Source organism: Meriones unguiculatus, chromosome 18, assembly GCF_030254825.1.
Source record: "Meriones unguiculatus strain TT.TT164.6M chromosome 18, Bangor_MerUng_6.1, whole genome shotgun sequence".
Lineage (NCBI taxonomy): Eukaryota > Metazoa > Chordata > Mammalia > Rodentia > Muridae > Meriones > Meriones unguiculatus.
The window spans coordinates 22,629,761-22,773,440 of record NC_083365.1 but is presented as its reverse complement, the minus strand read 5'-3'; the positions used below and the strand labels follow the sequence as shown (position 1 = coordinate 22,773,440).

The window sequence follows — 143,680 nt, the reverse complement described above, 5'->3', positions numbered from 1 at the left end:
GTGGCATTGAGGTTCCATTTCCTGTCATAGAAATCAGAACTTCCAAAAGCAGCCAGCCCCGTTACAGGCGCTGAGGTCCACAAAGCCACCGTGTGTGTGTGGGGGGGGGGGGGGAGGTAAAGGAAAGTGGGTTATTTACAGTCTGCATAAACAGGGGTCAGGGCGGAAGACATCTGATTTCCTCCCTACTGTGCCCATGATGATCCTTCTGTTTATAGAAAGCCTTGAGACAAAAGCTAGAGTGAATTCAAATGCAACTGTGAGAGACCAATCAGGCCCTTCCTGGGGGGGGAGGGGGAGTGAGTCCCAGGTTGCCTCTGTTCCGTTATATAATCCATGTACAAAATAATCCTTGACACGGCTTTATCGGCCCAAGTCTTGAAAACAATTCAGGAACCACTAGGAAAGGTCCCCACCAGCCGAAAATGGGATGGTTTTAATCACACACTCACACACAAAAAAAGATAGTGGCTGACTAGGACTATTAATTGTGTTCACACCTCAATTCATCTGTGCACCTCTAATCTCAGGAGGTACTCAGGAGGCAGAGGCAGGTGGATCTCTGTGAGGCCAGCCTGGTCTTCATAGCTTGAAAACAAGTGAGTGAAAAAGAAAGAGTCACGCCTCCATTTTGGCTTTCTATTGAGCTTTATCTTTGTGTAGCCAGATAGAAGAGAAAGCATGTTTAAAATAAGGCACCCCAACTAATAAATAAAACAGAAATGATGGAGCTGAGGGTGTAGCCCAGTGATAGAGCATGCACAAGGCCACAGCAAATGCCCGGGCCCACCGAGCCATCTTGACAGCCTCCTGTAGCTTTTTATAAACAGGAGACGACGTCATTCAGTGTTTAAGAGAGAAGGTCCCGGAGCCGGATGACCAGAGTTTAAATTTCAGCTCATCTGTTTGTTAGCTTTATGATCTTGGGCAGTAGTTACTAAAGCCCTCTCTGCTTCCCTCTCCTTGTCTACAAAATAGTTGTAGTAATTGCATTTGCTTCGTGAGTTTTTGTGAAGGTGAAGGAAGATCGCACACAACAGGCCAGCACAACCCCCAGCGTGTGGTAATACGTAATCAGTGCTTCTTTTGGTATTTGAGGGTTTGGCTTTTCCTATCTCCCCAGCTGCCTAGGAGGGTCTGTCCTGAACCTTTCCTGTAGGCTGGTGGCTGTCCGATCCACAGGTATAGGTATGGACGGACACAGGACCTGCTTCAGGCTGGGTAAGATCAGTAGCTGCCAGGTAAGATCAGTAAGTAGCTCAGAGTCCAACTCCACTCATTCCACCGTTCCCGCTCCTCTTTCTTTCTTTTCCCTCTTTTTCCCCCCTTACCTTTTCTTTTGGCTGTGCTGTCAAGCCTGTAGGATTTTATTCTATCCCCTAACCCACAGGCTGGAAGAGAGCACTGACTCTGAAAGTAATGAATGTCCTGAAAGTAATGTGTGCATTGTCTCAGGATGCTGACCACAGTTTCTGGAGGCAGGAAGTGCAAACCAGAGCCTGTGGCTTGCAGCAGGGAGAGCCAAGGGCTATCAGCTCCTGAGGCTCTCCCTAACAAAGCAGCCAAGGCCACCACTTCAGAGAGTAGGAAGAGCTACCCACAGCCTCTTGCTTGCTCTCTCCCTCTCCCTACTTCTCAGACCCAGCCAGGAACCAAAGCCAAAATGTGGGTTATGCCTCTGTCCTGTGTCCCCTTTTCTTGTAGCACCCCTTTTCTCTCATTGTCTTTCACTCTGTCCCCTTACGCCCAGGCAGGTTTCTGGAAACATCCTTTAGACCTGGGAATAAACACCTCAGAAAGTAGAGCAGCTTTTTTTTTTTTTTTTTTTTTTTTAAACCTTCTTATCTGCAGTTCCTTAGCTAGGGGATTTTCGGTTTGCAGCTCCCGTGGGGAAGTTTTGTGATTGTAATTTGTATTGTCTCACTCTCCAGTCAGGTGGTCCTGACCGTGCTCCGTGCTCCGGGGCTCAGCTCTTGCCAGGCTAGAGGTTGCTGTCTCCTCCCGGGCGTTTCCAGAGGAAGACTCCAGGTCAGCTGATCTAGACCACAGGGCTGTCACTCCGTACCCCCCCCCACAGATATGCAAACCCTGGTATCTTCCCAATCCCAGTCATATGGTGTAACTGACAAAAGGAGTTGCCTGCATGGCGGGGTGTGTGTGTGTGTATGCCACTGATGAATGCCTGTGACCCTGGCAGTTTGGAGGCACTTGGGAGCCAGCTTGGGCTACAACGCAAGATCCTGCCTCAAAAAAACATACCCCCCATTTATATGTGTGTGAATTACAACACACTCTTTTGATATGCATATACCTAACTATACATCATTACCACAATCAAGCTAAATAACACTTATTTGCCACCTCTTACACCTTTGTGGAAGGGGGGAAGAACACAAGATCAACTTTCAGCAAATTTCAAATCCCCCCCCCTTGGTTTTTTGAGACAGGGTTCCTCTGTGTAGCCTTGGCTTTCCTAACTCGCTTTGTAGACCAGGCTGGCCTCAAACTCACAAACATCCACCTACCTCTGCCTCCTCAAATTCTGGGATTACAGGCCTGTGCCGCCACGCCTGGCTTCAGCAAATTTCAAATGTACAATAGAATTGTCCTTGTTGTTAATGTCAAGTTAGCGCGCTCTATGCCAGAGCCTGGGGTCTTTCGTAAGCTGAATGAGGAGCCCACAAATGGGATGACTAAAGAGCCAGATGTCTGACTATAGATAACAGGCATCAACTAACATCCAGATCTGAACACCCTCTCTGACAGCCACACGAGCTAGGAAGCAGATCATTTTAAGTGTGTCCAAAGTGAAGAGGGTTTTTTTTTGGGGGGGGGGGGGAATTTTTTTATTTGTTCATTTGTTTTCAGACAAGGTCTCACTTTGTAGACTTGGTTGCCCTAGAACTTGATATGTAGATCAGGCTGGCCTCAAACCCACAGATATCCACTGGCCTCAGCTTCTGTGCTAGGATTGAAAGTGTGTGCCGTTTTTTGTTGTTGTTTTGTTTTTTGTTTTTGTTTTCAAGACGGTTTCTCTGAGCAGCCTTGGCTGTCCTGGACTAGCTTTATGGACCAGGCTAGCCTTGAACTCACAGAGATCCACCTGCCTCTGCCTCCCTGAGTGCTGGGATTACAGGTGTATGCTACTGCACCTGGCTTTAACGATTCATTTTGGGTGAGTCTGTGTGAGCACTGCTTTTAAGGAAACACCAATGCTTGTGTTGTGCCGTATTCTTTCCTTAACAAACAAGTTGAAATGCATGCTTTTAATCCCAGAGCTCAGGAGACAGAGATGGGCAGATCTTTGCAAGTTTGGGCATGCCTGGTCTACACAAGCAAGTTCTAAGACAGCCAGAGCTACACAGAGAAAATCTGTCTGGAAAACAACAACAACAAAACCCAAGAGTTTCAGACATTCTTTATTCTCCCAACATTTCTATCAGCTTTCCAGGATCTGCTTCTTCCCAGGAAAAAAAGGATGTATTAGAAAACAAAGAACTACCGCTGAAATGGACACACACACACACACAAGGTTTGGGTTTGATTTGGTTTTGTTTCTAATTAAAATTTTTTTATATTAGTTACAGTTTATTTACTTTGTATCCCAGCTGTAGCCCCCTCCCTCATTCCCTCTCAATCCCACCCTTCGGGAGGGTTTTGTTTTTTGTTTTGTTTTTTTGAAACGGATCTCAAGTAGTCTAGGCTGGCCTCTAACTGCTGCGTAGCTGAGAATGACCTTGAATTTCTTAGCTTCCTATTAATTAATTAATACAAACAGCAGTATGGTTTTCTGTGGTGCTGGGACTCAAACCCAGGATGTCACCTATGGAACCCAGGACTTCAGGTAGGCTAGGCAAACATTCTACCAAGCTACAGGCCAGGCCCCCAGAATGAAGGTTTTAGATGTCAACAGTTAGGGTTAGATTTGGGCATAGGTACACTGATGGCGGGGGTGGGGGTGGGGGTGGGGAGGAAATGTGTTGTTCTATTGAGTGCCAAGTGAATGACACCTGTGTCTCCAAATGGGTCAAAATGTCTGAGGTTTGATATCTGCCACAACTGACAGAATAGCCTGCTCTGAGAGAGGATGTCAAAGCCGTGACGTTACCGTGTGTTCCAGCGCCCCAAGCCGCCTCCCCTCCCTTGTAGTTCTTATGCTGGGTGTCACGTACTCCTGCCTCCTGTGCAGACACTGCCTCTTGGCTCTGTGGTGGCCTCAGCCACAGTCTGAAGTGTCACAGGCAGTGTTAGGGGACCCGGCTGCTGATGCATGCTGTGAGTCACAAATTCTGATGCAGGCATCCATCACGGCGATGAGTCTCTTCCTACCACTTCCTCCTAGTAAATCGGCAGGCTGAAATAAAAAATAAATAAATAAATAAATAAAGGCTCCGTATCAGTAATTGTCTCCCGAGCCATCTGTGCACACAGATCATGTTGTTTAGGTTTATAGTGCATACCCAAAATGAAGAACGTTTGTCTCGTTGGCTCCGTGATATACGCAGCAATCTTCCCAGAATCCGAGCTTCGCCGCTTCTTCTGGGAGGGGCATGGGCTCCGCTCGAGTGTGTGGGTTTTCATTGACAAACGGTGACTTCCCTGCTATTGAAATATGACAGTTGCTTCGGTGAATTCTAATGGGGAGCCTTTAACATCTCAGTTGCGCACTCTGGCAGAGGAGCCAAGCCCCTAACACGAGTTGCTTATAGCCATTATCCCCATTTCTTAAGTCTCTCTTCATTCTTTGACTCCAGCCTCCCAGCAAGACATCGCTTCCCAGCCAATGACCTCTGACTCGTTATGCCTGCTGGGTATCTTCAGGGGTAGGGGTATAGCTAGACTGGGTTAAAACCACACCCTGCTCCACCGCTCTACCTCTTAGGTGTCTCAACGCCACCTCCAGGAGAATGAGATAGCTTAGTCACTAAGCTTTAGAGGGTTGAGATGCTTTTGCAAGCCTGTTGACCTGGGTTCTATCCCTGGAACCCATGATGAAAGGAGAGGGCTACAGTACTGGCCCCTAGAAGTTGTCTTTCACACTCATACCACACACACACACACACACACACACACGTCACACATACTACACACACATACATCCCCAAACACGTGTGCCACACGTACATGCCACACACACAAGCTAATAAACAAAAGAAAGTCAGGTGGTGGCGGAGCATACCATTAATCCCAGCACTCAGGGGGCAGAGACAGGAGGATCTCTAAGGCCAGCCCAGTCTACACAGTGAGTTTCAGGACAGCGGGGGGGGGGGGGGGAGCGACACAGAGAAACCTTGTCTTGTGGCGGGAGGGGGCTGGGTTGTCATTTGCCAACTGATTTGGTCCTTCTTTCGAGATCAGTCCCTCCCCTACACCCATGTCTGTCACAGGCGTCCTGCTGTTTATCTGTTTCTCAAAAGAACCTCCAGTCTCTCTCACTGGCAGATCAGATCTCTGCACCCTGCTCCCCATCACCGTCTTCCTCTCCTCTGTGGCACTAACTGCAGTCTGTAATCCTATACCTGATCGCTAGCTACAATCCCCCCCTGCCTCCAGAGGATAAGAAAGACGAAAGCAGCCAATTCTGTCCTTTTCTTTTGACCCAGCACTCTTCCTAAGCCCTGGCTGTGGGATCAGCAGGTGTCACACCTGGGCTCAGCAGATGTTTTGTTGAATGGGCAACGGAAACTATAATTAATTCATTGTGTGTCCATCTTCCTCAGACCTGTCTTTGGTAACCTATTTCTCTATGAAGGTGCACAGATGATAAGATACTTCGGGGGACAGGACACTTGCTACAGGAAAGGGTGCCCAGATGAACCCCACGATGGTTCTACTTGAGGGTTTGATACTCCAGCCACATATTTTATTAAAGTATTTCTTTCAGGGTGGTAAAACACACTCCGGTACCGGCTTGTGGGCATTGAGCCTGGCACTGGGAGAAGGGGTCACGTTACCAACACCGCAGATAAGTGAGAATACCGGTGGCAGGCAAGTAGGAGGCGACAAGGACGCTCCTCAACTCCTGCTTGCGGTCACACTGCCACTACTGCTTCAGAAGGTTTTCGGAGGGAACAAAGGAATAGACAGTCCCAGACCCAAGTGACAGGAATTCCTACGACCCTTAAGGCACAGGCAGCTCTTGAACGGGATCTCGGGATGGGACTGTGTCGCCTGACTGCCAACATTTCCAGATTTGCCTTGTCACGTCCCCGAACCCTGGTGTTGGAAGATAACAGTACTGTGCAGAGGAGCAAGACTATACTCAGAGTCAGAACAATCAGCCGGGTCGGTCACCCGTTCTCAGAAAAAAAAAAAGGCACACATCAAGAGTAAACCTTCTTGGAGTGGAGAAAAAAAAGAGCTCCTGGCAAGCTGTGTGGAAGATGGAGCGACCACGGAGTGGTTGTCAAGGTAATCTCCATCCTGTTCTGGGGAGCCCTCGCCACGGTGGGTACGCGCTGAGCACCTTGCATTTGCTCTCTCTCTTAATCCCGCAGTAATCTATCAGGGTTCTTATTATCACCATTTTTCACGCAATAGGGCCAAACCTCAGGGTGACAGTGTGTGCTAGAAGTAAGCCAGCTAGTAAACGCCGTAAACAGGATCCCAAACAAGTCCTTCCTGTCCTACTCTGTGCGCATACACTCGCCGGAGGGGTGGGGTACACTGGCAGGAAACTTGGGTTTCAGCTTGGCTCTTTCATTACAGCTATGTGTCTTAGGGCTATTTCTGAAAAGTAACTGTTATCTGTCAAATATGAATGATAAACCCATGGCAGAGTATTGGGGAAGATTTGAAGAGAAGCATGGCCGAGGTCTTTAAGGCCATTTTAATGGAGCAGGCACTGGCCATAGCTAATGAGCTTGGACTATGGCCCTCTGAACCGATGGGAGGTGCTAACGGGGTAAAATATGAAAACAGTATGCGAAAAGGATGTAAAACATCTGAAAAATTTCACACGAGATGCATAGACATAGTCTTTCTGTTGAAGTAAAATACATTGTGGAAACAAATTTCACCTGTGCCTTTTTCCTTTTTTCTTTTTTTTTTTAAACATGACTACTAGAAATATAAAATCAGTACATTTCGGCTATGATACAGCTCGCTGCCCTCCAGAGGCCTATAAAGATAATGTATTATTATTAGCGGGATTTCACTCAGAACAATATTCCATTTACCACGGAGGCCAGCAAGTAGACAGGGTGGGGCAGAGAGTGAGGGCCTGTTTGCTTATCAATGTGACGGTTTGTTTTTTCTTTTGTTTTTGTTTTTTCCCCCAAGACAGGGTTTCTCTGTGTAGTCCTGGCTGTTCAGGAGCTCACTCTGTAGACGGGGCTGGCCTCGAACTCACAAATAGCTGCCTGCCTCTGCTTCCTGAGCACTTCGATTAAAGAAGAGCACCACCACTGCTAATGGGGGGGGGGTGCAGGTTTTCAAGTTTTTAATCTGTTATTTCTTTCCCTTGGTTCTTTTGAGACAGAAGTCCATTTATGTCAAGCCTGTTTCCAATTTACTGCATAGTTAGGGGTGACCTTGAATTCTGATTCTCCTGCCTCCACCTCCTGAGTGCTGGGATTACAGGCATAGACCACAGTGCTGTTTTTAAACGTTACTTTTCGAATACATAGATTCTTCCAGATGAAGAGAAGTATCTGTGTTTGGAGAAATCACCAGGCTCAGAGAATACACAGGATGGTCTAAAACACTGTTACCCACGTGCTTTTCTTCCCCCTGTTGACACAGGGACTCAGTGCATTGCCTAAACTGCTCTCAAGAGTCAAGGGGTTCTCTTGCCTCAAGGCATGAGCCATCAAACCCAGATCCTTTCAAACACCTGGCAAGTGCTCTACCGCTGAGCTCCGTCACAGCTCTGGAAGCTGTAATCTAGCCAGGGAGTGCTCTGCATCTCCTGGACAATTGCAGTCACTTACACGTAGTTCTTACACGTAGCAGAAAGAACTCCTTTTCTTCCATTACTTATCAACTGCTGAATATCTCAACTAATAATAACAGCTTCATCCATTACTGTGGTTTCAAACCAACTGTTGGGAAAGCATTTCTTTTCTGCGTATGCCAGGTTGGCCTCGAACTCACAAAAATCCGCTTGCTTCTTCCTACAGAGCGCTGGGATTAAGGGCCTGCACCACTCAGCCAGCCATATAATTTTAATGCACGCCTAAGTTTCATCTTGTTGCTCTTGTGCCTTCGTGACAAGCAAGTTCAGATCTTGAGTTTCTCATTGAGTACCAATGCTCTTCCTTTTCAGCTTTGTGTTTTTCTGCAAGTGGCACCGTGGACTCTATCATTCATTCAGGTCACAGAATACTAAAATAAGACCTGGCTAAAAACGGAACAGTCAACTAAATTATAATCTCTGTGGGGACGGGCGATCAAATTTACATCACTGACCTTGATGATCGGTCTGTGTTCTGCATTAAAGTTATATCCCAGAAAAGTACAAGCTGAGAGAGGAGTTTTACTTCACCGTAACACTAGCTCCTGTGACACAGAGCTCCCACATTTCAGAGGTTTTATGTAACTGGAGGCTATTTCTCTCATAACAGTTTGGAACTAATGTTCCTGGGTACTGGGGCTTTCCTTTTTCTGGTGGTTGAGGCTCAGGCAATTCTTCTATCATGTGACTCTGCCAACCTCTAAGATCTGGCCATCCTCTGCAGCCAGTCAGCATAGAGAACACTTGAACGAGGCACACCCATTCCTAACTGGCCTGAAAGTGGGGCACGCTTGCTTCTATTCCATGCCATTAATACACATTTATCACACGGGCTCTCTGAAATGTGAGCTGGAAATACGGTTCTCAGGTGCGAAGTGGAGCCCTAACAACAGGAGCATGCAGGCTGCTAAACAGCTCTCCATTTCTGCTTCAATTTATAAACGGAAATTATTCCCATAAGGATGAATGCAAAATGTTGAGATGTGTTTCCACACTTTACCATCAATACTATCCATTATCACAGCCCCCAAATCATTAAAAAGCACTAACAAGCTAAGAGCATGGCTTGTTGGTTGAATGTGTGCCTAGCCCACATGAGGCCTTGGTTCAACCCCAGCACCAAAACAACAGTAAAACACAAGCGCACACACACACATATATTATAACACATATGTTATATATAATACAGCAAAATACAAGGAGCTGGGTAGATACTCTGGTTAGTAAAGCCTTAAAAGTATGGGCACCTGAATTTGGATCCTCCTATCTTCTGTGAAAAGAGGCCCTGTGCATGGTGACACAGGCTGGTCACCCCGAGGTGGGCAAGCTTGGAAGAAAAGGCAGGAGAGTCTCTGGAGCTCGCTGACTAGCCAGCAGGCCAAGGAGAGATCCTATCTCCAACGAAAGGTGGAAGGTACCTGCAGGTTTGAGGGTGATGTTTCCCACAGTCTCTGGCATCTGAATGATCCGTCCCCAGTTGGTGGCCTTTTCGGGAGCCTTAGGATGTGAGGCTTTGCTGTCCCCGGAGGTGGGCCTTGAGAGTCTAAATCCTCTAGTTTGCTCTTTCCGTTTCCTCCTTGCCTCTCGAGATGTGAGCCCTCAGCTCTTTGCTCCCGCTGCCACACCTGTGCCCACTGCCATGACTCGCTGACATGACATGCTCTTATCTCCCCCAGGACTCACACACACACACACACACACACACACGATTATATACTCATTTGTTTGCTTGTTATATTCATTTGTTTATGTTTATTTTTGAGATATAGTCTCATATATTCCCGGCTGGTCCTGAACAAGACAGGGTTTCTCTGGATAGCCCTGGCTGTCCTGGAACTCATTTTGTAAACCAAGATGACCTCAAATTCATAGAGATCCACCTGCCTCTGCCTCCCAGGTACTGAAATTAAAGGGGTGCACACCACCTCCTGGCGTTTTTTTTTTTTTTTGAGACACTATGTCATTATGTAGTTCTGACTCTCCTGGAACTTGCAATGTAGTCAAGGTCCTTGAACTCCTTGTGTAGCTGAGGATAACCTTGAACTCCTGATCCTCCTCTCTCTTAGAATTATGGGCATGTGCTTAGTTTTTGCAGTGCTGGGGACCAAACCCAGAGCTTCCTGAATACAACTCAAACACTCTACCAAGCTGCTTCCTTCTCTTAATTTTGTCAGCAGAAATTTTATTGTCATCCTTACTTGTTCTTTCTTTTTCTTTTTTTTTTTTTTTGAAACAGGATTTCTCTATGTAGCCATGGCTACATAGACCAGGCTGGCCTCAAACTCACAGAGATCCTCTGCCTGGGTGCTGGGATTAAAGGCCTGTGCCACTACTGCCCCGTTACTTGCTCTTTCTTGACCAAAGTTTCCAGATGACCTGCCAGTTAAATACCTTGGTTTTGCAGGGGCTTTGGGGCACTTGTGGGTTAGTAAGAAAGACTCGGAGACATTTGTACAGTATAAGGCTGTTGGCCTTTTGCTGGGGCAGACCCTCAGCTGCAATCTAACTTATCCCAACTTCCCTGCCACTGTGTCCCCGCCACCTTGCTCTATCTTTTTACTTCATTCCCATCCATGCTTCAGGCTCCTCTTGCCTGGGCCAACTGTTCCCACCTCTCATCCTCTCCTTCCTGCCCTTAGTCCCCTGCCCAGCTCACGTGTGCTCTTTACTTTCCAAAAAGCTGCATTCCAGTCTGAACCAATCAGCGGCAGGACAATGCAGCTCCATCTCTTTGGGTTGACCTTTGACCAAGATGAGGGTTGCATGAGTGACCTCCTTCGACATGACCTGCTTTTTAACATGATAATCTCAGAGAATCACTTTTTGGGCTACGGAGAGGACAATACCAAATATACTGCCAGCTCTTAGCCCTCTGTAGGCACAGCAACTATCTACTGAAAATACAGGAAGACATCTACAAGCCATTTGATACCATGTGTGGGAGAAGGTCATCCCAACATCTTGGGAAAATGACTTACTAGACAAATTGTTATAAGTATTTACAAAATATGTGAAGTGCTTTATTTTTTGAGATGTATTGCTTTCATGTGTATGGGTGTCTTGCTTGCAGGTAAGTCTGTGAACCACATGTGTGCACGCCCTTAAAGACCTGAAAAGGAAGTTGGAATCCCTAGAATTGGAGTTACAAATGGTTGTGCACCACCATCTGGGTGCTGGGGATCCAACCTGGTCCCCTGGAAGAGTGACAAGTGCCCATATCTGCTGTGCCATCTCTCCAGACCCATCAAACATTAAAGAGTATACAAAGACAATGGACTCTCAATTTCTTTGTATCTTCCAGAATGCTAACGATTTCTTAACACATCAGACATGTACCTGGGGATTTCTGGCCAGTCTAGTCTTCTTGGCAGACGAGAGGCCCTGTTTCAAAAAAAATGAAGTGGGCAGCCAGGCGATAGTGGCACATGCCTTTAATCCCAGCACTTAGGAGGCAGAGGCAGACCCATATCTGTGAGCTTGAGGACAATCTGGTAGAGAGAGAGTTCTAGGAAAGCCAGGGCTATACAGAAAAACTCTGTCTCAAAAACAAACAACCCACCTCCCAAAAACCACTATAGTTGGGTATGATGGCTCATGCTTGTTATACTAGCACTTGGGAGAGGCAGGAGAATGGAAAGTTCAAGGCTACTCTTGGATACTTAAGACCCCATATGCAAAAGAAAGGAAGAAAAAAGAAAGAAAGAAAGAAAGAGAGAGAGAGAGAGAGAGAGAAAGAAAGAAAGAAAAGAAAGAAAAAGAAAGAAAGAAAGAGAAAAAGAAAAATTTAGGGAAAATATTTACAACTTGCATCATAGAAAACTAACCCACCTATGAAACATACCAGGAATAAGCAAAATTATACTTTAAATATGATAACAAAATAAAGAATAAGCAAAGTTATAAAAGACCATACATGGAAATGCAATGAGCTTTATATAGAGACAGAAGTGTCTAACCTCATTTTTTAAAGATAAAAGTAACTGGAAACACTTTCACCAGGAGTTTGCTAAGGAAGCTGAACCTTTGATAACACTCCTTAGGTGAGGGAATGAGGGAAATAGGAGAGCAATGTGGGACAGCCTCTGCAGGGAATAATTTGACAGAATCACTCAAAAGTGGAGCTGCATGGCTTGCTACTCTGCAAACTACAATCCTGGGAACTTACCTTAAAAAGTAAGTGCAAAATGACTTATATAATAGGCTTTGTAATTTGTAATAGCAAATTTACTGCACAAAACCTGAATGCCCATAGATAAGAGGACTGGGTAGTTAATATATGGCTTTTTTATGTAATGGGGTACTATCATATTACCAAAAAATAAAAAATAAAAAAGACTGATATGAGGTGGCTCTCTGTGAGGTGAAATCTTCAAGATATTAAGGTGAGGAAAAGGCTGGTTATGGTGTCCTAGCCATAGGAAGACCAGAGTTTTGTCGGATCTTTGTGAGTTCCAGGACAGCCTACCCAGCAAGTTCCAGGCAAGTGAGGACTACTAGTAAGACCCTATCTCAAAATAAATGAGTAGTAAGAGGAAAAGCAGGATGAGGAACCATGTACACAGTGTTACATTTTATGTGAAGGAAAAAGGAAATTCACACAGGAAGAAACTCTGGCCTTGGACTATGCTTCAGTGGAGACAAGCCTGTGGGAACTTAATTCTGAGAGATTCCTTAGAAGGGATATTTTGTAGAAATGTTGATATTTTCTGCTGTTTCAACCTTGTTATGTGTTGTCTATTTGAAAAGTAACTCCAGGCATAGCGGCACATGCCTTTAATCCCAGCACTCCGGAGGCAGAGGCAGGCAGACCTCAGTGAGTTCCAGCCAGCTTGGTCTACAGAGCAAGTTCCAGGATAGCCAGAGCTACACAGAGAAAAATAAACAAACAGTTAAATTTGGGCAGAGTCTGTAGCTCTGGAGTTGGGGACAATCAGAAGGCCCTAGATTTGATCCCCAGCACAGTTTAAAAAAAAAAAAATAAGCCAGGTGACAGTGACACACCCTTTGATCCTAGCAGTAGGGAGGCAGAGGCAGACAGATATCTATGAGTTCTAGGCCAATTTGGTCTACAACCTGAGTTCCAGGGCAGCTAGGGCTGTCCTACAGAGAAGCCCTGTCTGGAAAAACAAAACAAAACAAAAAGGAAAAACAAATTAGAAAGAATTCTGCCAGGCCTCACACCTATCAAGCCATTACCCAGGCAGTGAAAATGGAAGATGAGAGCCAGGCTCAGCTCTATAGTAAATTTGAGGTCATCGTGAGCTGAAGATCCTCCTGCCCCTAACCTGAGTGCGAGGATTACAGCTGCTTAGCATCCGATTGATCCAGAACTGTTAATTCAGCGGTGGTAGGACCATGACAGTCTTTGGGAAATGTGACTTTTTTCACAACCAGTGATATTCTGTAGGGCCCTCTAATCTGCTTCTTGTCCCTCACTCTTGTCTCACTTCTGGAGTGTTTAAGCCTGAGACCCGAGGGATCGCTGAGGACAACGGGCCACAATGATGAGGCCCCTTGGGCTTTCGTTTCCTTTCATCAAGGTCACTTAAGATTTTCACTTCTTCCTTTCAAGTAAACCAAAATATTGGTGCAAAAGAACAAGTGAAATTGGGCCTCCCACGAGAGAATCTTTAGACTAAAAAAAAAAAAAAAAAAAGCAGTTTCCATTTGATTGATGAAAATGTGTTTGCTTTCTACTCAGTCAATTACCTATTGTGCTGGACGGCATTTTCTGGCTCAAATGGCTGTCTGTGTAAAATACCAACATTTAAAAATATTTTTTCCCCTCCACTTCTGTTTCAATGTCAACAACTAACTCTATTAGAATCTGTGAGTCCGTGCTCTTGGAGTCTGAGGCTAGTAATGTAGAGATGTTTGATTTTACCCTACAAACGTGATTTTGCTTCTCTATAGGAGCGGGCTTCTTTAAAAAAAAAAAAAAAAAATCACTTGGAGGACAAAAGAGAAAAAGAAGAGCTGCAGGCGTGCTGGGCTGAGCGCCGGGGTGGGCGTCCTGCGCGCAGGCTTCTGAAATACTCCCGCCAAAAGACAGAGAGAGTGGGCTCGGGGCCTCCCCTCGGAGATGCCAAGCCATGGCCGGCCGCCGGCGGGCGCGGCTCCCCCTGCAGGAGCGATGGAGAACTGCTCTGGGAAGCGCTGCCGCCTCGCGCTGCCCGGGAGTCCGGCTCTGGGGGCTCCGGGCCGCTGCGAGCCCCTGCTGCTAGCCGCTCCCGGGCTGACCGTCGGGGCCCGCCAGGGAGGCTGAGAGGCCGAGTGGCTGGACCCCGGGGCTCAGCCTGGACGGCCAACCGCCGACTGCACGGGAGACGCCCTCGCCCGGGGCAGAGTTCAAAGGTGGCTCTTCCTACCAGCCTACCGTCTTCTCCCGACCTTGGCTTCCCCTTTAAAACTACATTCCCAATTAGAGAAACTCCAGAACGCCATACTTGTGCAAGTTATACTGAGATAAGTAATAGAACCTGTCTGGAATTCAGTTTTTTTTTTTTCCTTTTTTTTTTCTAATAATACTGAAATTACAATTCTTTAAAAAAAAAAAAAAATTGGGGAGCAGGGTGTGGCCGCGCATGCCTGTAATCCCAGCAGTCGGGGAGGCAGAGGCAGGCGGTTCGCTGTGAGTTCAAGGCCAGCCTGATCTACAAAGTGAGTCCAGGACAGCCAAGGCTACACAGAGAAACCCTGTCTCAAAAAAACCAACCAAAACCAAACAAAAACCATTCGGTGGTATCTTATCAAATTCAGTGCGTGCTTACGCCATGCCTAGCATAACTCCCAAGTGCTTATTCAGAAGAAATGAAAATCCATGTCCATGTTCAGAGCAGTATGCCAGCAGCCAAAGACACGAAGGCCAGATGTCCATCAGCATGTAAGGACACAACACACTGTGATGAACGGCAATCTGCGATGTTATGTATCAGGATGTTGGTTTCTCCGGCTAGTGTGGACAGAAAGGAACTTTCTGGAGAGATAGATGGAAATGTTCTGTGTTTTGACCGATCGTGGTGATGGTGATGTGAGTCCATACGCTGAACCTGAAGATTTGTACATTTCAACGCGTGTACTTAGTCAAACTTCAACTTTAAAATATCGTTGCTTTGGGATAGGGGCTTGCCGTGTAGCCTAGGCTGTCCTTGAACTCGCCCCTGTGTCTACCTCCCCGGTGCTGAGAATGCAGAAGTGCACTAGAGATATTTTTGAAAAAATGAGAGCACCCACCTCCTGTGGCCTTGTTGTTATTAAGTGAGCGATGAGCTATGTTTAGAGAACTGTGGAGCCGGCTCAGTCAATAAAGCACATTCGGTCCCCAGAACTCGGGTTTAGAAATGAGTGCTTGTAATCTCAGTGCTTGGGAGGCAGAGACAGGGGACCCCTGGGGTTCACTGGCTGCCCAGCCTAGCCTCCTTATCAAAACCCAGTGAGAGACCCTGCCTTAAAGCAATAAGGAGGGTTGTTCCCGAGGAACAATGCTGAGGTTGACCTGTGGTCCCGATATGTGGACACACATACCCATGATGTGTGGGACCTCGATGCTAAGATATAAATTGCTGCTTATATGCACTGCAGTGTTTAGATAGCACTTATATACATAATATTTATAGTTAGTCCAAAAAATCTGAGAGGCTGTGAGAAAGACTTATAGCTTAAGGGACTGTGAATGATAGCACTTTCTGTGAGGGAGATTCACAGCGGGAAAGGAGAAATCTCTGTACCTCAGACAGGGTTTGAGAGGGTCCAATGGGGCCACATACTTACATTGGTATTTGGACAATGTATAGAAATACGAACAAGTTATCCAATTCAACTCTCTGACGTAATTTCTTTTTGTGTTGATGATTTTAATTTTTAGAATCAAACACGGGGTCCCACCGTGTAGCCTACCTAGCCTGGCCTCAAGTTCCCAATTCTCCGATTTCAGACCCTGATACTCTGCCTGTCCTGATATAATTCTGTGTCTGAGAAACATTACTTCAAGTCCAAATGCCAAAGGGTCACAGAATTTAGCAAGGGGCAGCCCTCATTCTTCCAGCGTGGCAACCGGACCTGCAGCGATCAGTGCTCACTGATGTACCAAGGACATTGCCCAGATGTGGCTCTTCAAGCTGCCCCTCTCTGCAGTGGGCATGCTGGGTCTGGCGCTTATTACACGTGACACTGAACCTCCCGAAGCCCTAGCTGCCTTATCTGCAAAGCAGGAATAACTCCTACCTCCTGGGGCTTTCTCTCACCGGAATGGAAAAGGTATGTGTGGGGACTAGGGGGGTGGGGGGGTAGACAGAGGGGGGATGGGCGAGGGGGGGCGCTGGCGAACAGGGGGTGGGGACGGGCCGTTTTGGGGCTGCGGAGAAAGCTCGGTGGGTGAAGTATTTGCCGCGTCAGCACGAGGACCAGAGTTCAGATCCTCGGCGCTCACTGACCGGCACGTGTAATCCCAGCTCTGGGCAGATTCCTAGGATTTGCTGGCCAACCGGTCTAGTTAAAAGGGCCCCGGGCTCAGTAAGAGAGCCTGTCTCAGAAAATAAGGCGAGGGCTGGTGAGGTGAGACTTTGTCCCAGCGGGCACACACAGGTCGCTGCCACCCAGCCTGAGAATCCGAATTTGATCCCAGGACCTACATGTTACAAGGCGAGAGCTGACTCCCACAAATCGTCCTCTAGCTTCTAACCAGGGTGAGTTTGTGCGCACACACACAAACACAAACAACCGCAAATAATAATAATAATAAGGAATTAAGCGACAAGGAAGGCTTCTGGCCTGCCCATGCACACAAATGGGTATGCGCATCTGTGTACACCCACAGAGAAGAAGAGAAGGAGGGAGAAGAGGGGGTGTTCACCAACTGCAGAGGAGAATGCTGGTGAAGAGGGAGAAGGCCGAGCAGGCTGCCTGACGTAGGCAAGAGTGCATCCCCACGAGCAAGACGCAGGCACTTGGTGGGAGGTCTCGGAGGGTGCTGCTAAAGGTTCAGAAGCAGCTCAATAAAACGGTCCGCAAGAAACAGCCAAAGGGGCATAAAGGAGAGAACTTTCTGGACGGATGAAATGCTTCCCCCCTCGGCCCTACGTGCAAATCTCCTTTCTTTGCTCTCCCCTGGAAGCCTTCAATAAAATCCACGTGATCTACGAAAGCGCTTGTGTAAGCGGATTTCTAGGGAGGAGTGGGAGAATCACCAAGCCCTGCCTTGAGGGGCACAGTCAGGAAAGTCAGGTTGCAAACGCCCACAGCCGCCTTCCCCTGAATGTGTCTGGCACGGTCCTAGGTCCCGGGGTATGTGTTTAATCAGTGACAGGCCTTTCAGGTGGCTCTTGGTGCGTGCGTGTTCTGGCAAAGGAAACCCGCTTGCCCCCCACCCCACCCCCCGGCGCAAGTGTTTTGTGTAATGACAAAAGGGTCTTTGGGCTTGCGTGGTGGGGATGCGGTTATCACGGGCTCCACGGCACAAAGGGATCTCTGCGCCTTCTGGTGGGCGCTTGGGTGGCTGGGGATGCGGTTAGAGTGGGCTCCAGTCTACGGGAAAATCTGCCCGGTTTGGACGCAAACGGTCCCCCGCTCCTCTCCACTGAGCCCCACGCCGGGTGGAAGGCGCCGGGCGAGCGAGCGAGCCGCGAGTAGCTGTCCCGCCCCGCGGGGACCTCGTCCCCTCACCCCCTCCGGTGGCTTCTCGCCCACGCCGCGCCCCCGGGGATCCGCGGGACGGGGCAGGCGGTTTCGCGGGTGACAGGACCCGGGCTCTCCGCCCCACCCTGCCCTGCCCCGGGGCATCCCGCGAGCGCCCTCTGCTCGCGGCCTCGGGACTCGCTGCCGTTCCCCGGAGAGCCCGGCGGCGCGTTCCCTTGACCCGGGTCAAGGTCTCGGTGCGGCTGCCGTGCCGCCCCCTGGCGCCGGGACTAGGGAAACGCGCAGGTAGCTGCAGCGGGAACCCGGGCCAGCCGGTTCGGTCGCCGCCGCCGCCCTAGCGCCGGGTGGACCCCGGGCGGGAACCCTGCAGGCCGCGGCTGGGCGGCCCCCGGGTCCGCCCCGCGCCGACCCTGCGCGAGCCTGAGCTCAGCTTCGCGAGGACAGGGCTTCTAGACCGAGTTTCAGGATGGCTCTGTGGAGGCCGCCGGCCCTGGGAGGGACGGGAGTGCGGGGAGAGCAGGCTCGCGCTGGTGTGAGCCAGAGAGGCGGCGGTGGAGGAATTTCTGACCTCTGCGCTGACAGCCTCGCCTGCTCTCCAAACTTAGATATTTTGAGGACAAGCGTGACAGGCTGTGACACCCCCCCAAGTGCTTTGTGTTTATGTATACAGGCCTGAGGTTACCACGCCTATGCGTGTTCTGACCCCTCTCTTGCAGCTTCTGGCGCTTTCTGTTTCTGTTTTGAGACAGGGTCTCACGAACTATGGATCCTACAGAGTACTCTAAACGCAGGGATTACCGGCAGGCACCGCCACACCCAGCTCCCTGACTCTAGCTGCTTCCCCCTTCTCACTCCTCTCCTCCTCTTTCTGTCGCCATGGTCTTCCCCCAAGTCTCGCTCTCCTCCCAGACCCTCCACTACTGAACCCTGGTAGTTAACAGTTTAGGCTAACGCGACTCCAGCTCTGACTCAAGCATTCGGCCCTCATCTCTACGCCCGTTTGGTGCCCAATCTTCACAGTCTAGGCTATTTCTGGCTGTCTATTAACACCACCCTCTCACTAATTCCTATCCTTGAGGTGCCCCAAATGCTCCCCTCCCCCTCTGTGATCACGGTGCCCAAACTTTCCTAGGATGTAGATTCACCACCTCAGTTCAGAGCAGACCGGTTTCCAGATGGGGCCTGAGGAAGTTTGTGTAGCTGGACGGTGCTCTCGGGACCATCCCTGGAGTCTCTAGGTTTGGCAGGATCCTCTTTCCCTGCCCACCAGGCCAGGTACTGTCTACAGGACCACAGGTTTCTCCTTCTGCTCAAGGGATGTGAGCTCCGATTCTCAATCTCTTCTGCCTTGGAGGGTCCTGTATCCTCCTAGGACAGGCGCCACAACCTTCGTGGTGAAAGAATAGGACCCTTACCTTATTCCTCCTGCTGGCCTATCCAGACATTATGCTGAGTCATTCACACCAAGAATTAGTAAAGGCAGCTGGGCCGTGGTGGCACACGTCTTTAAACCCATCACACGGGAACCAGAGGCAGGCAGATCCATCTCTGAATTTGAGGCCAGCCTGGGCTGCAGTGTTAGTTCCGGGAGGAGAACCGGTTAAAGGGATCAGAGCCAGCCAGCCTCAAATCCAGGCTGCTTCTGCTTTCTGAGGTGGCTGAGTGGCTTGAGGAAGACCACTGACCTCTCTCCTGACCCAGCTAAGTCCCACCCCTTGCCTCAAACTGGCTCAAGCCTCACCTAATTAGAGCCTGCCTTTATCACTCACCGCAGTGTTCTCACCCTGTCAGCAAGGTTTCCAGGGGAGACAGTGATGTCAACTCTGCTCCTCTGATCACCCACCACACCTTAGTCAAAACAGCCAACCATGAGACCATGAGCTTCGGGTGGAAAAAAACACGCGAAAGGAAGAATGTGTGCTGTGAGTCGGTGCCCAGATGTGTGTGCAGAGGTCTTTGCTGCCCCTGGAGGCCCCCACAGAGCTGTTTTTGGCCCACCTCTAAGTCCTCACCTCATGTGCTCATCTTTTCATGCTGGAAATAGCACTTCCCGAGTTTCAGAATTTCTTGCACCAGGAAAGCATTAGGGGAGGGGCGAGTGAGGACAGCTATATTTTTAGTAAGTTCATTGAAAATACTATCATTTCTTATTATTGTCCTTTTTTTATATAAACACATTTCTTAATTCCAAAAATACAAGAACGGCAGCATTAATCTGGGAAGATAACAACATTTTGCCTAAAGTAGCCTTAAACTCCTGATTCTCCTGCCTGCATCTCCTGAATGCTGGGATTAGATAAGTTTGTCACCACATTCAGCAGCAAATCTCTTAAATCAAATAAAATGTTCTCTTAAAAAATTAGAGTGCCCAGCCAGGCGCACTGTAATCCCAGCACTCAAAAGGCAGAGACAAGCAGATCACTGTGAGTTTGAGGCCAGCATGGTCTAGAAAGTGAGTCTAGGACAGCCAAGGCTATACAGAGAAACCCTGTCTCACAAAACAACCAAACAAAAAATGGAGTGCCTCTGGGCACCATGGCACACTTCTGTAATCCCAGCACTGAGGGAGGCAGAGGCAGGCAGATCTCTGAGTTTGAGTGCCAGGCATAGTGGCACATGCCTTTAATTCCAGCACTGGGGAGACAGAAAAAGGTGACTCTCAGAGATTTTTAGGCCACCCTATTCTACAAAGAGAGTTCCAGGACAGCCAGGGCTATAAAGAGAGACCCTGTCTCAAAAAAAGAAATTCACTTTGGAGCTCAGTAGGTACTTGCCCCTCAAGCTTAAGAAGCCAGAGTTAGGATCTTTGGCAACCATATATAATCCAAGTAGGCATGGCAGGAGGCAGAGACAGGGCATCTATAGGGTAAGCTATCTAGTTAGAAGGACAAAGTAAGCACGCCTTGTCCAAGTGAGGGAAGCTGCTTCAATCTATACAGTGAAGAACAATCGAGGAAGAAAACCTACATCAGCTTCTGGCCTCCTCATACATGTGCCCACAGACATGCACATTCACATAGACATGGGTCTGTCGCAGGCGGATCCCTGCAAGTTCCAGGCCAGCCTGGTCTACAGAGTGAGTTCCAGGACAGCCACGGCTACACAGAGAAACCCTGTCTTGAAAACAACAGCAACAAAAAAAATGTAGTCTATCATGTCATCGACATCTTTTTTTTTTTTTTTTTTTCTAGTGAAAAGAACTTCAAGACCACTAGTGAGTCGGGAACTAGATTCTGCAGGAGAATACAACAAATCGATTATCCCTCCACCAAACAAGCTACTTGAGGACTATGTGTGACAAGCACTGTTCACACCCACCCTCTCCATCCAATCCCTCATTCTGGATGGACTGGCCTACTCTCAGGTCTCCCAAAGCCATGTCTTGAGCTGCTAGAGGTGGATTACAAATGCGGGAGATTCTGATGCTGTGACCTACAGGGAGTCCTTTCTTCCAGTCTTCCAATCAAGAATTCCCTGCAATGGCAAAAAGACTAAAGCTCACGTGTAAGTGCCTTTTAATTAGCTTATCGTACATCACGTCTCAGCAGTAAACAGACCAAGGGCTCATTTGTTGATGCTGTCTATCAGATAGGGTTCTTGGTGTCTCCATGCCACATTATCACCTCCATTCTTGGATCAGTCAGAAGACACAGCCTATGTTTGGAATCTGCCTCCCTTGGGGCAGAGAGGGAAAAGAAAGTGGAGAAAACTGCCATCTTTCTTAAGGGATAGGGTCTTCAGGGAGTGGCAAGGTCAGATCTCTCACACTGCAGTGACTAAAGCACAAGAGTCACATGGACCTTTAATAGGTCAATGAAGACTAGTCCCCCTACAAAGGAGGAGGCTGCAAGTCCTATAGCTTTCAAACGAAAGGGACATGTAGACAGCCAAAGGAAAGGACTATTTAGCAAGACCTTGTCTAAGAAAAAAAAAAAACAAAACAAAACAGGGTCTTATGGGATCAGCCCTGTGTTGATAGTAAAGACTAGGGCTGGAGAGGTGGCTCAGTACGTAAGGGCATGTACTTCTCCTGTGGCAGACCTGAGTCTGAGTCCCAGCGCCCATACAGGATGGCTCCAACTGCCTGTAACTCCAACCCAAGGAAACCCGGTGCCTCTGGTATTCGCGGTGTGTGCGCTCACAGGCATATGCTCCTACCCACCGTAAGGTAAAATAAAATAAACATTTAAAGATAAATAAAAAATAGGTCACGGTCTTTTGATTTTGCAGAATGACATCTAACCAGTGGAAAGATACCCATACAACATATGTAGCTTATGAAAAACAATATGTATCTTATAATCTCATTTTTACTGAAAGAAAAAACAAAATAAAGGCAGAACTAGAAAGTAGCATGGAAGCATATACACCCAAAGTGCCTTTCTTGGTTGTCTCTAGTGATTAGATTTACGAGTAATTACATATATTATATTTTTAAATATATATGTATCTTTAATTATACTTTCCCTGAGCTTTATGAAATACTTTTATAAAAGTAACAAGCAACGAGAATAACGTCTGAAGGAATACTATTGAGTTAAAGGTTTGTTTTGTTTTGTTTTGCTTTTCAGAAGAGTGTGAAGCTATCTTGCTGAGATCTCTGGGGTTTTAGTCAAGGCAGGAGCATGCCCGGCCACAAGGCGGCACTGCAGCTTACAGAGGCTGCCAGCCTTGGGCCTGGCACCCTTCACCATACCCTTCTGTCCCAGGACGTGAAGCCCCCTTGACAGCCTGCACAGCAAGTGGCTGAGGAGCAGAAGAAAACACGTGGACTGTCAAGTATGAAGTGAAAGCATTTTCTTCAACCCTTTGTCCACATTCGTCTAAAGCAGAGGAACATTCCAAACATTAAAACACGAAAAGCCTGAGAGAAATAATGCAAAGAATAAAGACACAAAGAACACATTCTATCTATCTATCTATCTATCTATCTATCTATCTATCTATCTATCCATCCATCTATCATCTGTTTTTTTGAGAGGGGTTTTCTCTGTGTAGCCCTGGCTGTCCCAGAACTCGCTCTGTAAGAATAGACTGGCCTCAGGCTCAGAGGGGTCTGCCTGCCTCTGCCTCTGCGCTGAGTTTAAGGTGTGTGCCACCACTGCCCGGCTAAGAACATATTCTTAAAGGCGCACTTTTACCCACGTGTGTACGCAGATACAAGATCTGGCAACTGATGTCACACACAAAGGTGGCTGTTTCTGGAAGAAGCCTTCCCGTTTCCTCTAAAGAGAGGAGTGGGACTTGAGTTGTCATCACCGCGCTTGCCCTTCCCCATTTGTATGGCTCACCCTAGGAGCTGGGAGGTGAGGGGTCTGGGGAATAGCCATGTATTGTTCTGTGTGTCCACGTGGGCATGCACATGAGGGTCTTGCTGTTTAGCCTTGGCTGGTCTGGAACACTCTATGCAGATCAGGCTAGTGTCAAACTATATATAAACCCAAATACTGCCTCTGTCTCCCAAATACTGGGATTTGAAATTAAGGGCGTGAGCTGCCATGTCCCTGCTCCCATCTTCTATTATTAATGAGGACTGATGCCCAGCTCATGGTGGCAGTGTCATTCCTGGTCTTGGGTTGTGTCTTAGGGTTTTTAATTGCTGCAGCAAAACATGATGACTGTGGTGGTTTGGAAAATGGCCCCCACAGTCAATAAGGAGTGGTGCTACTAGGAGGTGTGGCTTTGTTAGAGGAATTGTGTCAAATGGGGGTGGGCTTTGAGGTTTCAGATGCAGAAGCCAGGCCTAGTGTCTCCTTGTCTCTTCCTGCTGCCTGTGGACCCAGACACAGAACTCTCTCAGCTTCTTCTCCAGCACCACGTCTGCCTGCGTGCCACCGTGCTTCCCTCCTTGATGATAATGGACTAAACCTCTGAACTGTAAGCCAGAGTTTTGGTGGTCATGCTGCCTCTTCACAGCTACAGAACCCCTAATTAGGACAAAGCAACCTAAGGAGGAAAGGGTTTATTTGGCTCATACTTCCACAACACTGTTCATCATCAGAGGAAGTCAGGACAAGAACTCAGACAGGGCAGGAACCTGGCAGCAGAAACTGATGCAGAGGCCATGGAGGGGTGCTCCTCACTGGCTTGTTCTTGGCTTGCTCAGCCTGCTTTCTTATAGAACCCAGGACCACCAATCCATGGGTGGCCCCACTCACAATGGGCCGGGCCCTCCCCCATCAGTCATGAATTAAGAAAACGTCCTACAGGTTTGCCTACAGCCGGATCTAATGAAGACATAATCTCGACCAGTTCCTTCTTCTCTGACAACTCTAGATTGTATCAAGTTGAGGTAAAACTAGCCAGCACAGGCTGCCTAAGAAAAGAGCCTGAGCAAGCCAGGGGAGCAAGCCGGGAAGCAACAGGGAAGCAACATTCCTCAGTGGCTTCTGCTTCCAGGTCCCTGCTTTGCGTTCCTGCCCTGACTTCCCCTCATGATGGACTGTAAACTGGCATAAGCCTTTTGCTCCCCAAGCTGTTTTAGGTCCTGGAATTTATCATCACAGCTGTGGAAAGCAAACTGGAACATCTTCCAAGAGAAACTCTGTACCCATTAGCAGGTGTCCCCACTCCCCCCTAAGCCCTAGACCTAAGCAAGCACGAATGTGTTGTCTTTACCCACTTGCCCATTTTAGACATTGCATATAAGTGGGATTTTACATTTTGTCATTTTAAATTGAGGGGCAAAATCTCTTTCTCTTAAGAAAATTTTAAAAATTTAATGTAAATGGGTATTTTGCCCGTATGTAATGTCTGTGTACCACTTCCATGCCAGGTACCTGAGGAGGCCGTAAGAAGGTGACAGGTCCCATGGACTTAGAATTACAGATGCTGTGAGTTGCCATGCAGCTGCTGGGAAATGAACCTGGGTCCTCTGGAAGAGCAGTCTTAACCACAGAGCCACCTGTCTAGCCCAAAATTTTACATTTTGTGATTTCTCTCTCTCTCTCTCTCTCTCTCTCTCTCTCTGTGTGTGTGTGTGTGTGTGTGTGTGTGTGTGTGTGTGTGTGTGTGTGACTGGCTTTCACTTTGCATGATGCTTTCAAGATTTACCCACATAAATTCTTTGTCATTGAAAAGATTTCATTGTGTATCTTTTGGCAAGTATTTGAGTTGGTTCCACTTTGAGGTATTTAGTCAGTTAGTTAGTTAGTTAGTCAGTTAGTTAGTTAGTGGCAGGGTCTCTTGTAAATTCAGGCTTCCCTTGATCTCACTGTGTAACTAAGGATTACCTTGAGGTGTTTTGACTTGTTTTTTTGTTTCGTTTTGTTTTGTTTTGTTTTGTTTTTGAAACGGGGTTTCTCTGCATAGCCCTGGCTGTCCTGGAGTTGGCTCTGTAGAGCCGGCTGGCCTTGAACTCAGAGATCCACCTGCCTCTTCCCCCCAAGGGCTGGCATCAAAGGTGTGCATCACCACTACCCGGCCCTATTTTTTTTTTCTTTCATCACTCATGCCCTTGTCCACTCTGAAGTCAGAAATACTTTTTTTCCTATACTCTCTTCCAATATTGTCACTAGAACCACGTGGTGTATAGGACATGAGGTCCACTTGCTGGAAGAATTTGCCACCTAGCTGTAAATGCACCGTGGGCTCTAAGTGGCGTGGGCAGGGAGGCCCATGGGCACAAGCCTGTAGGGAGTCACCGTGGGCATCGTTGGAGGCTTAAGAACTCCCCCCGATTGTTGAGAAACACTGCTGTACCAATGTAACCAGAGTTCCTTCGGAGTCCCCAAGCATGGAGCCACAGCTCTGCATGAGCACTCCCCGCACCCACCATGGCCAGCACCCCTCCAAGGACTTCCCAGGAGGCTGAGGCAGGCCTGAGCTGCCCTGGGCCATGGTGCCCTCACCCCCTCCCTTCCTCTGCTGGCCTGCACTCCTCCCTTGCTCTTAACGAACCTGATGTACATTTAAAATGGATGTATTCCTCCAGACATGGTGTGCAAGTAGGCAGGGGGCCTGGGAGTTCAGTACTATCCTCACATTGGAGACTGTCCACCATCCGTGTCATCCTCAGATCTGGGCCGGGGGTGGGGAGATGAATCACACCTCTAATCCCAGCTCTCAGGAGGCAAACACAAGCAAATCTCTACAAGTTCAAGGCCTGCCTGGTCAACACAGTGAGTTTCACTCCAGCCAGGACTACATAGTACGACCCTGTCTCAAACTAAACCAGGAAAAACAAAACAAAACAACAATAACAAATGGACTGTCTTTCCCTTCACGGAATTCAAGCCCAGCTTGGGCTACACGAATCCGTGGTCCAAACACTGAAGTCAAAAGTATAGTTCAGTGCCAGAATGTTCACTTAGCACACCAGCTCCAGGTCTGATTTTGAGAAAAAATAAGTAATTCAATAAATTTGATACCGTCGTGATAAAATTCAGTAAACATAGACTAGCTCCTTGAGTTACTGGCTTACGTTCCCATAAGCCCACAGTTCACTGACAGTTTTTTAAGCGGAAAATGTATGTCGCGTACACTGTCTTAGTTGGGCTTTTCTGTTTCTGTGATAGAACACCATAGCCACAAGCAACTTGGAGAGGAAAGGGTTTATTTCCCTTCCGCGACCATATCAGTCAAAGGAGGTCAGGACAGGAACTCAGGCAGAGTGAGAACCTGGAGGCAGAAGCTGGCGCAGAGGCCATGGAGGGACGCTGGCTGCTAACTGGCTTGTCCCTCATGGCTCGTTCAGCCCGCTTTTGTATAGCACCAGGACCACCAACTTGACGGCACTACGATGGGCTACCCCGCCCCGCCCCCATCGATCGCTAGTTTAGAAAATGCCCTGCAGGCTTGTGTGCAGCCTGATATGACGGAGGCATTTTTCTCAGCCGAGGTTCCCTCCCCTCAGCTTGTGTCAACGCTGACACAAAACGAGCCAGGACTTTTACCCAGCCCGTCGCACATCACGGCGCAGCCAACACAGGCCGCTGCAACACCGTCTGCCTCATGACCTAAGAGCTGACCCGGAGCTGCCCAGAACTGCAGGAGCACTATCCTGTTACGCCACTGGTCCCGGAGGGGATCTGAACCTAAACTCTACGGTGAGATTGCTACTGAATGAATATTACTCTTTCACCATTGTCTTGAAAATCGTCAGCCAAACCATCAAACTGAGAGGATAATCTATACTCAAAATGAGCACGTCCAATTGTGTGTAAATGGTACCTCAGTTAAAAATGACTTTACGGGAGGTACGGGGGGGGGGGGGGATACAAAGTAAATTAAAAAAAAGGAAAAATAATGACTTTTCAGACAGGCTGTGGTGGCACACGTCTTTAACCCCAGCACTTGGGAGGCAGAGGCAAGCATTTATCTGTGAGTTCAAGGCCAGCTTGGTCTACAGAGTGAGTTCGAAGACAGCCAGGGCTACACGGAGAAACCCTGTCTCAAAAAAAAAAAAAAAAAAAAAAAGATTTTACGATAAATCCATGGGCTGGAGAGGTGGCCTACAGGTAAAGGCACTTGCTGCGAAGCCTGACTCCTTGGGTTTCACTACTGGGACCCTCATGACAGAAGGGAGAAATGACACAAGTTTCCTCTGACCTCCATATGCATGAGTGTGTGTGCACTTGCATGCACAAATAAACATATGAGAGAGTGATTAAATAAACATAAAGATAAAAAGTAATTCCCCAGCCTGAGCTGATCATTCTAATTGCTTCGGCGCTCTCTGTATCTTTCCTGTATTAGGTGCTAATTATCAAAAAGGATGTGAGAAATATGGTTCCCATGGTGTCCTAGCTAGGTTTTTATTGCTGTTATAAAAAACACCACGCCCAAAAGCAATTTGGGGAGGAAATAATTTATTTCCAGCTTCTAGTTTATAGTACATCACGAGGGAAGTCGAGGCAGAAAGTGAAGCAGAGGCCACTGAGGAATGCTGCTTACTGGCTTGCTCCCTCCGGCTTGCTTAGCCTACCTTTTTATACACCCTAGGACACCTTCCTAAGAGAACCTCTCCCAAGTGAGGTTCCCTCTTCTCAGGTGACTGTAGCTGTGTCAAGTTAACCCAAACTAACCAACACGCGTGGTGAAAATAGAGACACATTCATAAAAAATTAATAAATGCCTCTGTTAAGACTGCTGTGTGGTCCAAATGTGATGTCACCTTTACATGCACCACTCTGAAGAGCTTACAAGGAAGTCTTGACAGGTAGGTCTTCCAGTCTTCCCACTTGTCCCGTCTCCCTGTAATCCTGGCCTAGCCTCCGGAGCTGCCAGTCTAGTCTGCCTCTTCCCTGGCAGCATTTCGGCTACAGTCACCTCCAGGAATCATTCCGAGGATGACCCTTGGAGCAGGAGGAGACCCTTGGTTAAGATTTGTATCAGATCTTAGAGCCTGTGGTGTGTTGGCTGTGTCTTTTGCCTCTGATTTGCCAAGCATCGACTCTCTTTGTTTTTTTCTCTCCAGAGAGGCTTAAGCTACCGTGACTGCATATACCACAGTCGCTCGGACTTCATCCTGGCAGACTGGAGAAGGCCTGACCCTCCTCAAACCACCGTAGGTCTTTTGTGCTTTGCTGTTGCTTTTCTAAGTGACACCTGGCCATGCCTACCATGCCAGGCCACAGGGCATCATAAAGTCCTCAGAGACGACCCTGCCTGACACCCTTTCTTCCCTTAAGCTTTGAATACAGAGGCCTAGGGATTTTGCTGGCTCGGGACTCTCCCCCCTCAGGAAATACTGAGTGGCCCCTGCCTGATTTCTGTAAGGCTGAGGAGCCACCCATTCACCCACAAGATCCGGCCTGCCCGAGTTTTTGAGAGCTTCTATGGTTTCCTCTTATTATAAATCAGTTTTGTTTTTTTTTGTTTTGTTTTTTTTTTTTTTTTTTTTTTTTTTGGATAGGATTTCTCTGTGTATCGTTGGCTGTCCTAGACTTGCTTTGTAGACCAGGCTGGCCTCGAACTCACATGCAATCCACCTGTCTCTGCCTCCTCAAGGGCTGGGATCACAGGCATGGTCCACCCTGCCTGGCTATAAATAAGTTCTTGTCAGAATTGCCCTCAAAGAAGTGGGCACCAAGTCCCACCCCTGAATCAAGAAGCCAGTCACAGTTGATAGCTGCTTTGAGAGGGATAATCAGTTAATACACACCAGGGCAAGCCCCATGCTCGGGAGTACTTGGCCAACACAAACTGGACTCTTTGGTGTGGGGAAGTTGTTGTTTCGTTTTGAGACAGGGTCTTATCATGTGACTCTAAATGTCCTGGAACCCTCTGTGTAGACCAGGCTGGCCTCAAATCCACAGAAACCCTCCTGGCTCTGACTCCCCAGGATTAGCATTAAGGGCATGGGCCACAATGCCTGGCGACTCCATATTCTGTGGCGTTGTTTATTTATTCCCCCCGTGGCCCCACCACTGGAAGCCTTCCTTGTTTGGTAACAGAAGATAACCGGTTCAGGCTTTATATTCCACCACCACCCTTTTTTGTGTGCTTGTTTTTAGACACAGGATCTCCCTGTGTAACAGAGCCCTGGCTGTCCTGGACTTGCTTTGTAAGCCAGACTGTCCTCGAACTCACAGAGATCTGCCTGCCTCTGCCTCCCCAGTGCTGAGTGAGACTAAAGGTGCACGTTACCATGACCAACTGGCTACCCCTCGTATTTATTTATTTACTTGGTTTGTTTTTTGTTTTTTGTTTTTTTTTTTTTTTTGGTTTCTTGGTTTTCTGTTTTTGGTTTTTTGAGACAGGGTTTCTCTGTGTAGCCTTTGCTGTCCTGGACTCACTTTGTAGACCAGGCTGGTCTCAAATTCACAGAGATCCACCTGCCTCTGCCTCCCTGAGTGCTGGGATCACAGGCATGCACCACCGCTCCTGGCTATTTATTACTTTTAAGAGAGAAAAAGAACAAGAAGTTGGGTGAGTAGGAAGTTGGGGGAAGATCTGGGAGGATTTGGGGGTGAAGAAAGAATATGATTAAAATATACTATATGAAATTTTCAAAGAATAAATTTTTAAAAACTGCCATCATGGACAGGAAAGGTGGCTCAGTGTTTAAGAACACTGGTTGCTCTTGCAGTGGACCTGGGTCCAGCACACACATGGCAGTTCCTACTTGCCTGTAACTCCAATTTCTGGGGATCTGATGACTTCTGACCTCCTCTGGGACTTACACACACACACACACACACACACACACACACATACATATACATGGTGAAAGGCAAAACATTTATACAGAAAAAATAAAGATATCAAAAAAGAAACAAAACAACCCTGCCCTCAAACGCAGCCACTGTTCTTAACCACTGAGCCACTCATCCAGCCCCCAAAACAGTTTCTTTTCTTCTTTGTCATTTTTGGAAACAAGGTTTCTCTATGTAGTCCTGACTGCCCTGGAACTCACTATGTAGAGCAGGCTGGCCTTGAACTCAAAGATCCACCTGCCCTTGCCTCTGGAGTGCTAGCATTAAGAGCGTGCTGGGCCCCTGGAACATTTTCAAGAAACCCGTGACTATTAGTCTTAGGAGGATACCCCTTTTGATGAGATTCAGATTCAAAGACATGTCCCATGCCGGGGCACAAGATTTTGGTAAGCTGGACATGGTGGTTTGAGTGAAAATGGCCCTCATACACTCCTATATCCGAATATGTGGTTCTCAGTTTGGGAAGAATTGTGTAGCTTTGTTAAATGAGGTGTGTCACTGGAAGCAGGCTTTGAGGCTTCACAGGACTCATGCTGTCCCCAGCGTCCTTCTCTCTGCCTCCTGCCTGTTGATCAGGACGGAAGCTCTCGTCTACCGCTCCAGGGCCATGACTGCCGCAGCCATGCTCCCCATGGGGTCATGGACCCTAACCTTCTGTAACTGCAAACCCAAATAAATTACTTCCTCTACAAGCTGCCTTGGTCACGGAATCTTGTCACAGCAATAGAACAGTAGCTAAGACACTAGACCACCCCAGCAGCCCAAAGGACTCTAGGTTGTGTATCTTATGTAATTAACGTTGAAAACCCGTTCCTTTAAACTCTGCCCCTCTGATATTTGCTGAACAAATTCCGAATTGAACTACAAGAGCCAATACACTCTTTTTGCTTTTTCAAAAATCAAGAATTGGAGACTGGCGAGATAGATCAGTCAGCAAAATGCTTGTGTACCATGTGAAGATCTGAGCTTAGAAGCCCAGGAGCCACATCAAAAGCCCAGCACTGGGAAGACAGCAGGGTCGCTGGGGCTTGCAGGGCTGCCCGTGCCGCTGGCTCTGCGAGGCGGCTTTCTTTGTTTCTTTGTTTTAAGACAGAATCCCACTACATAGCTCTGGCTGTCCTGGAACTCACCGTATAGACCAGGATGGTCTTGAACTCGCTTAGATCCACCTGCTTCTGCCTCCTGGGTGCTAGGATTAAAGGAGTGAGCCACTATGACTGGCCCGAATCTGTAAATTCCAGGTTCAGCAAGAGAGCATCTCATACACACACACACACACACACACACACACACACACACACACACACAAATAGTGGAGAGTGATTGAGGAAGAAACTCAGCATCCACCACTGGTTTCCAGGTACGTACACACACATACCACACAAATAACAAGAATTAGATCCAGATTTATAGGCTCAGGACTATACAGCCTAGCACTTGGGAAGTGTAAGCAGGAGGATTGGGAGTTTGAGCCCTGCCTGGGCTGCAAAGGAAAATGTTGTCTCAAAAACAAAAACAACAACAACAAATAACAATTACTCAAGAAACTTGTGCCACAGCCTGTGGACAGAGGTTAGAGGGCAATTTTCTGGAATCCTCTCCTTCCACCTTGCTGAGGCAGAGCCTTTCGTGCTTGTCCACTGTGCTAGCTGCCCTTCAAGCTCTGGTCAGTTCTCGGCTCTCTGCCTCCCTTCCCCCCTTGGGATTAAAGACTCACTCTACCACACCCCACTCTTCTCCTTCATTCTTTTAAAGACTTGGTTTTTATTTTCTGCACATGATTGTTCATCTGCCCGTGTGTGTGTGTGTGCCACATCCCAGATGAGGCCAGAAGAGGACACCCAGTTGCCTGGAACTGGAGTTACAGATGGTTCTGAGTCACCATGTGGCTGCTGGGAGCTAACCCTGGGCCTCTGCAAGAGTGGCCAGTGCTCTTAACGCCTGAGCCATCCCTCCAGCTCCCTTTACTTTCTTTTTTCTAAAAACAAAAACAAAAACAAACAAACAAACAAACAAAAAACAAACATATGTTCTGGGGATCAATCTCAGGCCATCAGGTTCGCATGCAAACATTTTCAGACACTAGCCAACCCCGTAAGAAACTTTTTAAAACCAGGCCAATATAGATCATTTTGAAGTATGATCTTTAGCAACCGACCCACCTAATAGAACATTTCCAGCTTAAGTGGCCTTCACTTTCACGGACTGTTTCTATCATAAACATGTAAACATGGTTTCAGGGAAATGAACGACAACTGAGTCAGGTGAAGGTAGCTTAACACTTGGATTAGTCTGTTTTGTAGATGTGAACTGGGATTTTGTTTATCGGGTTTCCTCAGAATAGAACACACCTGAGTGGCGCTACAAGCCAATGGAAATGATCTCCAAGATATCAAAGTATGAGTCACGCACAGTGTATGATTGTGTTTCTCTTAGAAACACATAGAGGCACAGAGATGCCTGCGGCATTCCTGGAATGGCTTCTGTCACCGGGAAGGGAAACAAAGGGCCTGGGGTACAGGGAAGGCAGGAGACATTTGTATTTTCACCAGATACCCTTCCAACTTTCACTTTACTATTCAGTCGAATCACAAAACTGTAGGGGGATGGCTGCAGACAGAGCTCAGTGATGTAGCACTGGCCCAGCGTGAGCAAGGTTTTGGGTTCGATCTCCAGTACCGCCACGATAAAAAGAAAGTAGAAGGGAAAATACCTTAGCACTACGCGAGAAAATAAGTATCGCTGTTTCCATGTCACTGTGTCACCAGAAAGCACTGAGGGCTAAGCACGAGGACAGGCTCAGGGGAAGCTTTGTCTAGGATGCTCTCCCTGTAAGGGCAGACCAATGTTGGAAGTTATTTTTCCTCACTCTCACTTTCCCTTTTTCTTTTCTTTCTTTTTCTCTCTCTCTTTAAGGCAGTCTCATTATGTGGCTCTGGCTGTCCTGGAACTCACCAGGCTGGCCCCAGACTCATACGTAGAGATCTGCCCGCCTCTGCCTCCTGAGTGCCGAGATTAAAGGCATGTGCGGCTGCTGCCACGCTTGGCTTCACTTTCTTTAAATTCTTATTTTATTGCAGTGTTAGTCCTAGGAACTGAACCCACGGCTTAGTGTATGCGAGGAAAGCACTCCACCACCGCCTTCAGTGTTTCCAAAGATTTACTCTCAAGACTTAGACAATTGCTTGTGTCTCTGTGTGGGTATGTACAAGTGCACCCTGGTCCCACAGAGGCCAGGAGACAGGATTGGATGCTCTTGGAGCTGGAGTTACAGGTGGTTGTACTTCATTTAATGTCCGTGCCAGGACCCAAAATCAGATCAGAGCAGCAAGCACTCTTAACTGCTGGGCCGTTTCTCCAGCCCCCAAGATCTACTTGAGACCGAGCGTCTCGAGACGATTTTATCTAGGACTTGCTGTGAGTTCCCTGTATCAGCTCTTCAAGATTGCCTTTTCTTTTCTCTTTTGAAGCTCTGAAATGTAAGGACTTTTAGTGGTCGTCGAAGATATAAACCACACAGAGAGTATACTAACACACGAAAAACACTCCACCTCAGGGCTGGAGGCATAGCTCAGCGGCAAAGCCTTTCCCCGTCATCCGCAAAGACGCACTTTAATTTCCAGCACCGCAACAATAAAAATAAGCAATGATAAAGACAAGGCCTCACCCCAACAGTGGAGGAAATGAAAAGGAAACCCTTATTCAATTAGCAATTCACTAAAAGCCAGCAGAGCCGAGGGCCTCATGAAGCTTGCCTGTGTTTATGTTGCTGGCTGAAACAGAAATCAGCCTTTTTGTGATGCATTGTGACAGTTTATGTAGCCATTAAAAATATTGATGCTGGAGCTTCCAGTGCCGCTCAGTGCACTCATCCAGCATGCCTGAGATCCAGGGTTTGGTTCCCAGTATGGTTTTAAATTTAAAAAAACAAACAAACAAACAATGCTGCCTTTAGAGCAATCAATCCCGTGCCTGCAACTTGTCCTTGGGAAATTTTCTGAGGAAGAAGAAGAGGTCCACGTGGGAAGCTCTTTGCAGCAGCTCTCTCCATTTGTTTCAGCCTGTTCCAGCTGTTTTAACAAAACACGGTAAACTGGAGACTTCAACAACTGCCCTATTCCTCTCGGTTCTGGAGGCTAAAAGTCTGCGATGACTGCGGAGGCAGAGGCAAACTCTGGGGAGGCTGTTTTCTGGGTTTCAGACTGTCATTCTATCATCGTATCCTCTCTTGGTAAGTGGAGAGATAGCTGGCCCTCAGGTCTGCTTCTCCCGGGGCCCTCGTTAATCCCATTTATAACAGCTCCGGACTCAGCACTAATTACTTCCCTGAAGGAAATGACTCTGGGACACCATCCCGACAGGATCAGCATCCAACACGTGAATTTCCGTAAGACACAAATACTGTCTTTCACAATATGAAAGTCTGAAGACAACGTGCTAGAAAGAAGGATGGGCTCAGAATCAGGCACCCGGACGTGGGGTCTTGGTTTCATCACCTGCCGCTTGGTGTCTGTGTGGCCTTGGGTAAGTGACTGGATCCTCCATCTGCCACAATGGAAGAAGAGAAACGAGGTGGAGGAGATCCTGTGGGCCAGATCACGAAGGCTCGGGTCGGCTAAGCCAAGGACTCCAGGCTCCGCGCAGCCAGCAAGAGAAACCTTACAGGTGCTTGATCAGAGCCATGCATCAGGAAGATTAACCTGGCGTTGCCGCTGGAGATGAGTGGAGCGGGAGAGAAGGCAGAGGCGGGGCTACCACTCAGACTGCTTCTGCGTGAGGCTTTGACTAATTAAATGAAACAGCTCAGACCGTGTGAGCACCTTGTGGGTGACGAGCCGTTATCATAAATCTTCAGGCTCCCCGAAGCATCTGTCTCATTGCCGGCACCGAGCAGAAATATTACAGAATAACAGCTTACGTTTCTAGGGCCCTTTACAGTTCAAAAAGTGCTTTCATGCGCATTATCTCACTTGATCGTCAAGGCTGTTTACAACTTGCTCTCTGTGAAGGATGTTTGCTAGATATTGAAATTGGACCTATGAGTTTATAATTTCCAGGGTCCATCCACTCTCCTCCTTCATGTAGCTTCCTTTTGCTCAGTCCTTTCATTACACGATAGGGGGGGGGGAAAAAGCATGCTGAATGCACCAGGCTCCATGTTTCTGTCCCTCGGAGGCAGGTAAGTCATCAGTGTGCCGGCTTTGAGTGCGTTTGGTTTATTTAATCATTTGTTCATCTCTCTCTGATCACGGTGGAGTTTCGCCATATGCTGTCCCTGAAATTCTCAGCATGCTTGAGTGAGAGCCCAGGAGGGGGGGTGGCAAGCCTCCCCTCCTCTCCTCCCAGCTCCAGCCCCTTCCCCATCCAGGCCTCAAGTCACGTAGAACTAAGTCTCTAGATATGGGGCTAGCGGGGCCGAGGGGGCTGGAGGCCCTGGTCTTTGCAGCGATGGAAGCTTCCTGACTCGGGGCTTTGGCTTTCAGAGGCACTAATGAGCAGGGCTGAGCAGTAATTAAGACTGTGCTCAGTTCCACATCACGCATCACAGCTGCAGCCAGTGGAGAGCAGGGGAGAGAGGAATGACAGTAAGGATGCCCTCTGCTCAGAGCCTGCTCTCTAGGGCTTCCTGGTACAGCGAGGGGCGGGGCGGGGCGGGGGTGCGGGGAGTGGCAAAGGCGTGGGGCGAAAGCCAGGCCCTGGTGCTCCAGCCCTTGCCCTGGGCAGAGTGTCAACAGTTTGCTCAGCGGCGAGGAGTTACCGGCCCTGCAACCTGCGAGGCACTGGATGGGGATGTAGGAAGAAGGGCAAGGGTGCATGGCACAGACACCGGATCCTCCCGGCCATGCCATCGTGCCTGCTGTCTCCGGGAAATCTGGACTTTCTGGATCACACTGTAGACCCTGGGGTCTCTCTAATCAGGGCCAACATCGTTAGCAGGTCAGTGTGACCCTCAGCGGGGCCCTGGAGGTCTACAGGTCCACTTGACTTACTGTTTTCTAGTAAAGTTCTGCAGGGTCACTGAGTTGCTAAGGCAACTCAATGGTGGCCTTGAGTTGAGGCTTAAAGAGAGAAGTTTGGGGCAAAGGGAACAGAATAAGCAAAGGCAAGAAGAAGGTAGCCTGTCTTGGGCCAGTGAGCTGCCAGCACATGTGGCAGGATGAAGCCCTCAGAGGCCAGGGGCTGGCAGGAACAATAGTTAGGACAATTCATGTTCCCTGCTTGCTCCCATCTATAACCAGCAGGTGCCCCGAAATCTTCCCAGCCAGGGTGCTGAGCCAGAAGGAGGGATCAGAGATGGAGGAAGGCTATTCGGTGGATCTGAAAAGGAGAGAATCAAGCATGGCTCAGGGTCACTTTTTGCCACCTGTAGGGAAGCAAGGACATTAGGAGATTAGTGAGCGAGAAGGTCCATGCACCCCAAAGCCTAGGCCTTGCCAAGGGGAGCATCAGAGTCCCCATACCCTCCCATCTCCCACAAACAGCTCTGGAGAGAACAAAGGTTGTTAGAACCTCCGGGAAGAGGCAGGAGGACGCACAGCCAGTTCTCTAAGGACAAAACTAGGGAACGGTGACCCCCCCCCCGGAGAAATTCATGGCTCCAGACCTGTGGGTCAGAGAAAGAAAAGGTTGGGACTTAGGTAACTCCAGGACCATTCCCACCACTATACAATCTGCTCTCACTTCAGATGATTACCCCCCCAGACCTGGAGACAGGGTTTTTCTGTGTAGCCCTGGCTGTCCTGGAACTCTATAGCTCTATAGACCAGGCTAGCCTCGAACTCAGAGATCCACCTGCTGGGGTTAGAGGTGTGCGCCACCAGATGGCTTTTTTGAAGCATGCTGACGTCAAGCCACTGGCTCTGCTGTCCCCTTCCCTCCCAGTGACTACCTGTCCCTGGATGGCAAGAAGGCAGTACCCCAGTGTAGCTTTCTGTCGGTCTGCTGTATGAAATACCTACCGTAGCCTGGTGAGCGTCCCCTCACACCTCTCTTCAGTGTTCATTTTCACTAAGCCGTGAGACCCTTTTGCCCACTCCAAGGCCGTGGCCTTGTGTTCCACAGCAGTGTGTCCCTAAAAGCTTGAGATCTCTTCCTGAGTGTGACTTTAACAGCCCGGATCCCCACAAGAGACCTGGGTTTTCCACGGAGCTTACCCAAAGGTCCCTCGTAGCCTTCTTGCCTCCTCCTCAGGGACTGCAGGACATCTCAGGCACCTCATTATGGTGCCTACATGTCTGCCCCAACAGGAGAAAGAAAACTTCTTCACTGGTAGGAGATGGGGGGAAGCCTGGGAGACCATGTCCCCTTCACAATCACCATACAACCGGTTAGACTTCCTGTCTCTTGTCAGAGCAGTTGGCAGCTGTCCCTCTCTCTTAACCCGGTAGACATGAGAAGCAGACAGAGCTGAGACAGAGCTCTGAGAGATGTAGGACTGCCATGACCTTCACTGTGAAAGTCTTTGGACGTTTGCACTTATATATCTATTTTTTAAGAAAAAAAAAATCTTTTGGGTCTTTTAACTTTAGCATATTTTTCTTAGGGCGTAAAGGCTTTCGCAACATGGACAAAGTGGCACTTGATCAAGTGAAGACTGGATCTCTCTATGGAGCACTGACGTTAAACACCCACCCACCAGAGGGGCTGTGTGATAAGGTGAGAGCTGAGCCTCCGGGAATGGTGGCTCGTTGCCCTCCGAGGGTCAGTTCCCGGCAGGGGTTGTTGGTGCCAATGTGTGTGTGTGCGCCCCTCTTCCCAGATTTCTCTAGGTGGCTATGGCAATACCTCTGTGTCTCTTCACTCTGCCAGGTGGCCGAGTCGTCACTTGCTCCCTTCGCCCCACCCAGAAGCCCCGAGGGCTAGGCCACAGGGAAGCCTTGTTGGCATTTTTGCTTCAGCTAGCTCCCACTCAAACCTGACACCCACAGAAAGGTCAAGCCTGTGTGGTTGCACATCCCGTGCCTGGCCCGCCCCAGCTGTTACCATGACGACTGCTGGATTGGAAATGTTCGTGGCCATCTCTACCAGCACACTGGGTGGCTACCCCAAGCACTCTTAACAGCAAAGCCCTCTCACAAGAAGCTCTGGAGTTTCAGGACCTTTGGGAAGACAAGACAGACAGACAAAAAAAAAAAAAAAAAAAAAAAAAAAAAACCATATCCAGTCAGAGACCTATTCACCGGACAACACAGAGATGAGTATAGTTAGAGGCACAAAGAATACGAAGAAGCAAGAAAGTGAGAGCCCAGCCACTCAAGACTTTGGGCTGAATAAAACCAAATGATCTGAGGTGGAGCAAGAAAAAGAAACAAAGAGGGGGCCAGCACAGAGAACTCACTACAAGGACAGGGAGACAACCACAGGCTGAAAGAATGAGAGAGAGGGCTGTGAAGGAGGAAGTAAGAAGAGGCGGAGACCAGAGAGGTAGCAAGAAACGCACAAACACACTTATAAACACACACACTACTAAAAATAATGAAATAAAACTCAAAGTCAAAATAAGACGGGTGGAAAATAAATCTCTGTTTCTGAAAAAGCTTTAATGGTCTCGAGGACACAACGCATTAGCTCAGCACTTGCCTATCGCAAATGAAGACTTAGATTCCATCCTCAGTACTTAGCATCTCTGGGACTGCCTGATCCAATGTCCCATCTACGATAGAAATCCCCTTCCCAGACATCCTATGTGAACCCCCTCGGTGACAGGCAGCCCACTGCCCATTTTTTAGAATTTGATAGAAAGCTCTACCAAACAGGAACACCGAATAGTAATCAGCCTCCCTAAAGCTTTCATCCACTGATTCTACTTTTGTTTCTTGTACTTCACTGTCTCAGCTTTCTACCCAAAACTCCTCCAAACACTCTAAAGCCAGTTTCTCAGTTAGAATGGTATCTCCTCTGTACCAGGCAAAATAATCCTGAAATTAAAAAAAAAATATATATATATATATATTTCATGTGTATAAGTATTTTGTGTGTGTGTGTGTATGTGTGTCTGTCTGTCTGTCTCTATGTATGTATGTATGTATGTATGTATGTATGTATCACATGTATGTCTGCTCTTAGACACTCGAAGGTGTCTGATCCCCTGGGTTGTGAGCCACGATGTGTGTTCTGGGAACTGAATTTGTGTCCGTTGGAAGAGCAGCAAGTGCTCTTAAATGCTGAGCCATCTCTCTGGTCTCACAATCTTTTTCTTTCTTTCTTTTGTTTAAGAAATGGTCTCACAGGGCTGAAGAGATGACTCAGTTAGTTAAGAGTACTTCCTTATAATCACCTGTAACTCCAGCTCAGGAAATCCAATTCCCTTTTCTGGTCCCCATGGCCACCTGCACATACATGGCACAGACTTACACAGGCATGCACACACACATAAAGATCTAACAAAGGAGAGAAAGGGTTTCACATATTCTAGGCTGGCTTTGAAGTGGCCATAGAGCCAAGACTGACCTTGAACTTCTGATCTTCCTAGCTCTACTGCCCCTGCGATGGAATTACATGTTTACTGCCATGCCTAGTTTATATGGTGCTGTGGCTTGAACCCAGGGCCTAGGCAAGCACCGTACCAACTGAGCTGCATCCCCAGCCTCAGACAAAATAATCTTTACTGTTTTGTCCTTTCTTTGAATAGCCTGGTCATCTGAGTCTTGCCCTGAACCTCTCCTCCAGAAGACATTTCATTTATTAATGATGCTTTTGTAGTGTGGGTCCCACATGATCTCAGAGCGATATAAGCAGTGTTAGTCAGCTTCGCATCACTGTGATTAAAATGCCTGGACTAGCCTCGTGTGGCTGCACATGTCTTTATAACCAGCCCTCAAGAAGCAAAGACAGCTGGGGTGGAGGGGCACACGCCTTTAATCTCAGCGCTCAGGAGGCCAGGCAGGTGGATCTCTGAGTTCAAGGCCCACCTGGCCTACAGAGAGAGTTCCCTGGGCAGCCAGGGCTACACAGAGAAACCCTGTCTCGAAAACAAAACAAAGCAAAGGTAGACAGATCTCTGTGAGTTGGAAGCAGCCTGATCCACTCAAAACAGAAACAACCAATCTCACCACCCCCAGAGCTGGCCCTGGGGTCATGAGAGAGGGAGAGCTATCCTTGCCCCTCACTGGCCCTGCACCCTGCTGGGCAGCACAGTAGAACTGGCCCTGGTGTCAAAAGCACAGTGATCGGGCCCTGAGGGCATGAGAGGAGGAGAGCCGGCCCTGCCCCTTGCCAGCTGAGCACTGGGTAAGCTGGCAGGACATGGAGACTGCCGTTTTCAAAATGGATGCTCAGAAGCCAAAACAAAAGATGTTCTGTGTCTGAACTGTGTCCAACCCAGTCATCAGGGTTAGATTAAAAAAAAATTACAAGGGAGGCAGAAGCAGGAGGATCACTGTGAGTTCCAAGCCAGCCTTGTCTACAAAGAGAGTCCAGGGACAATCAAGGCTACACAGAGAAACCCTGTCTCAAACAAACAAACAAAATTACAGTTCTGGGGCAGATATGGTGAAGTAGGTAGAGAGCACTTGGTGCTTTTGCAGAGGACCTATGTTTGGTTCCTAACACACGCATGGTAATTTTTATAACCAAACTCCAGTTCTAGGAGATCCAATGCCCTCTTCTGGCTTCTGAGGGTAGCAGGCTTGCACATGGTATACACATATACACAGGCAAAAACACTCATATACATAAAATAGAATCTAAAAGAAAAAAGTCATTACAGTTCTAAGCTAATGTGGCGGCACATCAGTTTGGTCTCAGCTCTCAGGCTGCACAGGCAGGTGGATTTCTGAGTGTTCACACACAAACTTATCTACACAACAAGTTCCAGGCCAGACAGGGTGATGGAGCAAAAACTTATCTCAGAAAACAAAATCAACTCCTGAAAGTTGTCTTGTGATTTCCATACATGATCTGTGGCACACATATACGTGGGATTAGAGTTTTTTCAAACACCTACTTTATTAAAGGTTCTTAAACAGCTCTACCGCCCTTCCACTCCCCCCTCCCATTTAGGGAGGAGAGGAGTAGGGAAAGGGGCTATGAACCTCTTTCAGCTACTTCCTACTGATTAGGGTCATTGGGTTCTTTGAGGATGTATCAATCACAGGCGTCAGGACTCCAGTGAATCAGGAAAGCTCTCTGGAGCATTTCTCTCTGTGAGAACCAACAAAGCGATGAAAACCTTAGTGATGCAAAAACTTGTCTCACTGTCCGTGGGCTTCTACTTATCCCTTCTCAGAGTCCACACCAGGATGCTTTCCAGCTGGCAAAAAAATCACGCCCCTCGAATGAGGTAGTTTCCAGCTGACAAACATCATGAGCCTTTTTTATGGGAGCTGTTTTCTGAGGGGGACAAACATTCCCACATCCCACACTTGGGACCAAAACAAAAAAATATATTCACATGACACAGCTGAGTTTCCAAAGAAACCAGAAACTTCCACCTCGCACACTAAATATATGTAATTAAAGGAGCCTGATGCCGAACCTGATGGCCTGACTTCGAACCCATCAGCCACACAGTAGAAGGAGAGAAGCAACCCCCAAAAACTTGACCCCTGACCGCCACACCCATACTGTGATACAAAACCCCTTCCAATAAATAAATAAGAAAAAATAAAATGTCTAAAAATTTTCTGTAAAAAAAAAAAAAAATTCCTGGCTCATGAGGGTGTAATCTCTCATCAATGGATGGTTTTATTGATGAATTCATAGGGGGTTGGGTTACTGGTAGGAGGTGGGGCCTGTTGCCTTTGAAGAGCATATCTTGTCCTCAGCCTCTTTCTCTCTTAACCTCCCAGCCATTGATAGGTGAGCAGCCGCCTCTACTGAACATCCTTCCTTCCCTCCCTCCCCCTGCAACCTGTCATGATATTCTTCTACCTCATGTCCAAAGCAGTGGAGTAGGCCCACCTTGAACTAAAATCTTTGAGACTAAGGTCTCAGATCAGACACAGCCCTTGTCTGATAATTTCTTCTGTAAGTTACTCAGCTAAGATGTTTTCTGATTGTTTGGTTTTTTATTTTGTTTGTTATTTACTCTTTGTTCTTGGTGAACTTCACATTGTCCACCCCAATCTCACTCATCTCCCTATCCCTTCGAATCCCTCCACTCTTGTAAACCCCCCCAAAAGAAAATTTAAAATTAAAATAAATAAATTAACAAAACATCCCTTTGTGGAAGCTGTAGTGTGTCGCAGTGTATCAACACAGTATGCCCTTTTGCCCACACATCTTTATTTGCAGATGTTCATTGCAGTGAATCATTGGTCTGGTCGAGGCCTCTGGCTTTTGCTACACTATCACTACGGAATCCTCACCGGAACTCCTCTCACAAATTCCGTTGTTGCCCTGTGTCATGGAGACCCTGCAGCTTTGGATCTGCAGGACCAGCCCTTTACACATTCTAGCAGTTCATAGATGGGGGTAGATGTTAGAGTGGGCCAACTCAAAGCCCTAGATACAGGCCTGGATGGTTGATCAGCCTGCCAGCTCTCCAGCTTCCCAGACCTGGGGGTCCAGCTTTCCTACCAGCCAGCTCTCCTGCCCAGCAGAGGGACTCTGTCCATCACTCACTCCACTGCACAGCAGATGAGTGGTTAGACCAGCTCTCCTGTGTTAAACGTATATTAGATTGCTGCTGTCCCTCGGAACAGCTCTTGGTACCTTGCTTGGCTGATTTCCCCACTCATCCCATTTTCTATTTGTGTTTCAGTTCAGATGGTTTCTAACCTACCTGTGTTCAAGATCAGTGGCTCTTTCCCCAGCCCTGCCTGGCTACCGAGAACCCTGTTGGATCATTTTCATCTCAGATAGCGTGTTTTTATTTGTAGCATATCCATTTGACTTATACTTTCTATGTCTCTGCAGGATTCCCATCTGTTCATGCAAGTTGCTCATTTTTTCCACTAGAACTTTTAACAAATTAATTATAATTATTTTAAAGCCCTTGCCTGATAATTCAACATCTGTGTCATATGTGAGTTTGGGTCTATTGACTTCTTTTTAAACCACAGATCCAAGCGGATTTTTTTTTTCTTTCGTGTCTTTTTGTGTGTTGTGGGTGGGTTTTTTTTTTCGGGGGGGGGTGTGCTTCTTTGTTTTGCTTTTTTTTTTTTTTTTTTTTAGCTGAATGTTCATGATATGTAGAACAGCAGAGATTAAAGGTCAATAGTAAATAATAGTTAAGCCTAAAAGTGGCCATGCCCTTGCCTGCAGTCTATTGGTGCAGGAGGGTTAGGTCAATCTGGTTGGAAGCCAGGCAGTTTGGGTTCCATTGCTCTCATGCTCTCCTGTGCATCCCAGGTTTCAGATTTCTCTGTGTGTGACTGCTTAGAGTAGGCCGATGTCAGGGACGGCTGTGTTCTTGAGCCATCCTCCAAGGCTTTCAACGGTCCTCCCTTACTGCCCCTCTAGCAGTCGGAGGCCCTTGTTGCTTATTTGATGCTGGGCTTAGCCTCATGCAGGCAGGATGGAGATTTGTTCCCTGCTATCCTAGCTTAGCTTCAGCCTTGTCGATTAAAAAACAACATTCATTTGTTTTGTGTGTATAGGTGTGCCTTAGTGTGTCTGTGTGCACACGTGTGTGCAGGATTTCATGGAGGTCAGAGAAGGCCACTAGATCCCCTGGAACTGGAGTTACTAGTTGTCAGCTACCATGGAGGTTCTGGGAGCTGAGCTTGGGTTTTCTGTAAGAGCAGTGAGTACTTTTAACCACGGAGCTATCTCTCCAGCCCCAGCCTTAACAATTTTTACATGAGTCGTTTGAAACAGTTATGTTTCTTTGTGTGTGTCTTGCACATATGTGCGCCACAGAGCACAGGTGGAGGTCTTGCTCAACACAACACATGACTTGTAAGCGTTGGTTCTCACTGGGTGGTGGTGAGTTCGAGGCCAGCCTGGTCTACATAGTGAGTTCCAGGATAGCTATGGCTACACAGAGAAACCCTGTCTGGAAAAAAAAAAAAAAAAAAAAAAAAAGCTGTTTCTCTCCTTCTGCCATGTGGGCCGTGGGGTCTAAACTCAGGTTATCAGGTGTGATAGACTATTCTTGGTTGTCAACTTGACTACATCTGGAATTAACTAAATCCCTCAAATCTAAGGGGGATTTTGTTTTTCTTAATTAAATCATCCAAAGTGGGAAGAGCCACTTCTAATCCAGATTTTTTGAGGTGGGCAGACCCATCTTTAACCTGGGACACATCCACTGGTGGCAGCCCACAAGAAGTACTTAGAAGAAGGATGCTCTCTCTCAGTGTCTGCTTGCCCTCCCTCTTGATGGCAAGTCCAGTCCTTCACTGGCATTTGAGCCTTCCTCTTTAGGATTCTGGTGTGTACTGAAGACCAGCTGGGACACGTACTGGACCAAACAACTACCGGATTCTTGGACTTCCCATCAGGAGACAGCCATTGTTGGACTAGCTGGACCACAGCCTGAAAGCCACACTAATAAATCCCCATTCCTATATCTATATGTAGAGTCACTCTATTAGTTCTGTTCCTCTAGAGAACCCTGACTAACACCAGCTGAGCCAGCCATCTCACTTCCTCTCAGCTTCAGTCTTGAGCAGGTCTTATAACTTCAAAGTTGGCGCTGAGGGCTGGAGAGATGGCTCAGCAGTGAAGAGCATTTTAGTGCCCTCAAAAGAGGACCTGGGTTCAGTTTCCACAGCCGGCAGCTCAGAACTGCCTATATCTGCAGGGCCAGGGGATCCACTGCCAACTTCTTGATATGTTGTACATAAACTCAAGCAGGCACACACACACACACACACACACACACACACACACACACATTGCATACACCCCTGTTTTTGTTTTTCTAAAGATTCATTAATTTTTATGTGCATTGATGTTTTGTCTGCATGTATGTCTTGTGTGCAGGTGCCAGATTCCTCTGGAGCTGGAATTATAGACAGTTGTGAGCTGTCGTGTGGGTGCTGGGAACTGAACCAGGGTCCACTGGTAGAACAGTGAATGCTCTTAAGCACTGCGCCACCTCTCCAGCCTTGTTTTTGTATTTTTGAGACGGGGTTTCTCTGTGTAGCCCTGACTCTCCTAGAACCTGCTCTGTAGACCAGGCTGGCCTTGAACTCACAGAGATCCACCTGCCTCTGCCTCCCAAGCGCTGGGATTAAAGTGTATGTTGCCACCCAGCTTCAATTTATCTTTATTTTTTATTTTATTTTTTTGTTTTTATTGTTTGTTTGTTTGTTTCAAGACAGGGTTTCTCTGTGTAGCCTTGGCTGTCCTGGACTTACTTTGTAGACCAGGCTGGCCTTGAACTCATAGAGATTGCCTGCTTCTGCTTCCCAGAGTGCTGGGATTACAGGAGTACGCCACCGTGCCCAGTTTAAAAAAATTTTTTTTAATTCTAAATGATGAGAGTTAGGGCTTTCTCCATTTCTGCTCCTCCTCCCCATGGTGGCCAAACTCTTGCTCATTTCAGATGGCTGCAAATGACTATTGTCCTCCCTGAAACACAGCAGAGCTTTGCTGATTCTTCAACCTACAATTTCTTGCTCCTGACCCTGGGGCAGACAGAGCTCTTCTTACCACTGTCCTCCTTGTCCTCCTCCTCCCAGGGTCTAAGACCCAGAACTCACTCTAGAGTTAAGAATTCTCTGCCCAGCCTCCCAGGTGCTGAGGGTACAGGCATGGGTGCCATGCCCATGCCCATGCCCATGCAAACAAACCAGCTCATGGGCTTGTTTTCCTTCACCTGGTTTCTACTCTCCTCCCAAAACTCGATCCATCTTTGACTATGTTGAGTGAGTTTGTGCTGGCTAAAAAACAGATGGGTCTCGTCTTTATCTTCCTCCTGAAGCAAGAGGCTCTTGCCTCCTTCCCCAGTGACTTATGGCTTTTATTTACGGGAGACAATTGTGGAAACGACTGTGGAATTTTTATTTCCCCTGCAGCCGCCACCTGGACAATTTCTGTGGGCTGTGCCTCCCAGGAGGAAGCGCTCTCCTGTCTCCTGTTCTGTTCCTATTTTCTCTCAGGGCCCCAGGAAACAGGCCTCTTAAAACAAGGCTGCCTGTCAGTGTAGACTTCCTGTGTCTTAAATGGTATCTCACTGTTTTGTTTTGTTTTTTTTTTTTTTTCTTTCCAGTGCCGAGTATCCAACGCAGGGCCTTTTGCATGCTGCACAAGCGCTCCACCCCTGAGGTACACCCCATGCCGGTTTCAAGCTATACTCAGTGGATGTGCTCATCCACAGACACCCTTTACACAGCTGTTAACGTTTTTGTAGATCTCTTCTCACCCAATGCATGACGGTCACATCTTTGCCGGAATTGTGGTAGTTCATGTCTGTGGACCTAGCACTCCTGGGAGGTGCTTTTACTTGATGGCCTCGTGATGTCAGTTTTCTGAGCAGTTTAAGAAAACCTGTGGAGCCGGGCACAGTGGCTCATGCCTGTAATCCCAGCCCTCAGGGAGGCAGAGGCAGGCGAAGCTCTGTGAGTTCAAGGCCAGCCTGGTCTACAGAGTGAATCCAGGACAGCCAGGGCTACACAGAGAAACCCTGTCTCGAGAAACAAAACAAATCAGAAAACAAAGACTGAGGTTGGGCATATAGCTCCTTGGCAGAGCTGCTGCCAAGCGCTTAAAAAAGTGTTTAACAGGAGGAAGGCCCCGAGTTCAGTCTCCAGCATAAACAATCTTTGCCAAAGAGGTGGTGGTGCACACCTTTAATCCCAGCACTCAGGAGGCAGAGGCACTTGGATCTCTGAGTTCGAGGCCAGCCTGGTCTACAGAGCAAGTTCCTGGGCAGCCAGAGCTACAAAGGGAAACTTTGTGTGTGGTGTGTGCAGATGAGAGAGAGAGAGAGAGAGAGAGAGAGAGAGAGAGAGAATTTCTATGTAGGCTTTCTGGCTATTTCTCTTTGTTAAGGTACAGAAGACATTTTCTTTTCACCATTCTACATCCTAAGTGGAAATAAAAGTCCCAATGCCATCTAAAACACATATAACTGTCTTAAAAACTGGACTCCCACATCCAATTTTGTTTTCATCCATACCGTAGCCAATATATTAAAATGTTGTCGTCATCATCAGAAACTAGAAAAGGCTGTAGGATGAGATTGTTGAAATTAGCTAAATGACTCTATGGTCATCCTTGGCCGTGGCCAAGTAACAAATCCGACCCAAACTTAACGATGTAAGCCATATAACATTTGGTTTGCCCATGAAGCTTTCAGTTTTTTGCAGAGACCACTTACCTTAATTCCATTTAGCGTTAAGTAGGCCTGATTAAAGGCCAGGAATGAAAATAATCTGGATGCGGTCTGGGAGAGGAAGGGGGTAAAAAGGGTTGGAATTGGGGAGGGAGAGGCAGGTGGAAAGCTTGTATATTGTTAGCCTCAGACTTAAACATTACTCCCGCTGTGCTGTTTGCAAGGCAGTGACATAAAGGGATGCCAAGTTCAAAGGGAGGGAATATTGACTGACACCTCAGTGGAGGAGTGTACACACGACCCTAAGACGTGATGGGACATATTGAACCAGCCATCATTGAAAAATACAGTTTGCCACACATAATTCTGCTGGTCTAACAGGGGGGAAATCACTTAAAATAAATCAAGTTAGAAGGAAAAAAAAAAAAAAAAAAGCCCTGTGCTTGTTTCATCTCATAGAGATATATTTCTCACCGCTGACCATGAATAATTTGTACGCCTCCTATCAGACTAACCTGGTCATGCCCAGAGTAGCATGGCCGTCTCTCTAGATGCAAATCTGATCTTGTCATGGCCCTTCTTTAAATGGCCCATTAGCTCCTCTTCTCTGACTCCTTACCATGGTTATGAAGCCCTTCCCATGTGCCTTTGCTTTATTAGCTTCTCTTGTTATTGTTTTCTGTGCGCTAGCCCCACTGAACAACTTTCTCAAGATCCTTCAAACACCCTTTTGCTTAGGTCTTTGTATACATTTAGGCCCCCCTAAACTCTTTCTTGTTTTCCAGGCAGGGTTTCTCTGTGTAGACAGGGTTTCTCTGGGTGGCCCTGGCTGTCCTGGACTGGCTTTGTAGACCAGGCTGGCCTACTCACAGAGATCCACCTGCCTCTGCCTCTCAAGTGTTGGGCTTAAAAGTGTGTGCCATTATCACCCAGTTAGGCCTCTAACCTCTTAACTCTCTATTTCTTCCTGCTCTTACTAGTCCTTCTGGATCATCCCCGGGGTTGGGGGGGCGTCCTCTCACCCACACCAGCCACCAGCTGGCCTAGGACTCTCATCTCTCCCTGTCAGGTGGTTCTCAAGTGCTCTATACTTACACTTCCTCCTGGTGGGGTTTTACTTTATTTACCACCACACCCACTGCCTGCAAAATGGCAAAGGCTCAGCACACCTTGGTTGGATGAATGAATCTCTGCCTTAAATAGTCCACGGCTCAAGTAAACATCGCACTTGAAAACCATGATTATGGTGGGGCACGTCCTATCTCAGATCTTGTAACTGAAATAGAGCCAGTGCTCTATGATATTGTCTCAAGAGCGTGTTAGCCCTTTCATGTGGCTTGGGGAGGCAGCGTGGAAGAAGTAGCTCAGGGCATCTTTCCCCTTCCAGCAACCATCCTGCTGGGCAGGCCTGCCTAGAAGGGACACACCTTGGCAACAGTTGGTAGGGTACTTGTTTATGCTGTGTGAATGTCCGGAGCCTATTTCTGGAGCAGGTACTGGATGCAGGCCTGTGCCTTTCCAGCACTGACCTTGCCAAGCCCTGGGTGATGAGTGCATGTGCCAGAAAAAAAAAAAAAAAAAAAAAAAACAGTGGCAAGTCTCTTAGCTTACTTCCCTGGCTCCCACACAACCTTCCCTGGGTATACCAGGTCATTATCGCCTTATCCATGGTTGGTAATTACCCTTTGATGGCTTCGAAGCTCAGCACTATTACTGAATTTGCTCTACCTTCTGATCTGTTTCGGTAAGGACACGAGGAAGGAGGCTGGGGCGATAAGGCTCTCCCAACTCACACGTTTCACCGATTTGAGGAAGTTCTCCCTGGAGTTTCAGGGTAGAAGGAAACACACCAGCATTTTAGGCCAATCTTACTTTTCCTACGGTTAGTCTAATTACTGAAAGGGAACTGGAACACAAAGTGGTTGTTTGACTTATTTATGACCACACAGTAAGCCACAGGACAAAGATAGCACCCCAGATGCCTGGTTTCAAATTTAGTGCCCCTTCTAGAGCCCAAGACAAATCTATACGAATATAGAGTTGGCTCTGGGGGCTGATGTCAGATTCGGTTTAGGCTAACAGGGTTTTTCACCTTTTTAAAGAGTAATAACTTAAGCTGTCACCTTGAAAACAGTAAAGAGACCATAGCTAGAACTAACTGGATTCTTAATGGCTGGAGATCTGAAATCTTCCCCTCCCAGCTCCACCACGGTTTCCTCTAAACAGCCTTCTACCTTCTCATACCAAAATGTCTGTGTTCTGCTTGTTTGTCTTTTTAATATTTTGTGTGTGTGTGCACAAGTGCATGTGCACTTGTGTTTGTAGGTGCTCTCAGAGGCCAGAAGAGGGTATTGGATCTCCTGGATTTAGAGTTACAAGCAATTATAAGTTGTCTGCTGTGGGTGCTGGGAACTGAGCTCAGGTCCTCTGCAAGAACAGCAAGTGCTTGTAACAGTTGAGCCATTTATCCAGCCCCCAATATGTCTATTTCTGAGGTAGAAAAATAGGAGGAAGAGGAAAGTAAAAGCTAAGATTTTGCCTTAATTATAGAACCAATACTTTCAAAAACTATTGTCGGCCAGATGGTGGTAGCACGTACCTTTAACCCCAGCACTTGGAAGGCAGAGGCAGGTGGACCTCTATGAGTTCGAGGCCAGCCTGGTCTACAGAGCAAGTTCCAGGACAGCCAGAGCTATACAGAGAAACCCTGTCTCAACAAACATACATACATACATATACATGTATATACATGTACATATATATGTGTATATACATATGTATGTATATATACATATATATATACACACATATGTATGTATGTTTTTACCATCTTAGGACCAGCTGAATTTTTCTGAACCTTTACCACTTTTCTTACTAAGGAAGAATGATTTTCTTTTATCATATAGGATGAAGAAAAATCTTAGCCTTTTTCTTTAAATTCTCTCCATCTAGCTGAAGCTGTTAGATGACCCTGGAGGAAGAGTGAGGTCTGTTATCCGACCCCCAGACAGAAACAGCAGCTTGATATCTTGACTCAATGCCAGTATTCAGGCTTCCCCAAGATGCCACCAAGAGCCACATTCTATATCAAATATATCCAATAGCAGTAGGACTAAAGCTAACACCAGTAGTTAATGACAAATAGAGGTGAGAGAAATTACAAAGTATTTCTGTCATTAAGCAAGTATATGGTGTGACCTATTTGGTTTCTATCCCTTTCAACAAGTTAATGACTTGGTTTAGAAATGAGCAAGTGTTCTGTGGAGATGTTTGGGCACACTGTTACCCAGCAGCCACGGTCCCAGAACCTTACCATAGAATGTTTCAGTTTAAACTGCCAGAAGCATGTGTTAAAAACAAGAGACCTGGGGTTGGAGAGATGGATTAGCGGTTAAGCGCATTTACTGTCCTTGCAGAAGACCTGGGTCCAGTTCCCAGAACCCTCATGGCAACTTACAACTTCAGCTGCAAAGGATCTGACATCCTTTTGCTCATACTTGGTGCCCATAAACTCACACAGGCAAACACACACCCACACAGAGAAGTAATTAAAGGAGAAAATCTTTTCTGTTTCGAGATGGAGCCTCTCTCTGTAGTCTTGGCTGTCCTGGAACTCACTACATGGGCCGGGCTGGCAAAGGTTGCTAGCTCCCCTGCCTTAGCACACCTTTGTCATTATTTTCCTCCTTCCTCAGTGTTCAGGCGAGAGGAGACGGTCAATGGAACCACCCACACCGCACAGCTGTTCCAATGAGGAAGTTTTATACAGACAACTCGAACTTTACTCGAAGAACAGTAAAATGAACAAGGAATAAATGCGAGCTCGGCCGGGGAAGTCGCCACAGGGAGCAAGTTGGGATGAAATCAAGGGTTGTGTCAATCACTAAACCACATTCACAAGCCTAATTCGGAACTTGGTACAAGAAGCAGCTGAGGGAGAAGCCATGAAAAAGAAAATATATCTACGCAGATAGAAACACCCACATTTTCGCACTTCTTTTTTTTTTTTTTTTCCATTTCTGATACAAGGAACAAATCAAAAGGAAAAGCCCGTTTCCCTAGAGTCCTTCCATTTATGATGAGCGTGTGAGAAAGCCCCACAAGGGCTTGGACCCCAGGAGACTGACTTCACTCTCCTTGGCTACACTTGCTCCTGACTACCTCTCTATGGAATACTTGAGACACAGGCACGGAGACCGGGAAGAGAGAGGGGGTAAAACGGCTCACTTAAAAAATCGGTGCGCTGCATACAAGGTCTCCAGTGTCTCCAAGCACTTTCACGCCCTGTTCCTCACTGGAGCCTTACAGACCTCTAGCCCGCTGCAGCAGAGCTCAGTCGAGCTGCGGGACACGAAGGAAAGCAGGGTTTTGATCCAGCACGCACTGGGTCCGTCACTCCATCCGAGACAGCCCCACACATGCCAGCTCTAAGCAAGTCCCCAGGGGCCAGCAGCTGTTTGCTCTGTGGAGTGGAAGTCCGGGCTTTTCCCCCCTGCCTGGATTTCTCCTCGCTGCTGCTTGGCGTATGTGTGTGTAATTTATTGTTCTGCTGCCGCTGGCTTGTTGTCCCCGGCCTCCGGCTTCTCAGCCTGCGACTCCGGGGGGATGAGAAACTGGACCTCCTCTGTGCTGATGGCGACTTTACCTGGCTGGAGCCACCTTTTGAAATGTTCCAAGGTGCTACGAAAGAGCAGAAGAACGGAATGGCTGGGTCAGATCTCGATGAGTAATTACTTAATGATTAGCTCCGTTTCTCAAACGCTGCCTGCCCGCCCGCTGCCAATTTCTTCCCGGCTCAGCCAGGCTACTGTCTGTCAGCTGCGCATCCTGGCAGCTCAACAACATCATTTACCCCCTAGTGGGCACTTTGGCTACGAGCAGCGCCAGGGCCCCTTCCAAGCAGGGCCTCGGAAGGCTGGAGGAGAGTAGCTGAAGAGCCTCAGTCTGATCTTTTGTTCCCTCAAACCTGAAGAGGAGAGAAACTGTCAAGGGGTGAAACACTCAAATAAATATCAAACCATGGGCGAGACAGAAACCAGAGATCTTTTCTGCCTAAGATAGTGTGAGCCTCAATTGCTCGAAATTTATTTGTGAGACCTGTAATTTTATAGGGGTTGGGAGATCACGACCTCGAGATAGAAACATCTGAGCACGCAATGTTCGCACCAAGGACTGGCCATTGGGCCAGAGGGCTCTTTTCATTTGCCTGCCCAGCTGCCTGCCTAGCGAGGGGAACTGGGTGGTTGTCAGGTTCATCTCTCCCTCCTAACGCCCCCTTAAGTACCGAGGAAGTACCGAGGCTCCCATACCTTACAGTTACTACACTTGTACAGGAAAATGTAAGTGACTACAAATAGTAGAAACCCCTTTCTATGCTCTTTAATAACTTGCAGCAGCAGCTGGGCATGGTGGTGTACACCTTTAATCCCAGCACTCAGGATGTAGAGGCAGAAGGATCTCTCGTGAGTTCAAGGCCAGCCTGGTCTACATAACGAGTCTAGGACAGCCAGGGCTATTACACAGAGAAACCCTGTCACACACACACACACACACACACACACACACACAAAAGAACAAGCAAAAAACTCTCAAAGCAGCTAGGTAATAATTCTCAGCACTCAGGAGGCTGAGACAGGAAGACTGTCACAAGTTCAAGGCTAGCCTGGACTACAGAATGAGACCATATCACTTAATCAACCAACCAAACAACCAGACAACCACAAAGAGCACAAAGCCATATGACTGTGTTAAACAGTAGCCTCTCTCACATGAGGACTCTCCTACCTGGCCCTCACAGAACACAAAATGGCCTGTTGAAAATGCATGCTTTGAAAGAGGATGGACATCAGAAGAAGAAAACAGGAAACAACCTAGGAACCTGCCACTAAGGGCCTCTGAAAGACTCTACCCTGCAGACTATCAAAGCAGATGCTGAGACTTATGACCAACTGTTGGGCAACGTGCAGGGAATCTTATGTAAGAAGTGGGAAATAGTAAGATCTGGAGAGGACAGGAATCCCACAAGGAGAGCAACAGAACCAGAAAATTTGAACACAGGGGTCTTCCCAGAGACTCATACTCCAACCAAGTACCAGGCATGGAGATAACCTAGAAACCCTGCACAGATGGAGCCCATGGCAGTTTAGTGTCCAAGTGGGTTACATAGTAATGGGAAGAGGGACTGCCTCTGACATAATCTGATTGGCCTGTTCTTTGATCACCTCCCCCTCAGGGGGGAGCAGCCTTACCAGGCCATAGTAGAGGACAATGCAGCCACTAGTGATGTGATCTAATAGACTAAGATCAGAAGGAAGGAGAGGAGGACCTCCCCTATCAGTGGACTTGGGGAGGGGCATGCGTGAAGAAGGGGGAGGGAGAATGGGACCGAGAGGGGAGGAGGGAGGTCCTTATGGGGGGATACAAAGTGAATAAACTGTAATTAATAAAAATAAATAAATTTAATTATAAAAAAAGATTTTACACATTAAAAAAAAAAGAAAATGCATGCTTTGAGTCTAAAAACAAATGTGGCAAGGTGGCGCACACCTGTGATCCCAGCACTCAGGAGACAGAGGCAGGCAGATCTCTGTGAGTTCCAGGCCAGCCTGGTCCACAAAGTGAGTCCTGGAACAGCCAAGCTACACAGAGAAACCCTGTCTCAAAAACCAAAAACCAAAAAAAAACACACACAAAAAAAAAACAACCAACCACCAAACAAAGACAAGGGAAAGTCAAAACAAAGGGGGGGCGGTATCACACTGGTCTGGTTCCAGAAAGAGGGAATTCATACTTGAATGAGAAGAACCATGCAAGAGAAAGTTTCTTCTTCTTGGAACTGGAGTAGAGGGAGGTTTTGAGGAAGACAGAACATTGTGCCAAGTTATGAATGGGTCAGGAATCTATGTAGCTTCAAATCACCTGTTTGGGCAGTCTAAGACTCATTTGCATTGAACCTTTAGAGATAGGAAAAAAAAAACATTATCTTTTGAGCCTTCTGAGGGTAGTTGGCCTGACCTTAAAAATGCCACACTGATTTAGAAGGATTTGGGTGTGCTGACTCAAAAGGTGAGTCTGCAAGCAAAAGCACTTTGTAAATTGAATGAAGCATGACTATAAAGCTTTATTTAGACATTGGCCTTGATTCCAGCAGTAGCATCTTCATATGACCCAGTGGAACTCACAAATCAGTATTAACTATGTGTTGTGAGCTTAAGTCATATCCCCATCAAGGTCTTTGTTTAAAAAAATATACATAGTTATTATTCCTTTCATTTTTTTTAAGTTGTTTGTTAGCTTCCTTCCTTCCTTCATTTATTTATTTTTTTCAAGGCAGGGTTTCTCTGTGTGGCCTTGGCTGTCCTGGATTTGCTCGAACTCACAAAGATTCACCCACCTCTGCCTCCCTGAGTGCTGGGATCACATCCTTTTTTAAACTGTGTATATGTGTGTGAAGCGCAGGTGTGGTATATGTGAACGCAGGTGCTCAGACCCTCAGGTACGCACTCAGAGGTGAAAAGCAGACATCCAGTGTCTTTTTCTTTTAAGATTTATTTATTTGTTTTATGTATATGAGTGTCTATCTGCATGCCAGAAGAGGGCATCAGATCATATTATGGATGGCTATGATCTACCGTGTGGTTGCTGGGAAAAAACTCAGGGCCTCTGGAAGAGCAGCCAGTGCTCGTAACCACTGAGCCATCTCTCCAGCCCGACATCCGGCATCTTGATCCATCATTCTCTACCTTATCCCTTTGAGACAGGGTGTTCACTGAACCTGGAGAAGGCTGCTGATTTTACAGAAGGTTACAGTTAAGAGACTGCCTTGGCTCTCAGAAGAGACTTTGGTCTTTTTTAAAAACAGTGCTGAGACTGAAAGACCATGGGGACTTTTGAAGTTGGCTAAATGCATTTTGCATTATGGTACAGCCATGCACCTGGGAGGGCCAGGGAGCGAAACGTAGTTGTTTGAATAAAATGTCTCTCATACACTCGGGAATTTGAACCCTTGGTCTCCAGTTGATGGTGCTGTTGGGAAGGATTAGGAGGTATGGTCTTGCTTGAAGAAATGCATCTCTGAGGGACAGCTTTGAAGCTTCAAAGCCTCCCACCATCCCAATTTTACTTTCTCTGCTTTCTGCTTGTGGCTCAAGTTGTAAACCCTCAGCTTTCAGGATCCAGTCAGCATGCCTACCTGCAGCCACCCTTTCCTGCTGTGACAGCAACGGACCCTTATCCCTCTGCAATCATAAGCCCCAAGTAAATCCTTCCTTCTATAAGTAGCCTTGCTCATGGTGTCTTATCACAGCAAAGAAGAGCAACTAATACACTATTCTCCATTGCCAGTGTCATCACATAATAGATGCTTAATAAATATCTTCATCTGATCCACACAAGCTGTAATAGGACAAAAGCTCTAGGGCAATGAAGGGCAGGGGACAAGAAGCCATGGTTCTAGCTGTTGCTTTATTACCTCTTTCTCTAGTGCACTGCATATTTTAAAATGAAGATAGCAAAGCACGGCGCTGTATTGCATGCCTTTCATTCCAGCACCCAGGGAGGCAGAGGCATGTGGATCTCTGTGAGTTCAAGGCCAGCCTGGTCTACAAAGTGAGTCCAGGACAGCCAAAGCTACACAGAGAAACCCTGTCTCAAAAAAAAAAGATAGTGGTTCATCCTCAACTCTATTCATCTGTGACTAATATGCAGCTGAGGGTATTTACTGTTCTTTTTTTTTTTATAATTTATTTAATTTTTATTTTATGTGCATTAGTGTGAAGGTGTCAGATCCCTTGGAATTGGGGATTGGCATTACAGACAGTTGTGAGCTGCCATGTGGGTGCTGGGAATTGAACCTGGATCCTTTGGAAGAGCAGACAGTGCTCTTAACCACTGAGCCATCTCTCCAGCCCCTATTTACTGTTCTAAGCAAAACCTACCACTGTCTAAGGGAAGCCCGAACAATCTTCCAGGGGCTGATTTCACTTCAAAGAGATATCAGTATCAACTGGCACCAGTATTCTGATGTCACTCTCTCTGAGTTCTTTAGTGAATGAGAAGCACTCTCCGTGAAATCAGCTGTCAATCAATTACCTCTCATCGGAATCAAGTCCATCCACAAAAAACTCTGAGGCTAACTTCTCCTGGAGGAATCGATCCCAGCATTCCTTCTTAGCTTGGGCCAGAGTGCGAAGCATGTCCTTGGAAGTTACTTCCTCATTTAAACCTTTGATTCTTCTTAGTTTCTTCTCTGAAGAGAAAAGAAATGGAGCTTGACATAGAGACTGTGAAATGACATTTTAATTCAGTCTAAGGTGCAAACTGCTACCTGAGCAATTCTCTCTGGCCAGGTGTGGTGGCACAAGCCTATGGAGGCAGAGGCAGAGGGATAAGGAGTTCAAGGCCAGTATCAGCTATACAGCAAGTTCAAGGCTACAAGAGACTTTGTCTCAAATATCCAACCAACCAAAATCCCCCCCGAAAAAAAACCCTTTTACTGATGAATATATTCATACTCCCTGCAAAAAGAACTCATTTTTAGAGAAAACATGAAAGTTGACTGAACGTGATTCTTTTTCATATCTTGCACTGTATTGAGTAAACGTTTAACCCTGGAGAAAGGAAGAGCCACGGGTTCTCATAAATAAATCAATAACACGATTTTTCTGAAATCACAGAATACCAGCGGGTACCTCTCCAAGGAACACTTGTTTTCCCTGGCATGGCATGTGTGTCCCGGCTCCCGTTTTAGATCCTTGAAAATAATGTCTCTGAGGAGCAGATGGTTTTTCTTCTTGTTACAAGGACATGAAGTGGTTTCCAACCCTCATGAGGAAGAATTAGAGAAAATGCTGAGAGCCCCAGTGGTTCATTAGACGCTGGAATTGACTTGATGGGAACGCAATAATAAGAGACCTTTAGGATCTCTATGTGGGATTAAATTTTTGATTAAAGAAAAGTATCTCTCAACCTTTTTTAAAAGTTGCTCAATTTGCAGCCTGGATGTTAGAACCTAATAAAAGCAAACATCTTGCAATCCTTTGAGAGTGATTCATAGGGCTTCCTGATGATAGATGTTTAATTACTCTTCTTTGCATTTTAATTGTTGAGGAGACCTCTTTTCAGGCACACAAGAAATGACATCATCATCACTTTCTGCCTTAATTTAGTCATTATTTTACCTATATAATTCAGTCACGCAGTCAGGGCAAGCCACATACGCCATAGAGATTTCATAAGATAGGTGATGTCACACGTGTCTTACGCTAGTAAGAACACTCTATCCTGTTCGCTGATGAAATCACCCAACATCACATTTCTCAAACCAAAATTCTGTCTGATTGATAAGCAATGTGCAAGTCTGCACATGGATCACAGAATGAGGTTCTCCAAGCAAAACAGCTGCCATTTTCAAATGAGCTGCGTGCTTGCAGGAGATCATTGCTAGCAGCCTGTTCACTATTGATATTCCCTTAGAACCAGTGAACCTGCCTAATGCTGTGACCTTTCAATACAGTTCCTCATGTTATGATGACCCCCCAACATAAAATGATTTCATTGCTACTTCATAACTGTAATTCTGCTACTGTTATGAATTATAATGTAAATATCTGACAGACAGGCTCTCTGAGATGTGACCCCTGTGAAAGGGTCACTCGATTCTCACAAGTTGAAAACTGCTGCCTTAGAGGAAGGAGGCTGCTGGACCCGCACCAGAGATTCTGGCTCGCCTCCCTGCAACTCCAGCTGTTATGTTACACTTGCATGTGGGCGGCCTCAAGGGGTCAAGGGGTCAAGCATATGTGCTGGAAAAGCTGACTACAAGGAGACTATACAGCTACTGGGACGCCATCAGCCAGACTGGGGGATGTCTTTCAGGTTTAGCTGCTTTGCGGTCATCCATGCTCTTGCAAGTAACCCCTCACCCACGCTCTGTAAGTAAGCCCAATAAAACCATTGGTTCCCCAGGTAAACTATGGTATCATGGTACTTAGTTTTGTCATTGGGACACATAAGGAAGGGGTAGACATCATCTTCCCAGGAAAGGAATACTCAAAACAACAAGAAAATAATAACTGTTGGAGGGATGGACATTAATCTTAGAACCAAATAAAAATTTTATAATACACAGTCTCGTTCCCATTTCTAAACAAGTGATATCAGCTAACAGCCACTGACCAAAACAATAAACACCTTGTATTTCTACAAGTCCCCAGCAAGAGCCCACCCGCGTAAAACACTTGCATTTGATGTTAAATGTTAATTTTTTCCCCTTAAGGATATAAAAAGAATAATGTGTATCTAGCTAGCATTTTATCTGGCTGAATTTCTAACTGTGGCTCTTATTGGTGGATTCTTTTTGGCACAAGTTTATTTGGCAATAAAAACAATCTTCAAGTTGTCCGGCCCCCAGTTGTCATAGAGATAGGTACTCTTCGGGGTTATAATGGGCTTCTGAGTGTGCTAAGTTCCCAAGCAGGTATAGTTTTAACAGGCGGCAAAACCAGATACTGCAGCACACTCTATACCTGCCTGCTGTTATCACCTACTCCTTTCCTGGGCTACAGCAAGGCTCCCATTTACCAGTTAGTTTCTTAACTGGTTTTAGGAAAGGCCAGTGGAGTTTTTAACTTTCCAACCAGTATTCACCAAATCGACACCACCATCACCTCCAAGAGTACTTCGGAGAAGCCTTGGTCACAGGCTATCAACCAGCCAAGGGCTTGGCTCTTGCCCAGACTGCTGCCCTTCTCCTTACCATGCTGAAACAGATGCTCTGTCCGCCACAAGCAGAACTGTCACACCCCTGGCCATGACTGCAAGCACGGCTATTGCCTGCTGGCTTCCTTACAAATCTCACACGATCCCACATCTTGTCTTCCACCTTCCCGGCGGCTTTCTCCTCATAACTTTTTCCTCTGGTCATCATTACTGAAATTCCCTTTGTTCTCCCCAGACATTTCTCAGCAATCATCTAAACTCGCTTCACACCCTTCCTTGTGTCCTTCTACATAGGGTGACCTCCTGCCATGTAGTTCACCGGCAGAGTGGCTGCCTAATAGGGGCTTAGGTTCGACTTCTGCCACTGTGCAAATAATAAAATTACTTAGACACTCCATGGGATTGGACTTCGTTCATCAAATAATAATTTCCAGATTTGGTTTCATGCCATGTGGATTTCATCGCAATGAAAAACATTTGAGGAGATAAATTCATCCCGATTTAAACAGTACACAATGCATAGAAGGACTGAAACATTACATGCCACCGACCAAAGCAATAAATGCCCCGAGTTCCTTTAAGTTGCTGGCAAGAGCTCACCCACAACAAAACAAACAAATAAATAACTCTGCAGATGATATGTGCCAATAGCTAGGGGGTTTTCAGTAAAACGAGCAACGTGTATATGACATTTAACTAACTTTTGTCTTCTAGAGAAAGGGGGGCATGACTGTTTAACGCACTGCAAGAAGAGTAGAGGGTATGGCTGTAGTAGAATTGTTAATCCACTACTGTTCTTGTCAGTGGATTCACTCCAAGATAGGTTCATTTAACAAGATGCTAATACACAGTTAATATATAGAATTTTCATGGTTTGTATCAGGGACACTAAGCGTGGTTGCTTGCCTTGTAATCCCCATTACTCACGAGGTGAAGGCAGGAGGAATAGAAATTCAAAGTCATCCTTAACTACACACTAAGTTCAAGGCCAGCCTGGGATACATGAGACCGCGTATAAAAAGCAGAGGCACTGGGTGGGGAGTAGGCTGGGGCTACGGCTCAGAGGTGGAACTTTTGTTTGTCTAGGATGTATGAAATCGTGGGTTTGAAAAAGCATCATAAACAAATAAATAAATATCACAAAGTCAGCCTGTGGTGGTTTGAATAAGGGCCCCATAAGCTCGTATTTGAATACTTGGTTCGTAGTTGGTGGAACCGTTTGGGAAGGTTAGGAGGTGTGGCCTTGTTGGATGAGGTGGCAGGCTTTGAGGTCTGAAAGGCTCCTGCCATTCCCAGTGTCTCTGTCTCTCCCGCTCTCTCTCTTCCACTCTCTCTCTCCTTGCAAGATGTGAGCTCTCAGCTGCTCCTGCCACCATGCCTTTAATCTGCCACCATGGGCGCTAACCCTCTGAAATGGTAAACCCCAAATTAAGCAAGTTGCCTTGGTCACAATGCTTTGTCACAGCAACAGAAGAGTAACTAGGACAGTGTCCTAGACTGACAGCTCCCTTTCCCTTTGCATGAATGTTTTTTAAATGGCCATTAGGGGCCTGGAGTGAGGACTCATCAGTTAAGACCACTTACTGCTCTTTCAGAGGACTCCAAATTGGTTCCCAGCACCCGAGTTGGGCAGCTCAAAACTGCCTGTAAGTCAAGATCCAAGGGATTTGACAACCTCTTCTGGCCTCTAAGGCCACGCACATGCATATACACATATACAGACACAGTGATTTTAAAAATCACTATCAGAGACAGAATGACTCTCTGGCAACACAATCCCATTCCCACAATTAGTCTATTTAATGAAATTGTTTTTTGTTTTTTCTTTTTTTAAATCAAGCCATTAAAAATCCCCATGTATTTTGTGCAAAATATTTTCCAGCTGCTTGAACTTAAATGGGCCACCATTTATAAGCAAGAGGATTTCTACAAAATACCAAGAAAGACAGAATTTAGATAAAGACAGTACAAGAAAAGGGGGGTGGGGCTTCTTTCCAGCAAACAACCTGAGACAGGCCCTAAAATGTGGCCCGCGTGTGGCAAGGAAGAAAGAAAGAAAGAGAATGAAAGAAAGAAAGAAAAAAAAGAAAGGAAGGAAGGAAGGAAAGAAGGAAAGAAAATTAAAGGTAACATAATTTGCCTCCCTAAAAAACACAGGGGCTAGGATAGCTTGGGGGAGGAGAAGAGAGGGAAGAAAGAGAGGAAGGGAGGGAGAGACAGGCAGACAGGCACACAGAGAAAGAGACAGACAGAAAAAGAGAGAAACAGTGAACTTACCTAGAGATGCTAAATACACTTCTGAATCATGCAAGGGAGCCCAGGGCTTTACAGATGGTTGCACAGCAGAGTCTGTTGCTGCTGTGTGGCCTTCACCTGCAGAGTGTGAATCCATAAAGGAGTCCGAGAAGGCATTGCTGGCAGCATCTTCCTGGGCAGGACTTGGCAGACATGAACAGATTTCAGCCCAGAGATCCCGGCCAGATTTTGTAGCTGAAGACTCAAGGCTCTCAAACATTTTCATTTGGAGCTGGAAAACAGAAGTTCAAGTCACTAAAGACTAGCTCCAGTTCAGCACAATGTTGGGTGTGTGCGGTGGCACACGCCTTTAAGCCCCCAGCTTGGGAGGCAAAAGCAGGCAGATCTCCATGAGTTCCAGACCAGCCAGGAAGACACAGTGAGACTTCATCTCAAAGATAAATAAACAAACAAATGAAAAAAAAAAAAAAAGGAATATAGTATAGGGGTTGGAGGGATGGCTCAGAGATTAAGGGCACTTGCTGCTCTTGCAGAGGACTAGGGTTTGGTTTCCAGCATCCATATAAGCAGCTCACAATCATCCTTAACCCCAGTGCCAGGGCATCCGATGTCGTTTTTAGGCTCTGGGGACACCAGGCATGCATGTGGTACACATATATACACGCAGTAGAAACACACATAAAATAAAAATAAGTAAATCTTAAAAATATAAAGCAGTATAGCCAGTTATGGTAGTACACACCTTTAATCCCAGCGCTCCAGAGACAGAGGCAGAGGCAGGTGCATATTGTTTGAAGCTAGCCTGGTCTACGTAGCTAGTTATACACACACACACACACACACACACACACACAGAGAGAGAGAGAGAGAGAGAGAGAGAGAGAGAGAGAGAGAGAGAGAGAGATCTGTAAAGGAGTCTGAGAAGTTTATAAAAGAGCACAAGGTTTTACAGTTGGCTGGACGGGGTCTGCTGCCTCATGATGACCTTCACCTACAGGATGAGAATCCATAAGGGAGCCTAAGAGCCCGTCCCAGGTGTAGCACTCCTGGAGGCAGAGGCAGAGGCAGGTGGATCTCTGTGAGTTCAAGGCCAGCCTGGTCTACAAAGTGAGTCCAGGACAGCCAAGGCTACAGAGAAACCCTGTCTCAAACAAAACAAAACAACAACAAAAACAAACAAAAAAGGAGATAAGAAGCTACAGCCCTAGCTTGTATATTTTTTAAACAAAAATTTTAAAAGATTTATTTATTTATGTATACAATGTTCTGCCTGTATGTACACCTGCAGGCCAGAAGGGGGCACTAGATCTCATTATAGATGGTTGTAGGCCGCCTTGTGGTTGCTGGGAATTGAACCCAGGATTTCTGGAACTTCTCTTAACCTCTGAGCCATCTCTCCAGCCCCTAGTGCTTACATTTCATACATTCAATAAACACAAGAATCTCTGTGAGCTTTCCACTGTGCACCAGTGGCTAGCTCTACTGTTGTTCACAGACCTCCACACACAGAGGTTCTACCAGCCAGTTCAACTCTGTCTTCAGTGGGACACAGCCTGACAGTCTTACAGAGTCTCTTATACATTAAAAAAATATATATATACCAAAACGTTCCTTGCTGAAAAGCGTCTGTCAAAGAGTCCTATCAGGAAGCAAGGGCATGCGCTCTGCATGGGCCATGTACTTCAAGTTCCTCCACGCCCCCACGCATACCTTTTACCGTTTTATTTTTTATCATTCCTATTTTAATTGCCCGTATGTACGCGGTAAAGCGTGATAACTCACTAAATGTATGCAATGTATGTCCAGCCAGATAATAATTAACACTGGATGCGAATACTGAAGGAGGGGCATTTTCATCCTTTTACAGACACGGGCACATCTGTGACGCCTGCCCTCTGGAGTCTGAGGCAGAAGGATTGTGAATGACAGGAACCGGTGAGGAAGAAGGAAGCGGGGCAGGAAAGGGACGAAGAAGAAGCGGGCAGAAGAAATAACAAACCACACGAGCGGTTTGCGCAGACCTGCATTGCTGGTACGTGATATTTTGCTTCCAAATCGTTATTTTTGCCCAGCACCAGCACTCTGCCCGCTCAGGAAACACACCAAAAGCCGCCCACGCTGAGATCGATTCCGAGGGCTAAGCCTAGGGGCTTCCGCGATTACAGAATAGGTCGACACCTTCTTTTAAGAGGGTTTTTAAAAGATGGGGAAAGCTGACACGGGCGATGGTCTGAAAAAAAAAAAAAAAACCCAGCTGCCAGAGCCCAGCCAGCGCGAGGGCTCAAAGAGCCCCCACTGAAGTCCTCTGAGCACACCCAAACCCCAGGTCTGCTCTCAACCCGGGGCCCCGCGGGCTCCCCGACCTCGGGACGTTCGGAACGGCGGAGGAAAACGTGTGTCCAGACGCCAGGCCTCAGTCACCCGGCCTCAGTGACTGGCTGGCCTTGATCGTCCGGTCCCTGACGCTCCCGGCTGCGTTCCGGGGTCAGGCCACGGCAGGAGACGCCAAACGGCGCACACTGCGGCCCCTCACCTACCGCGATCACCCGCCCGGCAAGCTCCAGACGCCCGGCTCAGGTCTGTCGCTGGCAGCCAGGAAGCAGCGGGGAGGGGCGGAGCCTCTGAGTGACGGGACCCGGAGCCCTCCAATTGATGTCCGGTTTTCTGGCATCCTGTGAGCCCATTGGTAGAATAGAGTTAGTGACGCCCGGAGGCGGGAAATCGGTGGGCGGGACTAGCGGTTGCCAGGAAACGATGGAATCGAGCCTCTAGAGTTTCGTCCCCTGTCTCCCCAGGACCGGATTGATTCTCTGCAGGCCCCAGAGTTCCAGCCATCCCCGGCTGGGATAGGGAAGTCGGTTTTCTAGGCTTTTCTTGGTCCCCAAGAGGTCTTGATATCTAAACCACCCCCGAAAGAAGGACCATCTTATAAAACTAGATGGTCCTCAAAGCCCTGAGACTATATAGGTGCAGACTTTCCCAACTGTCGTTGCTTGGACTGTTTTCAGTGTGTTTCCCAATATTGTGTAAAAATACAGATGGGGGGGCAGTATATCGTGCATTACCTTTCTGACAACTTTCTGAATATTTGTGTTACCTTTACTATGGTGAAGGTATGGCCATCCCAAGTTGGAGCGTGTCAGTGACACAGAACATCAGGGCCTCATTCGCCGACCTCTGAGACTTTCCGTTATTCATTCAGTTGAAAATACCAAGCTCCTACTCTGCCATCGGAATTGTAAATATGAATTCAGGACACACAAGACTGGGCATGGGCCCCAAAGATCCTTACGGTTCAGCGGTAAAGGGGGCTCCCCCAGAGAGACAGACAAATGAACAAAGGGACCGAAGAGTTATTAAGGATGCTGGTAGTGTGGGAAGGGAAAGGGGTAAGAGGATGAAGGGAGGTGGAGGGAGGGAAAGAGGGAGAGAGAGAGAGAGAACAGTTTTTATAACACCTTCAACAGCCAGGTGTGGTATGTGCATGCCTGTAACCCCAACATTCTAGAGCTGAGGGCAGGAGGCAGAGAACAGCCAGCATGAGCTATATAACCAGTTCCAGGTCGACCTGAACTGCAAGGAAAGATCCTATTTAAAAGTAGAACTGTCCTTTTTTTTTTTTTTTTTTTTTAAGATTTACTTTATGTAGCTGAGTGCTCTATCTGCATGCACACCTGCCAGGAAAGGGCATCAGATCCCCATATGGATGGTTGTGAGCCATCAGTGGTTGCTGGGAATTGAACTCAGGACCTCTGTAAGAGCAAACAGTGCTCTCTAGCCCAGCCCCCAAAGGTTATCAACATGTTTATTTAGTTGTTCCGTGTCCCCAATGATTAAAAAAAAAAAAATTCAAATTTATGTTCATGTCTTTCATCTGGTGTCTGCGGAAGTCAGAAGAGGGTGTTCCATCCCCTGGAACTGAAGTTACAAGTGGTTGTGAGACTCCGGGTGGCTGGTCCCCTGGAAGAGCAACAAGCACTCTTTTTTTTTAATTTTTATTTTTTAAATATTAGTTACAGTCAGCAAGCACTCTTAACAGCTGAGTCCTGTTATTTCCAGTTTCAAAGGCAGATACTCAATTAAAAAAAAAATGTGATGAAAGACAGCAGTCAATCACCAGCACCAGTAACTTGGCTGAGGATATTGTCCCGAGATGTGTCCAAATCCCATCACTGTGGCAAAGGGAGTAGAAAACTACTATCACGAGCAAGTAAGAACCACAGAACATCAGGGCCTGTTGCTCACATCTATAAGCATTCTTAGACTAGGAATTGAAGGATGTAAAAAGCAAAGACTAGGGAAAAAAAACAAAACAAAATAAACAACAAGCAAGATTGTGGCAATGTTTACTCATAGAATAAAAGAAAGGAATCTGCTATCATCTGGCTCACAGAAAGGGGCATGGGAATGAGGTTTCCAATGTTTCATTAAGGTGTGTCAATGCTTCATGAGTCACAAATGCTCTTTACACTGATTGAATGCTCACCAAACACATGCTTGATCTCTCTCTCTGTGTCTCTATGTTTCTGTCTCTTCTCTAGCTATGTTTCTCTCTGTCTCTATCTCTCTGTTTCTCCTCCCACTCTCTTCAAGACAGAGTTTCCCTATGTAGCCTTGGCTGTCCTGGAATTCACTCTGTAAACCAGCCTGGCCTCACACTCAGAGATCTGCCTGTCTCTGTCTCCCAAGTGCTGGGATTAAAAGCCTGCACCACCACCGCCCAGCTTGCATGCTTGATTTCTAATTTGGCCTTTCAGATGTCTGGATACCACAATGAGATGCCTTTAAGCAGTAGCTGTGAATAACCCCATTGCCCCCCCCCAAAAAAAGTGCACTTTCTTAAATTTGCAATCATAATTTAGCAATTTTGAACACTACCAATTCATTCAGGCCTTCCAAATCTGATCCATGTGCTGGAGCCTGGTATCCATTGATGATGGTTCAGGCTTCCTTTTTTTTTTTTTCTATTTTTATTCCATCTTGAGCAGGTGTGTCTTTCCCCCTCAGTTTCTGGCCAACATATCAGTTCCCCTAGAAATGCCCTCACCAGCACACCCACAAGTGTTCTAATTTGCACAGACTAAACTCCTGGCTGCCTCTCGGTCCTATAAGGTTGCAGTCAAAATGAACCATCACAGCCAGTTTGTGACTTCTACCTGTTGGAGGAAATAATGTAATACCAGAAGTTTATCTATGCAAAAGAGGGGGATAGGGTCTGGGGGTATAGCTTAGTGGGAGGGCATTTGCCCAGTATGCGCCAGACCCTGGGTTTGATCCCTGATACAACAAAAACTCAATTATATTAAAAATTTTTAGATGTGTTCAGAAGATGCCAGATGTCCACAAAGTACAACGAATGCTGGCATGTTCCTTGTACTTTTTTTTATTGCTTCTCAAGCCTTGAAGACAAATCACTCGACAATCAGGCTGGGGCGCAGATTTCTATTCAAAAGTCAAGAAGAGTCAGGGAATGAGATTTTAATTTGTCTTTACACCCAACAGTTTTGCGAAGCACTATTCTGTCTTTCGATGGAATTATTAATTCTAGCAACTCTGTTCCAGAACAAGCCCTATGAAAAACAGGGTCCAGGTTGCAGGGTCCAGGAGACCAAAGAAAGAGGCAGAAAGACCCTGGATTGTATAGCATCCAACTTATTATGGACTTGCTGATGGAAGTGTGGTCCTGTCTGGCAACAAAGCCAGTGGATATCTGTCATTTCAGCCACAAAAAAGGGAATTTATACTCTGGTAAAAGCAAAAGTGACTTCAAGGCAGAACGTAACTGGTTTATCGAACCCAGTGTCAAGGACATTTGGCATTGACTGCTGGGAGGCAATTAAAAGGCTCCACTTACGACTTAGTTTGTTTACAGCATACTAGGAAACTATGTAGGCAAGTCAATCAAAGTTACTTGGGGGTAATCATGGGCATGACTCGAGGTGATCAGGTCAAGCAGAGGTAGTACAAACTCTATGAAGCAGAAAGCCTGGTCATCTATAATTTGTAACATCTACACAAAATGTTACCCTCATTGTAAGTTTCTTTTCTTTCCTCTCCCTGTCTCAGTGTGTGTTTCTGTCTATTTGTCTCTCTCTGAGTCTCTGTCTCTTTCTGCATCTCTGTCTGTCTGTCTCTCTGTATATGCGCGTGTCTCTTCTCATCTCACTGTGTAGCCCTGGCTGGTCTGGAACTCTGTGTAGATCAAGCTGATCCACCTGCCGCCTGAGTGCTGGGTTGAAAGGCATGCACCACCATGCCCAGCCCTCGTTGTGAATTTCTTAATAAGGCAACTGGCTCAAAAGATAGTGTTTTCCTTTTAAAGCAATTCTGTTCTAAAGTACCCACAACCAGTGGAAAAGTCAATCTCTCTCTTTTTAAAACGCAGGTAACTAGGAATCTGACATTTCAGCATAAGGATTTCTAAAGCTTCAGATACCTCAGTCCGCTCTGGGAGAAGACCAGCATCTGCAGTCCTTCACTTGGTTCAGGGAGACTTTTGTTTATAGCTTTGAACTCACTGTGTAGTCAAAGATGACCTAAAAATTCTGATCTTTCTACACCCACCTCCCAAGTGCTAGGGCTATAGGCATTCAACATTATGCCTGACTTGTGGGACCTCTGATATACAGAAGAATCCAGCTACAAAGCTTCTCTTGGTCCTCTCCAGAATGCTAATACATAAGATAGTAAAATTCTAAACCAACATTAACATTTTATATCATAAATGCCCATGAATACATTCAGACTTGCATTCTTGAATCAGACTAGACAGTTGTCCTGTTTTTAGACACTAGCGTCCAAATGTCTACCTTTTTGGAGGAATCCCACTGTGAAGACTAAACAAGGTTATAGACTATTTACAGGTTTTCTGTAAATAAAGACAGACCTAGTCCCTTCTTAGTAGAAAGAAGCCTCCCTTGTAGAATTCTGGATCTTGAGATAAGAAAACAAAAATCTTGGAGATTTAGAGATTTTTCAAGGGACAAAGGGTTCTGAGGCAGAGTCCGCTGGTACAACTGCATACCTCACAATGGCAGTGTGTTTCATCTCCAGCAACAGCTAGTTTCCAGAACCCTTGATTTGGTCTCTTTGCTGAACCTACACTTTAGCTCTTTTGTGAATCCTATAAGGCACTAATATTCTTTCAGTAATTCCCTCTCTGGTGAAATTAGCCAAAGCAGGTTTCAGCGCTTTTTCGTTTAAGAATCCTAGCAGGCTGGGGAGAGAGTGCTCAATTGGTAAAGTGCTTGCCATGCAACACAGACCTGAGCTTGATTCCCCCAAACTGACATTTAAAAGGCAGAGTTAGCCAGGTGGTGGCACATGCCTTTGATCCCAGCACTTGGGAGGCAAAGGCAGGTGGATCTCTGTGAATTTGAGCCAGCCTGGTCTATAGAATTCCAAGACAGCCAGTTCTACACAGAGAAACCCTGTCTTAAAAAAAAAAAAATAAATAAAATGAAAAAAAGTGGCATTATAGTGTATGTTTGTGAGAGACCCTGTCTCAAAAAACAAGATGGATAGCACCAGAGAATGGACACCTGAGGTTGACCTCTTACCTCTAGACACACACTCACACATACAATTGCATGCAACCGGCACACACATACACAAAGAAACCCTGGCAATACATTTTTTTATCCGTTTGCAATTCGAATGTGCAAGTGGTTCTGTATAAGAGTTCATGGAAGCCAAACAGGAAATCTCTAGTTCTTTTGGTGCTGTTAGTGGAAATGATAGGAGTGAAAAAAAAAATTGCTCCTGGGGAATATGTCTATAATAATATATGTATAATAATAGCTTTATGGAAGTATGTAACATGCTATAATATGCACCCTTTTAAGATTGTATTTATTTTATGTACAGGTGCTCTCTCTGCGTGTGTGCCTGCATGACAGAAGAGGGCATCAGATTCCATTATAGACGGTTAGTCACCATGTGGTTGCTGATCTCCAAACCTCTGGAGGAGCAGACAGTTCTCTTATCCGCTGAGCCACCTCTCCAGCCCCCAACACGTACCTTTTTAAATCATACAATAGAGTATAGCTAAATGGAAGAGTGCCTGAGACTCTCGGATTCCCCGACACTGCCTCTCAAAAGTAAAAGCAAAGTAGACAAAACCGTTATTGGCACAGTCGTAGTCGTGGAAACTTTTATTCTTATTGGTTCTTTTTTTATTTTTGCTTGTTTTCTTTTTGTTCTTTTTTAAACAACAATTATTATTATTTTGCTTGTTTGCTTTTGTTTTGAGACATGCTCTTGAGTAACCATAGAACCGCCTCTACCTTCCTAGGGCCGAGACTACCTACCGGCTTTTGGTGCCTTGCCCGCTCCACCTTTGTTTCAAGCAAACTTTTAAGAGTTTTACAGGCCCAGGGAAATAGTGCATGTCTAAATGAAATGTGTACTGTCATCTCCATCCAAGTCTTCTACGTGGAGTACCACCGAAGATTTCCTTTAGAAAATAATGTCTGATCTCTTCGATGAGCGGAGTCTGTGCGCAGTTGCTTTTTGCATAAGGCCACTTCCTCGGCCACCACTCTTTCGGTTCAACTCGGTTACATCCTGCTTGCAAACCCCGCCTCTGCGCTGGACCTCCCTGATTGGTTGCCACCTTATGACGCCATCATATTGCGACCCTGGAGCGGCTAGCCGCGCTGTCATGAGGCTGGGTGGCCGCTGCTGGCTACAAGTTCTTGTGCATTGGCCCGTGGCGCGCTTGTCCCATAGCTTTGCCAAGACTCGGGGTAGCTGTAGGGGGGCGATGGCTGAGGCACCCTCTACCCAGGCCGAGGCAGCGGGAGAGCTGAAGTCTCTGGTTCAGCAAAATGGAGACGCCGGTAGCGACCCGGGCGGAGAGCCGTTCCTGGAGCGCCTGGAGCAGGCGGCGGTAGGGGGACAGGTCCCGGGGAGCGGGGAGCAGGCCGAGGGAGGCGAGGAGCAGGTCCCGGAGAACGGAGAGCAGGCCTCAGCGCCGGTCGCCGACTCGGGCAAGAGGAAGAAGCGGCGGGGCGCCACCCGGGAACGGGTCGTGCCGCCTCCGAAGAAACGGCGGACTGGGGTCAGCTTTGGCGACGAGCACTTCGCAGAGACCACCTACTACTTCGAGGGCGGCCTGCGCAAGGTGCGGCCCTATTACTTTGACTTCCAGACCTACTGTAAAGGTCGCTGGGTGGGCCGCAGCTTGTTGCACGTCTTCAGCACCGAGTTCCGATCCCAGCCACTGGCCTACTACGAGGCTGCTGTCCGGGAGGGACGCCTGCATCTCAACGAGGAACCAGTTCAGGACCTCGGCATCGTTCTCAAGGTGGTGTAGGATGGGCTGGCCAGAATCAGGTTTTGAGAAAAGGAGGAAGGGGTTTTTCCTTTTTTTGTTTGTTTGTTTCCAGACTCAACTTATAACTGCCGACGTAAAGTGATGGTAATTGAGAGAAACTGTCTCGTTTTCCCTTGGGACTCTTTTAGTCCCCGCTCCCTACATCCCCAAGTAGACAGCCTTACCAAGCTCAAAAACTCAACCTGTTCATCCTCCCCAGCAAGGCGGTTTGTTTCCAAGAAACAGAAACAGAAACGGAAACTCTCATGTTACCTTTTTATCTGCCTTGTGGCAAGGGCACTGCCTACTTTCTTCCCTGCGTGACAGATCTCGGTACAAATAATAATAGTAGCTACCTCCCTCGTGCATTCTTAACTGTATCAGGCACAAAGTTAAGCATTTTGTGCTCTCTGACATTAAACCTCTAGGGAGTAAGTATTGCTACAGTGCAGTTTTCAAAGTGTGTGCTCATATTAACCCTTAAAAGTACTTGTCCTAGATCCTGATGTGTATAGAGTTAGGAATTCAGGGATAGATACTGGGCAGGCACTTTAGCTTTTTTTTTTTTTTTTTTTAATTCCATGAGACCCCCGTCATTAACACTGGCTTACCATGGTTGTAGGGAGAAAAGGGCAGTTTTAGGATTTGGGAATAACCTCTTCCATACTGATTTTGAAAACCACGGGTCTGTTGAAACCTTCACATTTACAGGTAAGAAAACTGAGTCCTAGAGAGGTTAAAATGACTTGGCAAAGAGTATATATTGAGCTTGTTTCAAATGTAGATGTAGAGCCTAGAACTCTGGACTTACAGCCTGGTGTTGTTTGTTGAAGGTCATAATTGGTAATGAATAGAGGTTTTTATCCCTATTTAAAATACATGTACTTTCAAAATATATTTGTATCAAGATGGTGAGATGGTTCAACAGGTAAAGGTCCTTGCCTTTACCTAAGGCTCACAACCTCTTGTCACATGACTCACAACCTTTATACATGAACACAGATGAATAAATGTAACAAAAAATTTAAAGATGCAACTTTATTGTAAAGATTATACAAAGAAGCAAAACCATAATCTTACCATTAAGGGATTCAAACAACTTATTTTTTTTTTTTTTTGAGACAGGGTTTTCTTGTGTAGTCCTGGCTATCCTGAGACCAGGCTGGCCTGGAACTCACAGAGATCCACCTGCCTCTGCCTTCCAGAGTGCTGGGATTACAGGCATGTGCCACCACCCCTGGCTAACTTTGTGTATCTTTCAACACTAGCTGTATGCCTGTGTGTGTATTTTTACAAAATGAGATCATATTATACCTACTTCTTTTTTTCTGTTTAATGCTTTACGGTGACCGTTCCTCCGTGTCAATAAAGAATAGAGGAACGTGGCTGTCTAGTTGACTGTCTATAGGCTGCTGGTCTCAGGCTGACTGGTCACCTGTGTGTTTTTGACAGGACAATGATTTCCTGCGGAACACGGTGCACAGACATGAGCCACCGGTCACGGCGGAGCCGATTCGCCTGCTAGCTGAGAGCAATGATGTGGTTGTTATAGACAAGCCCTCCTCCATTCCTGTCCACCCCTGTGGCCGCTTCCGGCACAACACCGTCATCTTCATCTTAGGCAAGGAGCACCAGCTGAAGGGGCTACACCCGCTGCACCGCCTGGATCGCCTCACCTCAGGAGTGCTCATGTTTGCCAAGACGGCTGCAGTCTCCGAGAAGATTCATGAGCAGGTTCGGGATCGGCAGGTGAGCCGGGCTTTTGGCTGCTCTGGACTGCTTTGTGGGCTCACGTGTGCTTTGTGCTAGAGAGGTGTCTACAACCGTCCCGCTTGGAGGAGGCTCAGCCCCTTCTTGGTCATTTGCTGTTCTGAAAACATTAAACATTGTTAAGGTTTTAAGGACAGCTCACTTAGTAGAGAGTCTGGATAATGTTGGAAGAGGTATGGTTAAGATACTTACTGGTGGTAATTATGGTCTTGAGACTTGGAATTCTGGATCCAGATCATAATGTATTTATCGAGCACACACCAGACTTAATCCCTAACAAATTAGAACCTAACCTACTAAGTGTTCTCTGATTTCGTAATTTCTCCTTTAAAAAATTTTTATTACATGTATTCACATGCATGCTTGCTGTGTGCTTGTGTATACACCACATGTGTGCATGGTGCCTGCAAAGGTCAGAAGGAGAGCAGGTCTGGAACTGGAGTTAGGGATGGTTGTGAACCACCATGTAGATGCTGGGAACTGAAGCCAGATCCTCTGCAAGAGTAGCAGGTGGTCTAAACTGCTGAGCCATCACTCTAGTCCCTGTTTTCATATTTTCTAGGTGAGGTATGGGATGTCCAGAGCTTACGTAACTTAGCTCAGATGGTGAAACTGGCGTTAGGGTTTGAGTCATCCTCTCTCAGATGTACTGATATACTCTGCAGAGGGTTTCACTTTGGACTGACTTTCCTTTTTCCTCCTGTGTAGCTGGAGAAGGAATATGTATGCCGGGTTGAAGGGGAGTTCCCTGATAAGGAGGTAATTTGCAAGGAGCCCATCCTAGTGGTGTCTTACAAGGTAGGAGTTTGCCGTGTGGATCCAAAGGGCAAGCCCTGTGAGACTGTGTTCCAGAGGCTGAGCTACAATGGCCACTCCAGCGTGGTGCGGTGCCAGCCACTTACAGGACGCACTCACCAGATCCGGGTCCACCTCCAGTTCCTGGGCCACCCCATCCTCAATGACCCAATCTACAATTCAACCGCCTGGGGTCCTTCTCGAGGCCAGGGTGGCCACATTGCAAAGACGGACGAGGAACTGCTCCGGGACCTGGTCGCAGAGCATCAGGCCAAAGAAAGCCTTAATGTGCTGGATCTCTGTGAGGGTGACCTGGCAGCAGGCCTCATAGACTCCGCAGCTCCTTCTTCAGAGCTGGCCAAGGACAGCCTGGGAGAGATGGCCACAGCAGCCCAGAAGATAGATGGAATAGCTGAGGCCACCTCTCAGCCTCTGGACACACCAGGGAAGGCAGCCAAAGCAGACGTCAGGAATCATGAAACGGACCCGCTCTGTGCAGAGTGCCGGCTGTCGCGACAGGACCCCTTGCCCCGGGATCTTGTGATGTTCCTGCATGCCCTCCGCTACAAAGGGCCAGACTTTGAGTACGTCTCACCCATGCCAGCCTGGGCACAGGATGACTGGCAAGCAGACTGATGGATATGGCCAATGGAAGAATGGCCTCTTGGGTTGTTGGAACAAGGCTGGGCCTTGAGACAGGGACTGTTTCCATTGGTTAATACTCAGGGTTTGGGGAAGAGCGAGGTTTCACTGTAAGAAACCTGTTTATACTTGCTACCTCCTTCCTTCTAGCTTGTTTGGAGCCTTCAGATCTGTAAATATATCATTTTTCTAACACTGTGTATGTCTGTTTTAACTGCTTTTCTTACACTCCCTCCCCGCCTCCCCCAGTGCCCAGGATAGAATCAAGGTCCATTTGCAAGGAAGGCAAGTGTTTTTACAGCTAAACTCCAGCCGCTTAGTATTTCCGAGTTCCTCTTTGTAGCTCGGGCTGCTCTTGAACCCTGAATTCTCCTACATCTGCCTCCAAAGCGGGAATACAGGCCTGAAGTAGCATGCCTTGCTTTTTTGTGTAGACCTGGCTGTCCAGCTGTCCAGACACTCACTCTGTAGACCAGGCTGGCCTCAGAGACACGGAGATCTGCCTGCCTCTGACTCCTGAATGCTGGGGTTAAAGTCATACAGAACCATCATCCAGCTACCAACACTTACTTTTTTCTGTTTGTTCTATTGCTCATATCTCTCCTATTGAGCACGAAGTGAGCTCACGGTAGAGGTTAGTCTTTTTGTTGTTGTGTTTATTGTTCTGCACATGAGATTTTTCCCAATAACCAAAGACTTAACAGCCCAATTAAAAAATGTGCAAAAGGGTTCTGGTTAACAACCCCCCCACACACACACAAAAAAAAAGTTGGGCTGGAGAGATGGCTCTGGTTAAGAGCACTGTCTGCTCTTCCAAAGGACCAGAGTTCAATTCCCAGCACCCACATGACAGCTCACAACTGTCTATAACTCCAGTTCCTGGTGGTCCAACACCCTCACACCAATGCACATAAGATAAAATTAAATAAATTATTTTTTAAAAAAGAGGGCTGGAAGGAAAATCTCACAGTTAAGTGCATCCATTGCTCTGAGTGATTCACTACCAGAAACTCCAGCATCAGGGATCCAGTACCCTCTTCTGGCCTCTGTCAGGGACAAAGGGAGAGCTGTGTCTCAAAATAGCGACAAAGATGGAAGCAGCGCAGCTTAATGAAACTGACCTGGCTTTAGAGTGGCATGTTTCCTGGAGTCAGGGTTACTGCCACCATGGCACTTAATCTGTTCACAAGACCCTCCTTCCACACGTAAGCGATATGTACGATCATGACTGTCTTATCACGCCAAATCCATTAGGTCTTTCATGTGAAGCTTGTTCATAACCACATTTCGCCAGCCATTAGCCACATCAAAAAAATTGGGTTGTGTTTTCTATTTCTCAAGCTGTGCGCGCATGCACATGTGTGTGCAAATTGCCATATACATAGATATAAAAGCCTAGACCTCAAGCTCTCAGGCTTAGTGGCAGGTACCTTTTAACCTAACGAGCCATCTTGAGTTGTAAGGTCTTTTCTGTGTCGTTTTGTTTGTTCCTGGTTTTTGAGACAGGGTTTCTCTGTGTAAACAGCCCTGGCTGTCCTAGACTTAGTTTATAGACGAGGCTGGCCGCAAACTCGAAAACTCATGGAGATCCACCTGCCTTTGCCTCCCAAGTGCTGAGGTTAGAGGCGGGTGCCATAAGATTCTTGAAAACACTTTAGTAATTGAATTAAATAACAAATGATGTGATTATTCTGGTTATGTTTTTAATAATTTGTTTATATTTTTTAAATGTGTATTGGTGTTTTGTCTGAATGTATGTGAGGGTGTTAGACCTTGGGAGTTACAGACAGTTGTGAGCTGCCATGTGGGTGAAAGGAATTGAACTCAGGACCTCTGGAAGAACAGTCAGTTCTCTTAATCGATAAGCCATCTCTCCAGCCTAGTCATTTCATTATTTTTATTTATTTATTTATTTAACAAACATTTCATTTGAGCAGGAAAAGTGCCTCCCAAGTGGCGCAGGTCCAGAGATGTGTTCTCCAGTAGGATCACACTTCTCCCTAACCATAAGAGACCAAGCTCACTCCAGTCTTCACCTACTGAACCAGTCTTTCCTGGGTGTAGTGGCACACACCTTTGGACTCAGCCTGGCCTCAAACAAACCGAAAACCTGTCTCGAGCAAACAAGAAAATGACACAAACACACACAAAATCAATTTTTGCAAGCCTTGAAGGCTGGGTTCTCTCCCTTTCTCTCTCTCTCTCTCTTCTTTCTCTTTGTTTTTCTTGTGAGGGACTTGCTACATAGCCCGAGATAGCCCCAAAATTACTATGTATCCTAGTCGGGTTCACACTCAGGATCAATCTCAGCTTTCAAGTTGAATTGCGTGAGTTACAGATGACCGTCTGCAAGCTTGGCTTGAAGATATTTTTTTTTAAACCAAAATGGTAGAATTACATGCGCCACCACTCTTGATTTTGAAGATTTCTGATGTATATAAGACACAGACTGTAAGCAAACACACACACAAACTATCCATTGCAAGTTCTTCCTGTAGAACTGTCAAAAGAGTTGTTGGTGTATAATCGCCCAGAAACGTGGAGCCTCAGCAGCTAACCACTGACAAATTCTTCCCTGGTAACGTCCTCATCGACAGAGGGAGTGCGTCTTTTCAAAGCTGAATTCAGAGGCCCAATTCTTGGCACTCAAGCAGTCAATGCTGTTAATGTCTTGATTATGCGTTTTCTTATCCGTCTTCCTCGCGGTCTTCCAGAGACTGGGGTTGGAACGTCCTGTAATAGTTCCGGACAGCGTGAGGAGCAACCTTGGGTGTACGGAGAGGGTTCTTTTGAGCGGAGGCCTGCTGATGGGATTTTAGAGGGTTAAAAAGTTGCGACCAACTCTTCGCGTCCAAAGCTGGAGGTTGCGGCTGCTCCAGGAGGTGGCGCCTCTCGCTCTAATTTCGTTTCTGTTAACTCAAGCCGATTTCTTTTTTTTTTTTTTCCCCTCGCAGTTTTTAAAATAATGTGGCGTTGCTGGTTGTTTTCACTCCCGCTAGAAAAATCGAGCCAAGGACTGGTAGTTAGGGATCAGATCAACCGGAGAGAAAACCCCGGTATTCTCACAGCAAGCCTTCCTGCAAGGAAACAAGGAAACACGGAGAAGCAAGGCGCCGAGAGGTTCAAGAACGAGCATCCTGACCCTGGCACGGAGGACATCTGGGGGGAGACCTGGAAAGAAAGCGAGAGCCAGGGGTTGGAGGGATGCCTCGAAGTCTTCTAGGGATGACTTGGCTTTCGCACTCCGTGGTTACCTCTGCAAGACCAGCGCCAGACGGAGTCCACCAACGTTTCCGCAGGGCTGAGGGAGGGGCTCGTGATGGGCCGCCCTGCCTGAGGGGCTATTGGCAGTTAATGTTGCTAGGGCAGAGAATGCCATTTTCTTCGGTGGTCTAGCCACTGAAAAGTTACCCAGGCTCCAGAAAATAGCCTCCCAGCCATGCCCGTGCAAGCAGCCCTTATTTACACCGTGGCATCACGCATCCAAAACCAACCAACCAACTAAACAAACAAAAATGTTGAAAGTAGGAGGGGGACTTCTGGGAAAGAAGGGTTTTGGTGGAAGAGGAAGTGGGGATGAGAGAGCGTATAGGGGGTGAGAATGACTAAAATGAATTATACACACTATACACGTAAGAAGCTCCCCGAGGATAAATATTTTTTAAAATATTTATTTATTATGTATACAGTGTTCTGCCTGCAGGAGCACCAGAAGAGAGCACCAGATCTCATTAGAGATGGTGGTTGAGTTACCATGTGGTTGTTGAGAATTGAACTCAGGACCTTTGGGAAGGTAAGCCAATGCTCTTAACCCCTGAGCCATCTCTCCAGCCCCCTAAATACTTTTTAAAACGAGCTTCCAATTTATTTTTTCTCAGTCTTGATTTTTCTGTATCTGATGAATCATTTTTATCTTTCGAGTGAGTGTTTCGCCTGCATTTATGTGTGCGCGCTGCATGAATGCACTCAAGGCGTCTAGTCTAGCTCTCCTGGAACTGGAGTAACAGCCACCAGCTGTAAGCTGCCGTCTGGGTGCTGGGCCCTGACCCCAGTCCTCTGCTGAGAAAGTAACCTGCCGGGCCACCTTTCCAGCCCTAGATTCTTCTAGGGTATTATAATTTTCAGAACACCTGATGATTTTCCTTTGTGAAAGTAACTGGCCTGGGTTGGGAGAGAGAACTGGGCACCGTCTGTAACTCCAGTCAAGGGGATCTGATGGCAGCTTCTGGCCTCAGGGGGCACTGTCTGCCTGTGGTGCCCAGGCATAGGTGCAGGCAAAACACCCATACACATAAAGTGCAAATAAAGTCTTTGAAAAGCACCTGGAGTGATGGCTCAGTATCAAGAGCAGTGGTCGAGAGCACATTATGCTCTTCAGAGGACTTGGGTTTGTTGTCCAGCATCTCCATGGAGGCTTAGGACCACCGGTGGCTCAGTTTCTGGGGACCCAACACTCTCTTGTAGCCTCTAAGGATCCCAGGCAAGCACGTGCTGCAAGGATGAGCGGCCAGGCCAGGCCACAGGGAATAAAAACAAGCAATGAACTAAGAACATTTCACAAGACCTACCCGCTTTTTCGTTGTGGTCGTTGTTTTTGAGGATCTCTCACAGTGTAGCCCAGGCAGGCCTAGAAAGCCCCCAGTTCCTCCTACCTCAACGTCCTTGAATGCTTAGATTACAGGGCTGCAGCTGCCCCTCCCCCATCTTCAACTACCTGAAGACCAGATGGCAGGGAGTCTGGATAGCTCCTTCAGGAGACTGACCCCCGCCCCCCGGCAAAAAGGCTACTAACAGACTTATACTATATAGATGTCTCCATGTCGTCATTACTGAACACCAAGCGGGACCCCCGAAAGCCCACAACATAAATGGGTGCTAGTATTTGAACTTGACTCTTCACTTTACCGACTAAGACATCTCTCCAAGGCCCCATTTTAAAAGTTTTCTTTTTGATACAGGTCCTCACTAGTTCCCCAGGTTGGCCTTCTTGACTGCTGAGCCATTTCTTCAAGCCCAGAAAACTTCTTTTCAGAGCATTAAAGAAACTATATCGGGGTGGGACTAGGAGGAGATGAGGGAGGGGGCCTACAGCAGGGATACAAAGTGACTAAATTGTAATCAGTCAATCAATTAATTTTAAAAACCTGCATTGGAATGCAAAGGCAACTACGAAAGTTGGAATACAAGTACCCAATTTTTAATTTATTTTTAACTAAGAGTATGTGTGTGCTCATGGGTGTTTGTGCACACCTGTGTGAATGCCCACAGAGTCCAGAAGAGGGCGATAGATCTCTCAGAACTGGGATTACAGGAGGTTTTAAGCCCCTGCTGATGTGGCTGCTGGCAATCAAAGTTGGCTTCTCTGCAAGAGCAATACACTCTCAACCACTTGCTATCTCTTTGATCCCCTAAAGGTCCCCTAACCTTTAGATTGGGGCTGGGGAGATGGCTGGGTTGGCAAAGTGCCAGCATGAGACTCTTCTTTCCTATCTCCAGAAGCCACATGAAATCTGGACACAGTGATTCGCTCCTGTAGTCCCCATACTGGGTGTGGGTAGGGTTGAAAACCAGATCCCTGAAGGTCCTTGGACAGTCTAGCCCAATCAATGTGCTCTAGGTTTGGTGAGAGTCTCTGTCTCAAAAAATAAGGTTGTAATTAATTAATTAAGGAAAATATCTGACGTCAACCTTTGGCCTACATGTGTACAAAGATGAACACATAAACACAATTTAAAAAAGAATTCCGCTCCAGGCGGTGGTGGCACACACCTTTGATCCCAGCACTTAGAAGGCAGACACAGTTTGGTCTATAGAGCAGTTCCAAGACAGCCAGGGCTACACAGAGAAACCCTGTCTCAAAAAAAACAAAAAACGCCAACAAACAAACAAATGAAGTGAATTTCATTTGAAAAAAAAAAAAAAGAATTTCCACTCAGGGCTGGAGGGAGAGATTATTGATTAAAAGCACTGATGGCTTGTCCAGAAGACTAGGGTTTGATCCCCAACACCTACATGGTGACTTACAACTGTCTATAACTCCAGTTCTAGGTGATCCAGTGTCTTCTGCAGGCATGGTTGGACACAAGGTGCACATCAGGTGCACGGACATACATGCAGTCAAGATACCTATACACATTAAATACAGTTCTAAAAAATCCACATACATTGCTGGGTGGAATGAGACACAGAGAAACCCTGTCTCGAAAAAACCAGGAAAAAAAGTTTTTTTAAAAAAATATACGGTGTTACAAAATCTAATGGCAGGTCTAATAATGACTGTAATTTTGATGTAGCAAATACTTTCTTAGGCTTTTTTCTGTTACTACAACAAAATATGTGAAATTGTATGATTTATAAAGAATATAAAGACAGCTGGGTATGGATATGGTGGCACTCTCCCGTAATCCCAGGACTGGGAAGGCTGAGGCAAAATGTGCAATGATCCTGAGCTAAAGAGTGAGTCTCCAGCTACCCACAGCTTGATAAACAGTGAGGCTGTGCAAGAGCCACTTTGTCTAGAAAATCTAAGGGGCCTAAGAGAATGTCTGCTGCAGTAGATCAATGTGTGTTTTATTTTGTTTCGTTTTGAGATGGTTTCTCTGTGTAGCCCTGGGTGTCCTGGAACTCACTCTGCAGACCAGATTGGCCTAGAACCCAGACAGAGATCCACCTGCCTCTGCCTCCAGAGTGCTGGGATTAAAAGTGTGCACCCCCACCCAGCTTGGACCAAATTTCGGACACATGAAATTTAACAAACTCATTCAAACCATAGGAAGTCTAAAGCAGTAACCATAATAGAATAGAAGAATACGTTATTTGTATTGGTGGCAAAGCCATAGTCAAGATTAATATCACTGAAGCCCACTGATTTCTTTAAAAATGTTTTCAATGAGAGATTATGAGAATAAGGATTGACCCCCAACTCCCACAGGCTACTGAATTGTCTGTAAGGACCCCGAAGGGATGAAGGGACATTATGTCCTGGCAAGACAGAAAATGAACAGGAAGGCATGGCTGAAGATAACTGACCAAAAGTACTGAGACTATAAAGGTATTTGCATTTCCAAGGGATTTGGACCTAAAATGGAGGAGCCGGGAGAAAGGCTATTGCCTTCCTGCCATCAGTGCCACAAATCTGCCTAGGTGCAGGGTTCTTGGCTAGGCGCACACCTCAGCAGGGGCAAAAGGAGTCCAGGACAGCCAAGGCTACACAGAGAAGCCAAACCAAACCAACCAACCAACCAAACAAACGCCCTTCACTATCTGGTACCATAGAGAATGGGGGTTAAAAGTCATGGAGTCAAGAGATTTGTGTTACACTGTCCTGTCTGCAATCTTTCAGTGTAAAATAATAATAATAATAAAAGAATATGAAAACATCTGCCAGGATCACAGGGTTCTGCAGAGTCAAAGTGACATAATCCACATAAAATGCATGGTGCTTTTAGTTATATATATATGTGTGTGTGTGTGTGTGTGTGTGTGTGTGTGTGTGTGTGTGTGTGTGTATGAATGTATTTAAACATGAGTTGAATGAATTTGCCGGGATGATTTTACAAGATGAAACTCTCTGTTCTTTTTGATTCCTAATCCTCTTCTCCGGTTAAATCCAGAAGAGCCTGCCTCTTGTCTTCTGGAAAGGTAGTCCTGTTCCTGTTCGAAGTACTTTCCGGATCTTACCAGGATGTCAAATGTCTCGGGCATCTTTTTGATGTATACATTGAAAACAAAACCCAGAGCCTGCTTGAAGGCTGGAAGAGGTGGTGCTTCTAATGCGATATGGTACTTTTCGATCAGGACAGGTATTAAAGACCCTAAAGCAGCCGGTGTAGTGGGAGAGATAGATTTGTAATCCTAGCGTTTGGGAAGGTGAGGCAGGATAGTTTTGAATCTGAGGCTAGCCTGAACTGCAGGGTAAGACTGTGTCTCAAAACAATAAAAAAACAAAACAAATCTCCCAGAGTAAGAGCTAATTAAATAACCTCTTCTCTCAGAGCTAGGTCATGTCTGTTGCAGACCACCACAGAACAAGTTGGCTGTCGTTATCATATTCTTCGCGCTGTTTTTATTTTGTAAGAAATTAAATCCAGTACATTTTCTGATCCGTAAGGAAAAAAATAATCTCTTTATCTGCTTTTTCTTCATCTGTGAGGTCATAACGTTCCAAAACTACCTTTCAAATATTTCATTCCTTCCAATCCCAGTACTACAAACAAAAACACTTCCCGAGGCTAATGGTGCTAGATAAAGTCTAATAAAAAATTAAAATCCTGTAAATTATACATTCACAGTAAATTAGCGAAAACCCGAGGTGTAAGATGAAAAAAAAAAGAGTCAACGACGAGGATGGGATTCGAACCCACGCGTGCAGAGCACAATGGATTAGCAGTCCATCGCCTTAACCACTCGGCCACCTCGTCCCAGAAGCTCACTCCTTCCCGGCACCTATAGGGAGCAGCGACAGAGGGACGTGACGCAACAACGCGGAAGTCGCCATTTTGTACGGAAGCCAACAGCGCGATCGTTTTGTGTCGACCATCGAAAAGAAGATGGCCGTTCTCCGACTAGGAGAGGCGGAGAAGACTCCGTAGGGAAACGAGGAGATCTCGAGGGAACCCGGGTCAGCGCCGAGGACGACGGACGTGTCTGAGTCAGTCTGAGGGGTGGGGCCGCCCCGGACGCCGAGGGGCGGGCGGGCGGGGGGGGGGGGGAGGGCGGCGCGGAGCGCAGTACTGCGCGTGCGCACCGCCCTGGCGGTTAGATTTGAATAGCTCGCCGACGCCGGCCGGGCGTTGTGAGGTGACGTCGAGTTGTGAGGCGCGCGCGGACCCCGGGCGAGGCTGGCGAGCGGCCTGCGGCGGGGGTGAGGACGCTCCCTTCTCGTTCCGGGCCCCTGAGAGGGCTTGGGCTTCGGCCTGAGCGCTGGAGGGCCGGCGCCGGCTGGTTCGGTCGGCCGGGAGGGCTCGGAAGGGCCGGGTGGACCTGCTCCTCCATCCCGCCCTCCTCCATCCCCTCCTCCTCCTCCTCCTCCTCCAGCGGCGCCTTTGGCCTCCCCTTTCCCAGCGGTGCGTGATCTGGACCGAGTCCCCGGCCGCTTTGAAGGCTTTGAAGGCGCTGAGTGGATTTTAGATCCTCGGTTCGTCCGGACGCAACAATAGAGTTGGCGGTTTCCGGTGTGAACCGAGTGAGCATCGGTGCGACGCAGGTCAGGTCGTGAAACTTTCTTCCCGTCGTCGGGCTCCGGGTTTGAACCCTGTGGGTGGGAATAAAAATGTTGCTGTCAGGCTGGGCAGGGAAGCCGAGACATGGCGTGAGTTCGAGCCCTGCCTGGGTGCTGTGTGTGGCAGGCTCTCAGCGGCTCCTCTAGCATTGTTTGCAGCCAGCCTTCCCCGCGGTGACGAGAGCGGATTCTTAAGTTTCAGAAACTGTGAGCAAGCCCTCAGCTGCTTCCTATTATCAAGCGTGTGGTCATGGTATCTCTTTACAGCAATGGGACAGTGACTAAGACAGAGGTTATCGGAGATAAAGGTCTGGCTAAAAAACTAAGCAGGTTATTCTAGACACAAAGGTTGGAGTTAGTTTCCACTTCGGTTAAATCGATTGGTTCAATTGAGTTTCTCATGTGCCTCACAGAGCTTGTGAAGATGGTATTTCATTGGTCAATTCGTCGGAGGGATGATTTATAGATGTGGAAGGAGACTGTATTGTAAGATTTTTGGTCATTAAAGATTAGGCTCAAGCAATGTACATGACTATGAATGGCTGGAAACCGTTACACGAAGATAAATACAGGTAGATGGAGTAAAAATGTTTGGAATGCTGATAGGAATGATGTGTTTGATGTTAAGCGAGTAAGAGAAGGTACTGACTCTGAATGCTGGGTGGGATGAGCCTTTCCAATAGAATGTTCTGTGATGATGACGATACTTTATATCTGCCTGTCCAACATGGCTGCTCTTTAGCAATCATTTTTGAGCACTTAAAGTGTAGTTATGGTTACCAATAAATGTAGCTATGGTTATTAACAACCTGATTTTTAATTTGTTTCATTTTAATTTCAGTGTATGTAACTATTGAATTTGACAGCATAGCTCTAGAGTCCATATCAATGGAGACTGTGGAAAATATTTACTGTAGATTTTGGTTGTATAAATTCAGGAGTGGCTAAAGAGGCATATAGTATTTTAGCTGTGCTGCCTGCAGGTTGGTGTGATGGTCTCTGCCACATGATGTTTTGTTGTTGTTGTTGTTGTTATTTATTTCAATTAAAAAAAAAATTCTTGCCAGTGCAGTGGCATATGCCTGTAATCCCAGCACCCAGGAAGCAAAGGCAAGCAGATCTATGTGAGTTTGAGGCCAGCCTGGTCTACAAAGTGAGTCTAGGACAACCAAGGCTACACAGAGAAACCCTGTTCTTGAAAAACCAAAACAAACAAACCTCAAAGACTGTTGTGGCCCAGTGTCAGTACTTTGCAGACCTTTCGATTATTTAGACTAGTAATTCTCAAGCTTTTTGGTTCAAACAGTCCAAAATAAATACTTAGCAGATTTATTTATTATACAGCTAAGTTCAATAAATACAATGAGTATACCCTAAAAACTTTTTTCTGTAGCCATTTGACAAATACAAGTTGAAGGGAAAAATACTATGCTTTTTTTCAAGCTGGCCATGGTGTTGCACACCTTAATCCCAGCACTAAGGAAAAAATAATATACCTTTTTCTTAATTAATCAATTTACTATTAAATAAATTTGCCTCTTGACCATTCCCACTTTGATTAAAACAAAAACTCATTAGCTTTTATTTATACCAGTTGCTAAATCTCTTACTTCACAATGATACATTATTATAATTATTAGTAATGTAGATAGATACTATTTTGAATTAGTTCACACAATGCCTGATAGATTTCAAGAATGGCTGTTTAAAAAACTAATAATGTCATCAAGTGTGGTGGCACACACCTTTAATTTTAATCCCAGCATCTGGGAGGCAGAGGCAGGTAAATCTCTGAGTTTGAGGCCAGCCTGGTCTACAAAGGGCTCTGTTACACAGAGAAACCCTGTCTTGGGAAAAAAAAGAAAATCCAAACACTTCTATAAGTATGCTATAAATATACCCCTAAATGCCAAATACACAGTTTTCAAGCCAATCAATAATCAGTATGAATGTGTTCAAACAGCATTTTATAAGTAAGATTTATCATAGTGGTCGAGGGTCTTGGCCTGTTTCTGTAAAGGTAAATACACGTTTAATTAAATTAGAGACTTCAGTAAGTTTTGGATTTTATCAGTTAAGTGCTAACTAGTGCACAAGTTGGAAATGAATGATTCTCAAAGACTTTCAAACAACAATGTTTAGGTTATCTTAGGTTAATATTTCCTAGTGTTTGTTTGGTTATGGAACTAGAAGCTGTTCCTATAGAGCAGTGGCTTCTCAACATTACTAATGCTGTGACTTTTTAATACAGTGCCTCATGTTGTGATGACCCTCAACTATAAAACTGCATGTGGTGGCACACACCTTTAATTCCAACACTAGGCAGAGGCAGGTTCCAGGCCAGTCTACACTTCAGAGCTAGTTCTAAGACAGCCAAGGCACACAGGCAAATCCTGTTTGAATTTAAAGCAACAACAACAACAACAAAATGTTATTTCATAACTAATTTTGCTACTATTATGAATTGTAATGTAAATATGTGATGTGATATGCTGGTTATCTGATACGGGACTTGTGTGAAAGGGGTGTTCAATCCTCAAAGGAGTTTAAAACACATCCCCCTATTTTCACAATTTTCTATTGTGGTGAAGGTAGTTTGGGGAGGTAATAGAAGCATCTGCTAATTTATATAACAGGATTTTAAATTACAGTTGTAATGCTCAGAGAAGAGCTACATAGTGCTACCAAGAAAATTTGTCTTTCTTGCCAAGAGAGAATAGCACTTATAAATACACTAATTTGGGAAGGCTGTCTGCATTGCAATGTGACTAGTGTGGCTACCAAAATCAGGAAATAGTAAGGGATAATGAAGTTTGAGGGATAAAAAGAGACCAGATCCCCTGAGTCTTATAGGTTCCAGTGAAAAATGTCAATATAATAGCAAGACACTGAAATATTTTAAGTAGGAAATTTTTCTTAAATACATACATTTATGAGATGAAAGATGGTTCAGTAGTTGATCTTTGACAGGAAAGATTCAGTTTCTTTTTTAACTTTTTATTGATTCTTACTGATTTTCATGCCCTAGTCCCACTCATCTCCCTGTCCCTTCATATCCGCCCTTTGATCTTGCAGCCTCTGCCCCCCAATAAAAAACACACAAGCAGTAACAGAAAAAACCCAGAACAAACAAACAAACAAAACAACAAAGCACAGACTGTCTCATCATGGAAGCTGTAGTATGTCAGTGTTGCCCACACTGCATCCCTCTAGCCACACATCTTCACTTGTAAATGGACATTGCAATGAGTCGTTGGTCTGGTTCAAGATCTCTGGCTTCTCTTACACCATCAGTATTGAATCCTCATCAGGACTCCTCCCATTTATCCTGTTGTTGCCCTGTGTCATAGAGATCCCGCAGCTTTGGGACAGCAGGACTGGCCCTTTTCACAAGTTCCAACCAGATGATAAAGATACTTGGTTGGGTCATCTTCAAGCCCTGGATCTGGGCCTGGATGGTAGCAGAGATGGTCAGATCATTGGCTCTCCGTTATTCACACCCCTGGGATGGGCTCTCTAGCACTGCTCTGGCTAGGCCGTTGAAGGTGGCCATCAGCAGGAGGCAGGATCAGCTCTTCTCTCAATCTTTGGGGCTGCCTCCAGAACAGCTCCACTGTGCTGCCTACTCAAGGCACAGGGCCCACTCTCCCAAGTCCTGCAACCTGTGAATGGCTGGGCCAGCTCTCCTCCCACCCTCTGGGCTGGCTCACCTGTGCCTTTGCCATCAACGCCAGCTCCTCTCTGTTGCGTAGGAGGATGCAGGGCCCATTCTTTTAAGTGCTATTTCCAGTTGGGGGAGAGAGCTAGCTTTCTCAATCTCATGCCCTCTGGACCAGCTTTACTGACTCCTGAGGTGGAGGTGCATCACCTCCCTACCCATGCCATATGACAGATGAGTAGCCAGGCCAGCTCTCCCACACGCTTGCCCTCTGGACTGGCTCACCATTGCCCCTTGACCAGTGTCAGCCCTAATGTGATGCCCAGGCAAGGTGCAGGGCCTGCTCTCCTGAGTGCTGAGCCAGCAAAAGGCAGGGGTATTTCACCAGAGCTCATGATCTTGGTGGTAGTTTTTCTGGCTTCTGGAGGTAGCAAGGGGGCGGTTGGGACATCACCTCCATGCTTGTGCCATCTCACAGCAGATGAGTGGCAGGGTCAGCTCTCCCACACATCCTTGGTTCACTTACACACTCCTGGTCATCAGAGCCAGCTCTACTGTGCTGTCTGGGCAAGGCATAGGGCCTCCCCTTCTGAGTGCTGCCAATGGTGAGATATTGGGCGAGCTTTCCAGAGTGCCTTATCCAGTGAGAGGCAGGATCAGTTCTGCACAGCCCCTGGACATCCCAGTGGTCCCCAGCAACTGTCCCAACTAGGGACATCCTTATCTTCTCTAGTGATAATATGAGCCACGGACATTGACACTGACCCTTGCCACTGTGTAGCCACTGACTCAGACATGACCTACAGCGGCAGCTCGGGCTGGGTCTTTACCATGACTCCAGGTTTCAGGGCTGGCCTGGAATTCTGTTTTTAAACTCTACTTTATTTGGGATTCCTTATGCCTCTACCTCCTTTCTAACTCCTCCCCCTGACCCCAGGTAGGAGAGGAAGAAGGTTAGAAGGGACAGGGGACTTAGACTTAGCTCTGGCTGGTTAGGATAGTTGGGTTCTATCTCAGTCGTTAGGATATCTAGCAGCAGGATATCTTGGCAACAGCAAACGGCAGCAGTAGAACGAACAAGCACCTTCTTTCTCTCCTGGCAGTCTCCTCAAAACCCTCTCTCTGTCCTTCTCAAAGCCTTTGTGGTCTCTCTCTCTTTGGGCTCTGAGAAATCCACTAACTTAGGATGACAAAGACCATCATACCCTTCTCCAAACTGTCTGAGGCAATTTATTAGCTGTGGACAAGCTAAAGGAGTCCCATATCCCACATTTGGGATTAAAACAAGAAACCTGTTTACATAACATTACTGTGTAGACCAAAACATCCACTACACTGGCCACTCACAACAAGCTACTCCTCTCCACCCTCAAGTCTCTAGTTCTGTCTGTCTTTATGATGCTCAAGCTGTTTCACTTCTCTTTCTCTCCCATCTGACCACAGCACACTCCCACATTGTGGTGGCTCCAGCTGCAGGCTGCCCACTCGGCTGCTGGGTCCCTCAGTGACATCCTCCACCAACACTGATGTGTGACATGTTGGCAAGCAGGTATCTATGGCCAGCCTGTGCTGTGCACTGGTGGGTAGGAGTGTGGGTGGCATGGGGGTCTACAGGTCTTTGTCTTCTTCCATCCTGTGCTGCCTGGATTTTATTTGATTTGATTTTTAATAGTCCAAGGCATAAAACAGCTTTGGCCACCAAGCCAGAAATCAAGATAGCATGAACAAAGAATTTCATCTGCTCTGCCCCTAACTAAGGTGTCTGTCTGCCCATTGCCAGGGGATCCCATTCAATTTCTAATACTCACATGGCAGCTCATAACTGTCTAAAACACTGTTCTAGGGGATTCCGTTGTCTTTTCTGGCCTTCACAGACAGCAGGTACAAATGTGTTGCACAGACATTACATGCAAACGAAACACTCATCTAAGTTTTGTTTTTTTAAGCAGCCAAGCCAGTTGTACTGGCCCTTACCTTTAACCTCAGCACTCAGGAGGCAGAGGCAGGAAGATCACCCATGAGTCTGAGGAGGCCAGCATGCATGTTCTCTATAGTGAGTTCCAGGCTAGGTAGGGCTACACAGTGAGATTGTTTTAAAAACCAAAACAAGCAACAGCAAGACCCCGAACCCACATGCATATTTCAGACTTAAATTCAGACTTATTATGAAGATCTGTTCCCTAAATTTTGCTTTTATTGTATATGAAAAAATGTGTGTAATAAGATATTATTTTTTAGGTATCTGCTGTGTTTTCCTTATTGTTAAAAGTAAGAACGTTGTTAGTAGTTCGTGTATATGGTATTCATTTAATGTTATGGTAGAAGTGACTAGTACTAGTTGTCAAATTTTGTAGGTATTATTTTTAAACCTGAGATGACATCTTTTCTTACCTGGAAGTACGGTTCTAGTTAATGCATACAGTGGGGAAAAAACCCTCTTATCTATCTATCTATCTATCTATCTATCTATCTATCTATCTATCTATCTATCTATCTATCGTGTGTGTGTGTGTGTTTATGACATACTGCATATGTGGAGGTCAGAGGCTACCTTAATGAGAGTCTGCTCAGGTTCTCTCCTACCATGTGGGTTTCAGGTATTGACCTCAGGTAGTTAAACCTATCGACAGATGTGTTTACTGATGAGCTGTTAAGTAGATTTCCATTTCCAAGTCCATTCAATACTCATTGAGTAGGATTCCAATTTGAATAATTGAGTATAGTATGTAAAATATTACTACAGTTTGGTGTAGTGGTGCTTTTCTGTAATCGGGGTTCCTTAGGAGGCTAAGATAGGAGAATCAAGTTAAAGAGCAGCCTTGCACAGGGTGAGCTCAAGACCCCCTGGGCAACCTAGAGGCTGCGGTTGTCCTGTCAGCCTTTGGTTTGCAAGAACAACTGAAAATAGAATTACTGTGTGAAATAAAGTCTTGAGATTTTTGCAATTTGGGCAATTAACTAAAAAATGAAGTATCATGTATATGTTAAAAATTAGGAACAGGTGTGATGGCCTATGACTTTAATCTTAGTACTTGGAGCAACTCTCCTTGCCTCTTTTCTCCCGAGTGCTGGGATGATAGGTATGTGCTACCATACATAGCATAATTCAGTTTTCTTAAGTTAAATTTACTGTTTTAAGTATCTAATTGACTTCCATTTAGAGATTGAATTATTATGTAAGCTAAATATTATATTATTTAATTATTAAGCAAACTAGGCCAAATTTTTATTGGAAAGTCCATATCATCATGCTCACAGTTAGTGTACAGATTTTATCTTGATTTTTTTGGGGGGAAGCTGGGGAGGTAGGAGGGTGGCTTCTTGCTATAGCCCAGGCTGCCTTGGAGTTCAATATGTAACTAAGGCTAGTTTGGAACTCTTGCTCCACCTGCCTCCACCTCCCAAGTGATAGGATTATGGGGATGACCATAATGCCTAGCTTAGATTTTTATCTTGAGTATGAAAATTTCTAGCATTAAGTATAACATGGTACTGTCCTAAATCTTTCATGTTTTAGAGCTCACAATATGGTTTTTACTTCCTATTTTTGGTCTTTTTTACAAAATAACTCTAAAGTCATACCAATGCTCCTAATTGCCCATAGACTATCATTTTCATCTTTCTTACTTATTAATACTATATATATATATATATATATATATATATGTATGTTTTTTGTTTTTTTTTTTTACAGAAAAAAGTTTTAAAAAATGGATGGAATGTCTTCAGAGGCTAATGAAGAGAAGTAAGTTCATTCGGCGCTGCTAAAGTGTTATTTTCTATCACAGAAAGGTATTTTCGAACTAGTTAGGAGATATCAGTAATGTCTGAAATGGTTTTCTATTTTGTTCCAAGTAAAAGAAGTCAGTGTTAAAAAGTGATAGCCTTTCTGTCTTATCTTTGTATAAGCTCATTTAGAGTAAGAGTTTAAGACTTGCCAGGCAGTAAGTGGCACACACCTTTAATCCCAACACTTAGGAGGTAGAGACAGGCAGATCTCTCTGAGTTTGAGGTCAGCTTCATCTACAAAGCAAATCCAGGGCCGTCATGACTTTTACATAGAGAAATCCTGTCTCGAAAAACCAAAAAAAAAAAAAAAAAAGAGAGAGAGAGAGAAAGAACTTTAGACTTGAAGGACTTTCATAGACACACCTCCCATTTCATAAAGGCTTTAGGAGATAAAATGACAGTCTCACTATAAAGCCCTTGGCTGGCCTGAAACTCAATATGTACACCAAACTCACAGAGCTTCGCCTTCTGAGTACTAGGATTAAAGGCATGTGCCACATCTGTCCCTTTTTTTTTTTTTTTTTGAGATAGGGTTTTTCTGTGTAGCCTTGGCTGTTCTTAACTCCGAAGACCAGGCTAGCCTCAAACTCACAGTGATTCACCTGCCTCTGCTGGGATTAAAGGCGTGCACCATCACACCCAGTTTGTCCCTAATTTTTAACATATACATAAATTTTAATTTTTCAGCTAATTGCTCAAATTGAAAATATCTCAAGATTTTATACAAAATAATAAGATTTTCAGTTTTTCATAAAAAGCCTAGGGCGGCAAAAAAAAAAAATGCACAGTCTTTCTTGGAATAGCTAACTAGTGGAACAGACTTGCAGTGATCTTTAGACTAGGCAAGAAATCTCTAGATCATTTGAATCTCTATACTGTTCTGTTTGTCTTATATGTCACAAATTATCTGTTTGGCCTAATAGGCATTTGGGAGTTTCAAAATCTAGTCTAAAAATCATATATAGTAAGCAGACCTAGTGTCTGGTGACATAGAGATTGTTTATTTTAATAATTTTACCTTTGAAGATATAAATTATGAGCTACTGATTATTATTTAATTGATAATCTTATAGAACATGTGTTTTCCCCCAAGACAAAGACAGGGTTTTTTTTTTTGTTTTTTTTTTTTTTGGTGTGTGTGTGTGTGTATAGCTTTGGCTGTCCTGGAACTCACTCTGTAGACCAGGCTGGCCTAGAACTCAGAGATCTGCCTGCCTCTGCCTTCCGAGTGCTGGGATTGTAGGCATTTACCACCGTTGCCTAGCCATGATTTATTTACTCTGGGCATAGGAACCTTCAGCATGTGTTTAACCACTGAACTAAACTCACTGGTTTCTTCCACTCCCACCCTTTGGTACTAGAAATTAAATTTAGGATTTCATGCATGCTAGGCAAGTGCTCTACCACTGAGCCTTTAGCTCTGGGTTTTTATGTTTATTTGAAATAAGATCTCACTAATTTGCCAAGACTGGCCTTGAACTTGGTATCTGAGACAGGCCCCATATTTGTGATCCTTCTACTTCAGCCTCTCAAAAGCTGTGATTACAGGCTTATTCCACCAGGTTTGACCACAATGTGCCTTTAAAGCATTGAATTCTTAAAATACAGAGTTTGATGTCTTATACTATAATACAAAAGTGATAAAGTAATAATAGCTTTTAGAAATTTAGTTATTTATCTACATATACATAATTTTTTCTTTCTCTTTTTCTTCTTTTCAGTGACCATACACAGAGGCCTGTTAGAAGACGGCATTCCTCAGTAAAAAAATGTTTTTATTTAATTAATAGATGTTATTCTTTACTGACTACAACAACAGTAATTTTGATTCTGGCTTTACCTTGGCATCCCAACTAGCTTCTTACTGCTTTCTAGCTAAACTCAAATACGTAGTCTGGTTATATGCGTCAGTAAATATGCTAAAATTCATGTTTTTGCACATTTTTGTAATTTAATAAACTGTTTGTTTTGTTTTTTGAGACAAGGTTTCTCTGTATAACAACCCTGGCTGTCCTGAAACTCACTTTGTAGACCAGAGCTGGCTTTGAACTCAGAGAAATTTGTCTGTTTCTGCCTCCCAAATCCTGGGATTAAAGGTGTAGACACTACGCCAGGCTAAATTTAATAAACTTTTTTTTTTTTTTTAATAAACTTTTTATTATTGTATTTCTGCATCATTGTAATTTTTTAATGTACTTATTAAAAATTTTTCTCTTATATAAATTATATTTCATTATAATAAATGCTTAAAATGTATATTTTTCCTCTTTAAAAAATATATTTATCCTGATATTCAAACTATTGCAAGAGAAAAGTTCATCTAAGTTGATTTACATACTAAATTCATTTTTAGATTATGAAATTGGAAAAATACAATGGTATAGGATGCCTATATGCAAAAGTTACCCAAAAGGAACTCTAACATAACCCTGCTGGAATTTTCTTCCTTTTTTTCTATTTGAGTGTTTTTGGATGGGTTTTGCTAGCAGGAATAATTTATTTAATTATCTCTGATTGCTCTGATATATCAAGCTCTCCTTATTTCTATGTTTAACTTCTATGTGAAGAGTTTAATGTGTTTTCTCAACATAGGAAAACAAGACTTAAAATTTAATTATGTTAGTGTGATTGTGTTAGTCTTAAGGTGTACCCTCAGTCCTGAACTGGACATTATGAACAAATTGTGTTAGATTGTCTAACATTGTGTTAGATGGTCTCAGGACTTTTGAGTCCGTGTGACGCTTTACCTAGAGGACTCTGATTATTTTGTGCAAAGAATTTGGGTGAGTGGGCCATGAGAAGGCATAAATGTTAGATATTTTAATCAGTCACTTAACAGTAAACACTGACTTTGAGGAATTTCAGGGATTTTAATAGAAATGTTAGCTTTCTACTCATGTAATGCAAATTGACTAGTAGCTACCTTAAATTTTCATGACTAAATTTGATTATTTCGTCTAGATTTTGAAACCCCCAAGGAGTCCTCTTCAGGACCTCAAATGTGGAAATGAAACAGTTCAGGTAAGTCTCTAGTGCAAATGCTTTGAAATTTCAGTGATTTTGTTTTGGAGAAGGACTTAGTTTGCTGAGATTAGGTTTTACTTATATAGCCTAGAGTGACCCTGAGCCTGTGGCAATTCTGTTTGAGCTTGCCAAGTGCTAGGACTATAGATTTCTGTCATCATGCCTGGCTTCAGTGATCCTCATGAATTTTATTAGGGATGGTACTGTAAAGGACTCCCATTTAACTGTGTAAGTAAGTATCTCATTGCTTCCATATTATTGTCCAAATACTTCTGGACTAGAGATGTAGAGATGTAACTCAGTGGTGGAATTCTTACCTATTGTGCATTAGGTCCTTGGGCACAGTGTTTAAAAAAAAGTCCAAATTCTTGAATAAGCTGGCATTTATAATTTTAAAACTCTGTATTTGTTGCTAATAATTTAGCCTCTGCTGGGATTAGAACAGGGGATGGTATTTTGACTCTTTAACCTGGCATAGCATCTAGTATATGCCTTTACCTGTTGAGCCATCTGTCTGACTTACCTGTATAGCTCTTTACATGAATGTTAGGGACTGGAAATTCAGTCCTCTCACATACATGGCAAGCACTGCCTGTCATGTCTACTGTGTCTAATTAGACCTTTGACCATATTGACTGCTTCATATAGATGGCTACTATCTTTGTTTTGTTGTTGTTAAGATGTATTTTTAATTTATGTGTATTTGTGAATGAATGCATGCATATCAGTATGTAGTCCATGAGCCTGGAGCCCACAGAAGCCAGAAGTGATAGCCAGATCACCTAGAGATGTAGATATAGGCAATTATGAGCTTCCCAATTGGGTGCTGGGAACAAAACCTGAGCCCTCTGCAAGAAATGTTCATGCTTTTAACTACTGAGCCACTTTTCCAACCCTCTTAAAGAGATGCATGGTCACAGCAACATTATTCACAGTAGTTAAGAGGTAGTAAAAAACAAGTGTCTGTTCACTTTGTTTGAGTAAACAAAATGTGGTATTCATAAATAGCGAAATTCAGCCAGGCATGGTGGTGCACACCTCTAGTCCCAGCACTGGGAAGGCAGAGGCAGGCAGATCCCTGAGTTTGTGGCCAGCCTGGTCTATAGAGTAAGACCAAGGCTACACAGAGAAACCCTGTCTTGAAAAACCTAAATAAACAAATAAATAAATAAATTCAATATTAAAAATCTGATATCCACAACAACATGCAAGAATCTTGAAGAGCTAAATGAAAAAAAAAGTTTCAAAAAACAAAAAGTTCTATTTGTTACCACTTATATGAAGTATAGTCAAATTAATATAGACCAAAATAGAATTCTTGGTTGCCAAGGATTTGGAGGGAGGATCTAAATGTGTAGTTTATTTGTTTGTGTCATATGAGTGCAAGTGTTCATGTGGCTCACAGGGGCATCAGATCCCCCCTGGAGTTGAAGTTGCAGGTGATTGTGAACCTCCTAACATGGGAAATGAGCTCCGATTCTCTGTAAGAAATGTATGTGCTTTTAACCACTAAGCCATCTCTCCAGTTCCGCATCAAGATGTGTTAACACTGTTGAACTGTATAAGCAGTGTTAAGATGAGGGCAGTGAGATAACTCAGTGGTTAAGAACACTTTCTGCTCTTATAGAGGACCCAGATTTAGTGTCATTTGGGTGGCTCAGCTTACCTGTAACCTTAGTTCCAGAGGGTCCAACATCCTCCTCTTCTGTGATACCTGCGCGCGCACACACACACACACACACACACACACACACGTACACATCAGTTTTTGGGGGGGTTTGTGTTTTGGTTTTTTTATTTTTATTTTTTATTTTTTTTCTGAGACAGGGTTTCTCATGTAGCATTGGCTGTCCTAGACTCGCTTTGTAGTCCAGGCTGGCCTCAAACTCACAGCGATTGCCTCCCTCTGCCTCCCTGAGTGCTAGGATTATAGGTGTGCACCACAATACCCAGTTTTCTTTAAATTTATATTTATCTATTTGCTTTCAATTATTTTTTTAATAGTAAAAATGATAAATTTATTTTATGTGGGTTTTTGTTGTGTATTTTTTGTTGTTGTTGTTGTTGTTGTTTTTTACCACTAACAAAAAGTGCCAAGGCATAATGTTTAAGATGATAAATTATGTTTAGCTGGGTATGATGACACAGGCCTGTAATTTCAGCACTGGGAGGATGAAATTTCAAGTTCATCCTTGGGCTTAATAGCAAATTTGAATGCAGCCTAGGCTATGGAAGATTATGTCTAAAATAACTTCAATAATCACAAAATAGAACTGTTTTTTAGATGGTTTTTAGATATTTTTTAGATGCTGCATGCCTTTCATCCAATGACTAAGGAGCCAGAGACAGGCTGATCTCTGTGTATGTAGGACAGCCTAGTCTACATACATCCAGACTAGTCATAGCAACATAGTAAGGCCTTGTGTTCAAAACAAAAAGCTGTTTGTAATTTTAGAAGAACACATTGTAATAAGATCAGTATAGTTGACCAAATAGTTCCTGTTTGGTGCCCAGTCTTTCTTGTTATTGTTTGTGTTAATATGTTTATTTTATTTGATTTGATTTTAGCCAAAAGGCCAAAAAAAGCCATAATCTGCTTATTTTAACTCTTACTGAAAATCATACTCTTGAGTACATACCTGTAATCCCAGGAACCAGAGAGCTGATACACAAGGTCAACATGGGCTGTATAATGAGACCTTGTTTCAAAATAAACAAAGCAAAACCAAAAGAAAATTACATTTATATGAGACCACGGTTCAATTCTTGGTTCAATTCTTAGTGTTGTCGTTGCCCAAAGAAATATTTGGAAAGTCATATTCTGTTCATTAGGTGCTTCTATGTTGGGTTTTTTGGAGGAATTTTATATCATTAATTCAAAACAAGACTTGGTTCCTGCTTCTAATAGTCCAGAAACCTAATTTGCAGTGACTTATATTAAGAATTGTATCCTATATTGTTTTCTCTTAGGAATCTAATGCACCAAGAACTAGGAAAAGCTCTCGTCGAGTCAGCTTTGCAGATACTATAAAGTAAGATGAAAAAATTAAGTTCAGTGTTATAGTTAATACTTTTCTCTGTCAAATACGTTGGTAGTATTCTATTTGGATAATTTGTTTTGCTTAAATAATCATTAAAGTGTATGTGTGTGTGTGTGTGTGTGTGTTTGTGTTTGTGTTTGTGAAGGCATGCATGTGAAGATGCCAGAGGTCAATTTTATATATCTTACTGTCTCTTTACCTTACTTTGAGACAGGGTACCTCTTTGAACATAGAACTTACTGACTCAGCTAGATGGGCTGTTAATGAGGTAGAGCCAACTGTCTCTACCTCACAGGTGCTGGGACATTTATTATGTACTGCTGGGGTCCAAGCTCAGGTCCTCATATTTTGTTATTTTTATTGTTTTTTGTTTTTCAAGACAAGGTTTCTCTGTATAACCCTGGCTATCTTAGAATTTAATCTGTAGGCCTCAAACTCAGAGATCCCTTGTCTCTGTCTCCCCAGTGCTGGGATCAAAGATGTGTGCCACCACATCCTAGCTCAGTCTGTTCTATAAAGGGAGTTATAAGTTACACTAGCTAAAGCTGCATGGCCCACGCACATCTCAAAAAAATGAAATAAAATAAAGCGAAGCAAGTTTTTTCATACATATAATTACAGAGCTAACGTTTATTAAATAGAAAAATAAATTTACACACTAGCAAAAAGTACTTCACACAGTCAATAATAAAACTATAATAAAAAAATTTTTTAAAAGGTTTTTCAGTAATTTTTATTTTTATTTCTTCTAGAGTATTCCAGACAGAGTCTCATATGAAAGCAGAGAGAAATTCAGAAATTACAGGTATATGTATATGTGATTTAAGTCCTGCTAGTGTTTTTTTTATACTTTTTTATACTTGTGTGTGTTTGTGTGGGAGTGCGCGCACGTGTGCATGGCTGTGACATTTGCATGCATCTTAAGACATGTCAAGAGACAGTTGAAATTCTGTTTTCTTTCCATCATGTGGTTTCCTGACATTAAATTTGGGTCCTACTTCACAGCAAATGCCTTCACCTGCTTAGTCATTTTTCGAGTCCTATCTCACTATTTAAATAATTTATTCTGAGAGATAGAGAAGTAACTTGTTGGTAAGGTGATTGCCATACTTGCATGAGGACCTAACTTTAGATCTCTAGTCATTCTTAAAAGCCAGGCGAAAAGCTGGGCACGATGGTACGAACCTTTAATCCCAGCACTCTGTGAGTTTGAGGCCAGCCTGGTCTACAAAGTAAGTCTAAGTCAGCCAAGGCTACACAGCGAAACGCTATCTTGAAAAACCAAACTAAACCAAAACAAACAAACAAACAAAAAAAAAAAACCGGGTGAAGTGGTGAAGGGAGCCAGGTTTGTTAGTACATACCTTGAATTAGTTACTTTTCTATTTCTGTGATGAAGCACCATGATCAAGGCAGTGTATAGCAGAAATAGTTTATTTGGGGTTGTGGTTCCAGGGGGAAAAGAGTCTATCGTACTGTCACAGCAGGAAAGTGACAGGCATGGTGGCTAGATTAGTGAGCTGCGAGCTTACATCTTGAACTTTGAGAGATCAGACTGTTTTGCTCTACAAGCCTGCCGCTAATGACATCCTTCCTCTAGCAGGCCACACTTCCCCAACCTATCGGACATTGCTACCAACTATGGACCAAGTCTTCAAATGCCCAAGGCTATGGGGACCATCTCTTATTCAAACCCAGTGTGCCTATAATTTTAGCTCTGAGGACGATCCCTGGAACTCACTGGCCAAATATGCTCACCAAATCAGTGACCTTCAGGTCAAGTGAAAAGATACTGTCTCGGAAATTAGAGTGGAAGTGATAGAGGACGATATACAACATTGACCTCTGGCTTACACACACATGCCCATACATGTGTATGTATATGTCTACACACCCACATGAACATACACAAACAACACACACGTGTGTATCTTTAGCTGGCGGTGGGGGTTCACGTCTGTAATTCTAGCATTCCCAGGGCTGAGGCAGAAGGATAACCAATTCAAGACCTGGGCCTGGGCTATATAGCAACTAGACTCCTTTGTACTTGAAAGTTTATCTCAGGAGAAAAAATAAGCGCACAAAACACCTAAATAACACTAAATAACAATAGCAGAGCAGGGGGAACGAAACGAAGTGTGTGTGGTCAGGAGGACAAAGGGTAAATAGTAAAAACTTCAAAACCTTTTGCTGTTAGCATTCTTACATAACTTTGAACAACTTTTAATTTTTTTACTTTATTTTTAGAGACAGAAGCCAGAAAAAATGTGCTGACTTTACAGTAAGTAAGAGACATATGCTAATTATATTTTAATGGTTGTTTATTACTATTAACTGGAAGTTTTAAAAAATATTTTTGTCACTTAACCATGTCTTCTGTCAAATACTTAACATTAATTTAAAATACAAACTAGAATTTAGCATATGTACAGCCAGATCTAAAAAATAAGTGTACAATACAGTCTTAGTAGTGATGACAAACTCCATTTTCATATATAAAGTCTTAAATTTATCACCTAGTATAAAACTTTTGTTTGTTTTTTACTTTTTTGAGACAGGGTATTTCTGTGTAGCCATGGCTATCCTGGATTTCACTCTGTAGACCAGGCTGATCTTGAACTCAGAGTTCCACCTGCCTTTGCCTCTCAAGTGCTATGATTAAAGGTGTGTGCCACCACGCCTGGCTATTAAAGCATATTTTTATAGTGTTCTTAGTTTAACACACTATTAAGACCATTCAGGTAAGGGTCTGTTAGTTTCCTGCTAATTACCCTCTGAAAACCTCTTTCACAGTTTTTTGTTTTTTCGTCTGTTTTCTCGCTTGTTTGAGACAAGATCTTACTGTGTGTGGGTTCTGTCCTGGTACTCACTATGTTGACCAGGCTGGCTTTGAACCCATGGAGATCTATGTACCTCTCCTTCCCAAGTGCTGGGATTAAGGGCATGGGCCATTATGTCCATCTCTTTTTCCTAAGTCTTTCAGCTATTGTGATTCTTCATAATTATTTGAAATATAATTTATAAAAATGCCTTTTTTTTTTTAGCAATAAGAATTCAGATGATAATTACTGTGCAATTACTGGTGAGTATGACCAAATACATCTCATAATCCTATACCTTTAAAAAACTGACACAGACACAAACATGTGGTGTAGACTTGTAATCCTAGTGTCTTGGAGTTAGATGCAGGGGGATCAGAACTTCAAGGTCTTTCTTGTTGAAATAGCATGTTCAAGTCTAACCTGGGATACCTGAGACAAAATGTAAAAATTAATGCCAGGTGCAGTGTCACACACCTTTAATTCTAATACTTGAAAGGCAGTGGTATTTGGATTGCTATGAGTTCAAGGCTATTCTGATCTATATAGTAAGTTCCAGGCCAACCAAAATGATACAGACATTGTCTGAAAAAACAAAAACAAACAAGTACAATAAATAAAATTATACACAGATAAAATATTTTATTTCCAAAATAGATATAATAATTACTGCTCTCTGTCATCAGGAAAGGCTCTTAGGGACCACAGCATAACTCAGGAATAGAATACTTGCTTTGCTGTGTGTAAGGTCCTGGGTTTGATCTCCAGCATTGGAAAAGGATGGTAGGAAGGAGGAAAATAAGAGTTCAGATTTTTTTTTGTTTGTTTGTATGTTTTCTGAGACAGGGTTTCCCTTGTAGTCCTGGAACTTGATCTGTAGACCAGGCTGGCCTTGAACTCAGAGATCTGTATGTAGCATTCATTTTTAAAACTACCTTATTTGGGTTATTTATGCCTCTATCTCCTTTCCGCCATTTACCCCAGCCCTAGGTAGGAACGAGAAGGTTGGCGGGGAGGGGGCTGCAGACCCCTTTACTTCTCCTGGTTGTTTAGGGTAGATATCCTTGGGGGATATACCAATCCCTGTCAAAAGCAAACGCAGCCAGCAGTCTTCTCCAAGACACTGTGCCTTTAAGTGTTTCACTCTGTCTATGCTTCAAACCTCTACACTGTCCCTCTCTCTGGTCTCTCCAGACTGCCATTCGCCACATGCCAACACCGCATGCCACACTTTCTCTTTCTGGACTCTCGTTTATATCCTCAGAGCCCTAGACCACGCTGCTCTCTGTGCTGTTACCAGCTGGCAAAAGCCATGCTCTGCTCGGGACAGTTATTAGCTGTATACAAACTAAAGCCGAAACTAAAATCCCACACTTGGGATTAAAACAAAAACATTATTTACATAACGTTACTGAGTTTTAAAAGAAACCAAAACTTACGTTACAGAGATTCACCTTCCTCAGCCTCATGAGTGCTGGTATTAAAGGTGTGCACCACCACACCAATCTTTTTTTGTTTCTTTTTTTTTTTTTTTTTTTTTTTTTTGAGACAGGGTATCTCTGTGTAGCCTTGGCTGTCCTGGACTCGTTTTGTAGATCAGACACAGAGATCTGTCTGCCTTTGTCTTCTGAGTGCTGGGGTTACAGACGTGTGCCACCACACCCGGATACCGCCACCAATCTTAAAGATGTTTTATTCATAAGTCTTATGAAAAGTTTACTAACTAGTTGTCTAAGTTAAGTTTCTATTGTTCTGTTAAACACCATGACCAAAACAACTTGGCAAGGAAAGGTTTTGTTTGTTTATAGTTGTAGTTGATTATGATGGGAAGTCAGAGCAGGAACTCAAAACAGGAACAACGTGGAGGCAGGAACTGAAGCAGAAACCAAGGGAGTGCTGCTTACTGGCTTGTTCACGTGGCTTGCTCAGCCTGCTTTCTTAATGCAGGTTCACCAAGTCAGGAATGCCACCCCACATGAGCTGGTCCTGCCCGCAGGAATCGTTCATCTAGGAAATGCCCTCCAGACTTCCCAGATAACTCTAACTTGTGTCAGGTTGACCACCAAGCAACCAGGACACTGGTTCATACTTCTAACTGATGAAGATGGTAAAAAAGAAATCAGACACTTGGCATGAAGTTTTTCCTATTCTCTAAGTATGAATACATTGCTTTGTGCTTGATGTTTTTCTTATTGTTCTATAGGTATGAATACATTACTTTGTGCTCCTATTCAGACTCAGGTGCAACAAAAGGAGGTATGAAATCTTGGAAGTATCTTATAATTTAATCTTTGACAGTTAAGTAACATGAAATTTTATGTAATGGTATAAATTTGAGATAACTTACAAAGTAAATTATTAAAGCCTTACATAAAACCTTCCTATATTATAAAACCTTCCTATATTTCCAGGACAATTAAGTCATTGCCAATTTAAATTAAAAGTACCAAAACCTTTCAAACTTTATGAGTGCATGAAATATCTTAAAATTTTATAAATATAGATGTTTTTTTCTGCATTGAAGATACAGGTCAGTGGTAGTTTGTCTAGCATGTGCAAGGGTTTATATTTAATACCCAACATCACACAAATGTAAAATCTATTGTGTGTAGGTAGACAGACAATTTTGTACCTAGTTGAAAAGGGTAAACTCTTGAGAGATTATTATTTTTCTTAAATATTTTGTCACAGTATGTGTGACTGCTTTGCTTCATGTATGTATGTACACTGTATGCATGGGTAGTGCCTAGAGAAGCCAGAAGAGGATCCGAGATCCCCTTGAACTAGAGTTATAGACAGTTGCTAGCTGCCATGCAGGTAGGTACTGGGAGCTGAACCTTGGTCCTCTGAAAGAGTAGAAAATATTCTTAATTCTTGAGTCATTTTCTGGCCCCAAGAAACTGTGTGAGTGTGTGTGTATATATATATAAACGTGTGTGTATATATTATATATATTATATATTTTTTATATATATATATATATTTTTTTAAAATTTTGGAGACAGGGTTTCTCTTAGTGGCCTTGACTTTCCTGGACTCACTTTGTAGACCAGGCTGTCCTCAAACTCACAGTGATCCGCCTGCCTCTGCCTCCCTGAGTGCTGAGATTACAGGCGTGAGCTCAAGAATATATTTCTAATCATCTCTTGAATGACACTGGCATGCAGTTGCACAGACTGAACTTTGAATAACAAGAAACTAGACCCCTGAAGTACATAGTATAATATGAATTAGCAGCTGGGTGTGGTGGCACAGGCCAATAAACCCAGCATTTGGGAGGCAGAGGCAGGCGGATCTCTGTGAGTTCAAGGCCAGCCTCATCTACAAAGTGAGTCCAGGACAGCCAAGTCTACACAGACAAACCCTGTCTCGAAAAACCAAAAAAAAAAAAAAAAAAAAATTTTACATATATGTATATGTGTGTATGTGCCTATGGCTTTCTGAGACTTTTTATTTAGGGTTTCAGTAACTATTCAATGCAGAATTTTCATTATGGTTACATTTCATCTATTCAGTGCTTTTTAATTTTTTAGTCACTGTAGAAAGCATCTATGTAACTTTGAATTTTAATTTTCTCTAAACTACCAAAAGTAATTTATTCATAGATCTTAGCTTTAAAAGAAAGGTTTGAGACAGGGTCTCCAGCTCAGTCTGGCCTTAAAGATAACCTTGAACTTTTTAGTGTTTGAGATAAGGTCTCACTTATGTAAGTTGGTTGTCTTGGAGATCACTGTGTAGACTGGGCTGGCCTTGAACTTACAGAGATGCCCTGCCTCCACTTCTCATTTGCTGAGATCAAAGGCATGCATCACATCACTATGTCCAGCTACTTTGAACTTCTGCTCCTCCTGCCTCCAGTTCCTGAGTATTGGGATTATCGATGTGAATTAACATTTAGTCTGTGCTGTGCTGGAGACTGTTAGTAGGGCTGAAAGCATGGTAGGCAAGAATCTACCGGTTAACTACATCCCTAGCCTTAAGGAGAAAAAAAATGTAATAACATATTATATATAATATAATAAGTCATTGATTTAAGTAAACCAGTATAGCTTGAAACCATTACTCATTGTGTTTATATAGTACATATTATAAAACATCTTTTTCAAAACTTAATTTTGAGTTAGGGAAATGGCTGAAAGGACCTGGGTTTAATTCTCAGCACCCACATGGCAGCTCACAATCATTTATAACTCCAGTTCCAGGGAATCTAATACTTTCTTCTGGCCTTCACAGGCAGGAGGCATGCATGTGGTTTATAGGCATATATACAGGCAGAAAAATAAGTAAAATAACGAATTAGAAAAAAAAATCTATGTCTACCTAATTTTTCTATTTTTCTTTCATTGTAGTTTTCAGTTATAGACTACAGCCATGAAAGGAAACATGCAGATGACCAGACAGTCATCTTTTCAAATGAAAACCAGATGGACCTGACAGCAAGTCACACTGTGATGATTACCAAAGGCCTTTCAAATTGTACCAAAAATGAAAATTTCACAAAAATAGATACCACGTCCTTTCTTGAGAATTTAAAGTGTCATTCTGAGAATTCAAGAATTAAACAGGAATTAGAATGTCCCAAAATTTCCATAGGTCAAAACACTTTCTCAGAAAAGATAAATTCTGACAACTTCATAAAAAGATTGGAAACAGGAAAATACAGTACTTTTCCTTCTACAGAGCTTGACAAAGAAAATTCTGAGATACCTATTTATTTCAAGGAAACAAACAGTGACTCTTCTACACATCAAATGCATTTATCTCTTAATGTAGATGAAAATAGTGGTAATAGGACTAGAATCTTTAGAGAACAAGATGATGGAATGAATTTGACCCAGTGCCAACCAGCCTATATTCAGACTTGGATTCCTCCAGCTAGGGAAGCCAGCTTAGGAGACTTTAAAGGTAATAATACAATTTATGGCAATGAATGTATGGAGTTGACAGCTAACAATACCATACAGGTTTTGCTATCAGGAAGTAATTTATCTAAAAGAGAAGCTCAAACTCAACATGTCATGATGAATGTTACAACAGTTGATGGGGCTGAAGCTCCAGAGAAAAAAACAGTTCTTACGGATAAACTAAATGCTGCTTTACAAGGCTCTTTCTCAAACCCTGAAAATAAAATTCATGTTACCAAAAGTCATACTATGGAGTTAGAAACTCATCCAGTCACCCAGATTTCTAATCAAGATGCTAGCACATTGGCTGTAACCTCAAAATCTCTATGTTCTAGTCCAACTATTGAAGGTTATAAGACAATTTTTTATTCTAGTAACAATGATGCAATGGAACTGACTAAGTGTCTATCAAGTATAAGAGAGGAACAAAATTTGCTAAAGCCTGATGAAAAATATTCTAAAATATGTACCAATACAGGTCCTGGTCCACTCACAGAGAAAACTGTTTATTCAGAAGAGGATAACATGGACATTACTAAGAGTCACACAGTTACAATAGATAATATGACATTCAAACAAGATCAAGAAAACATTAAAAAAAAAGTAACAGCTATACCAGTATTTGAAAAAGAAATGATGCGTCAAAATCGTATAACTATGTTAGAAGATCAGAAAATGAATGTAAATTATGTTACAATTCCTCAAGTATCTAAGGAAAGATTACAACAGAGCCTGACAAATACTTTATCTGTTTCATTGGCTGACAGAAGGATTGAACTCTTAACAGGTGAAGATATGGATTTGACTAAAAGTCACACAAGTAATTTAAGAAGTGAAGCTGTTCCTACAACTTTTGACTTCGCATCAAAAAATGTTGCCAAACCTTACTCTCACAGCAAAAGTCCTTCAGATGAGTGGGGAAAGCTAGATAAACAAGTAGTACTGGGACAAGCAATACAAGACCAGCGTTCTAAACTTCTTGAACCACAGAGGAAAAATGTAGATGATCCTGGCTGTTCTCATGCTAACATGATACTTTCTTCAGAGGAAGAGCAAACTATGGATCTAACCAAGAGCCACACTACTGTAATTGGGTTTGGTCCTTCTGGGGTACAAGAACATGGTAAAACTAACTTAGAACACAGAGACTGCGGACTCTCAGCAGAAAGCAGAAAGATAGCTGTGAACATTCCTATAGAAAACACTAGAGTATTACCAACTAATGATATGGACATGTTAAAGGACAGAAGTATACATAAACCTGAATTTTTGAAGGAAAAAAAAATTTGTGGAAGAAAAAGTGTTGGTGGGCTGAAAATTGATAAAACTATTTTATTTTCAGAGGGTCATGAGAATGATATGGATATCACCAAGAGTTACACAGGGAAAATAAACCATACATCTCTATTGGATAAACATGACTCTCACCTAGTACCTTTAGCAGGAACTTCTAAAACCATTTTGTATGCATGTGGACAGGATGAAATGGAAATCACTAAAAGTCACACAACTCCTTTAGAATGTAAAATTATCTCACCAAATGAAATTACTCCTGGTCATCTAGATAAGACTGTGATGTCTATAAATGATCATGAGGAACTAGAAATTACAAAGTCGCATACTGTTTTCATTGACTACCAAGCAGAGGTGAAAGGTGTACTTCCAGACAGATTTGACTTCGAATTACCCAAAGAGGAAAGCCTACAAAGGCCAAAAGTGATGTCTACTTCTGCTGAAGAGATTGTTTCCATTTCAAAAAACAGTAAAACCAACCGTCCAGCAGCAGAAGGCAGCCAGCTGATAGTACTAGAGGAAAGATCTAATAGTGGACTTAGAAAAGAAACTAATGATGTACAAAAGCCTGGATTTCTCCATGAACTTCTTTCAGACAAAAGCCTTGGGCTCAAAAACAAGACCATTACATTTCTAGTGAATGATAAAAATAATAGAGATACCACTCAGAGTTCTGTGGTGGAAATGTGTAATAAAAATAGCCTAGAAGAAAGAGAGAGCTTAAGTTTTGTGCCATTGGCAGGAACTTCTAAACTGGTTTTGTCTGCACACAGGCCAGAGGACACAGAGCTCTCTAGAAGTCAAGCCACTGCTTCAGAATATAAAACTGTCCCACCAGATGAAAGAACTACCGTACCTATGGACAAAACTGTAGTGTTTCTAGATAATCTCGGTGATCTGGATGTCACCAAGTCCCATACAGTTTTCATTGACTGTCAAGCCAAAGAGAAAGCACTTCATGACTATACTAAATTAGGAATGGCAGCAGCCAAAAACTTGAGTGGTCCTGAAAGTGATAGCAGTATTCAAGAAATCACAGAAAAAGCAGTAGCTGAAAAACACCATATAAGAACTGTCATTCCTTCTAATACATTATTTGGCGTTCAGAGTACAGTGGAAATCAACAAGTTTCATAAAGCTGATCTAGATGAAGTCATAGGAAAGTGTGTGCAGGCCAATACATTAAAACAAACTAAACTTGAAACCTGTCCATTAAATAGTACAGATGGAAGAAATGTGGATTTTATACACAGTCATGTAACTTCTGCATGTAGATTCAGTGACAAGTATTCCTCTTTACCAGACGTTATTTTTTCTGATAATTTGGATGGTAATATATCCTTGTATGATAAAAATAAGGAGAAAGCCAATAATTGCCAAACTCAAAGTGCCATAGCACTGCTTAAAGATCAGTATCTGATAAAAGAGCCTCTGGGGGAGATGACTAAACTCTCAAAAGATCAGGGGGAGACCTTTGTTGTTGATAATGTTGCTTCTCAGCCTTCTCTCTCAGGCCAGCAGCCCCCATCAACTCAAAAAGGGCAGGGTGCTGTCAATAACGATGAAGGAGTATTGGCTGGAAAGAAGACTTCATCTTTTTTTACAGAGAAGTCTGCACCCACACGTGAAAATGAAACCAAAATGCTTACCAACGAGGAAAACTTTGCTGTAGCCTACAAAAAAGAACTGAATGAAAGTATTCAAACAGTTAAGTGTAATACAGATACTGATTGCCATAGTAATTCAGGCCTGACAACACAAGTCATTCAAGTCCATGCCAATGCAAGAGAAGCATCAGGCTCTATAATTCCATCTAAGGTTTCATGTTTTAGCAGTGTCAAACCAAGTCTGAGTGATTTGAATAGAAAAACTGAGGTTTTAGACTTTCCGACTGTTCATGTGTTACCTCCTGCAGAACAGTTACTTGAAGCAGGAAAGCAGCCACACAATAACATGAGTATGGTACAAGCTACAGGAATACATAACCTAGGCTCCAGTGATGACGGAGATGAAGAAAGTACAACTTTTCATAAGGGGGCCGAGGCTACATCTGTATCACCAAAAGCAGTTGTTAAACACAAAACAAGAAGATGTTCATTGGGAATCTTCTTACCCAAATTACCAAACAAGAGAAATTGTAGTATCACTGGTGTTGATGACCTAGAGCAAATTCCAACAGATGCGACGGACTTAATTCACCTAGAAACTCTGCCAGTTTCTAGGAAAGATTCAGGCATTGGATTTGTTGCAGCCAAACCGAATTTGAGTCCATCTCAGTATATAAATGAGGAAAATCTCCCTATGTATCCTGATGAGATATTTTCATCAGACTCTGTTAGCCTAGACATTGAAGAAAATGCTCTGATTGACACACATCACAAAGAGATTTTACTATCTGAAAACAAAATAGAAACCTGCGGTGCCCAAAAGAGATCCTGGGTACAAGAAGATGATAATGTTGTAAGTGAGAAAAAAATCCGAACACACGATAGTGCACAAGATCAGGAGGTAAGCTGTCCTGATTCCAGTGTTCAAGTGTTATTGAATTTTGTATTTTTGTTTATGATATTGGTGCTCTGCAATCCTGCTACTGTAATTTTCTCACTTACTACTTACATACCATATACCTCAGTACGGTATACACTACCATACTCAGCTATATTTTTAAACTTGTATATGTTCTACTAAGCAAATAGAAACTATTTCTACTTAATATAGGTTAGAGATATATTCCTGTGTAGAATTACCAGAGGTCGTTTGGTAAGAAACTTTTAAGATAGTGATGTGTTGGCCTGTAACTGTAATCCCAGCAGTCTTAAGGCTGAGGTAAGAGGATTACTGTGACTTAACTGCCAGCCTGGGCTATAAAACAAGACCCTATCACAAAACAATCATTTGTAGTGAAAAATATCCACAAAAATGAAACTAAAAGTTGTACAAATACCCAGTATTAGAATTATCTTGACGTTTTGAGACAGCATCTTACTTTATTGCCTCAAACTCGTAGTTCTTTTGCCTCTACCTCCCAAGTGCTGAAATCACAGATGTTCTCTATAATGCCAGGTCAGATTTCTATAATCTAAATATTCAGTCACTTTGCTGGTGATTTGTGAGCATTACTTTGTGTATAAGAATCTCCTTGGGGGTGGGGGGGAGAATCTCCTCGAAGCCAGGGGTGGTGACACATGCCTGTAATCCCAGCACTCAGGGAGGCAGAGGCAGGTAGATTTCTGTGAGTTTGAGGCCAGCCTGGTCTACAAAGTGAGTTCAGGACAAGCCAAGGCTACACAAAGAAACCCTGTTTCAAGACCTGGTCTTAAACAAAACAATATAAAAATAAAACCAATATGAGTAAGTACAGAAGATTGTTTCAGTGGCTCTGAGGTGAGGTGATGAGAAAATAGCCAAAGCTTTGAGAAACTAATAATAGTAATATAACACTTAAATCTGACTAGATTTTATGAAAATTATTATTTTGTTAAACAAATATTGAATATCTATTTACTATACTCTTAATCAGTGGTTCTCAACCTTCCTTAATGCTGTGACCATATATTTTTGTACTTTGTGTATATGGGTGTTTTGTCTGCATGTACATTTGCACACCAGAAGAATGCATCAGATCTCATGGGACTATATTTATAGATGGTTGGGAATTGAACTCTGAGCAACCAGTGCTCTTAACCGTTGAGCCATCACTTCAGCTCCCAGCTGTAATTCTTTAATATCTTGTGGCAAATGATATTTGAAGCTAAATTAAATGTTTTTTTGTTTTGAGATAGGGTTCTCATTATGTAGCCTTGCTGAGCCTAGAACTTGCAATGTAGACCAGGATAGCCTTGTACTCACAGAGTCAGACCTGTGTGCCTTCTGAGTATTGGGATTAAAATAACCATGCATGCCAGGTTTTTGTGGTTTATCCTTTTAATCCCAGCACTTGGGAGGCAGAGGCAGGCAGATCTCTGTGAGTTTAAGGCCAGCTTGGTCTACATAGCAAGTTGCAGCACAGCCAAGAACACACAGAAACCCTATTTTGAACCTCCCCGATCCCTCCACCCAAAAAAAAAAAAAAAAAAGAAGAAGAAAGAAAGAAAGAAATAGTGTTTTTGTTGGTGTTTAAAATTTAGTCACTATAAGTACCAAGCTCATAACTTTATGCTGGTGTTTTAATTACGTAATTTGTACATGAGCAGACACTTTTGCACATGCATGATGTGGAAGGAAGAACATGCCACAGCATATATCATGGGACAACTGTGGAGTCAGTTACCTTCTTTTGCCTTTACATGGGTTCTGGGAATGAACTCAGGCCACTAGGCTTACATAGCAAGTACTTTTACTGACAAAGGCATTTGACTGGCCCCTATGCTGATATTTTTGTAATTTCAGGTTTTTGATCATCACACTGAAGGAGATATCAATAAAAATGTCAACAGTGCATTGACAAAAAGCCAGAGCAGAACACCGTCCAGTTGCAGCAGCTCTCTGGATTCATTCAAGGCTGATGGAATTTCTCTGGATGTCAGCAGTAAGATCTTTATGAAGACTAAAAAATAAGTTATTTGAATTCGTAATTAATAAGTATATTTCAATTTAGGAAGTATTTAAGTGCTATATAAATCCTTTCGGTTATAGAATTGATAAGTAAAGTAATATTTCACTTACTTTTTTTTTAACTTAATAAAATGACAAGTATTATAGAAGAATGGTTCATTTTCTCCAAAAGCTTGTAATTAGTGGAGAAACACTGAATGGAGACTTAAGACTATATTACAGATACTTTGTCTTTCTAAGTGAACAGATACCCAGCAACATCCTAATAAATGGGTGCATCAGGGTCACGAACAGCGCATAAATCTGAAGGATAACTAAAATTAACTTTACATCTTAGTTTTCATTGATTTGTTTTTGGTACAGGGTCTCACTGTGTAGCTTTGGTTGCCTACAATTGGTGATGTAGACCACACTGGCCGCCTTCTTGCTTGTGTCTATCCAGTGTTGGGATTAAAGGTGTACACCACTATTCCAAGCCTTACAGTTTAGCTTTGACTTGCTTATTACATAAATTCTGCTTTTACTTCTAGCCCAGCGTAATAGCCAAATGGAATCACAATTTCTCGGTGACACTATCTGTGAAGAGAGTTTGAGGGAGGTATGTTGATGAAGTTTTCACTTTAATTCATTCTTACATTTATTATTTATTTTGTGTGTATGTGTGTGAGTGCATGCAGGCCACAGTACACATATGGCAGTCTGAGGACAACTTGCAGAAATTGATCTGTCTATCCTTCATATGGGTCTCAAGAATAGAACTCAAGTTGCCAGGTTGGTGTTGGGTGCACTTGCCTGCTGATCCATCCCAAGGTCACTTTCTCACCATGTTTTTTTTTTTTTTTTTTTTTTTTTTTTAATTTGTTTCTTTGTTTATACTGAAACAGGGTCTTATGATCTAGCCCCGGCTGGCTTAGAACTGCCTATGTAGATCACGCTGGCCTCAAACTCCCTGAGATCTGTCTACATCTGTCTTTCAAATCTTGGGATTAAAAGCATGTGCACTACCACATCTGGCTTATTTCTTAACTTTGTTTTGTTTGTTTATGAGACAGGGTTTCTCTGTGTAGCCCTGGCTGTCTTGGACTTGCTTTGTAGACCTGGCTGGCCTGGAACTTAGTGATTTATCTGCCTCTGCCTCTTGAATGTTAATATCACAGGCATGCATCAACACTGCCCAGCTTTATTTTTCACTTTTAATGCACTATTTTTGTTTGTTTGTTTGTTTGTTTTTTGATACAGTGTTTCTCTGTATCAGAGTTGTGGCTGTCCTAGAACTCACTCTATGACCAGGCTGGCCTGGAACTCATAGATATCTGCCTGTCTTTGCCTCCCAAGTGCTGGGATTAAAGGTCACTATGCCCAGCTATTTTTTAAAAATAGTTTATTATTGTTTTTTGTTTGTTTGTTTGTTTGTTTGTTTTCCTTTTTCTTTTTTCGAGACAGGATCTCAGGCATTTGCTAGCCTTAAACTCCCTATGTAGCCAATGCTGGCCTTGAACTCCTGATCTTTCTGCTTCCAACACCCAAGTGCTAGAATTACAGATGTGTGTTACCACTCCTGGCTTAGTTTTTGGTTTTGGTTTGGTTTTGAGGTAGTTCCCATGTGGCTTTACACTTAATATGTACCTGAAAGTGACCTCAAACTTTGATCCTCCTGCCTCTACCTCCAGAGTGTTAGGATTACCATGGGCCACATGCCAAATTTTATGTCATACAGGGAATCCAGTCCAGAGCTGGATGAATGCCAGGCAGATACTCTACCAACTATGTTTTATCTTCAACCCTAGAATTTTTTAAAATTATGACGTATTTCAAATATATAGAGGCTAGTTTTCTTTGTTAAGGATTCAACACAGTAGTTATATGAAGTATTATCTTAGTCTGTTCTGTCTTGCAGTAACTGAATACCACAAAATGGGTAGTTTATAGAGCCATCTTGTGGTTCATTAGGCTTTGTCAAACATAGCACTGCCACAAGCTCAGAATGTGGTAAGGCTGCCAGGCTGGAGGTACCCTGCAGAATCTCCATGTGACCCATAGCATCTCATGACAGTAGAACAAGTTTGCCAAGTTGAGTCCATTTTCCTCTTACAGAGTCCTCAGTGCTGTCCTGGGGGCCTTAATATTACAAGCTCATCCAGTTATCCTTTACTTCCATATACTGTTAGCATATGACCTTGGGAATTAATATGTTTTTAAGGGATCAAACACCTAGACCTTAGTAAGGAGAATTTAAGAGACATATTTTGCGTTTTGAAAACTATTTTAAATAGCCTTAAAAAATGTTAGACTGGGTGTGGTGGTCTATACCTTTCATTTTTGCACTAGAAAGACTAACATTGTGAATTCTAAGTCACACTGGGTTGCAAATTAGTGCTATGGAAGGGTACGTTGTTTCATAAAACATCTACTTAAGTACAATTTGCTAATGTTTGCCTATTTTCATAACACAGTAGATTAAGCTGTTTAGAATTAAATGATGTAATTAGAGTCAAAGTGAGTTTAAATTGAATGTTCAAATTAAAAAATTAAATGTTCAAATTAAAAAGAAAATGTCCTTTTTTTTTTTTCCTTTCTTTTTAGAAACTCAAGAATGGACAAATTACAATAAGGGAGTTCTTCATACTTCTTCAGGTCCACATCTTAATACAGAAACCCAGGCAGAGCAATCTCCCAGCCAAAGTAAGTGCAGCTGCTTTGCAAAATATTCATCTCAGTTAAAAATATATCAGCCGTAAAAAAAAAAAAAAATGATTTGCACCAGAGTAAGCATTTTTTAAAAGTCAAAACCATGAACTGCAGATGTAGCTCAGTTGGTAGAGGATGGCCTGCTGTGCATGAAGCCTTGGAGCTGCCAGGCCTAACAGCCTGTTTGTATACTTGATGCTGCTCCTTTCCTCGCTGGGGTGCTTGCTACAATACCGCCTGGAACCTCTAAAGCACTCCAGTGGTGCCTTTGGAGGTGAGACCTCAAATCAGTGTCCGGCGTGACAGCTCTCCCAGTTTGACATCCACAAGGTTTTTTTCTCCCTCAGTGGTAAAGCTAACCTCATCTTTGAGTCTTAGTGTCTGCAAAGCCAAGTTATGCTTAAGAAGACAGACTTGAAAAATCTTAAAGTAGAGGGAGTTCAAAAGAAATGGAATATGTAGATCATGGAAAGTGAGGTCATAGCTGTGGACATCTGTTCCAAGACTTTGATGCCTGTGAGTCTCTGTAGAGTAAAAGTGGGCAACATGTTTTTGGTGGGAGTGGAGGTATTGCTGGCCCTTATAGACAATTTTGGCAGCTCCCTTTTATGTCTATGTTGTAGCAGCTCAGCTGGCTAAACTGGCAGAGGGTGCTTTTATAGTCCTCCATGATCCTTGCACGTTTGTGGAGTGATATAACTGGAGTTTGCTGCTTTGTGGGTTCCTTTCTTTCACCTTCTCTATTCTTTTACTTCTTCCCTTTCAACCCCCAACACTAGATAGGATAAAAAGGATAGAAGGGAAAGGGGTGAAGTTATCCTTAGACTACTTCCTGCTGATTACGTGTGTCGGGTTCTTTGGGGTAAGTTTGATTTTCACCATCAGGATATTCCGTTTCTTCTCAGTTTCTTTGCCCATGACTACTTTAACAAACTGCAACCAACAGCATCCACCCACTACCCAGCCAACAACAGCCAGCCAACCCCATAGGACCCTTGCATTTATATATTCTCTGCAAAGTAATGTAATCACCAATGTAACACACTCTCAGAAACCACTACAGCTGGCAAAACCAATTCCCTACTAGCACATGAGGCAAATTATAGTCATTTGCTGTGAAGTAGCCTCTTATTCCCACCCCTGGCATTAAAATGAAAACATATTCACAAAACATTTCTGTGATTGTTTTTCATTAATTTATTTATTCACTTCACATTCCAGTCATGGCCCCCAACCTGCTTTTCTCCAAGTCCCACCCTCACAGCTCCCCTTCCCACATTCTTTCCTCCCTTTCTCCTTAGAGATGGGGAGGTCCCCTCCATGGGTACCGACCCACCCTGGCACATCAAGTCACAACATTACTAAGCACATCCTCTCCCACTGAGGCCAGACAAGGCAGCCCAGCTCGGAAAAAGAGATTCAAGGCAGGCATCAGAGTCAGAGACGGCCCCTGCTCCAGTTATTAGGGGACCCACATGAAGACCAAGCTTCACATCTGCCACATATATGTAGGGGGCCTAGGTCCAGCCCATGCATGCTCTTTGGTTGGTGGTTCAGTCTCTGAGCCCTCTGCAGTTCTTCTTGTGTTGTCCTTGACCCCTCTGGGTTCTTCAGTCCTTCCCCCAACTCTTCCACAAGACTCTGAGCTCTACTGTGGATCTCTTAAAGAAACCAAAATTAAAGATTCTCCTGACAGAGTGGTTCAAGCTAAAGTAATGTAACTCATATAATTATGTTGAAGAACTCCTTGGCCTGAAGAACCCATGTATTGATTGTATATATAAAGTTGGACACTTAATCAAAATGAGTAAACATGGCTTGTACACATAGTTTCTAGTTCAAGATAAAATAAATTAATCCACCCACTGAGTACAATAATATCTATCCAGTATGTTCCGTAGCGCATGAACCTTTGTCCTTTGGCACTTCTAGTATTTTGCCAGTTACATAATTGTATGCTTTACTTTTTAAACTTTTATTTGTATTTTAGGTGTATTGATGGTTTTTGTGCATATATGTCTGTGGATCACGTGTGTATAGTGCTTGGGGAGGACAGAAGAGGGCACTGGCACTGGAGTTGCAAATAGTTGTAAGCTACTGTGTAGATACTGGGAACCAAATCTGGCTCCTCTGAAAGAGCAACAAGTGCTTAACTGAGGAGGAAAAAAATAACAGATCAGCCTTGTATTGGATGGAGATGCCATTCAGTATTTTCATAACTTCTTTTCTTTTCCTTGTCCTTTGTACAGAGAGTCTTGATTTACTTAGTATCAGTGTTTAAAAACACAATCATTTTACTGTTGCCATTTATTTTTGAGTCAGTACATACAGTTTTGCTCTTTATGCACTTAAGAATATTCTTTAAGAACTGGTGGATTGTAGCCAGGTGTCTTCAAACTTAGAGGCAGAGGTAGGGCAGATCTTGGTGAGTTTAAGACCAGCCATAGCTTCACAGAGAAATTTTGACTCAAACAAGAACCTGATAATTGAGCCAGTGAGATGGTGTATTGGGTAAAGGTGCCTTACACTAGCACCCACATGGAGGAAGGAGAAAACTGTCTTCCACATTTATGCTGTGGCATGCATGCCACACACATAATAAATAAGTGTAATTTAAAATAAAAAATAACTTTGGCAGTATGCTGGATATGGTGGTACACACCTATAATCTCAGCTCCTGATTGGTCCAGCCAGGAGGATCAGAAGTTCAAGGTCTTTCTTGATGTATATTTCAAGGCCTACAGCACCTTTGTGAGCTCGGGTCCCAAGGAGATGACACAGTGATTAGAAGCACTAGCTTCTGTTGCAGAAGATTCAGATTTGAGTCCCAGCACCCACCCACATGGAGGTTCACAGCTCTGTAACTCCACTCCCAGGGGATTTGATGCCCGCTTCTGGCTGACTAAGGCACCAGGCGTGTACACATGAAAACAAAACACACACCAGGTCCTGGGTCTTGAACCCAGTCTTCATGCTTACATAGTAAACGCTATGTTCCAGCCATTTAATAGATAAGCCCAAAGTTTAGAGTGGAAAAATTACTTATTCTGTGCTGTGCTGCTTGTAAAAAAAAAAAAAAGAATAGTTTTCGTAAGTAATGCAATGAAAAGCTGATACAGATTTTGTTTTTTCCAAAACAGGATACATTCATTTGTCTTTAAACTAGGGTTATAAAACATAATGAACTGTTTGTATTCTTTGATGAGTGGATGGGTGGGTTAGTTGGTTGGTTGAGACAAAGTCTTACTCTAGTTCAAGCTAGGCTGGAATTTACTATGTAGCAGAAGATGGCTTTGAACTCACAAAGACAAGACCTTTTTTGCCTCAGTCTCCTAAGTGCTGGGATTGCAGTCATGATCCACTGTCTTGATATGTATTTTTTCCTTTCTATTTTAAAGTGGTTTCTGCTAAACTTAGTTTTTAGATATTGTTTGTTTGTACGTTTTTTGGTTTTTCAAAACAGAATTTCTTTGTGTAACAGAGCCTTGTCTGTCCTTGACTTGCTTTATAGACCAGGCTGGCCTAGAACTTAGATGCCCACCTGCCTGCTCAGATTAAAGATTTGCGACACCATGCCTGGCTATACTGATCTTTTAAAATTACACTCACTTATTATGTGTATATGTTCACATGCATGTAAGTGCTTAGAAATCAGGACAATTTATGGTAGTCATCTTGCCAATCCCTGATTTTCTTAAAATAATTCATAATCATTTTAAACCACTTTCAGTCCTGTAAGTCATTATCTTAATTCACCTGAACACCTGTAGAAGAGTAAACTTTGAAGTTAGAAAATTGAATTCATGTTTGAACTTCTAACTTCCTGTGTAAACTTCATATAATGTTTTAAGTTTCTTTGCATAACTGTTTTTCCCCACAGTATTGCGGATTGAACCTAGAACCTCATGCACCCTAAACTGAGCTACATACCCAGGCTTCTTTGTATAACTTTTTAAAATAGACATTCTAAAATTTGAATTTGTTCTTTTATGTGGTTTTGTCCTCAAAAATGCCAGTTTTGAGCCAGATATTGGTACACTTCTATAAGTTCAGCACTTCAGTGTGATCTTCAGCTACATAATAAGTTCCAGTCCAGCCTAGGATACATACATAAGACTTCTCAAAAAAAAAAAAAAAGAAGAAGAAGAAGAAGGAAAAGAACAAAACTCAGCATCTAGTGCCTATCAGACATGGTGTCACAAGGCAAGAAGTTTAGGCAAGGGGATCAAAAGTTCCAGCTCAGCCTAAACTACATAGTAAAGAAAAAGGTATCAATTCTGATTGATTGATTAATTACTATTTTTTTAAGTTTACTATAAACGCATCACCTACCCCAGAAGATCTGATGTTGAGACAATATGTTTATGGACCCAAGATACAGATTTACAGAGAAGATTGTGAGCTTCTGCGACAAAAGATTGAAGAGTAAGAAACTTTAATATTTTTCTCCTGTGATTGTTTTTGGAGGGTTATAATAAACAAATGGTCCATGTGGTATTTAATTAGAATAACAGCAGCATGGGAAAATGAATGGAATTAACTGGCAGTATGACATAAATGGAAACCCAATTCTGTCTACAATATTGTGTAGCTGTGCATAAGTCACTTACCCTTCTTTTCTACTTCATAAAACAGTAATGATAACTACTCAATAGATGCCATGAACAATAGCACTTACATATGTTTCATTTCATGATGAATAAAAAGATAAACCAAAATTATTGCATTATGATATAAATTAGTTAAAACAGAACATCTTCAAAAGGATATATGTTGATGATTATTAATATTTAATATTGATTTATCTTTTAGTTAAACAGCAGTTATGCTTAAACCAGCTGTATACACATAGAGACTAGGATTTATTTAATTGACCTAGAGCACAATGCTGGGCAATAATAACTCCATCCTAAACCTCCAAGCCTGCATAGCTTCTCCCATTCAGATTCCCGCATTATACGTGCTTTTTAGTCATATCTTCAGTTCGTTTCTCCTGATGTTTTCAGATCCTCTCCTCATGGATCTTTTCTCCCACTCCTTTCTTTCTCCTCCCCTCTGGACCAGGATTTCCCAGTATTGGCTGATTGTTTTTATTGGCAACATAGAGAACAAATGCTGGCTTGTTTACACAAAGGTGACAGGTGATTCTTAAGAATAAGCATCACAATGCAGTGTCAGGATTGAAACCAGATAGTGGGGTAGCATTTGAATGAACAAGAGTAAATTGTATACATTCCACAAGAATGTTATACCAAGAGATATAATATACTCCCTCCCCACCCCCAAGACAGGGCTGACTGCCCTAAAACTCCCTCTGTAGACCAGGCTGGCCACAAAACTATGAGATCCCCTGCCTCTGCCTCCTGAGTGCCGGGATTAAAGATGTGAACTACCACACTTTACTTTGGGATTTGTAAACTGGGTGTTGTTGTACAGACTGTAATCCCAGGATTTAGAAGGAGCCTAAACTAAATAGTAAGGCTCTTTCTTAGATTCTAAAAGAAAAAGGTCTCAATTTTGATTTAATATTTAATTACTATTTTTTTTAAGTTTACTATACACACATCACCTACTTAGAAGATATGATGTTGAGACAGTATGCTTATGGATCCACTTTCTGATCTTGCTTCTTTGAGACAGGGCCTCAAAAAAGACTGTAATACAGACTGGTCCAGACAATCCTCCTGCCAGTCTCCCAAGGGTTAGGAGTATAAGCAGGAGAGTTATGCGTACAAGGCCATAGGACTGGAGAAATGGCATTAATGGTTAAGAACATTTGCTGCTCAGTCATGAGGATAAGAGCTCTGATTCCAGTATCCACATAGCAAGTTAGGCATCGTGCGTTTCTGGTCCCCAAGCCCAAAGGTGCACACATCTATTCATATACCTAGATAAGTCTAAAAAATAAAAAAGCTGGACCAGTCTGGTCTACATGATATCTTCTCTGGTAAAAAAATAAGTGTTTATATTAGTGGGTATGATGGCATAGGCTTTTTAATTCTAGTACTTAGGAAGCAAGGGCAGGTACTTTCCTGAATTCAGGGCCACTCAGGGCTGCAAAGTGAGACCTTGTCTCAAAATATAGTAACAATAATAGTTGTATATATCATTCATAATCAAAATTGTTTTGGTTCTTCTAATTTTTACCACATTTTCCTTTAATTTACATACATAAAAGAATATAGTTTTACTTAGAAGATAGCACAGTGCTTGGATCTTTGTAAGTATTACACACAGATTTACAAATTATATGTCTGCTTTTCCTATGATAAACTAAAATTCATAATTCAAAACAATGTTTATTTCATGCTATCTTAGTACTTTATTACTATTGTTGGAAATAATGGCTCTCAGGCTAAATATTAACCTGTAATTAACCTGTCGTTTATTAACCCTGTAATTATTATGGCGATATTATTTAACATGCTGTCATAATCAATAAGACACAGATAGCTGTTAGATTTTATAATTGACTTATAACACTTTGGGCTGAGCAAATAATTCCACCTACGCTATCTCAGTAACCTCACTATCCACCTCCAGCCCCCCTCCGATGACATCCGTCTTAACCGTTCTTATCTGGGCTACCTTCCATCTATAATTCCATAAATACTTGCTTATCCTTCATCTGGATCAGTCCTTTCCTCGCCACTTTTGGAGTCCTTTCTCCTGGCCCATGTGGTTCCTTTCCCATGCTAACCCATCTTGGCTTCTTCTTTCCTCTCTTTGCTTCTGCCTCCTTTCTGTGACCCTCCTGTCCCTAAAGCACAGAAACCTTATCCACACCTACCTTCTTCTGCCCTGCCCAGGTACAGGCCTTTTTTATTAACCAGTCAGGTATAATGTCTTCGGCAGTTTACACAACAAGGATAGATGTATCTGGGCAATAACCAGATCTTGAGAGCCAGTAATTAGCATCAAAATAGAAGCATCAGACCAACCCCCAACAGTTTATATTTGAACTAAGCTAACAAAAATAATCTTTAAGCATTATAGTTTTTTTGGTTTGTTTTGTTTTTCTTTGTGTCTGTGTGTGTATGTGATACTGGGGATTGAATTAAAGGCTTTAAAATGCTAGGCAATTACTCTTTCTTCTGAGCTATCTCCTTAGCTGTAAAAATTATGTGTATGGGTGTTTTGTATGCCTGTGTACCATATGTGTTCAGCCAACATCACAGAAGAAAAAAGCCAAAAGCCCATTCTTCTTCTCCATGCTATTTTATACCCTTCTCTCACTGTCCCTCCTTTCTGTTTAATCCCTGTCAGCTGGTTTCATGTTCTGCCTCTTGACCTAGACCTATGATTTACTTAATTTAGTTCTTATATTAAAGGTGTGTGGTAGGGCTGAGCCAAAACCATAAGTACGTGTTTAGAGTAAACAGAAAGCTCTTGGGTTAAAGATATGTGTTAGATCTGAGCCACACCAAAAAAGAAACAGGCTTTTACAGTTCACGATCTTGGGGTTCACAATGGGATCAAATATCCTGCAACTACTTATCTTCGCTACTTATTAGTAAATATTGAAATTATAATAGCTTGCCTTTCCTTATTTTATTTTTTCAGAATAATGTCTCATCGTGCCAGGCCAATCAAGAGCTCATGTTTTATAGCTCAAGCTGTCTTTGAATTCCTATCAGTCTCGTCTCAACATGCATTGTGCGTGCCATCATGCAGCTTCACTCTGCGGTTTTTATCAATGCTATTTTGTAAAAGTTAAAGTTTGAGCTAAATTGAGAACTTTTACTTAAAAATTAATTACAAATTCACAGCAATTATATAATATCTTGAAGTTGGAAGCAGAGCTGGAGAGATGGCTCAGAGGTTAAAAGCATTGTCTGCTCTTTCTGAGGTCCTGAGTTTAATTTCCAGCAACCATGTGGTGGCTCAACAGTCATCTATGATGAGATCTGTTACTCTCTTCTGGCATGCAGGTGTACATGCAAACAGAACACTACTAAATAAATAAATAAATAAATAAGATCTTTTTTTTAAAAAAGGATGAAAGCAATGTGTTTTTGCTTACATTAAGCAAATAGAGTGATATGGGAATTCTTTTATTTTTGTTTTTTTATATAGGAATTCTTGTTAGAAAAATTTATAAGGATTTTTTCTCATTTATTTATTCACTTCACATCCTTGTAGCCCCCTTCCCTCCTCTCCTCCCAGTTCCACCCTCTTTCTCTCTTCCCTCCCTATTGTTAGAAAAGTTTTGGTTTGTAACATTACTTTCTTTTTTTTTTTTACTTAAATTTTTTGTTTTTATTATTTAAATTGTCTGTGTATGTGTGTTTGTGTGTGTGCACATAAGAGCACAGATGCCCAAAGAAGGCAGGTATTAGACTTTCTGGTGATTGAGTTAAAGCAGTTGTAAACTACCCAACGTGGGTACTGTAAACTGAACTTGGGTCCTCTAAATACCAAGTTTTGTTGTTGTTGTTATTGTTTTACCCTTTGGTTTTTCAAAACAGGGTTTCTCTGTGTGTAGCCTTGGCTGTCTTGGAGCTCACTTTGTAGACCAGACTGACCTTGCACTCACAGAGATCCACTTGCCTCCCAAATTCTAGGATTGAAAGTGTATACCACCATACACTTTGAATAAAAAGTTCTTAACTCCATGCCCAGCTGAATAAAAAGTTCTTAACTCCCATAATCAGTACTTACTTATAAGTATTATTTGAGTTTTGTTTGTTTTTTTTTTTTTTTTTTTTTGAGACAGGGCCTTCAAAGAGACCCTAGTCTAGGTTGGCCCTTCCAGGCAATCTTCCTACCCCAGTCTCTTAATGGTTATAATATCCCTTGATTGCCAATGCAGCACTCTTACACAATTCATTACATTAAATTTCTGCTTTGCATCAAACAATAACCAAATACAGGAAACATACAGTGTTATTTTAAAAGAGACTCCCAATCTTTCAATTTTACCAATAAAGACATAAGAGCCAGATGCTAGGGTAAAAACTTGCCTTTCTCATTCTCCACACTGTCTTAATTACCCTTAACTCAATGACCCTCTTGTCTGTTTACTCCCTGTTAGTTGGTTGCTTGCTCTGCCTCTGACCTATGGTTGACTTTATTTAGCTCTTGGGCTAAAGGTGTGTGCTAGGGCTGAGTTATACCACAACCAGACACAGGTTTTTCTACTACACAGTCTTAGAGTTAGCAGTGTGATCAAATATCCTGCATATTTCCCCCTTTTTGTTTAAACAAAAGACTCTTTAGCATCAGTAAACTATGTAGAGTCTGGTAGGAATTGCAGTCACAATGTCCAGTCCATATGTATTTAGCATCCTTAGAGAAAGTACTATCTATCCTCTCTTAGGGAGTTCAAAGTTACTTTCTATCATAACTTGCATTTACCAACCTAAAAATTCTTTTTAGAGCTTAAAACAATTTTCTAAAATCCTAAACAACTTAAGCGTAACTGTGAAACTATAACTATATAGTCTTCAACCCCATCAGAGACCTGAGAAGGATAAATGTTACCTGAATAGACAGAAAGTGCAAAGAAAGCATCTTTCAAAACCATAGAAATGAAAGAGATCGCCGACCTCCTGCATGATCACCCAAGATTGCTCTGCAACGTTGGAGCATCCATCTCTTTGTCTTACTGGCCCAGACTATCTGACAGATATTTCTATCAAATAGTAATTGTGGAGGACTTCTCTGCCTTGTTTTGGCAGAGTTCTGCAGTGGACTTTCTTTTTGTCCTGTTTGGCCAAAGCTTGGACAGCACACTTCAGCAATTGAAGCAAGGGCAATTTATTGCCCAGTGGAAGCTTGCCACATTTGGAGCAAACTCCATAAGGAGATTCTTCAATGCACATCATCATCTTTGAAGTAGTATGGGGTGCTGCCAGGAGCTGACATGTGTCATTGTCAAGAAAGTCTTAAATTAATACAACATCTTTAAATGCCATATTCTATAAGTCTTTGAAGACTAACTATCTTCATGTATTTGAATAGTTGCTTGTCTCCAGCTGTCTGCTAGCTGATTAACTTAGAAAACACCTGTGATTAAACTAGTACTTAACAAAACCACAAGTTTGATTGACTGACTATTAACTTGCATTTCTTAATTGTCCTAAACAGTTTGGGATAGTAGCTTTCAAACGGACTAGAACATTACACTATATTTTTAAAATAATTCACACTGTACTTTTAAATAATTTATTTAATTTTATTTTTTTGTTTATTAGTGTGAAGATGTCAGATCCCTTGGAATTGAGGTTACAGACTGTTGTGAGCCACCATGTGGGTGCTAGGACTTGAACCTGGGTCCTTTGGAAGAGCAGACAGTGCTCTTAACCACTGAACCATCTTTCCAGCCCTTCACATTACATTTTTAAGAATTATATAGGTACAATACCTTAAAAAGAGTTGATAGTATGTTGTAAATGAAATATAACCTTATTTTTGTATCAGTATGTAAAGATCTATACCAGTATAACCAAAGATAACCTTAATTTTGTATCAGTATACAAAGATCTATACCAAAGAAATAAATATAACCTTAATTTTGTATCAATATACGAAGATCTGTAAGAGTAGATTAAAAAATCTAACATTTTATTATTCATATATCATTTCTATATCCCACCCCCTTTTTTTCTTTTCATCCTTCCCCTCCTCCCCCAACACTTCCATAGGAGAGAAAGGATAAAGGAAAGAATAAGAAAGAGAGAATGAAATCCCTGGATTTAACCTCCTTTACTTTGTTTCCTCCTGACCAAGGAGACCTTTCACAACTTGGAACCAATCCTACTAAAAACAAATATCCATCACATATTGAAGGGCCAAGAAAAAAAACCACCTACCTTATCTCTTAGAAAGGGGCATTATTCTCAAAAATTGCTTTCTGCTGTCTGCTGGTGACAACATCTTTTGGGAGCCCAAAAACGTTGGTATTAAAGGCGTTCATGACCACACCCAGCTCATTGTAACATTCTTAACTTCTGAAACACTGGCCATATATCCTGAGTGAATTCCCACGTCTATGTAGGAAAAAATAAAACTAAATATAATTAAAATGGCTCCATGATTAAGATGATTTATTCAAGCAGAATTCTAAATCCTGTATTACATTTTTGTGTGTTTTAGATTAAAGGTGTCTGCATTGAACCAAGATAAACTATTGACTGATGTAAACAGGAACTTGTGGGAAAAAATGAAAGACTACTCCGATGAAGAGGTATTTTTATGTCATTTTTGTGAATATGATTTGACACATTTAAACTCTTGCTTTTCCTGCTTTGGTGGTACACACCTGTAAAAGTAACTTTTACTCTCCTGATGTAATTGTTGTCTCGGAGGCTTCCTGCACCCATCTGCTAACCTAGTCCTGGAAGCTTCTAGCCTCCGTATAATCTAACCTGGGCCTAGAATGTCATTAGCCTCTGAGACTTACTACTGAGTAAGCTCATTCTTTCTAGCTCTTTCTGAACTCTGGCTGGCTGGTTCATCTCACCTATTCTGGCTCAAACTCCTCTCAAAGGTGACTGATTTAAACTGGCTTCTCTCAGCTTCTGACTGAATTGCTCTGCTTGGCCTCAAACTAACTCTAGCAGTCAGTTCTAATCTTTTGACTCCTCATTCTCCAGCTCATTCTGTCTTGATTTGTGTCTAGTTCATTCTCTTTTTAACCTGTCTCTATAAAACTTTCCTTGTAAACCTGCCTCCTCTCCTCTGCGCTGCTCTCTTAAGTTGTTTCTCTTTCCTTTCTCCTCTCATGAGAGTTGGCCATATCCCTTCTCTGATTTATTCTGTCAGATCTTTCTCTGATTCATCATTTTGTCTGCCTCTCAAGTAAATGTCACTTTTAAACATAGCTGCTTCCTTCTATTCACTAACTTTACCTTCATTGTTTGGGATTAAATGTATATACTAAAAGCGTGTCTACATTCTGTCTGGTTCTAGAAGGTCTTTGGATGAGATCAGAGCTTCCATGTTGCTGGATTAAAATTCTTCTACAGCCACCTTTAATTCTAGCTCTTGGAAAGCAGAGGCAAGTCAATATCTGAGTTCAAGGGCAGCCAAGGCTACACAGAAAAAAATCCTGTATCAAAATATTTGTCCCTAATAAACAAAAAAGAACTCTTGCTTAATGGTGTGCAGTTCTTTAGTTTATTCTTAGATGTAGTGTGCTGCTGTGGTCTCACCCAATTATCACCAAGTAACTGTTAAATACAACCTTTCCAATGTGTGATGACTAATTTAACTTGGAAAAAAATATACACACAATAGTATTTTGTGATTTAAAAGTCAGTCATTTTCTAGTTTGTAAAATGAATAAGAAAATTAAATGCAAGAATCAAAACTGAAGTCTTTAATTTTATTCTTCTATTCTTAAATAGATATGTAGAAGCACTTTAGAGGCAGAGATAGGAAGAACACACTTTTAAGACCAACCAGGTCTATATAATGAGTTCTAGATCAGCCAGGAAATTAAATTTGCAAATGAAAAGTGTTTGCCGTAGGAATCAGAATCTAGGAAATTGACCCTGTCTTCCCAGGCCTTACTTATCTGACTTGTTATTTTAGTACAGTGTACTCTTTAACTCTCTCTTACAGCTGAAGACTTATGGAATTTACCTTAACAAAATAAAATCACGTTATACCAAGATGACAAAAGTCTTCACTCACCAAGGAAAAGTGGCTCTGTATAACAAATTGGTACATTCAGCTGAGGTAATTTGAGATGGTTAATATACAGTAATGTATAGTAGATGTGAAATATGAAATGCTTTGTAGGAGATACATAAATAGGGTTGGATAAAAGCTTGTTTAAAAAAGTGAGGTTCGGGGGCTGGAGAGATGGTTCAGAGGTTAAGAGCACTGGCTACTCTTCCAGAGGTCATGAGTTCAATTCCCAGCAACCACATGGTGGCTCACAACCACCTATGATGAGATCCGGTGCCTCTTCTGGCCTGCAGGTATACATGCAAAACACAACATTGTATAAATGATAAATAAATAAATCTTTTTTAAAAAAGTGAGGTTCTATTAATCAAAAGCTTTAAACTTTGTCATTACAAGTAAAATTAAATATAGTTACTAATATGGGCTATATCTCATCTCGTAGTCATGCATTTTATGACATTTTATATTGAAATAAAATCTTTGTGATTCTGTGTCCCCATTCATCCAGATGGCACTACTATCTTCCTTATATCCATATTTACTTGTGTATGTATCTGCATGTGTTTATCCTTTTCCTGTTAAAAAGGCTCTACAAATAGCACTGAGAATGTAGCAAATGGAGAACATTTGCTTAGCATTTGTTCAATTTCCCATTTCAGAGACAGAAATGTAGGTGTTCATGCTTAATATAAGCATGTACATAAGAGCAAACAAGCAAGGTAGCTCTGTTTAACAGGTACTGACAATTAAGAATACGAAGTGTTGTATATAGTATCATCTTTTATGGAAATAAAAAAATTAAGAATATTTGTGCCTTGTGTGCATACCTACAGGAAGCTGAGGCAGGAGAATTGCTATAAATTCTGGTCCATATAGCAAGAACCTGTGTTTCAACAACAAAAGTAAACAGAAAAACACATTAAAAAGGCTGCAATTCTGTTTGACCAGTGTTTCCCATATTTATCTAATCACAGAAAAAAAAAAATAACCCTTTTCAAGGCAATAAATATTATTATTCATATAATTCATGAGCGTATAGAAAAGACATGCTTATTATAAAAAAATACAAAATTAACTTGTCTCTTTAAATTAAAGTAATAATAATTTTTTTAAGTCCAGACTAAAAGTCTTGACCTTAATTTATGATTTGCCTTTTCATGCCAGTATGGTGGCACAGGCCTGTATTTCCAGCTATTTGGAATTAGGCAGGATTATCACAAGTTCATGGCTAGCCTGGGCAATATAGTAAGATCCTGTCCTTTAAAAAAAAAAAAAAAAAAAAGTTAAAAAAAAAATGGATAGGAATAAAGGGCAGCCGTATTTCATGTGACCTGCATGTTGAGTCCCCAGTATTACCAAATAAAAAAGGAAAAGAAGGTTTGCCTATTTATGGGCATGACAGTAATTGAACTATTAAAGGATTGTTTGAAGGTTAAGCTTTATAATCTGTCATTCTGTGTTTAGAATGAGAAGAAGAAACTTCAGATTAAGATAAATGAGTTGGACAACATACTTAAGAAGATCACTAACTGTCTCACTGAAGTGGAAATAGGTGAAGTATTTAATACTTTCCTAGGGGCTGTGGATAGAGCTGTGTGATAGAAAACTTGCCCATCATGCAAAAGGCCTTAGGGTCAACCCCTGGAACTACATAAAAAGTTAAGGGATATTTTTCTCTAACGTAGAAACCTTGGTCTTAGTATGCTGTTTTAGCAGCCTGAGTTATTTTTTTGTTTGTTTGTTTTTTAATTTATTTTATTTCATATGCATTAGTGTGAAGGTGTCAGATCCCTTGAAATTGGGGTTACAGACAGTTGTGAACTGCCATGTGGATGCTGGGAATTGAACCTGGGTCTTTTGGAGGAGCAGACAGTGCTCTTAACCACTCTCCAGTCCTGCACCCTGAGTTCTTTAATTGGAGCAAATTAAAACACTTTTTTTTGGCTAATGAGATGGCTCAGTACGTAAAGGTGCTTGCCACCAAGCCTTATGACCTGAGTTTGGTTCTTGGAGCCTAAATGGTGGAAGAAGGGAACTGATTCCCACAAGGTTTCCTCTGCTCTCCATAGGCATGCTGTGCTACATACCTTCTCACACAAAATAAAGGTAATTAAAAAATGATAATAAAACTTAATTTACTATGCAATAAAGAAGAGATGCCCAGAAAATTTAGCCCTTTTGCAGAGCTCTTCATAACATATATCATAATGTTGAACAGTTTTGCTTATTTGGGGGACAGAGTCTGTGTAACCCAAGCTGGCTTGGATTTGCCTAACCTACTCTTGAACTTGGGATCTTTGCTTTCCTCCTGAGTGCTGATATTACATGGAGTGCCTCCATGTGCAGTATTTTGTTGTTGTTGTTGTTTATCACAACTCTTTGTTTGCTTGATTGGTTTGTTCCTTAGTGTGTGTAATTTTAAGTTTGGGTTTTTTGGCTTTTTGGTTTTTCTCTGTGTATCCTTGGTTCTCCTGGACTCATTTTGTAGACCAGGCTAACCTCGAACTCACAGAGACTCACCTGTCTCTGCCTCTCGCACCTTTATTGTTTTAAGATTTTTTTTAAGTTTTATTTATTATGTATACAGTGTCCTGCCTGAATGTACACCTGCATGCCAGAACAGAGCAGCAGATCTCAGTATAGATGTTTGTGAGCCACCACGTGGTTTTTGGGAATTGAACTCAGGACCTCTGGAAGAGCAGACAGTGCTCTAACCTCTGAGCTATCTCTCCAGCCCAAGATATTTCTTTTATCTTTTTCTTTCTTCTTCTTTTTTTTTTTTAATTTTAAGCATATGAGTGTTTTGCCTGCATGTGCACTGTATCCATACAGTACCCATGGAGGCGAAAAGAAGGCATCAGGTTCCCCGGAACTGGCCTGAGAGATGATTGTGTGCTGAATGTGAGTACTAAGAATCAAACCTGCTCCTCTGGAAGAGCAGGCAGTGTTGGTAACTGCTGAGTCATTTCTCCAGCCCCTATTTACACTTTTATTCTGAGTGTATTCTGGGGCTGTCTGCACCCTGGAGGACATATATGGAGGTCAGAAGGCAATTTTTGGGTGTTAGTTTTCTTTGAATATTTTGGGTTTCTGAGATCTATCTCAGGCTTGCTTTACCTGCCGCACTGTCTCATTGGCTCTTATTCTTGTTGTTGTTGAGACAGGGTTTCTCTGTGTAACCCTGGCTGTCCTGGAGCGCATGCTGTAGACTAGGCCGGCTTTGAACCCACAGAGATCCACCTGTCTCTGCCTCCTGAGTGCTGGGATTAAAGCATAGCTCAGTGGTAGAGCATTTTCAAATTTTTGGATTTAATCTTCTCAGGACTTCAAAAAACAAGCAACAGCTGTGTTTCCCTCTTTAGGTAGCATTAAATGGCTACTCTTTCATTACTCATTTTACAAATTTGGTTATTTTGCATACCTTTTATATGTTGAGTGCATAGCATTCAGTCAACATATAAATGGTATGCAAACTAAGCAAATCGGAACACACTCCTTGTGGAACTTTTTTTTTTCCTCAGACAGGATATCATGTACTATAGACTGACAAGTGGTTGAGAGTGGCCATAAACTACTGGGATTACGTATATATCCTGCCATGCTCACTCCTTATGGAACTTTTAATCGAGAAGCAACTATAGACACTAAACAAATAAGTTGGGTGTGGTATTACACATTTAGCTTCTCAGATTGTAGGAAATGGAGTCAGGAGTCTGAGGCCAGCCTATGTTATATAAGACCTTTCCTCAAGAGAACAAAAATACCAAAACATCCTTCCTCAGCAAAAACAATTTTACAGTAAATCCTTTAGAAGATATTATAAGGGGCTGAGATACTTCAATAGAAGTCTGACTTAGTGATGAGATCAGAGCTGCTCTACATACAGAAGAGACTTTTTAGCTAAGATCTGAAAGATGAATAGGAGTATAAAAAGTAAAAAAGAAGAGAAACCAGGCATAGCCCACATCTCTAATCCCATCACTTGAAAAGCTGAGACATGTTGGTTGCTATGAGTATGAGGCCAGCCCAAACTACAGAGTGAAATGGTTTCTTTAAAACAAATACCCAGATACATGTGCATTCACACACACAGAGAGAACAACAGACTATTGAGAATTAATACATGTAAAAAATATACTGTTGCAGGATATTTGATCACATTGTAAACCCCAAAATTGTGAACTGTAAAACCCTGTTTTTTTATGTGGCTGAGCCCTATCACACACCTTTAATCCAAGAACTTTTTTATTGTAAAAAAAAAAAAGTGACTATGATTTGGTTCACCCAGGCTTAGTACATACTTTTAATCCAAGAGCTTTCTGTACACAGGATTTAATAAAGGTAACTGTAGGTTAAGAGGCAGAACAAGAAACCAGCTGAGAGGGATGGAAGAGTAGGAGGGACTTTGAGTTTAGTGGTATCTAAGGCAGTATGTAGAAATAGAAATAGCTTTTAGTGTAAGCTCTGGCTTTAGCTTAGGCTTCAGCTCCGCAGCTTCTAGCTTTTGGGGTTTGAGCTAACAAACCTTTAGCCTTGGGTTTTTTAGCCTTTTCCCAGGAGGATCAATGGTCATCATCAGCTTACTCAGTGAGGCCAGCTTGCCTACATGCTTTGTCAAATAGAAAAATATTTTAAATGCTAACCTGAAACAAACTGGGCATGGTGATACACCTGTAATCCTAATTACTTGGAAGACTTTGACAGGAAGATGACAAGTTTATGGCTATCCTGAGCAGTGTCTGAGCAAAACCTTGTCTCTAAAGTATTAGAGAAGGGCCAGCAGTGCTGTGGCATAAGCTTGCTGACCTGAGTTCTGATCTTCGGAACCCGTGATGGGAGGGAAAAACTGACTCCCAAAAGTTGTCTTCTGACCTTGGAGTTCACCTACACTCATACACATACATATCATAGTCACACTCACACACACAAGTAATAATAGTAAATGCTTTTTATAAGTACAAGGTGAGATCTCTGTCATTAACTCAAAGTTCACTTATCTGTTAACAGAAGTTGTGGTTCAGGACTTTATTAGCAGAGGATGATGAGTATTTGTGAATATTACCAATATTTCATTCTGAGCCATCTATTTCTCTGATATTTAATGAATTACTTTTGACTGGAGTTTCTGTATTGCTTGATTTTTACCTTAGAAACTAAGAATTTGGAGAGTGAAGAGAAAGATGATCCAATGGAAGAATGGAATTCTGAAATGAGAGATGCAGAGAAAGGTAACTTATTTAGTTAAGGAGATAAGTCCTGAGAGAAAAGCTCTGTTGAGTTCAGTTACATGTTAGATGAGATTGGGTCAGAATTCACAGTAAACTAAAATGATTTTTGTGGTTAACTTTCTACTGGTGTTCTTTTTATGCTTGTTTTGTTTTCTTAGAACTGGAACAGCTGAAAACTGAAGAGGAGGACCTTCAAAGGTCAGCTAACTGTTGAATGTTTAGAAAGTATGAAGTTGCTAGATACGGTGACTAATGATTTAATCTCTGCATTTTAGGTCCACTGGTCTGCATGGGGAGCTTCAGGGTAGCCCTAACCAAGGCTATGTAGTGACATCCTGTCTCTCTCAATACATTCACACACATATGTGCGCCTCTCTGTCTCTGTCTCTTTCTCTCTCTCTGTCTCATACACCCACATATGGCACATACGGAGGAGGCATCAACTAGAGCGATGGCTCAGTGGTTAAGAGAACTTGTTCTTGCAGAAGTTTCCTTCCCACTGGACAACTCTCTGTAACTCAAGTTCTGGGGAAATTCACCACCCTCTTCTGACCTCCATGGGCACTAGGCATGTACATGCTGTACACACAAACAACATGAAATAAAGAATTCTTTAAAAAAAATGTATTTTATGAAGAAAATATGAAAGTGAAGTCCACAAGGCCTCTTACCTCCAGAGGTTTACAAGAACCGTGAGCCTTTTATTTATGTATATGAGAATATTATTCCACTTTGAATTAGGTCCTAAAGAACATTTCAGTCAACAATGCTTTTGGTTATAATTAATATTTTATGAGACAGTCATCTAAGGTAATATTTCTCATTTTTGAAATATTAAAGAAAATAAACATTTCACTATTTTACTTTTGTGTAAGACTTCTACATTTTCTATTTCTTGGCTTATGAATCTTAATTTTAAGCTTAGAAGATATTAAATGTAGGGGCTGAAGCGGTGGCTTAGCACTGAAGAGTACTAACTGGCTGGGCATGGTGGCACAAGCCTGTAATCCCAGCACCCAGGAGCCAGAGACAGGTGGATCTCTGTGAGTTTGAGGCCTGGTCTACAAAGGGAGTCTAGGATAGCCAGGGCTACACGGAGAAACTCTGTCTTGAAAAAACATACATACATACATGTATGCATATGTAAGAGTGCTGTCTGTTCTTCCAGAGGATCCAGGATCAATTGGCAGCATACACATGGCAGCTTATGACTGTCTCTATAAATCCAGCTCCAGGAGATTGTACACCCCCACACAGACAGGCATATAGGAAAATGCCAATGTATATAAAATAAATAAATCATTAATTTAAAAAAGAAAGAAATTGCATGTAAATAATGATAAATAAAATTTGAGTTGACAAACATTAATTTGACAGATAGTAATATTTGATTGAAATTAAGTTGACAGAACTCTGGGTATGTTGGTACATGCTTATAATCTTAGCATTTAGGAGGCTGAAACAAGAAGATTCTTGTAAATTCAAGGCTAGCCTCAAGTAAGTTCCTACCCAGTTTGAGTTTTAGAGTGAGACCTAATCTCATCAAAGAAAGGGATTGCATTTATTCTTATACTAAAAATAAAGATAATAAATTTTAATAATCACGTTTCAAGAACATGGAAACCCAAAGAAAACTTATTTGATCTGAAATTGAGAGTCAATACTATATACTATTTCTAATTAGAACTATATTAATGTTTTCTGTTTTTAATGATCTCATTGATAGTTATCCAGCCTATAACTCATCATAAGACGTTTAATGTATAGTTTATATGTATAGTGTATGTGTGTGTAGGTGTACTGCCCTGTATGTGGAAGCCAGAATTGATATCAGGTGTCTCTATGTCTTGCTCCACCTTTTTAAAAAATTATTATTATTAAAGCCTGTATTTCACTATGTAGCCCTGGCAGGCTTGGGACTTACTTTGTAGATGAAGACAGACTTTGAACCCATAGAGATCTGCTTCCCTCTGCCATCAGTGCTGGGATCAAAGGTGTATATCACCATGGCCAGCCTCTACCTTATCTTTTAAGACAAAGTCTCTCACTAAACCCAGACTTCTCCAATTCACTAGACTGACTAGTCAACAAGCACCAGGATTCATCTGTCTCTGACGGATCTGTCCCCAACACTGTTACAGACATGCACGGCATTGCTTTGCCAGGTATCCAAATTTAGGTCATCATGCTTTCACAGGGAAACTTCTTTCATCAACTGAGTCATTGCCCATCTTCCAGAAATCTTGTTACACTGAACTCACTAACAAATACTGTGCTTTTCTGTAAATACCTGATTTTATTTGCAGGAGGTTCTTAGAAGTAGAGACACAGAAAACACAGACTCTTGCTCAGATAGAATTTATAAAAGAACAAACAACTAATACTGAAGAATTACTGGATCAATTGAGGTAAGAAAAAGCAGATGTTACTTAGTTTTTGTTCTATCCTGTACCTTATATATTACTATAGTTTTTTGGAGCCTTTCCCTTTGCTCAGGTTTGCCTAGAATTCCTAGAATTTCTGGGTCCAACCAATCATTATGCCTCATCTTCTCAGGAATACCCAACGTCACCCTGCAACATCACAACACCTAGCAATTTCAGCTTTAATTGCCTACAGCTGTGAGTCTTACCTTGCTAACTCTACAGCTCTTTGATAAAGTTCCTCATGTTGTGTGACCCCAACCATAAAATTATTTCATTGCTACTTCATAACTCTAATTTTGCAACTGTTTGAATTATAATGTAAATATCTATGTTTTACAGTGGTCTTAAGCAGTTCCTGTGAAAGGGACATTTGACCCTCAAAAGGTTGAGAACTAGTAACCTATATTATTGTGCAGACTTTTGAAAAAAAGTCAGTGTCCTTCGAAACTAAGGTAGAAACATTTAGGGCCATGTGTTAAGTTTAAAATACCTTTAAGTATTTCTGAGGCTGGAGAGCTAGTTAAGTTGTTAAGCGTTTGTTCTTGCAAATAACCCACTTTGTTTCCCAGCATCCACATGGCAGCTCACAACCACCTATAAGTTTAGTTCTAGGGGATCCAGTGTAGGAACCTCAGCAGGCTCCTACATCATGTAGTGCACACACATATAATCAGGCACATACATGTACACATAAGATAAGATTTTGGGTTTTGTTTTTTTTTTTTTTTTTTTTTTTTGAGACAGGGCTTGGCTGTCCTGGACTCACAGTTTAGACTAGGCTGGCCCCAAAATAACAGAGGTCCACCTGCCTTAGCCTCTGCCTCCCAGAGTGCTAAGATCATAGGCATGTGCCAACGCGCCTGGCAAGATGAACATTTAAAGGCATATCTTTAGTACTTTTTTATCAAAAAGGGCCCCCTCGCTTCCAATATATGACTCAAGATTGAGTTCTGATTTCTTTCAAATATATAAGATTGAATCATGTCTGAACAATCCAGTATTTGGGAACTAGAGGCCCAAGAATTGCTGTAAGCTCTTTATCAGCTTCATCTGCATGGTAAGTTCTAGGCCAACCAGGGGTATACAGCAAGAACTTGACACACAGACACAAAACTAAAACAAAAAACCAAAACAAACAAAACCCACAAGATGATGCAGTCATATTTTTCAAGGTTTTGTGTTATTTTTCCTCAGAAGGTTTTTATTGGTGATAAACTTTCTATTAGTGATCAGTCTCCATATATACATGTATGTATGAAAATTTTTACAAATTTTTGTATTATCCTTGCACAAGGATCAAACCAATATTCTTTATATTGTTTTTATTTTATTATATGTTGTCAAAGTACTTGTTGTGTATGTTAACACAACATTTCATCCAGTGTGGTGATGGATGATCCTTGATCCCCAGCCTGGTCTAGAAAGTAAGTCCAGGACTACACAGAGAAACCCTGTCTCAAAAAAAAAAAAACAGCAAAGAAACAAAAAGACAACATCTCACTGTGTAACACAGGCTAACCTAAAACTTAAGGTGATCTGTCTGCTTCAGCCCCCCAAGGGCTAGGATTGAAAATGTATACCCTCCCCAATCTGGCCATTCAAATTATTTAAATCAAAATATTATTTTCCAATCCAATGGGCTGCAAAAATAGTAGCTGTTATTGGTACTATCTGAATGGTATCAGAAACTGTTCATTTGGGCTAGTAATTTCTTGCATTGATCCCTAGCATTAGAAAAGAAGAAAGACTTACTTTTCTTGTTTTTCCTTTTCTAGTTTGTCTGAGTGGGATATCATTGAGTGGAGTGATGATCAAGCTGTATTTACCTTTGTTTATGACTCAGTAGAACTCATCATCACCTTTGGAGAGCCAGTAGGTAAGCAGCAAAGCTAAAATAATGCTCTGCAGAGAAATGAATGACCCCATTTTCTAAAGATAGGAACCCACATTTTATTACAATAATAACTCTGACAAAATGACAACATTGCTGAGAATCTTAGAAGGGTAAGTTACTTTAGTGATAATAGTTTGGAGAAGTTTGCTAGAGATTGAACACAGGAGCTCCTGCATGCTGTGTTTATGCTTTATTGCTACCCTTGCATGAAACCATTTTATGTTAATGAACAAAGAATATGGTAGAACTGAGAATGGGGCCATGGCTGGGCAGGATCATGGCTACATGGTAAGACCCTATCTCAGAAGGTATTAACAAACAATAAAAGTACAGCTGGCATTGAGTCCGTTTAGATAATAAAATTCTCTCTATCCAAGTAAGGTTTTTTTTCTTTCCTACGTGTGTGTGTGCGTGTGTTAGAGAATTTACTTGAATGGCTGTTATTCTTTTTTTTTTTTCTTAAGATTTATTTATTATGTATACAGTACTCTGTCTTCTGCTTATACACCTGCATGCCAGAAGAAGGCACCAGATCTCATTACAGATGGTTGTAAACTGTGGTTGCTGGGAATTGAACTCAGGACCTTTGGAAGAGCAGCCAGGGCACTTAACCTCTGAACCATCTCTCTAGCCCGGCTGTTATTCTTGATTAATTCTATTTTTGTACTTCATAAGTTAAGTCCTGGCCTAGGGATGTAGCTCAGTGGTAAAGCACTTTGCCTAGTGTACTCAAGGCCTTGGGTTCTGTCTGGAGCATTGTGGGGAGGAGAAAAAAACAAAACAAAACAAAACACAATCCTCTTAAAAGTTCTCTATATAGATAACCCATTCAGAGTAGCTAGACTCTATGGCATGATCATGTTTATTTTTTTGTTTGTTTGTTTTAAGTTTTACTCTTCATGTATATGTTTTTCAGCATGTGTGTGTGTATATGTGTGTTTGGGCATCCACAGGGTCCAGAAGCCAATGGATCCCTTGAAGTTGGAATCTCAAGAGATTATGAGCCTTTAATGGGTGCTGGTAACCAAACTGAGGCATCTCTCTAACCCTTGCATATATTTCTCTCATGCCATCTGTAGTACCTAATATATAGCCAATACTTAAAGCACTCAACAAGAAGAAAACAATCAGAATTTGAGAAGCAGGAAATAACTTAAAGTGTAGAGGAATTAGCATCTGTCCTAAACACAGAATCTGTAATGACTAGAATCTGTAATAAATAGCTGTACTGGCTATCTAAAATTCATTATACCAATGCATTAATCATTTCTACTGCATTTGTTTAGAAATAGTAAATATGGAGAAGTTGGAGCCACTGTCCTTATATGGTTTTATTTGTTTAAGACAAAGTCTTGAAATATATACTAAGCCGTCCCCAAACTCTTAGAGACATGCCCACCTCTGCCTCCTGAATGATGGGATTAAAGGAGTATGCCATCCTGCCTGTTGTTTATTTGATTCTTGAGAAAAATTATCTTTGCATCGTCAAGGGAGGAGCTCTTGATGTATTTTTCAGTTATAAAAATATATTCTCTGGGTTCTGATGTTTCCCAGGACCCAGTGTTGGCTTTTTTTCCTCCCTGTTGTGAATGTTTTATTTCCCCCACCAAATTTTGGGGGTGCGGGTGGGAGTTGGGTTCTTTTCTGGTTTATCAAGACAAGCTCTCTGTGTCATTGTGGTTGTGCTAAAACTCCCTCTATAGACCAGGCTATGCTCAGACTCAGAGATTTGCCTGACTGCCTTCAGAGTGCTGGGATTAAAGGCATGTGCCACCAAACCTGGCTCATAAATTGGTTTTATGTACCCAAAACTTGAGGATTAAAGTACATTTCTTTAATCCTAGCACTCAAGATGCAGAGGAAAAGGGAGGTGATCTCTGAGTTAACGGCCAGCCTGCTCTATGTGTTTTAGGACAGCCAGAGGTATGTAGAGAGAACTTGTCTCAAACAAAAATAGAAGGTGCACCCTAGTCTATAATTTCTTTTAAAAAGGAAAAAACTGAGCCAGGCTTGGTAGCACACGCCTTTAATCCCGGTACTTGGGAGGCAGCAGCAGGCTGTGAGTTTGAGGCCAAACTGGTCTACAGAGTGAGTTCCAGGACAGCCACCAGCTCTGTTACACAGAGAAATCCTGTCTCCAAAAACAAACAACAACAAAAGAAGCTATAGTCTATACTTCAATTTCTTTCAAAGGCCTAGTAAGTCAGTGTTATTGAACAATATCAGGGAAGCCTTACCATATACTGAGAATAATATTACTCAAAAATAAGCCTTGAAAACAATCCTGCTACCCCAGAAGAATAGAAATCTAAAGTAGAAAAATATATATATTTATGACTGCGGACATAGCTCGGTTGCTAGCATGCTTACCTAGCATTCATGAAAGCCCCAGGTTCAGTCTCCAGCACTGCATAACACAGGTATGATAATTTGTGCCTATAATTCAGGAGATGAAGTGAGGACAAGGGCTAGCCTCAGCTACATACAATTTTGAGGCCCGCATAGGCTATGTTAAAACCTGCTGAGATGGAGAAAAGGGAAAAGGAAATGAAAGAGAAGAGAAAGAAAAATTTTTTTCTTCTTCTCCTCCTTAGTTGGTCTTCCTTTCTTGGACAAGGATTACAGGAAGATTAATGAGCTCAATTTTCAGTCTCTGTTAGATGGTAAGTTCAAAACACTTAAACCTCTGCATTTTGCTGTTGATTTACAGGTCTAATACTTTGGCCTTAAAATATGCTTTAGACATAAAACTGCTTGGATCGTATTCTAAATATTGAGTAGATTTTTTAAATGATTATTATTACTAGTAGCAAATGAGCAGTGATTAATAATAGTTATTTCTATATTTGAAATTAGCACTATGTTTACTTACTATGCCACGTACATGTATTAATTATATCAGTGCTATGAGGCGGTATTTTCTGTTTCACCAGTTAGGAAAAATTAAGTGTTGTGCTTACAATTACTTAGGTAGTGAAGAAAGCCTAGATTTCTACTCAGAAATATGTTCCATTTAAATTTATGCTTTCACCAAATACTGTTATATATGTTTAGGCTTGAAGCATTATAGAATGTCTGTGTAACCACATATGATAAAGTCATGTTTTAAAATAAAAAAGTAAATGCTTATGCATCTAGTTTGAAAAATGTTTCTAGTTTATGTAATATAATATTCATCTTATTAAAATATACGTATAAATAATATGCTTATTTTAATTTTTTTTCCTTCAGAAGATAAAGCTCCTCCTTCCTCCCTTTTAGTTCATAAGCTTATTTTTCAGTACATTGAGGAACAGGAGTTCTGGAAGAAGAAATGTACAACACAACATCAAGTACCCCAGGTAAAGTCTTGTTGAAACATGTAAAGGAAATCTCGAACTATTTGTCCCAAATCGCAGAGCTGAAATTCTGCAAATATAATAGAACTCTAAAATTATAAACTATAAACATATTCAGTCATTCGACATTTTGTGGGATTATGATTGCCATTAAGAATCAAAAAGGTGTTTTTTTTGTTGTTGTTTGTTTGTATTTTGGTGTGTGTGTATGAGTGTGTGTAGCTTTGGCTGGCCTTGAACTCAGAGATCTGCCTGCCTCTACCTCCTGAGTGCTAGGATTAAAGGCGTGCACCACCATCCACCGGTTTTCTTTTTTAGTTAACTTTTTTTAGTTCATATTCAAAATAATGTGGTGCTGTTGTTGTTGCTGCTGCTGCTGCTGCTGCTGCTGTTACTTGGTTTTGTTTTGAGACAGGATCTCAGTAGCCTAGTCTGACCTATATAGGCATGGAAAACCATAAACTTTTCATCTGCCTTTACTGCCCAAGTGCTGGGATTATGGACTTGCACTACCATGCCTCATTTATGCAGTGCTGGGGATCAGACCCACTCATTTGTGCGTGCCAGGTCCAGGCTCTTCTTTTTTTTTTTTTTAAGATTTATTTTTTATTTAATGTGTATAGATGTTTTGCCTGATACATGTGATCCACATGTGTGGATTGCTTGAGGAGACCAAAGAGGGCATCAGATTCCCCTCAAACTGGAGTTAAAGATGATTGCTGGCTGTCATGTGGGTTCAAAGCCAGTTCCTTTGAAGACACAGCCAGTCCCTTTAACTACTCTCCAGCTATATCGCTTGAACTCCCAACAGAGCTACCTCCCTAAACCCCAAAATAAGGTGTTTTGGTATGATATTTTCATGCACACACACTCAAAGTCTTTTTCATTTTTTTTTTTTCCTAGATGCTTCAAGAACTCTCACTGGTAGTGAGCCATTGCAGGCTTCTTGGAGAGGAGATTGAATTTTTAAAGAGATGGGGCCCAAATTATAGTCTAATGGATATAAATGTGAATAATACCGAGTGAGTATATTCAGTTTCCTGGAGCTGTTATAATAAAGTTGAGTGGCTTAAACACCAGAAATCTGGGGTCTGTGTTAGTAGGGGAGGTCTTCATATGCCTGTGCATGCGTATACTTGTACAATCTCTCTCTCTCTCTCAGGTAACTATTGTGCTATCTTGCTCCAGATGGAATACCTTCTTTTCTATTTGAAAAGGATAAGAAATAATAGCTATCTAAGTTTCTTAATGCAAGTACAAAAGAAAATGTTTGTGTTTTAATCTATTTTGGTTTTATATTTTTAATTATGGATTTTGTCTTTTACAGATTGAGGCTTTTATTCTCCAGTTCTGCAGCATTTGCAAAGTTTGAGATAACTTTGTCTCTCTCAGCCTATTATCCCATGGTCCCACTACCATTCACTATTCAAAATCACCTTGGGAATACTGGGTATGTAAACATCCAGCTCAACGAGAGTTCCAGTTACTTTTGTACTCTTCTTACTTCATTCCAAAAGCCCTTGAGAGATAATTGTCACTTCTTTCTGACTTCCTCTTCCAGTATTTGTTCTTTCAAAGTCAGTGGTCTTGTTATTGTCTCCAGTGAATGCTGGAGTCTAGTCTTTTGTGGCGGTTTCAGTTTTTCAATACTTCTTTATTGTTGTAAACTAAAAATAAAATGGGTGTTGGGCTATATAATGTTTATTATTTGCCCTAAGATTATCATGGCAGTAATATTTAACCTGCTTTCATAAATAACGAGACAGACACCTATTAGATTTGATAACTGCCTCATTTACCTTGGGCTGGGCAGATATTCCTTCCTATGCTGTCTGAACAACCTCACCATCCATCTCCCAGACCCCATCCAGTGCCATCTGCCTTAACCGTCCTATATTCCATCCACAATCTTATAAATACTTGCTTTTATTCTTCATCTGGGCCTTTTCACGCCTTTACTGGAGTCCTTCCTTGGCCCACATGATGTTTTCTCCAGGCTAACCCATCCTGGTGTCCTCCTCTTTCCTCTTTTCCCGTCTGTCTGTTCTTCCCATGATTCTTCATGGGATTTCCCAAAGCATGGGAACCTTAGCCACGCCTACCCCACTCTGCCCTGCCCAGGTATAGGCTGTTAATCAATCAGTCAGATATGTCTTAGGCAGGTTTACAAAACAAAGATAAGTATAACCAGATCTTAAGTGCCAGTAATTAGCATTAGACCAGCCTCTAACACTTCTCCCTAAAACAAGAAAGAAGAAAAACTTTTGGACCTGGAGATAGCTCAGTTCGTACCATGCACATGGGCCTGGGCTGCATTCTCATCACCACATAAATTTGAAATTGAACATTGTGGTGCTGCACACCTTTAATCCCACCCACCTGTAGAGAAAGGCTTAGCGGGATCAGAAGTTCAAGCTCATCTCCATTTGACCATGATCTACTTGATAACTTTTTTTACAACACATATCAGCAAACAATAGTTTAGGGGTTTGTAGCTAAAGAAATTAATGTGGAGAGCAGATGGCTCAGTTGGTAAAGAGCCTGCCACACAAGCATGAGTGCCTATGATCACATCCCTAGCACATAGGTAAAAGCAGGGTACGGCAGTACACATCCGGAACCCCAGTTCTTGGAAGGGTAGAAATAGTGAAGTAGTTGGAAGCTGGGCAGTGATCGCACACGACTTTAACCCTGGCACTAGGGAGGCGAATGAAGGTGGATCTCAGTAAGCTCAAGGCTAGCTTGGTCTACAGAGTGAGGTTAGGTAAGCCAAACCTACACCGAGTAACTGTCTCGAAAACCAAAAAATAAAAAGAGAGAGAGAGAGAGCTGGAACCCTAGAGCCACTAGCTAGCCAGTCTAGTCAATCAGTGAAAGCCCTGTCTAAAAAATTAGTTGAGCAACTAAGGAAAACACTCTTTGTCTACCTTTGGTCTACATCCACCCACACACACACAGGAACATACATGTGCACGCAAGCACAAAAACGAAAAATATGGCGGGGGTAATGGGGCAGGGCCTGGAGAGATGGCTCAGTAATTAAGGATTCTTGCCATTCCTCAGACGTCCTAAGTTTAGTTCCCAGCACCCACCATATAGGGCAGCCTACAGCCACCTACAATTCTAATTCCAGGGGTCTCAATGCCCTTTTCCGGCCTGCTTCAGGACCTGTTCTCACTTGTGCTCATTCCTGTACAACGGATACACATAGTTCAAAGTAAAATAAATCTTTTTTTATTGGGAGTTTGCAGGTAGTTAGGGAGTTTGGAGACACAACCAAGTTATAGAGTGCTTGCCTAGCATGTACCAGGGCCCATGTTCAATCTCTAGCACTGTACACAAACAACAAAGAAAGCAATCTGGTCAAGAAACTTTGCAGTTATATATAGAATTGGTTATTCAGCCTTATTTTAGAATACAGTTTCAACTAACTTTCTGCCTATTTCCAGAAATAGCCATTTTTGCTTTCTAGGAACTTGAGAGATAGTATCCAAGGACATGAGACGCCTTAAATTGGAGACAGGAAATTTTTCAGGAAAAGTAATTAATACCCTTTTGTCTTTTCTAGCCATGATGAAATTGCTGCTGTTATCGCGAAAGTGCCCTTAGAGGACAACTACCTAAAGAATATAGTCAAGCAAATTTACCGAGATCTACTTAAGGACTGAGACTGAAACTTTGGCCATAAGACCCAGAGATCACAAGTATCTCAACTAAGGAAAAAATGTGCTTTCCCAGGCATAGAGGCAAACTCTTGTAACCTCAGGACTTGGGTGAGACAGATCACAAGGTCCATGCTAGCCTGGGCTATCTGTGGGCCTGGTCGAAAAACAAACAGGAAAAGTACTTAAATGATACATCAGAGTCACTATTACTGTTTATCCTTTGTCTTAACATACAAAACTAGCAAAATTCCTCCTGATGACATCATACCTAATTTGTATCATTAGTTTTTAAATACCTAGGAAAAAAAATGATCAAGTCTCAAATAGGATGCTATCAACTTGTTTACCCTTATACCCAAGGGCAAGTAATTGGACTTGCAAGAAATTTCCCCTAATGTATCTCAGTGATAGAGCACTTACCTTGTATGCATGAAGACCTGGGTGCAGTACCACCAAAACAACAGCAACAACAAAAAACAAGTGATCTTTGTCTTAATGTAATCTCTAAGGAGTGACTTTTAAGAGGAGGTAGGACTACTAACACAAAGATTAATCATTTCCTCCTGTTTAGAGCTGTGTATTTATGGTGTTTGCCTAGCATGTATTGAGTAGGAATATGTCCGTCAGATTGTGCTGGTACAGACCAATGGCTCCAGCTACTCAGAAGACTGAAGCAGGAAGCTCACTTTATCTTGTGACTTCATGACCAGCATTGTCAACATAGCAGTGAGATTTGTCTCCTTAAAAACAAAAGAATGTATCTAATGTATCTAACCATAGACTACTCATCCTTCTCCATTTCAGAAATGCTGTTAAGAGAAAGCACGAACACTGAGCTATTGGAATGGTTGCCATCTTTTCTTGAGAGTCTTGTTATTTTCTTTACAGTGTTTATTAGTGTTTTCTTAAGTATGCTCTTTCTAGAAAAAATTCATTTTTGTTTTAATGTAAATATTTCAATGTTTTTGTATTTGTGATATATATATAGCAATGTCAATCACTTTTTTAATTAAATAGTGACAATAATCACCTTGCAGTACTAGTTTCTCCCAATCATTAAAAAACTATTGCTTTCTGAAATCACACTTTTCTCATATACAAAAGCAATGTATAAATTGTTTAATAAATGAACAATATTACCTCTGAGATAGACAGATATAAAAGGACTTTTCTCCAGTGCTAGTCAAATTCTAATCAAAGTCACTTTGTTTCTTTTACATTTAATTTAAACTATGTTTGTATCTTATAATTTATTTTAAATATCAGAGTAAAGTCCTTTTAGTGCCATAAGTGTTGCTGTCTTACTTTTTTGCTAGTTTTTACTTTTGATCTGTATATCAAGAGATCATACTTTTTTAGCTTTCAAATGTCAACACAAAATTCTTTTGACTTAAACATTAAGGCCTTAGGTAGTCCTAAAAATCTTGTAAAGTCAGCAGTATGATGTTTCCCATGAAATTTAATTTATCCTTCTGACTGGAATTATTTTTCCTAGCTGTCTAAAAATTAGATTTTAATACATATATATTTAAGCTTGAAAAAGAGTTCCCAGAATGATTTGTCTTATAATGATGATGTCTGCTTTCTTGGCTTTGAAGGATGTAATTATGTTTATATAGGTGTTGTTTTTTCCTATGTTTAGAGTTTTGGCAATTTTTTATATTTTCTAAGTTTCTCTTATGAATTTTAAAGTATTTTTTCACTATTAAAGTGCAATGATTTCTTGAAATCCTTTATAATTAGTTATCTCTATTAAGAATGTTTTGTATTGGGCTGCAGAGGCGGCTCAGCAGTTAGGAGCACTTGCTGTGTGTGTGCCTGGTGCCTTTAATCTCAGCACTGGGGAGGCAAAGGCAGGTGAATCTCTTTTAAGTTCAAGGACAACCTGGTATACAGTGTAAGTTCTAGGACAGCCAGGACTTCATAGAGAAATTCTGTCCTAGAGAGAAAAAAATGAAAGAATACTTGCTGCTCTTGGAGTTAGTTCCCTATACCCACACGGTGGCTCACAGCTGCCTGTAACTAGTTCTAGGACATCCAATGCCCTCCTCTAGCTTCCATGAGCAGTGGGTATGCACAAGGCTCACAGGCAAA

The 143,680-nt window shown here is 43.1% G+C and overlaps 3 protein-coding genes and 1 non-coding gene across 11 annotated transcripts; 2 read left to right on the top strand and 2 right to left on the bottom strand.

Annotated features, from left to right (window-relative positions):
• Positions 1 to 50,653: 50,653 nt before the first annotated feature.
• On the bottom strand, positions 50,654 to 63,545 carry Ccdc32 (coiled-coil domain containing 32). 2 transcript variants are annotated; one of them, XM_060371428.1, is made up of 4 exons: positions 63,424 to 63,545; positions 60,908 to 61,157; positions 56,003 to 56,159; positions 50,654 to 51,592 (listed from the first exon to the last, which is right to left on the bottom strand). In XM_060371428.1, exons 2-4 carry the CDS (start codon positions 61,149 to 61,151, stop codon positions 51,451 to 51,453), a joined length of 543 nt encoding a protein of 180 aa, XP_060227411.1. In that variant the 5' UTR covers positions 61,152 to 61,157; positions 63,424 to 63,545; the 3' UTR covers positions 50,654 to 51,450. The 2 variants fall into 2 exon arrangements, with proteins under 2 accessions (XP_060227411.1, XP_060227410.1); XM_060371427.1 differs by lacking the exon at positions 63,424 to 63,545 and adding an exon at positions 62,908 to 63,066.
• A 5,977-nt stretch (positions 63,546 to 69,522) lies between these two features.
• Positions 69,523 to 73,609, top strand: Rpusd2 (RNA pseudouridine synthase domain containing 2). Of its 2 annotated transcripts, none has more exons than XM_021640560.2 (3): positions 69,523 to 70,010; positions 71,655 to 71,951; positions 72,681 to 73,609. In XM_021640560.2, exons 1-3 carry the CDS (start codon positions 69,549 to 69,551, stop codon positions 73,401 to 73,403), a joined length of 1,482 nt encoding a protein of 493 aa, XP_021496235.1. In that variant the 5' UTR covers positions 69,523 to 69,548; the 3' UTR covers positions 73,404 to 73,609. The 2 variants fall into 2 exon arrangements, with proteins under 2 accessions (XP_021496235.1, XP_021496234.1); XM_021640559.2 differs by having other exon boundaries at positions 69,523 to 70,193.
• Positions 73,610 to 81,747: 8,138 nt separating this feature from the next.
• Trnas-gcu (transfer RNA serine (anticodon GCU)) lies at positions 81,748 to 81,829 on the bottom strand. The gene has a single exon. It is a non-coding gene; the product is annotated as a tRNA-Ser (tRNA).
• A 94-nt stretch (positions 81,830 to 81,923) lies between these two features.
• Knl1 (kinetochore scaffold 1) lies at positions 81,924 to 142,876 on the top strand. 6 transcript variants are annotated; one of them, XM_060372103.1, is made up of 28 exons: positions 81,924 to 82,059; positions 82,446 to 82,614; positions 87,731 to 87,836; positions 89,982 to 90,032; positions 91,798 to 91,837; positions 93,038 to 93,097; positions 96,071 to 96,132; positions 96,894 to 96,946; positions 98,389 to 98,422; positions 99,186 to 99,223; positions 101,164 to 101,216; positions 103,310 to 107,665; positions 109,547 to 109,685; positions 110,242 to 110,309; positions 112,295 to 112,393; positions 116,709 to 116,824; positions 123,497 to 123,587; positions 124,967 to 125,083; positions 126,500 to 126,587; positions 130,186 to 130,263; positions 130,422 to 130,461; positions 132,570 to 132,671; positions 134,465 to 134,565; positions 137,178 to 137,246; positions 137,815 to 137,924; positions 138,825 to 138,943; positions 139,249 to 139,371; positions 141,490 to 142,876. In XM_060372103.1, exons 4-28 carry the CDS (start codon positions 89,998 to 90,000, stop codon positions 141,587 to 141,589), a joined length of 6,291 nt encoding a protein of 2,096 aa, XP_060228086.1. In that variant the 5' UTR covers positions 81,924 to 82,059; positions 82,446 to 82,614; positions 87,731 to 87,836; positions 89,982 to 89,997; the 3' UTR covers positions 141,590 to 142,876. The 6 variants fall into 6 exon arrangements, with proteins under 6 accessions (XP_060228086.1, XP_060228088.1, XP_060228085.1 ...); XM_060372105.1 differs by lacking the exon at positions 82,446 to 82,614; XM_060372102.1 differs by lacking the exon at positions 87,731 to 87,836.
• The last annotated feature ends 804 nt before the right edge of the window (positions 142,877 to 143,680 follow it).

Excerpts from the sequence above, each read along its gene's own strand:
- Ccdc32 (XM_060371427.1), bottom strand. Across the intron at positions 56,160-60,907 it reads AGTGTATTTAGCATCTCTAG|AGAAGAAACTAAGAAGAATC; the intron begins GTAAGTTCACTG and ends TTTTCTCTTCAG. Across the intron at positions 51,593-56,002 it reads GGACTTGATTCCGATGAGAG|CACCTTGGAACATTTCAAAA; the intron begins GTAATTGATTGA and ends GCTCTTTCGTAG.
- Knl1 (XM_060372106.1), top strand. The coding sequence starts at position 89,998 with ATGGATGGAATGTCTTCAGAGGCTAATGAAGAGAA. Across the intron at positions 107,666-109,546 it reads ATAGTGCACAAGATCAGGAG|GTTTTTGATCATCACACTGA; the intron begins GTAAGCTGTCCT and ends TTGTAATTTCAG. Across the intron at positions 109,686-110,241 it reads AATTTCTCTGGATGTCAGCA|CCCAGCGTAATAGCCAAATG; the intron begins GTAAGATCTTTA and ends TTTTACTTCTAG.
- Rpusd2 (XM_021640559.2), top strand. The coding sequence starts at position 69,549 with ATGAGGCTGGGTGGCCGCTGCTGGCTACAAGTTCTTGTGCATTGGCCC. Across the intron at positions 70,194-71,654 it reads ACCTCGGCATCGTTCTCAAG|GACAATGATTTCCTGCGGAA; the intron begins GTGGTGTAGGAT and ends TGTTTTTGACAG. Across the intron at positions 71,952-72,680 it reads AGCAGGTTCGGGATCGGCAG|CTGGAGAAGGAATATGTATG; the intron begins GTGAGCCGGGCT and ends CCTCCTGTGTAG.